This window comes from Magallana gigas, chromosome 9 (genome assembly GCF_963853765.1).
Source record: "Magallana gigas chromosome 9, xbMagGiga1.1, whole genome shotgun sequence".
Taxonomy (NCBI): Eukaryota; Metazoa; Mollusca; class Bivalvia; order Ostreida; family Ostreidae; genus Magallana; species Magallana gigas.
In genome coordinates this window covers 44,091,649-44,235,827 of record NC_088861.1, presented here as the reverse complement: position 1 = coordinate 44,235,827, position 144,179 = coordinate 44,091,649, and the positions used below count along the sequence as shown (strand labels likewise).

The 144,179-nt window shown below is 33.3% G+C and overlaps 7 protein-coding genes, 4 long non-coding RNA genes and 1 other non-coding gene across 23 annotated transcripts; 7 read left to right on the top strand and 5 right to left on the bottom strand.

Annotated features, from left to right (window-relative positions):
- Nucleotides 1–1,550: 1,550 nt before the first annotated feature.
- LOC136271490 (uncharacterized) lies at nucleotides 1,551–3,474 on the bottom strand. Its single transcript, XR_010709370.1, has 2 exons — nucleotides 2,945–3,474; nucleotides 1,551–1,848 (listed from the first exon to the last, which is right to left on the bottom strand). It is a non-coding gene; the product is annotated as an uncharacterized lncRNA (long non-coding RNA).
- Nucleotides 3,475–3,604: 130 nt separating this feature from the next.
- Nucleotides 3,605–8,584, bottom strand: LOC105329138 (uncharacterized). Its single transcript, XM_020067584.3, has 4 exons — nucleotides 8,432–8,584; nucleotides 7,874–8,320; nucleotides 6,262–6,708; nucleotides 3,605–4,426 (listed from the first exon to the last, which is right to left on the bottom strand). Exons 1-4 carry the CDS (start codon nucleotides 8,505–8,507, stop codon nucleotides 4,413–4,415), a joined length of 984 nt encoding a protein of 327 aa, XP_019923143.3. The 5' UTR covers nucleotides 8,508–8,584; the 3' UTR covers nucleotides 3,605–4,412.
- A 12,813-nt stretch (nucleotides 8,585–21,397) lies between these two features.
- Nucleotides 21,398–22,412, bottom strand: LOC136271415 (uncharacterized). Its single transcript, XR_010709323.1, has 2 exons — nucleotides 22,040–22,412; nucleotides 21,398–21,948 (listed from the first exon to the last, which is right to left on the bottom strand). It is a non-coding gene; the product is annotated as an uncharacterized lncRNA (long non-coding RNA).
- Nucleotides 22,413–26,352: 3,940 nt separating this feature from the next.
- LOC117690381 (uncharacterized) lies at nucleotides 26,353–26,959 on the top strand. Its single transcript, XR_004602474.2, has 3 exons — nucleotides 26,353–26,495; nucleotides 26,611–26,726; nucleotides 26,833–26,959. It is a non-coding gene; the product is annotated as an uncharacterized lncRNA (long non-coding RNA).
- Nucleotides 26,960–30,892: 3,933 nt separating this feature from the next.
- Nucleotides 30,893–56,412, top strand: LOC105329141 (rab-3A-interacting protein). 6 transcript variants are annotated; one of them, XM_066071420.1, is made up of 13 exons: nucleotides 30,893–31,024; nucleotides 33,099–33,858; nucleotides 35,437–35,490; nucleotides 42,802–42,988; nucleotides 45,620–45,715; nucleotides 46,725–46,802; nucleotides 47,382–47,627; nucleotides 48,931–48,951; nucleotides 50,299–50,427; nucleotides 50,608–50,687; nucleotides 51,249–51,348; nucleotides 52,039–52,105; nucleotides 52,769–56,412. In XM_066071420.1, exons 2-13 carry the CDS (start codon nucleotides 33,167–33,169, stop codon nucleotides 52,837–52,839), a joined length of 1,821 nt encoding a protein of 606 aa, XP_065927492.1. In that variant the 5' UTR covers nucleotides 30,893–31,024; nucleotides 33,099–33,166; the 3' UTR covers nucleotides 52,840–56,412. The 6 variants fall into 6 exon arrangements, with proteins under 6 accessions (XP_065927492.1, XP_065927491.1, XP_065927496.1 ...); XM_066071419.1 differs by having other exon boundaries at nucleotides 30,946–31,051; XM_066071422.1 differs by having other exon boundaries at nucleotides 30,987–31,005.
- Nucleotides 56,413–66,419: 10,007 nt separating this feature from the next.
- LOC136271918 (tripartite motif-containing protein 2-like) lies at nucleotides 66,420–67,367 on the top strand. Its single transcript, XM_066072507.1, has one exon. The coding sequence runs from the start codon at nucleotides 66,420–66,422 to the stop codon at nucleotides 67,365–67,367; it is 948 nt and encodes a 315-aa protein (XP_065928579.1).
- Nucleotides 67,368–68,639: 1,272 nt separating this feature from the next.
- Nucleotides 68,640–71,610, top strand: LOC136271414 (E3 ubiquitin-protein ligase TRIM71-like). Its single transcript, XM_066071418.1, has 2 exons — nucleotides 68,640–68,819; nucleotides 69,444–71,610. Exon 2 carries the CDS (start codon nucleotides 69,475–69,477, stop codon nucleotides 71,167–71,169), a length of 1,695 nt encoding a protein of 564 aa, XP_065927490.1. The 5' UTR covers nucleotides 68,640–68,819; nucleotides 69,444–69,474; the 3' UTR covers nucleotides 71,170–71,610.
- A 966-nt stretch (nucleotides 71,611–72,576) lies between these two features.
- LOC136271917 (uncharacterized) lies at nucleotides 72,577–74,350 on the top strand. Its single transcript, XM_066072506.1, has 2 exons — nucleotides 72,577–72,595; nucleotides 73,500–74,350. The coding sequence occupies exons 1-2, from the start codon at nucleotides 72,577–72,579 to the stop codon at nucleotides 74,348–74,350; spliced, it is 870 nt and encodes a 289-aa protein (XP_065928578.1).
- A 368-nt stretch (nucleotides 74,351–74,718) lies between these two features.
- On the top strand, nucleotides 74,719–85,227 carry LOC105329143 (L-sorbose 1-dehydrogenase). 2 transcript variants are annotated; one of them, XM_011430324.4, is made up of 13 exons: nucleotides 74,719–75,108; nucleotides 77,051–77,264; nucleotides 79,806–79,933; nucleotides 80,402–80,607; nucleotides 81,351–81,540; nucleotides 81,793–81,927; nucleotides 82,280–82,401; nucleotides 82,696–82,863; nucleotides 83,139–83,289; nucleotides 83,394–83,539; nucleotides 83,952–84,141; nucleotides 84,235–84,457; nucleotides 84,613–85,227. In XM_011430324.4, exons 2-13 carry the CDS (start codon nucleotides 77,161–77,163, stop codon nucleotides 84,773–84,775), a joined length of 1,926 nt encoding a protein of 641 aa, XP_011428626.3. In that variant the 5' UTR covers nucleotides 74,719–75,108; nucleotides 77,051–77,160; the 3' UTR covers nucleotides 84,776–85,227. The 2 variants fall into 2 exon arrangements, with proteins under 2 accessions (XP_011428626.3, XP_011428627.3); XM_011430325.4 differs by lacking the exon at nucleotides 77,051–77,264 and having other exon boundaries at nucleotides 74,720–75,108.
- A 1,816-nt stretch (nucleotides 85,228–87,043) lies between these two features.
- Nucleotides 87,044–127,300, top strand: LOC105329144 (golgin subfamily B member 1). 5 transcript variants are annotated; one of them, XM_034477379.2, is made up of 16 exons: nucleotides 87,044–87,125; nucleotides 88,887–88,952; nucleotides 89,113–89,250; nucleotides 89,564–89,662; nucleotides 90,063–90,338; nucleotides 90,788–90,946; nucleotides 91,466–92,572; nucleotides 98,329–100,053; nucleotides 113,045–117,904; nucleotides 118,969–124,503; nucleotides 124,931–125,077; nucleotides 125,220–125,383; nucleotides 125,603–125,756; nucleotides 125,961–126,018; nucleotides 126,211–126,265; nucleotides 126,553–127,300. In XM_034477379.2, the coding sequence occupies exons 3-16, from the start codon at nucleotides 89,134–89,136 to the stop codon at nucleotides 126,683–126,685; spliced, it is 14,589 nt and encodes a 4,862-aa protein (XP_034333270.2). In that variant the 5' UTR covers nucleotides 87,044–87,125; nucleotides 88,887–88,952; nucleotides 89,113–89,133; the 3' UTR covers nucleotides 126,686–127,300. The 5 variants fall into 5 exon arrangements, with proteins under 5 accessions (XP_034333270.2, XP_065927463.1, XP_065927461.1 ...); XM_066071391.1 differs by lacking the exon at nucleotides 113,045–117,904; XM_066071389.1 differs by lacking the exons at nucleotides 87,044–87,125; nucleotides 88,887–88,952; nucleotides 89,113–89,250; ... (3 more) ...; nucleotides 91,466–92,572; nucleotides 98,329–100,053 and adding an exon at nucleotides 100,064–108,582 and having other exon boundaries at nucleotides 126,574–127,300.
- Nucleotides 127,301–133,274: 5,974 nt separating this feature from the next.
- On the bottom strand, nucleotides 133,275–136,571 carry LOC117691015 (uncharacterized). 2 transcript variants are annotated; one of them, XR_010709321.1, is made up of 3 exons: nucleotides 136,414–136,571; nucleotides 135,399–135,499; nucleotides 133,275–134,434 (listed from the first exon to the last, which is right to left on the bottom strand). It is a non-coding gene; the product is annotated as an uncharacterized lncRNA (long non-coding RNA). The 2 variants fall into 2 exon arrangements; XR_010709320.1 differs by having other exon boundaries at nucleotides 135,399–136,571.
- Nucleotides 136,572–139,596: 3,025 nt separating this feature from the next.
- Nucleotides 139,597–139,669, bottom strand: Trnaf-gaa (transfer RNA phenylalanine (anticodon GAA)). The gene has a single exon. It is a non-coding gene; the product is annotated as a tRNA-Phe (tRNA).
- Nucleotides 139,670–144,179: the final 4,510 nt, after the last annotated feature.

The window sequence follows — 144,179 nt, the reverse complement described above, 5'->3', positions numbered from 1 at the left end:
TGATATTTATTAAGCACTGTAATCGTCTAGTGGTATAAAAGCAATATATAATCAATCTGCTATCAATCCAAAATCCATCTACCAATTATTAATCAAATCATAAGTATAAAAATCAGTAAAATAAAATAAGCAATTGTTAGAACATCCTTTCGGGTCACAGTTCGTAAGTGACTTATAACAAAGTCCATTGTTAAAGGTTAATTACAATTAAGAGTCTTGCATCCGTTGACCGCTTTCCAAAGTCCAATCATCATCGAGAGTTTTATTCTTCCTGGTCATTCCGCTAACACCACAAGTTCTAACTACGCAGTTGTCCCTCTCGGTGAATGACCTTTAACATTGTTCACTATACACTTATTTCGTATCGAGTGCACAACAAGCTAATGACTAATTAACGTAAAGCAGAATACAATCATAAAATTATATTTCATATATATACGGCTATCTGGTTACATACGTCCCCCTAACAAAAGAAATATTCCCGAGAGAGATTTCTTTCGCCAGGCGCCCGGTGTGAAAAATTATCCTTCAAACTCTTCTAGGTCAGATGAACTTCCTGGTGACACACCGGTCAGAACATCTTTGTTGAGAGGTTGAATGAAGTAACCAATTTCCTATACCTGCTTGAGACACAATAATAGTCTTTCAACAAATATGTATACTTCACTCATGACAATATATAATTGTTTAGCAATTCATGCAAAAGTCAGTAATAATCATATATACTTTTGACAACAATAGAAATTAATACAAAATAATCAAAATCAAATATAATCGCAATTAAATGCAATCAGAATTGTCCAATGTCCAAAGTTCCACACAGGTAACATATGTTCATTATAAAATGTTTCTTCAAGCATAAGCGCCGCTAGAATTATAATAAAATACATAAGCATATATAAAGGTTACACAGGCCAGCGTACATAAAAGTTACACTAAAGTTATTGATTTCACACAATTGCATCCATTTCGAATAATCGGAACAATAATCAAGAAAACGTTGTGTAATTCGGATTCGAAGAATTCCATTCGCAGTTCTCAGCTCATCACATTTTGATTTCAAATATAACATTTCATAATTACTTCAAAAACATTTTACATTTTTCACAAATTGAAACATTTTGAATACACAATTTTTATAAGCACACCAACGGCACTTCCTGCGCGGATGGCGAGTTTGCTCCTCGCGGAACATCGACTGCGTTCCTCTATTTCTTAGACATCAACGCCCTTTCTGCAAGGTATTCGCGTGCCAAGTCCGGGTCCGGTCCATAGCGTTCAGGCCTCGAATGATCGGAGTTCCTATTCTCTCCGGTCAACTGGTATGCTAATTCTTCAGTGATTGGTCCAATAGCGTGAGCGTCTGCAATTGATCGTCGTGGTTTTCCATAACGGCGAGGTTTCTTTGGGGTTGTAGTGTCCTTTACTATGGGGTTCATTTCAATAGTCTCTTGGGAATTTCGTTGATCAGGATTAACACCAGACAAAACATTTCTGCCAGAACTTTCCTCATCCCTGTCACCACGTGCACCCCTTTTTCGACCACCCGACCAGCAACCACGGCAAATATATCCTAACTTTTTGATAGTCTTACGTTTCATGATACAAAGTCCAACTACAATCATTATTGCCAAAATTAAAAACACATAAATCCAAAGACTTCACACCAAAGGTGATGATTCCATAGGTTGTAGTTCATTGTTTATTGGTAATTCCGCCATTAGTGTGTCCATAGGGAAAAACTTTAATATCCTTTAATTTATCGGGAATCTTAATGTGTCCCATCCCCGGAAATTTGATGTTAAGGTGATCCCAAAGTGTGTGTGTGTTTATGCCATCAATAAAATTCTGAAAGGAGTCAGACATATTAAATTGACTTTCGCGATTATAGTAAGGAGGAAGTAATAATGAACCATGAAAACCAGAACAACCTTGTCCAAACTCAAGATGTTTATCTTTACATTTATTATTTTACCAGTAATTTTAAATTTCTTACAACGACAAAGTTTTACGGTTTCTTTACATAATCGCGGGTTCCGATATTTCGAATATGTGTAATCTCCGTTACGTCTGCGGTATTTCATTATCAGCCAAAATGTCAAAGGGACCACACTACTGTACCTATTCAAAAGCGAGCAATACATACAAAGCAAGTTTACTCATTATTATTTATATTTACAACACATTATACAATTGCTTTAATCATGTCGGCAATTTTATCGGCAACAATAACAAGACAATTTTCTACATGATGTTGTTTGCTAACAGCTATATTCTTACGAGGTTTAGGGACTGGTTTACGCGGTTTGGGGATTTGTTTACGGGTGAAGCCTAGACCTACTTTAGAATTTATTTCACCAATTTCCATATCCTCGTCTAAGGGCATAGCTGGGGTATTCAAAGGTACCTCATAATTTTGATCATTATATTCACTTTGTTCTGACTCAGGGTTCTCATCCGATTCTGACTCAACAGTCTGTTCATGACCCTGTTTCCCAGACAATAAACCATATTTTTCAATTTCCTTTATCCACCGCTTGAATTTACTAGCATCTCCTTCAAAAGGAGTTATAACAAAAGATAGGGGCACTGAAAGAGCGGCCGTTAAAGCTTTAACTTGACCCATGAAAAAATCTTTATCATCATCCTGATTTGGGACTCGGTGTCGAGGTTCATTAGTTTCATACAACCTTGCATGATAATATGTGTCAGTTTGTTTTTCAAAAGTGTTTTGTTTTACCTGTTCTTGTTCTGCGAGTGTTTGACCTGTTTCATGCCCTTCCTTTTCTTTACTTTGACCCATCCCCGCAAATTGATTTTCCAATTGTTCCATTTGGTTTTTAAATTCTTTTCTATTATAACCATTTCCAGTTGCCATATAGGTTTCTGATCAGAGTTATTTACTTTGGAATAGTGAACCGAGATATTGAGGAAAAGTTCTTACCTTAACAGTTCAGTTTTTCAATAGCACTTCGTATTATCCTGATCACTGGCATCATAAAAGTCTATGTGATCCTTCTGTTGTTATTCTTTAGACTTTTGAAATCATAAGTCAGTTGGAGTTTTATGATATTTATTAAGCACTGTAATCGTCTAGTGGTATAAAAGCAATATATAATCAATCTGCTATCAATCCAAAATCCATCTACCAATTATTAATCAAATCATAAGTATAAAAATCAGTAAAATAAAATAAGCAATTGTTAGAACATCCTTTCGGGTCACAGTTCGTAAGTGACTTATAACGAAGTCCATTATTAAAGGTTAATTACAGTTAAGAGTCTTGCATCCGTTGACCGCTTTCCAAAGTCCAATCATCATCGAGAGTTTTATTCTTCCTGGTTATTCCGCTAACACCACGAGTTCTAACTACGCAGTTGTCCCTCTCGGTGAATGACCTTTAACATTGTTCACTATACACTTATTTCGTATCGAGTGCACAACAAGCTAATGCCTAATTAACGTAAAGCAGAATACAATCATGAAATTATATATATATATATATATATATATATATATATATATATATATATATATATATATATATATATATATATATATATATATATATATATATACGGCTATCTGGTTACGGGGGGGGGGGGGGGCTAAATGCAGTTGCTTTGTCTCTTATTACAGAAAATGTTCCTTCAAAATATCAATCCAACATCAAAAGATACGTAATTTATCTGTAGCGAGGAAATCCTCACAGTGTATAATGTATATAATTGCATCTGTCGAAGACATTAGGAACACATTGGCAAGGGTCAGAATGGATAATTGCAGGATATTACAAAATATTAACATATTTGATTAATTAAAGGAAGAAACGACGAACAGCGAACCATGTTTTGTTGTTTTTGTCCCATCGGCTGGTTTATCTATGTGGGGGTTTCTAGACAATGGATATCATTAGGATCGAAGAGTATTCAAAACAGACTATGTTTCGTTTTGTCAGTTTATTATAAAATAATAAATATATTTTCAAAACTTAATCTTCCAGAAAAAAACAAAACCTGTAGATATTCCTACTTTTACATCAGTCAGATTATAATTCAAAAGATGGTTAAGAAAGATGTTGGATTTCTCGGCGGTGGTGTTTTCTTTCTCGACAAGGCATGGTCCTTCTCCCCAGATTACATAAAGGGGCGATATTCGTTACAAATCAAAACTGCCCCATAAATTGTTGCATAGCTGTCCTTGTGTAATAAACCTTATGCGCGTCTGCGTATCATTCCATCCTCTTATGACAATTTAAATTGAATATTTATTCGTTGGGAAACTAAAAAATATATAATCTTCGCTTCATGCTTGTAACTGGAACGTGATGAAAGTTGAACTACTGGTTGAAATTCCATACTCGTCTTAGTACATGTATCCATATGTTGTGATTTAGAAATGCAAGCATTTCGCTAACAGTAGGTATCTACAAATGGCAAAAGTTCATATCATTCATACTCGGTTGAAATCCCTGTTGTATATTATTATTGTACAGAAAAAAGTGAAACCAAAACTGCTTTTTGAAATTTATAGCATGTGGCTAAAGTTAGTAAGATTTTACAAGGCTAAATTCTGCACATTGCCTTTATTAGTTTCATTAGTGTATCAATGCATACACATCTTGCAAAACAAAACAATTCCTATATTTTTAATAACTCTATTATTTCGTCAATTTGAATATATTTCTTTTTTAAATGACTGTCTTATATTTCTTCTCTGTAAGACATGTTAATTTATAAAAAAAAAAAAAAAAAAAAAAAAAAAAAAAGATACATAGGTTTGAAAATTTGAACAAAATAATGGGATTTTTTTTTTTTTATAACTAACATTTTTTGTTTAAGTTAAACGATTTAATGACACTAATGGACATGATTTATTATGTTATATGTTTTACTGTGCAACCGTTTGGGCGAACGCGGCATAAATTTGAATCAAATACACACAGGTACATATGTTATTTTTACCGATATGACAATAAATCTCTCGGTCCGGAAAACGTGAGGTTTTGAAAAAAAGTCCACAACACTTGGACATTATTTGCCCGCATAAAATGAAAAAGGAATTGCACGTTTAATTACATCTGTTTGTTTATTTTTCCAATTAAGAGACACAGGCGCCTCCTCCACAGATATCATCGCGACTTCTGGGATAATTCACCAAAAGGGCATCAAGGGGTCCTCTGACAGAGTACGTTTAATTTTTCTTCGGCTTCGGTGAAAATGCGCGAACCCATTGAATTAACGTCGTCAACGTGGTTTTCGAATGCGGCACTTTTTATGTTAAAATTGTTTACCAGTTCGTTCGAGGTTCATGTGCAAGGAATCAAATATTAAAATGTAAACCTCCAAAATTCAGAAACTATAAACGTAAACTTCTATATTTTTTCCGCCTTTTGCTATGCATTGCTGAGGATGTTTTATGGCACAATGTTCAATAATCGTAAATTTTATCAGAGTTTTTAAGTTCCATTCTGGCACTTTGACCATGTTGGCCGCAATAATTGGATAACAGCTAGTAAGACACGTGACAAACCTTTCTACATTTTCTGAAAATGATGCAAGGTTGGTGACATTAGGGCCCTCAACGGCATATTTTTATCATGCGTTAAAAAAGTGTTCAGCGATGCCAAGTTTAAACACAAAGGCATAAAAGACACCACTTAAAAGCTAAATCATCGGTTAAAAAATGTATACAATATAGAGTTTCACTGTTTTGTGGTGTTGTGTAAATTATACCACGGTTTGTGAATAACATACCTGGGTAAACTCACTTGACCTCGTCTTGTGATGTTATATCCAGGGTCGTGAATCAAAGTATGGTATTATTTACACAAGACCATAAAACAGTTCAAAATGTATGGTATATCTATTACTTAAATTGACCAAAACGGATATGTGCCTAACATGTCCATGTTTTCACTGTACTCTGATCGTCAGGTTTCTAGAGCGTAAATATTTATTAACGTTTTACGTGAGATTGTTTAGAAAGAAATTTATATTTTTACATCCAGTTCTTATTTACCTAAAATTTATATTTTTAACAAATATTGTCAATAATTTTTGTAACAGTGTACACGTGTCTGAGAGGTGATGACAAAAAAGTAGCATGTAGACACATAGTAATTTTTCGTATATGCATTGTTAGAATGCAAATCTAGTTCAAAACTAGGCTTTCCAAATTAAGCCCTTTGAGTGCAAAGTATAGGTTAACCATACAAAATTGAAGATATTCGTGATTTGTATACCTTCTGCAAATACGTACCTTCAATAATCCATCTTCCAGAAGACCCAAATCCAGTAGATATCCCTACGTTTACATCATCAAGATTATAATTCAAAGGAAGGCTGAGAAATATGTTGGATTTTCTGGCCGTGGTATTTCCTTTCCTTACAACGATTTTTCCGTTTCCCCAATATACAGTAAAAGAGCGGTATTCTTTACAATTTAAAACTGCTACTCGATTCGTTGCTAAGCAATTGCCTTGTGGAGTAAGCCGTATACAAGATCGTTTATTTCTACACCCACCTATGACGATTTCGATTGGTTGTTCTTTCATTTGCGATTTTAACGCTATATGGGCGTCGCTACATGCCTGCACCTGGAAACTGATAAAATTTGAACCACTGGTTGATATTCCATACTCGTCCAAGTATCTGTATCTATATTTTCTGGTCGTAGAAATACGTGTTGTACGCATGCAGTGGATATCTGCAAATAACAGTGATACATGTTCATTTATTTTCAAAGGGAAAAAGGAGTTAGAGATGTTTTATTTTCAAAACTTTTACCACGCTTTTGACAGCTTATTGACTCTTTTAAATATGGTGTAAGTGCTTATCTTTAAAATGTGTCCTTCTCTTGCTCAATTTACTATGAAAATAGGACAAAAAGAAAAATCTACTGCATTAAAACGTTTTGGTTTACTCTTGTAAATGGCCTTCTGTATAGTTATTACCATCAAATAAGTCTACAAAACGAATTTTTTTCTGCTGGTAAATGTAATTTCAATGTTAACTGGTCTGCCGGTCCTACATCAAAATTATAATACTGCTATACATCACAGATGGTTAATATATTCGTCAGATCTCGACAGAACGGAAATAGCCCAATGTCCAACTGTTTGTGTCAATTTTGCGTATTTATATAACGTCTGATTCATTTGATATGATCACTTAATTCTACTAACGGTCCTGTTCCGTATTATGCTGCAGGCTTTTAGCTCCCGGTCTGAAAAAATTCGGATGACAACCTGAGAGCTATAGATTCATGCGTGTTAAAAAGTTGCGATTTATGGCGCACAAAAGAATTGCGCTTGTATTTGACTGATTTATCTTATTTCAAAACACATCCTGTACAAATATTGCATTCTTAAGAAAATCCTCAGAAATTTTACTACAAATATCGTTACTTTACCTGTCTCTGATATTCTTTTAAACGCCATTACAAGCCTCGTAAATTGAAATGATGGAGTTTACTTACATGTAAAAATGGCGACTTTTGATCTGCACTTATTTTTCCCATACTTTAATTTCCGGGGTCTGTTAACGTGTGTTTGAAAAGGTTTGTAGCAAAAAGAGTGACGATATAAGTGGTAAATGGATTGTAAAATTGAATGGCTATAATTTTCTACACAGATCTGTGTGGAAATAAGGTTTATCAGTTTAAAACTAGTGCAACATTAGTCCGCCGTAATGTAGATCACAGGTCGTCCATCCGAATTGTTAAACACCTGGAACTACAGACTTGCAGCTACGTCGAACTTTGAGTTATCTAAAAACCATAAAACGTTCGTGTTGTTCAGTATTTCATTACTTATTTGCGCCGCTTAGGACTGAAGGGAATCGTAAATTGTATAAATTCTCCAAACACATACCTTCAATTATCCATCTTCCAGATGATCCAAAGCCAGTAGATATCCCTACGTTCACGTCATCAAGATTATAATTCAAAGGAAGGCTGAGAAATATGCTGGACTTCTCAGCCGTGGTATTTCCTTTCTCTACAAGGATTTGTCTGTCTCCCCAATACACAGTAAAAGAGCGGTATCCTTTACAATCCAAAACCGATCCTAGGTTTGTTACTAAGCAATTGCCTCTTGGAGTGAGCCGTATACAAGATCGTGTATTTCTCAATCCACCTAAAGCGATTTCGATTGGTTGTTCTTTCATATGTGATTTTAAGGCTATATGGACGTCGCTACATGCTTGTACCTGGAAAGTGATGAATGTTAAACCACTGGTTGAAATTCCATACTCGTTCAAGTACATGTATCCATAGTCCTTTGTCGTGAAAAAGCGTGGTGTACGCATGCAGTGGATATCTTCAAACAAAATGTTACATAGTCAGGAAAAAACGACTTATAGAGTTGCTATATTGCATTTAAAAATCTTAAAACAACAAATCAAAGTTATATTTGAAACTCAGTATTTACCTGATAGACCGAAAATTGATATTACAATATAAAGTTTGAATATCTTTTCCATTTTGGAATTAAGTTGAATTAACATGGTTTTATTTTCGTCTTTGACTTTATGATAGAAAATGGTTATACACTAATTATTATTCACCGTTTCCTGCCTCTCTGTCACGCATTCATCACACACACTAAACGGCAAAAACGGCAGAGGCAAGATCCGTTACCTGTCTATTTGTTTAAGTTTTGCATCACGAAATGTGCATTAATTTAAAAATTTAATTAAGAATTTAAAATACACATGCATGCACAGTATTGTTCCTTGTAAAAGTATTACTCAATTATAAAAAGTTGTTTTCCATTCCATATATTTTCTCCTTTTATACGAATTAAGTAACAAAAAAAAATAGATTCAACTGAAAGTTCTAAAATTTCTAGTGGACGGAAAACCAAGACTTATAAGATTCATTTGCAAGCGGATGGGCCTAATTTTAAATTTTCATGACAGCAGTGTCTGTTTGTTAAAAAACATGTCGACCAGACGCTTCAGAAAGGTAAATGTGATCTGTTGTTTGACATTTTGAAGCTATTCAGAAAGTTTCATATTATTCCTTAAACGCATAAAGACAAAAAATGTTGAAAGCTGAAGTGAAACAGACAGGCTGACAGACGGACAAAAAAACCGAAAGACGGGCAGACAGACGGACGCAGAAAAATCGTTAGGGATCAAAATATCATATCTACACTCGTGTACAATCGCACATGCGGGGGCCGTGACCTATATATCGCGGGTTCCATTTATTATCCATGCGTCTTGCAGCGAGGGCGACAAATGTTACATTTAAATGAAAATTGGTAAAGAAAAAAAAACGCTGCTTTGCAATACATTTGATAAAATTAAAAATGAGATACGGCCCCTTTCGCAACAGGATCTTTGCCACACCCCTTAGGAAATATGGTCAAACACATTTAGAAGGTTTTTTTTTAAATTATTCTCTTCAGAACACTGATTAAACCTTTATGAAGAAAGTTTTTGGTCAAAAGAAGTTGACTTTTTTTCCTAGGAATCACTTTTTTGTTTATTAAATACTATAAAATGTTTATAAAATACTAGGTACAACAAAAATAGTATGTGTCATACATATATATTGTCGAAGAGTTTTGGTATTTCAAAGTATATCTAATCCCCAATATTGCTATTGGTAGTTTGTAAGTAATCGTGTTATTCCGTACAATTCTTATGGATAATTAGATTTATTTTAATTTTATTTCAATAACACGCTGTAAGTCTTTGAATAATTACCGACCATTTTGTCCGCTTCAAATCACGGTCACGCATACACTTCTGGCGGTCCCCGCTTCTGCGATTGTGCACGTTGTTCCTGCAGTTTCCATAAATGAAATTATCTTTTTTTACAATCACATAAAATCTGAATCAATCATTACAAGATACTTTACATAAAGTAAAGGAATGCAACCAGCCTCGTGTACCCGGCCTTAAGCAAGACGTATTCACATCATCGTAACGTGCATCCCACATACTGGACCGTGCACTTATCTACCATTCGTAACGTGCACCTTCACACTAGTTTGTGCACGGACCTCCTACTGTAACGTGCATTTTTCACATTTGAGTGTGCACGAAGATACTCCGTACCATAACGTGCGTTCTACACAATTGATTGTGCACGGACATATTGCCATAACGTGCATCCCTCACTTTGGACTCTGCAGGAACATACCACTGTAGGGTGCAGATTCACACTTAAGTATGTGCACAGACAAATCACCATAACGTTCATCCGCACACTTGACTTTGCACATCGCATACCGTCGTAACATGTATTCCTAATATTAAAATATGCTCGTAAATACAATTGTAACGTGCACTCCTGTGTAATGAGCATTTTTCCAATAATTTTACGAAATTTTAAAGGAATTTGCCATCTTACGAAAAAAATGCATTCTACTGAAAAATTGTGAATATTATAAAACGTTATAGATATTTTTTTGAATTGATTTACAAAGCAATTGCAGCTGTTTTAAATATTTTTCAACTGTTTTTAAGTTCCTTTGATAGAGAAAAGCTATTCAAACTTACTGTTTCAGCTATTTAGGTTTGATAGCATCACTTATCAATTAGTACGATGCGTACTTTTAAAGAGAAATTCTTTTCTAGAATATGAATACTTGTGAATTTAAACTGCTTGGTGTTGTAAAGGATTGTTTTAATCAAAAATGTTCTGACTGACTCTGAATGACATAGAAGCCCTGCATGCATTGGAATAGTTCTTGGTGGGTTTTTATTTTCGGATAAGACATATTTTCAAAATTAAGGACAACTAAACTTGTCAATTATCTCAAGGGATCTCATTCGCCTTTCATAATTCTATATTAAAAGTTAATCACTACTTTACGACACGTGTTATAAGAACAGACACTAAAACCAATCAGATGTAGAATATGTAATAAGATATTGTAAATGTCAATATGTATGTAAAATAAAATCAAACGTCATCTACGCTCCAATTCTTTTTATATATTTGGAAGAACATAGTGCTTAAACATGCGTTCTGAAAACACAAGCACCATAGCCTACGTCAAAAGGTAATAAAAGGGCATTTTTGTCATTGAATATTCACATTCTACATAGTAACCAAACACAAAACAATAGATCCAATGAACAATAACTCAGATTCTTCTTTTTATTTCAATAATATACACTAAAAATCAATATACACAATAAAGATATATACTAGTTTTAATTTATTTTCTATCTTCGTATTTCAAACACACACATAGATGCTTAATTCTATTAATATCATACATGCTCATCTCACTACTTATCATACAATTTTGATTCCTCACTGAATACAAAAAAACCTTAATGAGGCATGAGATTGATTTCTCACATAATTAATCATTATTGACTTGTACAAAAATAATCTTCCTTTTGTGAAATTTTAACTTGTACATTATTTTCTAATTTCTATGTTCAACATACATAATGCAGTACCTTAAAAACGTAGAATATCATATATAACGTAATGACTTTTAATGCAAAATTATTAATAATTAAACATTATGTGTTTCTTTGTTATGATGTTCAATTTAAGATATTGTGAACAAAGAGCCAGATACGTATGAACTGTGGGATCTGAAATTGAATCGTACAGATGCTCGCTCAATATTCCTAATCTATGTTGCCTTTCCGGTTCCTGTTCAATGTATTTGTTGGTACATTCAGGTTGAGAACGTGCTGAAATCAAATATACCCAATACCAAAAAAGGTTTGAAATAACATATTAATTAAAAGTAATAATTTACTCTTCTATATAAAATAAAAACAAAAAGAACGTCGTTAAAAACAAAATCAAACCGAAACAAAAACACATTTTTCGTATTCACGACATATATCAATTCTAAAATAAATTTTATATCGTATAGATTTTTTATAACTAATTTTTATAGAATAAAAGCGAAGGGGAACAACTCTTCAAGAAAATGAAAAGGTCATTAATTAGGACACAGTCCACTCTTACATATTGATACTTAAATATGAAAATTAATTTCAAGTATACTGATTATTAATCCAATACATATCTGCTATGCATCCAGATTCATTGAATCTGGGGCTTTTATGGATCGGATAGTATACCTTAAGATTAAGTATTGCCAGTATGTGAATAAATTTATTACCCATCTTAGCTGTAGAAGATATGTATAATATTATACAAATAAAAGCCCTAAAAGTTTGAAGTGTATTATTTGATTACGAGCCTTCAGAGGAAAAAAAATGTTGATAATACCAAAATTTTGAAAGAAAACTTGCCAGAGGAGTCGAGATTTGTTCATTACGAGAGTCAATCCTACCTTCTCTATCTTTTTAGAGGTCCGTGTTGCTCTGCTTATAATTTGTATTTCGTTTTATGGGTTTTTGAGATGGTTGACAGTTTGTTATTGTCATTTTATAAAACAAATTGTATATCCGGGTTGGGTTTTTTTTCGCGTGTCACAACATTTGCAAAAATGGGAAAAATTTATAACATTTTTAATTTGCATTAGTCATTTTTGACGATTTAAAAAGTTTCTTATAGAAAATGATACAGAATATAATATTTGCATATCCAATTCATTGCGATTTAACAGAGATCGCGAAAGCGAAAACTAGATAATCGCGAAAATTACCGTATATACGGTAGAAAAATTTATGATAAAGTAAACAAACACTCTGAGAAAAACAAAGATGAAGTCAGTCCATTCAGTTATTTCCTCCGATTCAAAAATTGAATGCGTGAATTCTACGTTTCTCCTACAGAATTAGATGTTCTTCTTACTAATTTTATATTATAAAAGTGTTCAAAAAAGGGTGAGAGGTGTTTGAAACGGTATCATTTAGAAGTGTGATTTCCAGTATCGATGGAGCCCATCGAAGACACTGCTACGAAGCAAGCATCATGCAGTCACCTGATAATATATTCACAGCAACTAATCAAGCGCTGAAAGCCAAACAAAACGATCTTAAACAAAAGGAGAAGGGCAACAGGCCATAAAAAGCAAATCCATTTAGTTTTTTGAAGATGGGTGGATAAGGCGTGTAAAATGCCCATACGCGGTCGGACAGACTACTGAAAAATTAAAGTATCAATAAATCTGATGGTTTTTTTTAAAAAATCATTCAAAACAATATATATTTAACGAATCATTGATTTTTAACCTATAGGTATGTTCAATACTTGGAATATGTTGACTCAAACAGGCGTGTACGTATTAAAAACTGCAAATACTGTCATTTTTTAGAACTTCAAGGCATTTTCTTCTATAGAGTGGGTCTGTGCTCCATATTTTTCTCATAGTCTAATTAAGGTCTATTAGAAAACAAACCGATTTCAATCAACAAAAACGTGGAGAGGTGACCCACTATACATTAAGAATATCATTTTGTATCCCAACAAATGAACGTTTTGAAAAAATAATACAAGTCCGGTAGTTCGTGGCCAAAGTCAAACATTATATTTAAAAAGCCCACTTTGTTGTGTCTGAAATGGCTCAGTGGTTAGAGTACCTGACATAAGCTAACCTTATATATTTTAGGTTTTTATGTCACGGGTTCGATACCACTAAAATTTCCGACAATATTTTTTTTTCTTATTTTTTGTTAAATGTATTAAAAACTGACCATAGTTAGAAATTTTGCTTTTGCAAACTTGTATTATAATATATTTGAATAAATTTAACTAGGGAAAAATAAATTCAAAATTGTATTTCACATCTAAACCGAATGGGCATTTGCGCCATCTTATTCCCCCATATTCATTGTAGGCAAAACCGTATAGTATGGCTTCACAGTAGGTAAGATTTGCTTTTTTAACTTAGTAATGGTTTCCATGGCAATGGTTACCCTCAGCAACCAAATTTTAGGTTATTTTTGAGTTATAAACTTAAGGGTGTAGATGTAAAAAGTATAAAGAAATTCGGTGACTATATGTGTCCAGACCACTGGTTGAAATTCCATACTCGTCTACTATGTACATTTATTCACATCTTGTAGAAATACGTGTTGTACGCGTGCAGTGGATATATATGCAAATAACAGTGATACATGTTCATCTATTTTGAGAGAAAAGGACTTAAATTTGAGATGTTCCATTCCTTTCCAAACTTATACATAAAAACAAACAAAACACCTAATTAAAAAAAGCTTTACCTAATAGACACGCAATAGATATCACAAAATAAACTTTAAATGTCAATTTCATTTTGGCACTCAGTTGCATGACTAAACAGGGTTTTACTCTGATCATTGAATTAATAATAAATCGTGTTTATATACTTATCACTATTTCACTGTTTCCTTCCTCTCTGTCATGCATTCATCACAAAAACAAAACCGTAAAAAGACAACAGGGATAAGATCCGTTATCTGTCTATTTATTTAAATTTTGTATCACGAAATGTGAATTAATTTAGAGGTATATTTAATTAAGTAGTTATAAAACACATTCATGCACTATATTGTTCCTCGTAAACAGTATTACTTAGATTTTTTTTTTTTTAAAGTTGTTTTCCATTACATATATTATGCCCGGATTTAGTAACAAAAAAGTAGTTTGAAGTCAAAGTTCGTGAGGAATTAGACTTCATTTGTAACGTTCTGCGTGTATACTCTCTGTATCTCTAGGAGACGGAAAACCAAGACTTATAATGATTCCACTTGTAAGCTGATGGACCTGCATAAAATTTGCACTACATCAGCATCGCTTGCAGTCCTTGTAGTACCTCTTTATACCGATTTAAACAAATGATTTAAGACTGATTTGTAAAACGTCTGCTCTGAACCAGTGTCGTATACATGTATTAAGGGTCCGTCTCGTAAAATGGACCAAACGGACCTGTAATGTTATCAATTAAGGTCCACCTTTGCGCTAATAGGGCCCGGTGTGGTATAAATATGTGATAGTAATATGTATAATCAGGCACAAGTGATGTACATTTAGCTTGGTCAACATTAAATAATTTACAATTGCAGTTGTTTTTTTTCATTTAACTAAATTTAATGACTCAAGATTTCAGTGCAACCTTATGTAAATAGGCCGTGAAGCTCATTGATGATATTAGTTAAACAATGACTTGAACCAGTTGGTGTGATATATACACCACCCTGTTTTACGGGGGATTTTTTTGAAATGCAATACATGTGCTTGGTCTAATTCCTATAATTGAAAATTTTACGATGAAAATAAATGATACAAATATTGAAATAAATTACATATAACAACTATAAATACATTTATATAACAAGTGGTCTATGGTCTGAGTAACAACAGCCATTATACAATCAGTGTTTTGAAGTTATATACAAAATATATGGACAATGAAGTAAAATAGATCCTGTAATAAATAAAATTCATTTTTTTTCCGGACATTCTTGTGTTAAATATTAAGTGTTGTAACAGGATGATATCATAATAATTTTAAGCATCATGATATTTAATACTTACTGAATACTTGGCAAACTTAAATCTCGCTATATGAGGTTGCTTTTATTAAAAAAAAAACCTACTATTATTCAACACATTGGTCTGTGCATAGACATACCATCGTAACGTGCACCCTACACACTGGTCTATACATAGACATACCATCGTAACGTGTATCCTACACACTGGTCTGTACATAGACCTACCATCGTAACGTGCATCCTACACACTGGTCTGTACATAGACCTACCATCGTAAGGTGCATCCATTACACTGGTTTGTACATAGACCTACCATCGTAACGTGCATTCAACACACTGGTCTGTACATAGACAAATCACCGTTATGTGCATCCATCACACTGGTCTGAACATAGACATACCATCGTAACTTGCATCCTACACACTGGTCTGTACATAGACCTACCATCGTAAGGTGCATCCTACACACTGGTATGTACATAGACATACCACCGAAATGTGCATCCAACACACTGGTCTGTACATAGACCTACCATCGTAACGTGCATCCAACACACTTGTCTGTACATAGACATACCATCGTAACGTGCATCCTACACACTGGTCTGTACATAGACCTACCACCGTAACGTGCATCGATTACACTGGTTTGTACATAGACCTACCATCGTAACGTGCATTCAACACACTGGTCTGTACATAGACAAATCACCGGTATGTGCATCCATCACACTGGTCTGTACATAGACCTACCACCACAACGTGCATCCAATACACTGGTCTGAACATAGACATACCATTGTAACTTGCATCCTACACACTGGTCTGTACATAGACCTACCATCGTAAGGTGCATCCTACACACTGGTATGTACATAGACATACCACCGTAATGTGCATCCAACACACTGGTCTGTGCATAGACCTACCATCGTAACGTGCATTTAATACACTGGTCTGTACATAGACCTACCATCGTGCATCCTACACACTGGTCTGTACATAGACCTACCATCGTAACGTGCATCCAACACACTGGTCTGTACATAGACCTACCATCGTAACGTGCATCCAACACACTGGTCTGTACATAGACCTACCATCGTAATGTGCATCTAACACACTGGTCTGTACATAGACCTACCATCGTATCGTGCATTCAATACACTGGTCTGTACATAGACCTACCATCGTGCATCCAACACACTGGTCTGTACCTAGACTTACCATCGTAACGTGCATCCAACACACTGGTATGTACATAGACATACCATCGTAACTTGCATCCTACACACTGGTCTGTACATAGACCTACCATCGTAACGTGCATCCTACACACTGGTCTGTACATAGACAAATCACCGTTATGTGCATCCATCAGACTGGTCTGTACATAGACCTACCACCACAACGTGCATCCAACACACTGGTCTGAACATAGACATACCATCGTAACTTGCATCCTACACACTGGTCTGTACATAGACCTACCATCGTAATGTGCATCCTACACACTGGTATGTACATAGACATACCACCGTAATGTGCATCCTACACACTGGTATGTACATAGACATACCACCGTAATGTGCATCCAACACACTGGTCTGTGCATAGACCTACCATCGTAACGTGCATTTAATACACTGGTCTGTACATAGACCTACCATCGTGCATCCAACACACTGGTCTGTACATAGACCTACCATCGTAACGTGCATCCAACACACTGGTCTGTACATAGACCTACCATCGTAACGTGCATCCAACACACTGGTCTGTACATAGACCTACCATCGTAATGTGCATCCAACACACTGGTCTGTACATAGACCTACCATCGTATCGTGCATTCAATACACTGGTCTGTACATAGACCTACCATCGTGCATCCAACACACTGGTCTGTACAGAGACCTACCATCGTAACGTGCATCCAACACACTGGTATGTACATAGACATAAATCATACCTTTTTTGAATTAGTGAAATTTGACAATTTAATAAACTTTTACAAAAACAGATAAATGATACATCGTGTAAAACGTTAAGATGCATGTAGATGTACCAAGGTATTTTACAATATTCGCCCCGCTCGTAAGACAGTTGTTATCTTTGATTTGTCGCGGCCTCGACATTTGTAAAACTGATATCGCATTAATGATATTTTCTACCATTTATAACTAGGCGTGATCACGATTTTGGTCAACAATTATTTTTTCCGATTTTAATGTTAACAATGCTTCAGTAAGGCATTTTTAATAGGCAATCAAAAGTGAGTGTCGTTCGTTGAGTTATAAGCGAGTTACAGAGCTTACAATTCTTTGCTATGTAAACAAAGCTTTCGTTTACATTTTTAATGTTGAAGTAAAAATTCCAGTTTTAGACCTAAGATGACTGTCGTAACTGTTTATTTATGCTAAACATGAATGAGAAAATAGAGTAAGACAAATCAGCTTGCAATATTTTTTACTGGTATAATTGAACCTATGTAAAATTAGACTTGTAATTCCGCTCCTCTAAGATACGCTATATATAACGTAGAGGGGCGGAATTACAAGTCTGATTTTGATAAGATTGTGGTTTTTTTTGGTTGCATTTAAGAAAATGCAAACCATGTTGATTTCACAAGATTACTGAACTTTTGACTTCATGTACCTATCCACGCCGTTATAGGTTTTGTCTGTGGTAACACTGACTATACTGATCGATTTTGTAGTGTACTGTCCAATAAATTCCAATGACGTATTATTGGGGCGCAAATTGGTATTCATAAATCAATAAAAAGAAATGAAAATCTCAAAATGTTCCCCAGTTTAATCATACAATTTCTGAAAATTATATTAATAATTAGTAAGAAATCATCAATGAATATTTTGAGGTGATAATTTTGGTCGGGGCGTGATCAAATATATCATAGTCTTTTGGGGTTCAGTAGAATTGAAGTTGACCACGTCTCTGACCAAAATTATTACCTCAGAATGCTCAAAGAATAATGCTTTATTCCTGAAATGTTTCTGTGACATTTATATATCAATGTGTATCCAGACATAGCTTAACTCTCATCTGGAACACCACTATATTGTGACGAACTTCCCATCAAAATAAACAAAATAAAATCAAGTCTAATTTCATTTTTTTTCTTTCTCAAAGTTAATTGCTACCTAACAGCGAAGAGCAATGGGTTTAAGCGTTCACTACGAATCTGTAAGTCTGCTACGGCTTTTGTAATTTTTATATCTTTCAAAAAACTTTAGAGCATATTTTTTGTTAAATATTTTTTTTTTTTTTTTTTTTTTTTTTTTTTTTTTTTTTTTTTTGATGAAGTGTTTATTAGAAAGCCAACTGCTTCTACATACATCACGTACATACATCAGAAATTTTCAAGAACACAAAGTATGTTTAAGAAAGCAACGAAAACAATTACATCAATAATGCATATATATAATGAACATTTACTAAGAGAGAAAAAAAAATACATATTGAGCACCTTTTTTATTGAGAGAGAGAGAGAGAGAGAGAGAGAGAGAGCACTTAGAGTGAGTTAATCACAGGGGTCCAAATTTCCCAGTCTGTATTGAACTTATCCATTTCACTTCTTTCTTTTGCACAGAATTGGAATACTTTATATAACTGTTTTAAATCATTCATAAGGGCATTTACTGTTAATTGGTTTTTCTGGCATCTACTTCTGTATATGTATTTTTTTATCAATATGAGTACAATATTGAACGCTTTTGACTTCACATCATCTAAGACACCAAGAATAAAAGTTTTATTATCAAGGACTATTCTAATTCCTTTAGAGTTGCAAACTCTAACAAATTCTGCTAATAAATGTTGTACCCTTGGACATTCCCATAATAAGTGATATATTGTTTCCTCAGCATCTTCACAAAAGGTACATAGATTAGTATCCACTTTACCAATTTTATACATAAAACTGTTTGTAGTTAATATATAATGGTTTATTCTGTACTGCAACCATTGAAATTTAGAGTCTGAGGTAATAATAAAAGGTAAATGAAATATTGAAATCCATTGTTTTTCTGTAAAAACAAAATGTCTACTCCATTTTTCTTTTCCCACTGGTGTTACATTTGTCTGATTTAATATACCATACATTGGCTTTGAACCTTTTTTTGTTAATACAAAGGTTTTAATATTAAATGGTATAAAAGGTTTGAAAACTTCATTTCTAATGAAGTTGTATTTCCTTAGATCTGAAAGTACAGCTTGTCTTACTCCCATATATGTTAAATAATTCATTTGAATATTAAATTTTCTTTTCAACATTTCAAAATCTAAAAAGTTTTCATTTTCATCAAACAAGTCAATTACACATCTAACTCCTTTAGCATACCATGATTTATAAAAAAAAGACTGATTTCCTATCTTAAATTTATTATTGTTCCACAATGGCTGGCAACAATAATCCTGCCATGATTTTACATTTAAGTTATCTTGGATTTCTTTAAAAGCTATGGTAACTTCCTTCCAAAAATCATTTTTTAACGATTCTTGCATTTGCATAATATAATCTGAACCTGTATTTAATAGCTTTTCTAAATTAATAGAATTCTCCAGCAGTGTTTTCCATTTTGAATTATTATCCTTAATTAATCTCCTAATCCAAGTAGACTTTAATCCTTTAATATAGGAATTTATATCAACCATCCTTAACCCACCATGTTCATACTTCTGAGTACATACTTGTCTTTTAATTTTATCACATTTTGAATTCCAAATAAAATTGAATAGAATATTGTTTAATTCTTTTAATGTTTTACTCTGAGGGTTTGGTAAGGCTATAAATAAGTGGTTTAATTGTGAAATTAAAAGAGACTTAACCAGTGTTATCCTTCCAATTGGAGTCAAGTGTCGTTTGCTCCATTGTTCGATTACAGATTTTATCCTAACAAGTTTCTTGTCATAATTAAGTTTTACAATTTTATCTAAATCTACATCATAATATATGCCCAAAAGTTTGAATTGAGTTGTCCATTGAAAATTCATTTCTGAACAGATTTTTTCTTCCGAATATTTTTTACTTCCTATCCACACAATCTGAGTTTTTTCTTGGTTTATTTTAAGACCAGATAATTTATAATAGTCATCTATTTCTTTCATGGTTGCCCTTAATGATTTCTCAGTTCCATCAAGGATTATTGATGTATCATCTGCATATTGTGATATTAAATATTGGGTGTTATTAATTTTGATTCCTGTAATATCTTCATTATTTTTAATTTTAATTGACAATATTTCCGCACATAATAAAAAAATGTAAGGCGATATTGGATCACCTTGTCTGCAGCCTCGTCCAAGTTTAAAAAAGTTTGATAAAATGCCTGCCTGGGACACACAGGACATAACATTACATTGAAAAGTTTTAATCCAGTTACAGATAAATGGGCCAAAATTAAAATAATTGAGTGTATTTTGTATAAATTCCCAAGCAACAGAATCAAATGCTTTCTCAAAATCAATCATAACTAATACCCCTGGAATATAATTATTTTCTGTATAGTTCATCAGATCATAAATCAATCTAATATTTTCCCCTATATATCTTCCAGAGATGAAGCCAGTTTGGTCATTACTGATAATTTTATTTAGAACAGTTTTTATCCTGCTTTGTAGCAACCTCTAATGATACAACGTCCACTAATGATATAATGTTGCATTAGTGGTCAGGATGTTGACCACTAATGATATAATTTTATCATTAACGAACAACCTAACCGTCCGCTAATGATATAATTTTAGATTTATATCATTAGCGGTCAAAAACCGTAACCTCTAATGATATGGGAAAAAAATGAGAAATAAGGACTACATTGACCACTAATGATACACATTTGCACACATTTTTAATTGCATTAGTGGATGGATTTGCAACCTTTAATGATATAATATGATATAATTTAATATAAAATTATATATATATGTTTGATTTGATTTTCATACGATACTGCATAAGAATTGGTTAATTTTTTTATTTTTATTTTTTTTGGTGGGGGGGGGGGGGGGGGGGCGTTATTTAATCATATACATGTATTTTGTCCTTTATTGTAAAATACACCATTCTGACATTACCCTGATATTTTGCCTTTTTACTTGAACTGAAATAGTCGCATACAGACAAAATACATACCATTTATGACTTCGTCTGTTACTTGAAGATCCAAATGGATTATCATTAATCAAAAAGGAGTTGTGCTAAATATTTTTAGTTGAAGACAGTTTGAAGAAAAGCAATTTTACAATATTAAAACATTATTGATAAACTCTTAGCGGGATTTTATTAACATGAAAAAGGTCCAATTCATAAGACTTATTCTGCCTGGTGCAGGCAGATAGCTAACCTTGCACAAAGCAAACAAAAGTCACACGGGTTTCATATTTTATTTTGTGTGGAAACGTCGCCGTCATGAATAATATTGGTAAAAAACTACAACAAATAGAAATAACAAATTACTAAATAGGAAAATATAGAATTTAACTTTATACCTTTAACTGTAAATTACTTTAAAGACCATAATGGTGTGCCATACTTTTAAGAATGTTTTATCTGTAAAATAAATTTCCATCTGTAACTATACTTCAAAAATACAATTTAATACTAACAAATTTGAGCAATTACTTCAATAAAAAAGACTTACTTAGTGGTTCGAGGCACGCATCTAACAAGATTGAAGACGATTGACAAAGTGAGACCGGACTGGTCAGTAAGGCTGACAGGAAGTGAGTGATTGACCAGATATAGTTAACTTGTACCAAAAATGATTACCGGGTATATTAAACTCAAAGTGGTTAACTTGTAAAAAAAAATATTTCTGAAGAATTTTAAAATTAAACCATAGACAACACAAGACTATTTGCTATTATGGTCTGTAGCACAATTGAATCACTAATTTATTGTTAAGTTGAATATGTGGGTTTGTTAATTATACCTTAGAACAACAAAGAATATGAAATAATGTTGGTTAAATTAAAACTACTTCAACAATGGTGATTATGTCGGTGTAACAAAAAATGTTAACCCGGGTTGAAAATTGACCCGGGTTTGATAAAATTATATCATTAGTGGTCAACATTCTGTCCACTAATGCAACATTATATCGTTAGTGGACAGTGTATCAATATATATATAGTGCCTATTTGGGAAGGTAACAGTTGAAATTGACACCCCGAGAGAACCATTGTCAACCGACGCGAAGCGGAGGTTGACAATGGTTTTCGAGGGGTGTCAATTTCAACTGTTATCCTCCCAAATAGGCACTATTTATTTTATTATACTGAATGTCTTAATTTTAAAGAAATTTTTCTGCTTTTGTATAGAAATGACGTGAATTCTACGGCGAACTGTACGCGCATAATTTACGCGCATGTAACAATTCGTTGTGTTACCCGTTGCCAAGTGTGTTGCTAACGCTGAGGGTAATAGAACAAATTATCAACTGCGTCTAAACCAATCAGATTTCAGTATTTAACATGAAAGTATAATAAAAGAGGTTGATACATACCACGTTTTCAGTCAAATGAAACATTAAATGATTGAAGTCAGAAAAATCAACCTTTGAAATGTCAAATTACCCAAGACGGCAAATATAGCGGATAGTATGAAAGAGTTACAGTTTTGAAACCGAAACTTTGAAGTACACACATGTACAATTAAACTGTGAAGAGCAAGTTACACTTCTGTTCAAAGACAGTTCAAAACTCTGAAGTCGGAGTCAATTTTCAACAGGGTCAGTTTTCAACGTGTCGATGTCCTTAGAAGTTTGAAAAATATTTTTCAAGCTGTTGAAAACTGACCCCAGGTATAATTTCACGACTTTTGGTATCAATTTTTCAACGTTGAAAAATGATATCCGGGTCAAATTTCAACCCGGGTCAAGATTCCTCGTTAAGCCGGCGAATGCGTCATAAATGTCCAATACTCCCTAAACACACCCACGAAAAAGTTTCTGTGTAGTGTTTGTATCTGTATTGAACACAATATTTTTTTCTGTCAAATCAAGATAAGTAGCTTATTAATCATAATTTTGTTAATCTTGCAAGTTTAAGAAAAGTTATTGTAAAGTTGAATTAATTAAATAATTATGATCGCGACTTGTCTGATAAAAATATGAAAACTGCTCATTATTGTGCTGTCAATTAATTATCATGACTTCTCAAAATAAATTAAAGTTGAAGCGATTTACCGGAAATATAACATAAACGGCCGGTATTGGTTTGACAATCTTAGCAAACCACGGTCAACATGAACGATCATGGTGGAGAGAGATATATATATAAACGGACACCGGACCATGGCTTGAGACGATGTTGTTTGACATATACTCCTTTTAGCTCTATCTACACAGTTTAACAATAAGAGACAGAGTTCTTAGTCTTAATAACAAACTGTTGCTATCGGGAAAAAAACCCCAAACAAAAACAAACAAAAACAAAAATCCATATTGGCATGAATATCGAACAATATTAGGAATTAAAACATGGAGCTGAAATTTTTTATCAGATACAAAATAATTAGGTAGAGCAAGTTCCATTTCAGAGACAGTTCAAAAACCTGTAGTTGGTCAATTTTCAACGTGTGAGGTCATCAGAGATTAGAAAAAAAAACTTTTTTGAGCTGTTGAAAAATGACGTTTGGTCGCAGTTTTAACGTTAGAAAAGCCCCCGCCCCTCCCCCCCCCCCCCCCCCCCGCCCCCCAATATCCCAAATCAATAATCAATGTTGAAAAATGAAATCCGGGTATACATTTCACGACTTTTGGTCTCAGTTTTCAACGTTAAAAAAGCCCCCCACCCCCACCCCCACCCCGAATCAATAATCAATGTTGAAAAATGAAACGCGGGCCAATTTTTAACTTGGGCTAATATTCTTTGTTACAACGACATGATCCCTATTGTTTAAGTAGTTTTAATTCAACCAACTTTAATTGATATTCCTTGTTGTTCTTATCTATAATTAACAAACCAATATATATATATATATATATATATATATATATATATATATATATATATATCAATATATATATATATATATATATATATATATATATATATATATATATATATATATATATATATATATATATATATATATATAATCTTTTATGATGTTATATCATTAAAGGTTTCAAATCCATCCACTAATGCAATTGAAAATGTGTGCAAATGTATATCATTAGTGGTCAAGGTAGTACTTATTTCTCAGTTTTTTTCCATATCATTAGAGGTTACGGTTTTTGACCGCTAATGATACAAATCTGAAATTATATCATTAGCGGACGGTTAGGTTGTTCGTTAATGATAAAATTATATCATTAGTGGTCAACATCCTGACCACTAATGAAACATTATATCATTAGTGGATGTTGTATCATTAGAGGTTGCTACACTGCTTGCTATACAACCTGACCCAATTTTGTATATAACATTGAGCAATGAGATAGGTCTCCAGTTACCAAGGGAGAATTTACTCTTTCCCTCCTTGGGTATACAAGTTATAATTCCTTGTTTCTGAGTAGATGATAATTCTCCTACTTTATATCCATAATTTAAAGATCTAACAACAAAGGAGCCTAATTTATTCCAAAACATTTTTAAAAATTCAACTGTGAACCCATCACTGCCTGGACTTTTATTGTTTGACATACTATTTAAAACCGAAGAAGCTTCCTTATATGTTATATATCCTTCAATTGATTTTCTTTCATTGTCAGATAATTTAGGGACAGAATAATCTTTTAGAATGTCACTTAGTGAAATATCTGTACTTTCTGTTATCATCAAATTATTTGCATACAAGTTTTTATAAAAATTTTCCAGTTCTTTTAAAATCTCCTCTTGTTTAACTATTTCTATCTGTTCATTATTTTCTGTTAGTATTATCTTTGGAATAATTTTACTAGTATAGTGACGATTTTCTAAATTTAGAAAATAATTAGTTGGTTTTTCTCCCTCATTTATCCATTTAGAGCGTGAACGCACCAAACTACCCATGACCTTATAGTTTCTTATATTTTCTAATTCTTTTTTCTTTTCATTTATTTTATCTATATGTTTTTCATATTCCTTTTCCAATTCTAAAAGCTCTTCTAGTAACCCCTTTTCCTTTTCTGTCCTTTGCTTTTTTAAATAGCTTGCATATGAGATAGTTTTTGATCTAATTTCCATCAACAGTGTCTCCAAAAAAAGCTGGTCGTTAATTGTAAATTGGATTTCAGAATCTGGAATATCTAGAATAGACTCTTTTTTGTACACTGGAACTGCATATTGGATTTTAATTTGATTAATATGACAGTTAATACTTTGCACATACTCTAAATCTTTTAAAAGGGAGTTGTTAAATTTCCAAAGGCCACTACCATGTTTAAAATCATTAAACTTTAAAGAGATAAAAACAGGAGAATGATCTGATCTATAGCTTATCATGATATCACTATTTCTAACTTCTTTTATAAGTGAAGCTGAAATAAGAAAAAAGTCTAAACGTGCTTGTTTCAGAGGTGTAGGTTTTCTCCAAGTATACCTCTTGTCATATGGATGAAATTCTCTATATATATCTACTAAACTGTAAGACATCATATGCTCTAAGACCATTTCCCTCGCTTTCGGATTATTAACATGTAAGTAATTATAATAATCTTGACTTGTATCTAATACCATACATGCCAACCTTCCCGATCTAGTCGGGATTTTCCCGATTTGAAGCATCGATCCCGATTTCCCGATCGGGATTTGTAAATTGTACAGAAATCCCGATTTCGTAAATATTACGACAAGATATCCCGATTTCCGACATGAATTTTATATCTCGCGCGACTTCTGTTTGGCGAGCCAATCAGAAATCGGGATTTAGGGTTGCCATTATTGTTTACCTGTGGCACATGTCGTGATTTGGGATGTGTGAACATGTGTTGGGAAATTAATTGGAGTTAACTGAGAGCGTGTGTTGATAGTAATTAATCGGCATGTATTGTACACAGAGAGAACGACCTAGGCGATCGAAGTTAATTGTTTTATAGATAAAGAACGAATGAAGCAGCTGACCATGCTGACAGCACCGATCGCTTGTAAATCACTAAATGTTTCCGAGTGATGGTAAGTAAAAACATTTTCACTTTAAAGTTTACTATGATTAAAAATTCCTTTAAAATTTTTTAGTCTTTAAACTGTTTAAAGAATTAAATTAAGCTCAGCGTAACTATTTTTCTAGCGTTAACCATGGTGGCTACAGCGAATGGCATACATGTAAATGCATCCACGCTTCATGTCAATCAGAAGTCGGAATGCAAACGTTTTGCATTGGAAAAAATGTGGACCAAGATAAAGGTTAGTACAATAAATTGTTAAGTGTATTGTAAACCATTTGTATAATAACATTAACAGTATGACAAACACTGCATTTAATAATATATATGTATCATATTTTTTGTAGGCCATTGTCTTAAGAAAGAGAGCATATGTTTCCTGGCTGCAGATTCTTTTACCATGGACCTGAATTTTAAGCACGCTTGTTGAAAGTTTTACATTTGTTGTTAAAGAATAAACCTTTTTGTTTTATAGTTGTTAGCTTGTTTGGATATATGGAATAAATTCTTATAACAACAAAAAACACAAATTATATTTTTACGACTAAATGTCGCGAATTTGTAGACATGAAAAATGTCGTTCGCGAAAAATCCCCCATGAAGATTTTCAAAAGTTGGCATGTATGTAATACCAAATTAAAATCTCCAACAATAATCATCTCATCGTTTTGTAATTTGTTAACAATATTGCTCAAATTCTGGTAAAATTCTGGAGAATCCTCATTAGGTCCATACAAACATACTAAGCTTAACTTTCTATTCTCTATTGAGATACTAAGTGCCAATAAATTCCCTGTATTCTCTACTTTGACTTGCTCATGTATTTTGAAATCAAAATTGTTATTAAAGAGAATAGCAACTCCTCTCGATTTCGAAGAAAAGGAATTAAAACAAGCCTCATAACCCCATTCGTTTCTAATATCTTGTTCCATCTCCTCAGTAAAATGTGTGTCTACTAAACATAAGATATTACATTTTTGTTGTCTATAGAATTGAAAAATATCTTTTCTTTTCTTAGCATCATTTAATCCTTGACAATTAACCGAAATGATTTTAATTTCAGCCATTATTAATTACAGGTTTATTAGTATATTTCATTAAGATCTGTAAACACAGACTGGGCAAATATATATGCAAATTATCGGCTCGTAGATCTGCCTTTCCTAGGCGTATATTTTCCAGGATAAGTCTCATTTCAGTAACATGAAAAGAAAGAGAGGGAAAGAAAGAGAGGAAAGAGAAGAGTATGATTAGTTTCTGAGGATATGAGTGCATATTCTATATAGTATTTGGTATTTTTTAGCCGAAAAAGAAAAAACACGCCAAAATACCTCGACCATATCACTCAGCGACACTAAACCGGATAATTGTAACGAAAAGGAAAATACAGAATATTAGATTAACGATAGTAGACAGAATATTTCCGGCGTACTTAGGTAACACAAAAAGAGATATAAATAAATAATTAATATATTTTAAAAAATAAATAGGTAAATAGAATTGCTGAGATGTATGCGAATTACTTCAGAAAATGTTTTAATTCGAACTTTATAAAGAAAAAAAAAATAACACCGGGTAATTATACAAAGAGAAGGGAAATATAAAATGAAAGTTGACGACAATAGACAAAATATTTCCGGCGTACTAAAGGTAGCATAAAAAGATAAATAAAAAAGAAAATAAATTAATAAATAATACTAAGGTAGATGAAAAAAATAAATAATTATGAAAATAAATAAAAAAATAAAAAAATTAATTAATAAATATATAAATAAATAAATGAAAAAAGGAGTTTAAGGAAAACAATGAAAAAACTCTTAAATTTAACGATATTTACAAATTACATATATGTAATAGTTATTCCTTGTCATTGTATTGGTTGGGTTGTATTTTAACCATATGAAATAACAAGTTCACCCATCCAGAGTATTGGCTACCTCACACAGGTGTTCCTCCATGATTCGCCAGCGGTCCGGACCAAGGTGTCTGGGGCCACTCCAGCGCGTAATGACCACACCCACGTTGTTTATTTGATTTGTTTTCATGTATTGTAGAAGGCGTCGGCCGGCACCGTGCTCCCCGTCATCCCAGAAACTTTCATGAGTTTTCCCCGCAGAATCCACAAACCTATAGACCAGAATACGGTGATCCGCCGCCGCAGAATATGGATCAACACACACCTTTCTGTACAGGTCCTGGACCTCTTCCACCGAGCTAACTTTTACACCCGTTGCCAAAATTTCGGAACCCTTAAGTTTAGTAGGCTGCGTTGAATGTGTGGGTAGTTGTAGGGCATCAATCGCGTCTGGTGTTAGCTGCAAGGCATCCGCCGTCTCAATCTTTGGAACAGGATCTCGGTAATATTCCCCATTGGGTAGGATCAACCGCCCTCGTTCCACCTTTGACTTAATTTTTTGCTCCCGGAGAGAATCTGAGATGGCATATAACCTTTTGCGCTCTTCAAGCACTACAGGTGGGTCTTGGGATGTTATAAAGAATGGTAATTTAACCCTTTGTAGTTTCTTAGCTTTCTGTGCTTGCAGAATCTCGTCTTTCTTGCTTCTGTCTACCAATTTTGCGGTTATTGACACTGGTCTGGAGTTCATCATGCCCTTTACACTGTTCCTGTGAATACGAACAAACGAGACATGCACCCCTAAAACTTCATGAATTAACTGAGGAATGCTTTCTGATAAGTTCTCGCCGGGGGTGTAAGCAAAATTATGAATCAAAATGTTATCCCGCATTGAACGAGAACGTAAATCTGTTACTTCATGTTCGAGGTGGCCCATCTTTCGATCCATCTTGATAATCATCGCACGTAATAAATCGACTTCACCTCGAAGTTGCGCATTTTCAGAACGAATAGAGTGAATCTCATCGTAATTGCATTCCGATTGTTCGGACACATATTTCAGTGATTTGACTACCCCAGAATCCTCATCTTCGATTATAGATTTTATTTTGGTAACATCGTCAACCAAAGATTCATACCTAAAGAGTTTGTGCTTTAAATTGTTTATCGAAGTCTGTAACTCCTGAATACTTTTGTTTACATCTTTCTTTACCTGGCTCGATGAACTCAGTGAACACTGTTCGGATTTTTTAGTGACCCTTTGTTGTTGTTGGTTTGTTGACATTTTCACAAATAAACGTCTTTTCAATATTCAAAATTGTCAAAAACTTTATCCGAAGATGTTCATAACTTACGAATAGGAATTCTGTAAAATCCTTTTTTTGTTAAATATTATAATATTTGACAACTCTAAACCCTTCAAAGTAATTTGATTACCATTTAAAAAAAGGTACACATGTATTAATTATTCCATGCACCCATTGTTTATGTAAACATAATGATTCGTTGTGTATGTATATTTTAACTGTTTTCAGTACTTTGCACTTTTTCTTATTCATTTTTGCAATCAATATTGCTTTAATTGATGATCCTTGCAGAATATGAAGGTACGCGGGTTCTGTATTTTTTCTGCAATGTCTCTATATATACATGTAAATGTATATAGAGACATTGCAGAAAAAAAACACTATACGTGGGTTCTGTATTTTTGTCTGCAATGTCTCTATATACATTTACATGTATATAGAGACATTGCAGAAAAAATACATGTATATAGAGAAATTGCAGAAAAAATACAGAACCCGCGTTAAAGCAGCTTACGCCAATCATGGATATTCCGATTGTTACCTGTATATGTGCATCTTTCTTTTATTAACAAATAAATGAATTGGTCGTGAAAAGTAGGTAAAACGTTATTAAAAATTGTAGCTTATATGTCACTTTATAGACTTCGACAATGAAACTATACATTGTGTATGTACAAAATATTAATGCATAAAAAGCCATAATCTTAATAATTGAAAGAGCTGTAATATTTTACACCCCCCCCCCCCCCAAAAAAAACCCTAAAAATAAACATATAAATCAAACAGGGATGGGGCACCATTGCGCAGACGCTATGACATGATAAAATTTCTGAATTTATTGGGTGGATGTAAATACAAAATTAATTTACTTGTGGTAAATTATTTGGGTTTCAATCCAATCCACCCAGTTAATTCAAATTTACATGAGAGCTATGTACATGTATATTATCCGACTTGGTATAATGCCTGATATCGAGGTATTAGGGTTATTTTGGCGGGCTTTTATTAGACCCAAGTCTTTTGTATAAATATTTTATTTTCAAAGCAACACCAATGCATTGCCTGTTCACAATTTAGAGTTATCTTTCTTAGCACATTTTTAGTCGGGATCGACAATCTAGCATTGCGTTCAGTTTACACTGTAGGTAGAGTTAGTATCAGAAGTGTAGTTCTTGCTCTATATTATAAAGAAACTTCGTATCAATTCCCCCAAAAGTAATATACAAATTTAAATTTGGTGTTTTTAAAAAAGATTTAGTGAAAAACAAATGAAATTAAAACCATGGATTAAAGCAATGTAGATATTCTTTTAAATCGAACGCGACTCTCGAAAAAAAAGCTTGGGAGATTATAAAAATGTTCGTCCCTATAAAGAGGGTTTGTATTTGCTGATACTGTTACATTGTAAGTTTTTAGCCACATATAAAATGTATTGCAGTGAGCGTTCGTCAGAACACTTGCTCACACTGAGTTATAGGTATCCCGGTGTCGTTTAAAACTTGCATTATATTATGACGTTTGAGGGACAAACTCTCTTTAGTCTTGTGAAATGTTAAAAGCGTTCGTATAATTCTTTTATTCCGTTGCCATACTTGCTTTAAAGAAAAGTGTTTAGGTGTTGAAGTTGTTGGAAATGCAACATTAAATGAACCCTGCACGTGATTGTAGATACTGAGATAGTGTATCAGTGTATTTTTAAGACAAAGGGTTAATTTCTAGTTCTTCCATATGTACTGACGTGCGAGCAGTTCTTCTTGCCGAGTACCATTTCTCGCCAGTGCATTGTTATGTCATTTTTCCTATAAAATTTTATATGTTTGATAAATTGACGTAACAATGCACTAGTGTGAAATGGAACTTCATCGTCTTGCAGGTGAGAACTGCATGGTCGCACACTAGATAGAATGTTCTATCGTTACAATGACAGATGTCCTACGGACTCGGTTTAACGATAGAATTCGTCCCATATAGTCGCTTCGTAGCAAATAAAAAAATTATATCGCGCTGTATCTTGCCTAAATTTCATATGACTGGTCTCAAATACCTACAATGTTGTTCTTTTATAACCCCATATTACCACATTAACTGTTTTTGCTACGAATTAAATCTCTGCCACTTTTAACATCACGTTTGAAAATTCACTGTTTATGGTCGCCATGTTTACGATAAAATCTGAGACATTCCGAGTGCCATTTCTGACAAAATTGCAGGCAAATTCAAATGCGTATTTTAACAAAATGCCTTGGTAGGACTCAGTAAATGGATATTTCGTAGACTAAACTACATATGCATGTTCAAAAAGGTTTGTAATGTATAAAAATGTGTTTTACCTCTGCAGATTATTTTAAACAGACTTAAAATTGATGCGAAGCTGATCCGTTTCGCGGCTGCTACATTGCAAGTAAATGGGACGAATTCTTACTGTGACCTGAGCGTAGCCTGGTCACAGTAAGATTATTGTTTTTAGGCGCACACCAGTATAGGTTGCTTTGAAGTTTAGTAGACCCTCTTATTCAATTCTCCGTCTTAACTTAGGTATATTAAATCTGAGTCAATTATAATTCTTTTCCTCTCATCTGACTTAATGCTCATGAATATTTTACCTCTACTAATATGGAAATATTTCAATATTAAGAGAGCTGAGAGAGCATAGTATTTGCCTCTACAAAACATTCTAAAGTATCTCCTATTTTATATAGTTTCTGTCACGTTTATATGATTTATTTTTAATGAAAAAGACACATACCTATCAAAGAATTGCAATTGAGATCAATGAAAGATAGGACAAAATTCTTAGATTCCTCACTGGCGCATCATCTTTGTTTTACCCAAAATATTCAGAGGAATAAAAACAGATTTCTTACAAAGATATATGCAATAGGAAAATCTGACATCTTTATTCCTAACTCTGTGGAAGTCACTTAGAATTATATTACATTGCATATTTTTTCAATGATTAAATTCACTATGTGATCACCTATGTACTTTGCTGTCTGTTGCAATGCAGTATTTCTGTAGAAGTTTTATTACCGGTACTTATTGCACATGTTGACTGTAAGTATTTAAACCTGACAATCTAGAAGGGGCATTTCAAAAGGGAAATTTTTGGACATTTTCAAACCATTTAGCACTTAAATCCTGAAAAAAAAGTAATTTTTTTACTGCTGGATTATATATACTTTATTTAATAACTTAGATTGCTACCTTTTGTAATTTATTTGACATCCACATACAAATCACCTTTTTTATCATTATCTGGCAATCGGATGAAATTGGAGAGATGTGCATTGTAAGCTTGTAGGAGAAATTCAGTTTGATGTTATCCTTGTGACCAAAATATAAGTACATCTCTCTATTTGATATCATATTAAAAAAAACAATGGAGCTAACAATGTTCACAATCTTTGTGAATATACTGTGATAAAACTACATGTACTTAAACATTTTTCAGATTGGGTGCAGTAAGAACACTACTTCACAGAAATGAGCAGTTCTTTGTTATTCTGAATTCAACATACCATGGCTGGCCATTTTCCCTCTGGAGCCTCGGACAAATCGGCATTACTGCATGACCAGAATATGAACAATAATTCCCCTTCAAAGCAGATTCCCTCCCCTGGAGGGAAGGAGCCGCCGGTCTTTATTCTCTCTTCTCCTCAGGCCATCCCTTCTCCAATATCTGGATCACCTGTTTTAAAACACAACCCGATCACCCCACCTCTCTTACAGAAAATACAATCAACCTCACCCCAGAAATCACCCAGCATCCCTCACAAAAACTTTATACCTCCGGGGCAGGGCCAGTCTTGTGTTCCTTTGACAGCCCCTGTGAATGCAGACAGTAAACTAGTGGCCCCAATATCAAATGGGGGTCAGAAAACCAGTTCAAAACCACTGGAGAATGTCCAGCGCCAACCAGCAGTGATCCAAACAAACCCCAAAACAGAGAAACCGAAAAGTTTGGATTTGAGAACTCAGGATGACAATTACAATCAGGATAGTTCAGGAAATATGGCTTTACAGCAGCTGAAGGGTGCAGCATTGCCCACAGAGATGCAGCAGAAGAGTGCAGCATTGCCCACAGAGATGCAGCAGAAGAGTGCAGCATTGCCCACAGAGATGCAGCATAAGAATGTAGCATTGCCCACAGAGAGAAATGGAGGAAGTGTAGTGAAAGAAGAAGGATCAGACTCAACCAGTGACTCTGAACGGTAAGAATTTACCCACAATCCTAAGTGAGAATCAACCCACAATCCTCAGTAGAAATATTCCCATAATGCTCAGATAGAAACCTTAAATCCTAATTTTTGGGGTTAATTTATTTTTTATGTTCGTTAGTTATATATACCGTAGAACCATTTTAACAAGAGCTTGGACTTTGGGTAGATGGTGACAAACAGCAATGTGAGGTAGGCTGGTCTATTTCTGGTCGCTCATCCAAGGCTCTTTGTAATCAACAAGACTTGTCTGGCTTTTGAGCTAAGACCACGGAATATGTGTATATCTCACTTGAAACCAACATCACTTTTAACTTGTTTTGATGCAAGAAATAGATAGTAACGTCTTACTGAAAGTCCAAGCCCTTATTAAAATGGTTCTATTTATCCCTGTGACACTGTTTGATCTCGTAGAATTCAGCTGTCTGTTTTGCGATGTATAAGTTATACCAGTCATAGGTGTTTTCTTCTGACAATAAAACTTTATTTGATTCATTAATTTCAGTAAATATCAAAATAAATTTACTTAAACCCATGTTTCCTCTGAACCTAAATATATGATATGCTAGATAAATATCATGAACCATATTCAGGACACTGATACTATTAATGAATGTATTTGTTGAATTATTGTATCATTGGAAAACGTTGGGCATGTTCAAATCAATTTTTTTTTTAATCAACAAACAACTTTCGATCAAGCTTGTCAGGGAAAATAATTATGTGTTTAAAGTTTGAGGGGGAAATTTTGCTTTTGTTCATGTTCCGTGTTTACACTGTGTTTATATGGGGGTTTATTTCACCTCATTGTTATCACAATTATAGATAAGAGGCTAGTATATATATATACTATTTTGATAAAACCCAGGCATTTTACTTCTGAATCATTAGTTATTAATTTATATGAGAGGTTATTTTAGCATAACTCAAACTGCTTTTTGTGAACCCAGCAAATTAGCTTATCAAACTGAATCAATTTGATGTTCTTAGTAGCTATAACTTAAACAGCAGTCAGGGAGCTATGATCAGGGTAAAGGATACTAATAAAACTTGCATGAACTAAAAGGTGTGCAGAAATATCTGTATAGATTAGATGTGTAATGTAGTGCATTTGTTCCCCTATAGATGCAGCACCCACAATTTAAAGAATAAAGTCAATGATAATTCATTATTTTCTAGAAATTTTGAAATTTTAAGACATTGACAATAAAGATTTTTTTTTTATATTGAATAAAAATCATTCCTCTGAGGTACAGAACATGGAAACAATGGGGAAATCCTGTACAAAAAATTATAGTAAGCTCACAAAGCAGCATTTGCAGTAAAAAATAAGACTTAATAAACATGATTTAGTTTTAAATTTTGGATACTCAAATGCATTTCATTTTCCCACCAAACAAAAGTTTCCATGTTAACTTTTCTGTAGACACTAGGCAGATAAATGTTGTTAAGTCATACAACCCCATCAACTTTGCCATCATTTAGGGGATGCTAAGTCGGTTGAAGCATGATGAAGGTGGTTATTAACATGATACATGTAGCATGCATGAATCTGTGATTGTTTTGTTGTAGCCGCCCAGATCTCTCCAAGTATAGAATCAGGAGGGGTCTAACGTTTTGTACCGAGTAAGTTCAGTGTCAAAAGGAACTGGGGCATACATGTTCTATGTACACAATTGTCAAGAATATCTGATGCAGTCATTTAGTGGGACATTAAGATCTTGACTTTGATTCCCTCCAGTGAGGAGGGTGTAATTTGATGCACTCAGACTTTTATTGATACACTCATACATGTAAGTGCTGCATTGGTTTTTCAATTCACATTGACTATGTTGAAGGAAAATATGAAGAGCAGTTGCCGTTGGAATTAATTCAAATATTATAATGAAGGTAAAGTGGTTCAGAATTCGAAGGAAAAATTGATATAGGAGCAGTTGCAATTTTATTGTTCCATATTGCATTAACTTTATTTAATGCATGGATATTGAGTACCCAACATATATATTGTTATACTGTTCTATGTCAACTTGTGTACATAAGACAACATGTGATCCCCTTAGTTCTGAAAAATACAGTTGAACCTGTCTGAATTAAGAACTGTGCATTTTAAAATCCATGATTTTCAATAGATAGTAAACTCCTCAATGACATGAACTCTTCATTTTATTTTGAGCTCCTATACACAGGGGCTCTGAGCAGGAATTTGTAACTGATGAAATGTTTCCTGTGTAATAGTGAAATAATGACCCAGGGTTTTGGTTTTGTGCATTGTTCCCCACAGACAGGTTCTACTGTTAGTGGTTGGCGTGTACTGTCACTGCAATGGTGTCTATATAAACATCTGTAGCTTGATTCAGCTTCACTCACTCTTTGTTATTTTGAACATTGTTTCTCACCTCTGCTATGTAGTGTTCTTTAAAATGTTTATTATATTAAAGTACTACTGTACCATTTAATGTACCATTAAGTGCATTATTATTATCTCTTAGCACAATTGGCAACAATCTTATGAAAATGCCAATTTCTACAGTAGCTCAATGTGCAGAGGGATCTGATAACGACCTATTGAGGGTCATGTTCCCGTGGTCACTTTCAGAATGAACTTGTTATGTGCATGAAAAATAGATTTATCAAACAATCACCTGATTGTTACGAAGATGGTAGTATTGACAGTTTGTTTAATGGTAATGATAATGATGTCACAGTATCACTTACAGAAAAGTGTAATTTGCAATCTGATTGGTTAAATCAAAGTTCAATTTGAGGTCACAGAATATGACCCTTGATTATTTAGGTCATTGTCAGATCTCTCTGCACTTTGTTTTATCGTAGAGATCCGTATTTTGATGAGATTGTCTCTGGCATCCAAATAATTGCATCACCTATTAGCACACAAGTGGCAAATCATTGTATTGTACATATATATCAGCACCAATGGCAAACTTTTATAAGTTGTGTACCATCTTTGAGCACTATTGGTTAACCATTAATTGTATCATCAGAATTAACAGCTTACTTCAGCATTATCTGTCTAAGACATCAATGACAAAGCTGTATAAATTATGTATAAACTATGTAACAACTAAGTCATCTATCAGAATTAATGTGTTATATACCAGATTTACCACAGTCAGTCTGTGTAAGGCTAGCAGGGGTAACCCGCTATATTGTAACTGATTCCAGGGTGGCTCTTGTGACAGTTTATCTCACATTGAGTTAGGTTAACTGCTTTGAACTAGTGACTATAAAAGAAAACATGAAGTACCCATGATTGTAAATATCTAATGTTAAATCGTGCTTTTTTAAATTTTCTTGATTATGTGACATTCTAAAAACATGTCGGTTGCCCCAGCTTATTCCTGCAAAAGTTATTGCTTTGAATTCTATTAATTTAAAATCTCATTAAAAATATTTTACATGCATGATTAAGATCACCAAAGATTTGAGATAAGTGACATAATATTGATACACAAATATGTATATAATCATGTTATTGTATTACATTTACATATAGCAAATTTAAACCTGCTTTTAACCTAACTTCACTGAAATTCAATGTAGAATAATTTTCACTCCCGTTCATTTGTCATTAAGTGCTCTGTGCAATAGCCTGTACCGGCACCAGGTAAAAATGTCTAAGCAATGTTTAAGTGAATGAGAGTTATCAAAATTATGAATACAGATTTATGACATAAACTCTACTGATATGGTTCACTAATTTAACTGTTTTATAATTCCAAAGTTTCCCTCATTTTTCAGAAATAAGCATGTTTTTTTTGTTCGACCATTTTGTGTCTACAGGTAAAAGGCATATATAACAATATTCAGTGTTGAGATTTAATAGCCTGAATGTGTACAGTAATTATCTCTTTTCAAATTGAAAGTTGCTCCTAGGAGCTTTTAACAGGACACATAAGTAAGTGCAGTTATACGTAGAGGGCACAATTTAATGGAAGACCGAATATTAGGTAGACGTGATGTAATTTCTTTTACTAAGAAGTGTGGAAAATCAGACAAATTCTGAAAGGAGATTTTAATATTAAGCTCTGTGTGGTATTGAAAGGTGTTTGATATCATTGCATAAAAACTGAATTGAAACATACTTTTAAACAAAGAAAACCACACCTTTCTCTCTCTCTCTCTCTCTCTCTCTCTCTCTCTCTCTCTCTCTCTCTCTGTTATACTTTTATCTGTTTTTCATAGTTTCATTTTATCATTGTCTTTTGAAAATTACTGTAAGGACAATTATGCAAATAATTGGGAAATACATTATTTTACTGTGCTGTAGGATTTTTTTAGGGTTTTTTTTTGTGGTGGGACAATACTTTTTTAATATGTATACATGTATGGAAAAAAGGACTCTTTATGGATCAAATGGGGAGGGGCCATTCCTAAATGTAGGATAAACACTTACAGTCCTTGTACGGCAAGACTTCATAGTGGACCGGTCTTGTTATAAAGGTCACAATGAAATGTTCCAAGGACCCCCACTTTCTAGCCATTATCTGCCATTAGAGTTGTTGTACAGAGCCCTGTCGCTGGTACTATAAACACTGATTGTCCCTGTCCATGGCACTGACAGCCTTGTTTTTTACAGGTAAACAATACACCTGTGGGTGCTATTTATAGTAACGGGCGAGGTGTAATAAGTGTATTGGAAGAGACCTCGGGGGGATGTCACATTCAATCAATATATGTAACGGGGAATGTGTTTTTGTTGTTGTTTTGTCATAAGGCTGATCAACAGAGAGAGAGTACTATGTAGTCTGTTGATCGATGTCCGCATGGTGAACGCCGGTATTGTGTGACGGCAGCATAATGCTAACGATGGTCTATGTCATGTGAGTTTTTATGTCTTGTTCATTTATCTTTATTATTAATTCATTCATCAAAATTTCCTATAAAATGGAATTTAATGATTAATATGATTAATTTGTTGCATTAAATATTTAAACTAATATTATTGACAGAGTAGGATAAATGTAATAACATTGACTTTTGGATAAAAAAAAAAATAATGATTCATATGTTTTAAACTATGAGTTGATGAATGACCACATTTCAAACATTATATCATTTATTATTTCTTTTTTCACATCTTATTGCATATAAATACAGTAACTGTATTTGCATTGATTTAACATTTTAATTAATATCTTCTAGCCTTTTATTAAAAAATAATAAACTCTATAAATTGAAAGAGCTACTAAAAAGTTTGAAAAAGAAATACATACCAATACATTTTGAAAAGTGTAGTTTTTTATATAAATTGTAAATTCCTGTGCAAATTCGAGAAGTTTTGTTAGCATCATTGAGGGTAGTGTTCTTATGGTGCGACTGACAGATTTTAGCAATCAATGAATTGCATTCAGATCTTGACATATGTATATTTTATTTACCTTTTTGTGCACATGAATGAAATCATTTTAGTAGTCATTATAAATGAAAGCAGATTGATCTATAAATTGTAAGCTTTAACAAGGAAATTTTTCCGTGCAGTATATTTACACAGGTCTGTTATAATTCTCTCCACTTAATACATATAATTGTCAGTGGCCATACATGGGGATTTTTAAGACTTATAGTGTTACATAGTGACTGATTGACCTATAGCCAAGTTAAGGCGTCACAAACTCACAATCCAGGAAGTCCATTACATATACAAACATACATCTGTACTTAAGACCATGTAATGCAATATCTATCATCATTCATCGTGGTACATTTGTATTCACGTAGGAATTAATTTTACAGTGTGTCCTACATAACTTGATACTTATGCAGGAAGATTCGGTGTGGATATTTCAGTAGTCAGAGTATTTTAGGAAGTTCAATTTCTATGCTTGATTGTGATTTTGTGTCTTAGAAGCAATGTTGTTTTGTGAGTTTTAATTTTACTGTGAGAAAAGAGAAACAAGTTAGTGTGGTCACAATGGCTAGCATGAAGCAACAGTTTGATAAGTTCATTGGTGGACAGTTGCACTCATCAACCAATGGGAATCATCCATTTAAAGATATCTTTGACTACGGCCTCAGGTGAGTTTAACACTGACTGGTATTTATAATGGAGATCTCTACATGTCCATTTGGAATTAAGTTTCGCTTCGAATGTTATGTGAAATTCCTGAATGAAACATACTTATATGTCCTGGTTGAGTGTGTATAGTGTACATTGATAAATGCACAATTTAATTTTACAATTATATACATGTACTGCAGTTTGATTTATGAAGATCTATGAAACTGCAATGAAAGAAACCTTACTTTGAATGATGTTACATTAACATGATCAATATATTATCCTTTTTCTTTCTTTTTTTCAAAAAATTCAATGTTTGCTAATCAACGATCAGCATCAACCTTAATATTTCAAATATTATAAAGTAGGTCAATCGTTGGTCATTGATATAACCTACAGATGCCACCTTCATAAACACCCTTACTCAATTAACTACCCCCCCCCCCTTCCCTTTGCCTCCTCTAGCTAGCACACATTACATTACACCACATACACATGACTACTTCTGAATTCTCCAACACTTCTTTGTAGGCAAAGTGTGCAGTATTACATTTTCCACAGTTAATAAAACATGAGACTTGAATTTCACTATATAAGATATATAAACATATGTAATCCTGTATAGATTATAAGCCCATTAAAACTAGCACTCAGTCACTGAAGAGTTAATTCAGTAACTCGGGGAGGAACAAACTGTAAGTGGCTACTTGAAGAGCAGCTACAAGTAGCTGTTAGAGATGAAAGAGACATACTCAATGAGGCAATAAAGGGGAAGTTTATGTACAGTGATAAGGGTACACAGACAATTAGAGAGTTAGGGGTCAGGCACGAAAGTTTTGGGGTCAGTATTGGAGAGGGGTGGGCCTTAATGATATGGATATATCTACATGTACAAATGTAACTGTTGGATTCAGATGTTCAAGTTGTTTCAAGCTGGCTAACTGTTTACATCACCATAGTTTTTCACATCTTTGACTATAACTATATGATAAGTGGTGAGTCAAGTTTGAATGTTTGTTCAGATGTTGAAGTTTCATGGACCAACTCACTTTACAATAGAATATTATTAACTGGACCTAATTGACAATAGTAAATTCAGTTCGGATGTTTTAACTATTTCATGAATCCAGTTAAGATGTTTTACTAATATATGGGTCAATTTGAATTTGCTGACTGTTCAAAAATCCAGTTTGGATATTTCTTTCTCATCGTGGGATCCAGTTATTATTATTTGTTGGATGCAGTTTGGATGTTCTACATTATTGTGGAATCCAGTTTTCATTTGTATTTTTTTTGGTGATCTAGTTTGGATTACTTTACTTATTGTTGGATTCAGTTTAGATATCCTTACTAATCATTGGATCCTGTTTGTTTGTTTCAAATCATTGTTGGATCGAGTATCCTAGCATTTTGTTGGATTCAGTTTGGATAACCATTCCTTACTTACTGGATTCAGTTTGGATAACCATTCCTTACATTTTGGATTCAGTTTGGGTAATCATTCCTTACTTATTGTTAGATTCAGTTTGGATAATCATTCCTTACTAACCGGGGGTATTGGTGGATTCAGTTTGAATGTCCCCATTTATTGTTGGATTCAGTTTGGACTTTCTAAATGTTGGATGGTTGAAGGAACAATTTACTTTCTGTTGGCAACCATTTTTAAGATGGCTTATATCCACTGCACCATTAATTCTATAATTCACAATTAAAATTTGTGTTCTTCTACTGGACTGAGATATTATATTGTGTTGATATGTGTACTATGAAGTGCAGGGTTTCATACAGTTAAGTTCACATGATCAAGGTAGATGATTTTGCTTAAATGTAAGTTGCTAAGGAATAAAACTTAGGGACTGCAAAAATTTGATAACCTAATTATAGCATAACTGACAGTGTTTCTTTGTATGTGCAGTTTGTGACGAAGAATCATTGAGATCACCTTTAACCTTTGACATTTTAATGTATATCAACTTTCACTTTCATGATTTAATTACCAGTTAGCTTGCCTATTGATGTACATGCCACCATTAATATAATTAATTTGGGTGTGGATCAGAGCAAGCATGGAGATTCATCTTAGCAATCATTTATTTTATGAAGCATTGCTCATAATGCATTTGCAAGGAAAAAATGTGGGGGTTTTTTCTGTACAGTTGCATTAATATTTCAAGCAGTCAAAATTTTAAATGATTTAAAGTTAAGTAGTATAATGTTTGCCAGAAATTTATCCTTATTGTTATCATTTATTTTGGGGTGTAACAAATTTCCTTATGTGAATCATAAGGAGGCATTCCAAACATATGGACCATAACATGAGACTAGGTAGCATTCTCATAATATAATCCTCGTTGGTCAAATTTGTGTTCATGTGCCCACATATTTTCAAAGTTATTTTCCAATTTAACGTTTTAACAATGTTTTTTCTTTTAATATTAGATAAAGATATTGCCATCGGTTATGTTCCATTTCCTTGAATTAATAAACGTATTTAACTGAACTTTTCCATAGCATTGCTAGTAGCTATTTTACATCTTATAGATAGCAACAAGGAAAATATAAACTTGTCTGAAGTTTAATGGTCATGATAAATAATTGCTTGTATCTCATTTCTGATAAAACTTATTGCAAGTATAAAGCCTTTCTTCCTGCTTTTTTCTTAATGGGCGTATATTCCCACACTCACTTACTCTATGTTTAAAGTATATAATCATGTGAAAAAACTTACAATTTGAATTACTGTTTGATAGCAATGAAATGGAGTGTGCTTTAATTGCATTGATGTTTAATTATGATTGTGTTGCATGAATTTTTACTCTTTACCTGAGCCTTTCATACCCCAAAATTAAACACAAACCAAGTACGGTATTGTAATTGTTTTATAAGTTGAATATTTAACACTTTTACCCACATTTCAGCCCAGAGGAGGGAGATAATGACACAGGGCCCGTGGAGTTGAGGCACCACAGGCGTGGTGAGTTGCGGCATGCCATGTCCGAGGTTCTGCCCAACGAGGTGCGCCTCCGCAAACGTAGCCAGACCATGGCCAACGTGAAGGAGCACGCCTATGGCAGGCTACAGGAAGAGCTCTCTAAGGCCCAGGAGGTAAAAAAGGACTTATATGTGGTGATGTTTACAATATTTTGATACATGATAGAAAGCGTCTCTTAGTATGGTTTCAAATTGCAGAGGTATATTAAAATTAGGAGAATTTTGTTTATAGTAGTGTATGATAGGCGGTATAAGTCTACTGTATGATTTACAGGTGAAAATTAACAGTGTTTGTGATTAAAGTTACAATTCTTGTTGTTGTAAAAGGTTTCAGAATTTATTGTGCCATGATATACATGTATACACACATCAACATGAACAGAATACCTTGACATACTTAACCCACTGGTAGTATGCTTACCTTAGATGTAAGTGGTATATGGAGCAGTAAACAGTATTTAACTTGCAAAGTCATGATTACTGCTTTGACTTATCTTGGGTTAATACACTCCATATAGATGATCTAGTAGTCAGTACTGGCCTGTACCATACATCAACAGTCTCATAGTTGTAAATAAAGCAAGCACTGAATATAGATGTTATAACACTCTGATTAGAATTTTCAGGCAGACAATGAAATTTATAGCCAGGTTGCCCCCATAAAAAGGTTATAACGACAGATAAGAATATTTAGGTAGATAATATATTTAGCTAGTTTATATTACCCCCTTTAAAAAAGATGTATATTACATTAATTTTTATGAAGTAATTTATTAGTGATTTTTGGATAATATCTTGATTAACTGTCCATGATGTTCAATGATAATTCTACTTACTTGGTTGTTATTGTGTTATCTTTCAAAACAAGATTTACCAGTATATCAATTTCAGTAGTTCATTATTTCGAAGATTGCTTTCAGCATTTTTATGTACATTAAATTGTACCCCAGAAGATACCTAATAAGTATAATTATCTATTTTAATTCAAGGAAGCATTATCATGATTCTCTCTGTTTATTTGCAATTCCTTTGTCAGACCAATGCAATATGAGACCCAAAAGATCTAACAAAGCTCAAAACACTGAATTATCATGGCCCGTTTTACATCTCGATTTAGTTCAGCCAGAGCAATAGCTGGCATTATCATTGAGTTTATCTGTGGTAGTACAATTAACTGTATGACACCAGATAATGTGGCAATGCTAGAATACTTATAGCTGCAGTCATCATGTGTACTTAGCCCCACTAATTGTCCAGATCCGGTGAGGAAATCACTATTTCCTCTGCGGACAAAGTCAATTGTCATACTGTTTTCGGTTTGAGCACATAGTAGTTTTTTTTCTATAGTTCAATGGCTGCTGATACAGATTGTCTAAGGAACAACTTGTAGCTGAATCAGATATTTTTATTTGGATGATAAGAAAGACTGCATGCATGACCACACAAACACATCTTTAATAATTATAGATACATGTATAAATATGGGTGTAAATGTAGCATATTTAATTGTGTTATGTGTGGGTTACATGTTTATATATAGATAAGCAATCCAGAAATATAGGCCCTTTTAAGGAAGTGCATGTATATTGCTCATTACCTATTTACCAGTCAGACATTAAATTAGGTTATTTTGAAAATTCTTATTAATTTATTTTTTTACTTTGAATTAATGTTTTTTTTTTCTTCAAAGTTGAACATGTTGAATTACCAGCTTCATATGGCATTAAATATAAGGATTATTTTAAAACTTTACAAATCATCCATTTACCTTCAAAGTTTGTTGAAATTTTGAGTTAATTTATTGTGGCGCTTTTAAATAACCCCCCAAAATGTGTCACTGTGTTAAACATTTCCTTATGTAACATGGTATCATTAAGTTAGTTACTTCCTCACAATTGCATTACTGCAGAATATGCAGATTTTTCATTTTATTTGTTTTACCACATTTATTTCCAAATTCTGATTGAGCACAATTTCATAGTGTATAAGAAAGGAATTCTTTGTATTTCCTGGTACATTTTTTTCCCACTTGACTGTGGATTTTATTTTTAGATTAAGTACATGTATGTAATTTAGAAGTTGTAAGTTATTTGTACAATAATTACGAACTTCAAGATAGTGTTTTATAAAATATGTTGTCTATAACAGTTATAACATATATACATAACAAAGATGTTTAAGGTACAAAAACTTATTGATTAAGAACTCTCAATAACAGAAATTATTGACCTAATCAGTGAATGTATCAATGAATAATCAATATATGAGCTGATAAATAGATAAATAAATAATATATTATATTAATTATTGACAGATATATTAATAGATAAATTAGTTAAAACTTAATAACTTATTGTAAAAAATCATTAAAAAAAGATAAATCAATATCATTCCAATTTCATTTCTTGTTGTCAAAGTTTATTTCTTGGCCAAGTATGCTCAATAATTAAGTGTGTTTACTTTGACTTAATTTTAATTATTTACAATCTTGATTTCTTTGTTAAAAAAATTATGACAGCAGCAAATTTTGTATATGTATAAAGTGTTGCATCTTATACGGATAAGCCTATGATAAAAGTGTAAGACCAGGGTTTGAAGTTCATTTGAAAAGTTCAAACTTTTTTCTATATTTTTCTTAGCATGAGCCCCACAATAATTTTTCTAATTTAAAAGTACTAATTAAAATAACTAAAGCATACAAGTGTATCCTGTCTATCCCTCTACTATGACAATATTATTTTGTAGGAGCTGAAGTTGAAGGATGAGGAATGTGAAAAACTACTGAAGGTCAGGGACCAAATGTGTGAGGAGTTAGAGGAACTCACAGCCAGCCTGTTTGAGGTAAGGGCAATATAGTTATTTGTGTAAGGTAATTACTAACATGACTAAAGGCAATATAAGTCTATTTGAGGTAAGGGCACTATCAGGGTGTTTGAAGTAAGGGCAATGCTACTCTGTTTGAGACAGGACAATATTTGTCTGAGTTAAGGGCAGTCTTTGTCTATAAAAGATAAGGTCAGTATTTTGTCTTTTTAAAATAATGGAAATGATTTGTAAAGGGGCATTATTTGTTTGAGGGAAGGGCAATATTAGTCTGTTAGAGGGAAGGACAATTATTGTATTTATTTGTAAGGAGCAGTATTAATTTGTTTGATATAAGGGCAATATTTGTCTGTTTGAGGTACATGTACATGTAGGGCAGTATTTGTCTGTTTGAGGTAAGGGCAGTATTAGTTTATTTGAAGGGAAGTATTTGTCTGTTTGAGGTAAGGGCAATATTAGTTTATTTGAAGGGCAGTATTTGTCTGTTTGAGGTAAGGGCAGTATTAGTTTATTTGAAGGGAAGTATTTGTCTGTTTGAGGTAAGGGCAATATTAGTTTATTTGAAGGGAAGTATTTGTCTGTTTGAGGTAAGGGCAAATAGTTGTCAGTTTGACATAAGGGCAGTAGTTGTCTGTTTTAGGTAGGGCAGTATTTGTATATGTGAAAAAGGTTATTATTGTATTTGTCTGTTTGAGGTATGTAAGTATTGGTCAGATGTGTTAGAAGAATTTGTCTGTTTGAGGCAAAGCAATATTGTTGAATCTTTACAAGGGTATTATTTATAAAATGTTGAAAGGGGCAATATCTTCTAATTTCGATACATAATACAATGTATATAAACAAAACAAGACATGGTATATGTTGCTCTTTGCCACCAGCGTGACTTAATTGTTACATAACATTGTAACACATTGCGTAAGATTAAAATTCCTATAAGAGGTTTTTTTGTCTGTTTAATTGAGTCTTACATGTATAAACATTTGTGTTATGTATGATATTTGTCTCACATTATATAGTATTTTTACAGGAAGCAAATAACATGGTACAGGATGCCAATATTAAAAGAATGCACTCCGAGAAACGGCTGATTGAAGCTCAGCAACAGGTAGGTGGGGTAACAAAAAAGTGTATCGTGGAAAATCAAAGGTGTATCTCTGAATATCGAAAGGTGTATCGTGGAAAATCAAAGGTGTGTCACGGAATATCAAAGGTGTATATCACTGAATATTAGAACACTGAAAAAGCATCATATCTAATTATATGTCATTGAAAAAGAAATATTTCTTCCATGCATATTAATGAGATTCTACCATTCAGTTACCCCCAATCAGAAATGTCCATGTTTCTTATATGATATTTTTTAATACATTTAATATGTGTATAAGAATAATCTAATGTAGTAGTATACAGTTGTTGACTGGGGTCGAGGGCAACAGTTTGCGAGCCGGTCCGACAGATCAACTGTTGCCCGAGACGCAGTCAACAACTGTTTTGTTATACCCCTTCTAATCAATAACACGTTTTCGCGGAATGTGACATCACCGGTCAACAGTCTTTTTTAACAGTCGATTTTAAAGTTCCAATCTAACAGTTCCAGTCCAACAGTCAAAATGCTAGACTTTTTTTCGTATACAGTTATATAGTAACTGTTTTACAGGGGTATAACAATATGATGTATTGACAGATTGAGGTCCTCCAGGCTGAGGTTGTGGCCCTGAAGCAGCTGGTGCTGACCTCCACCCCCTCCTCCCCCAACAAACACCTCCACCCTCAGATCGCTGCCACCATGTCCACAGAGAAAGAGAAGCCCAAGTCCAGCAAGCCGTTCTGGAAGACCCACCGGCGCTCCACCAGTCACCACGAGTTCACCAAGGAGGCGCGACAGGAAGTGGAGGCTCAGCAAGAAGCCAAGGCCGATCGGTGCAAAGAGGTCAGGGTCAAATGTTTTATTCAATCTAGAGATGTGTTCAATGGCAACTTGTCGGGTCTTTTCTGCAGAGCAAATGTATAATTATGTTAGAATTTTATACAAAATTGAGTCACTTCCCATTATAATAAGTATCGACTAGACAGCCTTGTATGTCTTTTCTGTGGTATATTCTAGCGTATGTCATTGACTTTGATGAAATCTGACTCGCATCTCAACAGATCATAAAATTTGTTTTATAAAAGTGTGGGTTTGGGGGTTGGGTTATCATGGATGCCTTTGTAATACATTCGAGTTTAATTTTTCTGAGCTCTGCCGGAAAGGCCTGAGAATTTGCGATTGGAATTGTATTTTTTGCTATATTTATATTAATGGTCTCAATATTAAAAGGAGAAAAGGTACAGCTGGTTTTTCAAAGCTCTAGCAATGAACAAACTGTAAACAATGAGAGAACAAAGTTGTATCTGTTTTCTTTAATTACGCCTAACAAAAAAATAGGTTTGTTTCCGCTTTCCCGACCGACCCTAACTTAAACCCGCCGACCCAAAAATTGATTTCGAGTTTTTTCGTAAATTTCCGTTTTTATCTGTTTTTTGTTAAAATTTCGTTTTTATCCAATTTAAAAATTTATTGTGTCCTCTAAATTTTAGTTGTAAAAACGCTTATAGAACTTATTTAGATGTCATCAGTGTTGTGTAGATGTTTGTTATTTACAAATGGCAGCACATGTCGTGCCAGTTGAGCTCGAGAAATGTTCCCACCAGCTGGGGAAAAAGTTCATCAGATCGTTTAAACAATGACAACAAATACTTGGGTTTTTTTTATCTTACCCAGTTTAATAGATAAATGGTTTAATATATGCTCAATTGAACAGATGGAGAGGGAAATAAAAAAAAAGTCGACCTGCCGACCCTAATATTTTTCAGCCTGAAAGCGGAAACAAACCTATTTTTTTGTTAGGCCTTAGTGCAACACATAATATAAACATAAACTATGAATCATGCATTTGGTATGATAATGATGCCAGCTCCTCTGCAATCTTTTTATAGTACTTTATTCTTAGAAATGGTTTTTATTTTGGTAAATTTGAAGTGATTTCAGTATTTTTATTTTGGATTCCATTCAACAACAGTGAGAAAAATGTGATATTAATTAATTACAAATTTTAAATAAGAAGAAAAAGACAACATGGACAATTCATGAGTCTTTAACATTCATCAGGCAGAGAGATAAAAGATGCAGTGTGCTTGTATTATGGAATAGTCTTAGGAAAGATTTTTTATGACTTTTCACATGATTTTCTCAGCTGGAAGATTTCGATAATTGGGTAACTATTCATTGTAGTCAGCTATTTTATTGTGTATGCAATTTTCTGAAATCAATTATATATCATTTTCTATATCATAATCAAATACACATATGGTTGCCCTTCTTTTCTTTTATTAATGTTGCTTAAAAAGTTCATTAAAAGTAAAATTGTTATAATTTAATTTTAAATTGTTGTAATGTACAATCAGAGTCTAATTAAAAGTAAACCTTTGGCACCAACTTTTGCATGACATTTGTACTCTTTTTACCCTGATTCTAGTGCAATTTCTTTACAATTTAACTTCTTTAAAATTTCTGGACTATAAATGAAATGACAGAAATGTCATATTGTTTGCCAGCTATGTTGAATTTAAGATTAGTTCTGATGTAAAATCATGTTAACACTTGGCATATATGGAATGGTCAACAACTTACAAGATATGGTTGCTTTAGCTATCACTAATGCAGGGCAGTAAATGGTAAAAACATTGGGGCCAATAAATGGAACTAATATGCATGATATGATTTTTCCTCTCTCTCAAAATATAAAAATCAATTTCAGTATTAAAAGATGTTTTTGATTACCAATAGAGATTAATGTCTGTACAGATCTAAAGTAAATAAAGGCAAAGCCAATTTTTGTGTGTTAGATGTGTGTACTGGTAGCTCACAAAAATGTCATAATAATGAGAGAAAAAACTTGCAATGTAATTATGACATTGATTTAAATTATAAAATGAAGCTTTAGTGAGACATTTTGGATCTCGAGGGAAATAATTGAATTTGACTGAGCATTTCATTGAATGTAGACTTGTTATTGTATTGAGGTCTTTATTCAAATGTAATTTCCCAGCTGATATGAAAAAAAAATAATTAATTATCAGTTAGGAAAATTGACATGACAGTATTATTATTGCTACAATGATACACATTTTTTGGTGTCTGCAAAATATTTCTTCATTTTATGCACTTGGAGCAATGTCAAACTATTCAGGGAAATTGTCTTACAATGCAAGAACTAAATAAATGCACCATTTTTTTTATCAGTATAAGGACATTTTCTTTTAATAGAACAAGTGTAAGTAAGTACATGTAATTATAAAGAGGAAAAGTTTTCTTTTAACTATTCAACAAATAAATGAGAGTTACATTATAGGATGACTGCATAGGGTATATATTAGAGAGTTTACAAACCAGTGTAACAATCATTGTACATGTATTTTTCTATAAATAGGAATAGGCTATTGGGGATAGAAGCATCTGTTTTTAACATAGAAAGACATTTGGTATTCTTTATATGCATAAAGAAGTGTTAACGATTTACAAAAAACTATGAATCGTTCTGACATAAGTGTGATGTTGACAGATTGACAGTACAATATACGAGGAGTTTGTGGAGTGGAGAAGGACTCCCAGCCTAGAGTTATCAACAGCCTTCCTGAACCGCATGTATGTAGAAGACATTGGTCCCTGTCTCAACTTCTCCAATGTCGCAGTAAGTACAATTGCATTTACCGGGTATCCATTGCAACCTCCCCTATTTTGCTGTTTTGTCTAAAATTAAAGCATCATGATTGTAAGTTAATAATGATCATATGCCTTAATTCTAACTCTTTGTGATTGTTACAAACATAGCCATTGTTTTCCTTGTTTGACCTTGACCTTTTGTTTACAGTTGGCTGAGAAGGTTAAGAGTTGTGTAGCCAGTAACAGCCTGACCATTGAGCCTATCCCCGGGGACAGCTCATACCCCAGGTACGCTCACACTACCCAACTGTTTATAGGTGGTGTTTAATTCAAAGTTATAGAAGCTAAAGGTTTTCCTCTCTGATTAAAGTTGTTAACTTGTTTTTAAGATGCCGGTAATCTTAGGTTTACTTAATATATTGTCTCAAATACCAGATCAAGTACCATTGATCAATTCTTGGATATCTTTAAATTTGTGAAGAAATGGAACGTGTTATGTCTGTCAAATTTTATTTGTTAAAATCATATTGCCTGGCCTGATATCAGTAACCAACTATTGTTAACTCAATTTTCGAATAGATGAAAAAAAAAGAAAACAAGACTGCATAATTATATAGATGAATAGATATACTACATTGTATATATAAATGTACGGTATTAACTGAATGATGTAGTGAGCTACCTTTAGGGGTTATTCCGAAGTGGACCTGTGAATTCTTTAAGAATCGGTTTGCATCTACATCATAGAGGAAATGTATGATCTTGCCAGTAAGTTTTGATGGCAGTAAGATTATGATCTAGGCTTACCGACAATGCAATATAATTTGATCACTTTTATATATTTTTTAGGAGATGTCGTCTGACAGAAAACAACAAATTGTGTAACTACAAAATTAAGCTGGGAGAAAACTCAGATTGGTATTCTATATCTCAGCTCTGTAGGAATAGGGTAAGTCATGAGATAATTGATATTCCCTATCTGATCTCAATATACACTGTAAATAGGGTAAGTCATGAGTTAATTGATATTCTATATCTCAGCTTTGTATTAATATGGTAAGTCGTGAGATTGGTATTCTATATCTCAACCCTGTAGGAATAGAATAAGTCATGAGATAATTGATATTCCCTATTTGAGCTCAATATAAATAGGGTAAGTCATGAGATAATTGATATTCTACATCTCAGCTTTGTAGGAATATGATAAGTCATGAGATTGGTATTCTATATCTCAGCTCTGTAGGAATAGGGTAAGTCATGAAATCATTGATATTCCCTATCTGAGCTCAATATAAATAGGGGAAGTCATGAGATAATTGATATTCTATATCTTAGCTCTGTAGGAATAGGGTAATTCATGAGATAATTGATATCTCATGCTCTGTAGGAATAGGGTAAGTCATGAGATGATTGATATTCTATATCTCAGCTCTGCAGGAATAGGGTAAGCCTTTAGATAATCGATCATATTGAAGGGATAAAGTACTTAAAATCTACTGCTTTGCTTAACAATTGATAAAGAAACAGTTTGCTTAATATATCCATTTTTGATGAATTTTGAACCCTTAGGATACAAAGATAGATTTTTTGATAACGATTTGGAATGTTTTTACATTGATTTAATATTTGACTCTTTCAGATTGCTGCTGTTTGTGATTTTTATACTTATATACGGTATATATATCAAGGATTGGTCAAAAGTGAAGGTAATTTAGATTACTTATAACTTATTAGCATCCATTTATACTTATATACGGTATATTTACCAAGGATTGGTCAAAAGTGAAGGTAATTTAGATTACTTATAACTTATTAACATCCATTTATACTTATATACGGTATATTTACCAAGGATTGGTCAAAAGTGAAGGTAATTTAGATTACTTATAACTTATTAACATCCATTTATACTTATATACGGTATATTTACCAAGGATTGGTCAAAAGTGAAGGTAATTTAGATTTTTTATAACTTATTAGCATCCATATATTAGCAAAGTTTTTAAGTTTTCCAAACTTTGCTTATATTTCAGATGACATATATCTATATCAAAGGCTCAGTAAATTATGACTTGCATTTAAGTAATCATGTCATGATACCTAGTTTAATTCAACTTCTAAAAGTTAAGCTTTTGATTTGTTTTTGTATTTAATCTTGATTCCACTTCAAAACTATTTAAAGCAAACAATGAAACACCATGTAAAGTTTTGTGTGTAGGATAAATGTAAAGTTATTACGATCATGATGTTTAGAATTTACAGACTCTCTAATTGATTAATATTTTTACCAATTTATTTAATCTGCACATAGTCTTATACATGAAGACAGTTATTTTATGTTGATTCTTTTTTATTATTTCTTTTTCCAGACAAAGAGGCATTCTATGAAATTGTGAGATTAAGGAAGAAGATGGCCTTATCAAGACTTGGGTACTCATAAACTGACTGGTTCTCTGTGAACTAAACTGGTTCCTAAATAGTGAGGGCAGTATCATTGTGTTAAATGACCTATACGAACGTGTTAGTGACTTCACCCTTGCCATTTTGTTCTTTCTTTCCTAAATGGAAACAGTTTCAAGTGTTAGTGCCATTGTGTCCTGTTTAACAGGGGATAATACTCTCAGTTCATTTGATATAGAGATGGACCATGCTCTCTTAATTGCATGGAATATAACAGTTACTGAGACCAGGCTGTGAAGGACGCTCCTTTTTTGCTGCATTCATTGGGTTCTTGGTTTGAAACATGAAGTCGATGGAACAGACACCTTTCAGCTTTAATAGGACTCTGCACAAATAATTTTGAGAAACTGTCAGACTATTTTGTGATTTTATTTTATGACCAGAATCTTTTGAACTATCAATACAATACTGTCATTCAGCAAGAAAAAAAACTTCGAATACAATATGCAATTTTTATATTATTTTTTTTTTTGCAGTTGTTGATAGATAACCAGATTATTAGACCACCTTTATAATGTTGTTTGTTTTAACTTTGTTTAGTGGGGAAGATATTGGAGGTGGTGTTTTTGTTCAAAATTACATAAATCCTTTTATTTAAAACCATATGCATTTATTAGACAAGAAATCTCTAAACAGATGAAATTGAACAGTATAGATAAGATGAGACTCTGTAAGTTAATCATTGTGTCAGATACTTATAAGTAAGTTTTGAGCAGGATAGAGTAAACAAAACATTTTTCTAAAGGGCGGCTTAAACCTCACAAATTAATGTGTTTTGAATTTTAATTTTGTAATTTTGTTAGAAAGATGGACTCTGTAGGGATGAAGGAGATTAGGGAAATTTTTTTATTGTTTTTTTTTCCTCTTGTTATTGAAATTAACAACATGTGCCAAACAATAAATAACTGTTACATGTAACGTATAGTAAGTATATGCACATTTTCTGATTATCTGTACATATACAAGCTACCATTTATAATTGTGGGTATTTTATATTGTACATTGTTCATATTACTGTTCAGAATTTAAACACTTGTATGTATATTGCATAAAAATGTACTTTATGGAGATATGATTATTCTAATAGAGATTTTAAAGGGTGGAAAACTGCAGATTTTATTTTAATTTTCTTTCCCCTGTAATATTTTTGGTGGGATTTTTTTTCTGTGCAATATGTGATGCTTATGTGGAGAGGAAACTGAACAAAGAAATATATGTGGTTCATGTGTGTTGATTAGATTTAGAAATTAACCAAAGAACCTCAAACAAGAGACTTGCAACTTTTTGTAATCGGATAAATGCATGTATCATTTTCCCTTATAAGCAAGTTTGGCGTTTGCACAGCAAATTATGCATTTCAATAAGCTTTTCTGAAGTAATTACAAAAGCAAATGTTCAAAAGAGAATGGAAAAAGATGTGACAAAATTTTATACACAATTTTTTTATATCAATTAAAGCTTGTGTCACAGTGTATAATTTAAAATTTTTGATTTATTTTTAATTTTTGTCTATCAAAAATAATTTTTTTTTCTAATTTTTAGCTAGTTGTACTTAAAACTTTAATTTAGAAAGTTAAGCACTTAAGGAAGTTATTAGAGCAAAGTGCAATAAAATTTCATGTGTTTTTTTTTATTTTTGAAAAATTGGTGTAGTCAACTGAGTGCAAGTGTAGTTTGGTCTGAGATCTAAGAGCTCAATTTTAGAAATAAAGAAATCAGATAATTGAAAGAGCAACAAATAGTATGGTGGAAAAAGTTTTTTTTTTATTTGGTAATAACCATGCATCTCCTGTTTGTGATGGTGAATGTGGTATACTTTTGAATAGTGTATATTTTGAGATTTACTATAATTATAAATAGTTGTTTGGTAATATACTAGTAAGTATTTCACTGAGAGATTCTTCACAGACTGGGATTATGTTTGGGTAAAAGGCTGTCTCTGCAAATGCAGCCATGTATAAATACTTTAGTTAAACTACTTATCATTTGCAGGAAATGTTTTTCATATATGATTCAGTGACTAAGGCCAATCAGTGACATTTTTACTTACATGTGTAAATAAGGTGAATACGTTTGAAGCTCTTGGGTGTTATTAGCCAATATTTGGATTAAGGAACTAGCAGATTTAAAATTTCACCAAGATTCAAAGGTATTCTTTCAAATCACTGAGTATACTTGTACAACATACAATCAAACTTAAAAGTTTGCATATACTATAATACTGCTTGGGGAAGTCGAATCTATCAGAATTCAAATTGTTGTACCTTTAGAAGAGCATTTAACTAGTAAAAGATATATTTTTTCATATGACAAATATAATATTCACAGGAACACATTGATGATTTTAAGATAGATTTATGGATAACTGTTTTTCTTGCTTATAGGAATTTTAACTGTAGTTTTGATTTTAGATTAATTTGTATGTTCAGTCTTGTTTTGAGCAATTTGATTTTTTCAGGCACCTGTCTATGTTTGATATGTATACATGTCATTTATAGTTTGTTATTTTTGGCATCGCTCTGCCCGCCGGTTGTGACTTTGTTAACTTGGTCCACAGCTTTACACTACAAACAAATTCCATTATACATACCCACACAGAAATAGCAAAATAAAAATCTTGAATTTGTGAGAGAAGTTAAAAATTATTGAGGTTTATATTAAACCACCGATGTGAGACTTAGATTTATAGTTTATTTCTTTTTTCTATTCCAACTGATGATTGAATTTGTGTGTAGAGATTTTTAAAAAAGAGTTTTTGCACCCTAAACTTATGTTTGAATATTGAAAATTTTGGAGATTGTTATTAATTTCAGTTTGAAAATACAAATTTGTTATTAATTATATGGCACCATCAGTATTGAACATTGTTATTGTCGTTTAGATTTTTACTAAAGTGTATTTTTAAATTTTATGTATATCATTGGTGGAAACAATTGCTATAAGCACAGACACTTGTGTATCAGCTGACACCATATTGTTGTTTGTTGTTTGTTGAAAACGTATGAACAACAGAAACTAGTTCCTCAATGTTTCACAAAGTATTCTCGTAAATTTTATCGAGAAACAAACATGATCATATTATATATTATTGCAATGATGGATTTTTTTGGGACCAACCAATGCTGATTGTTTTAAATCCTTCTTATTGTAAATTGTTAGAGACGAATATATCGAGACATTTATTACCATTTCATTCAATACTGTAATTAGTGGTAACTTTATCACGAACGGTGCTCTGCTACGAAAACGGTTGGTCCCAAATGCAATGTTAAGTTAACTGGTATTAGATGTATTCTGTAAAAAGACGTATATTTGGGTTAAAGAATAGTGTATTTTTGCAGACAGCTCCTTTTGTAACTGTATACATTATACGCGAGTGTCTTTGATCTGTCTGTTAACTGCATGTTTTTTCTTGAACATGTGAACCTGTGGGCATTTCTATCACAATTCAATGGTTAGTTATTATGTGCAGTTTTATAGAATTTTGTTATTTTCATCAGGAGGAACAAAAATAATATATTTTAATTCAATTAAAGTTTGTTTATGAACGAACTATACTGTCTTTCTTTTACATGTTCAAGTTGACCTGGTTCCTTAGGAACATATAAAGCCACCTTATATCGCCCGTCCTTGTGCCTCGTTTTGAAAACTTCTATTTTCATGTTTCTGATCTTCAGCAAGATTATTAAAATCTTTAAAGTCGGAAAATTATTTGTTTAATGTTGTAGAATTTTTTGTTTTAAGTGTAAGAAAATGTGTCCTAATTTAGTAACGTTTCTTTCAATAATAACATGGGCCGAGGCTTGATTGTTATTCACATTTCATAAGCTATATAAATCCAACAATGACTCAATGTAAGGGTTGATACACAGCTTGCGCGCCGAGGCAACCATGTAACAACCATTTTGTCGCATGGTCTTTGTTTCTTGGATATGAATATTAAACATATCAGTCTTTATTGATAGGTACTGTTATTTAATAAACAGTAACACTGATGTATCCACCCTGGTCAAAATTTTTAAAAGTAGTAGTCAAATGGCAGGGCAAAGTCTCGTTTCATAGACATTTCAAAAAGTAGTATGGCATACTCTTAGCGAATTCAATATGACATATAATGGCTTAACGTTTAATAGTAGCAATCATATAACATCCGGAATGAATAAATCGAATTCAAGTATCTGATATTGTATGTGATTTAAAACTATATCAAATGTATTAAAATAAACAAAATTGTTACAACGATGTTAATTGACAAGCATATTCATCGGCAAAACCCGTGTGTAGGAATTTTTAAAAAAATGCATGACTCTTTGACAAAAGAAAGCCAAAGCCTTTTCACTGGGAATGTTCACTCTAAAACTATACCACTCACAAAAGTGATAATTAACTTTGCTGCAATGGTAAATTGTTGCAAAATAATAAAGTTGATTAAAGCAACGAATGTCGTGCAGTTTCATACATAGTCATCATGGTGAATACGTAGACAACGTCATTTTATTGCAAACGTCAATACATGGAACGCAAACATAGAGGTATCTTCCAAATTTTCGGGAGTGACTTTACCTTTTTCAAACGAGCATCTGACTTTTGTTTGAAGAACCTGATTCCCTGGGTTATATCATTTTTTATGGCAACCTTAATCAACACCATGCAGAGTGAAAAAATAGAAATCGGACAATTACGTACTAGTATTGCCCTAAATGTTAATTTTTGCATGGAAACATTGCCGTCGTTGTCTCCTTCCGAAAGAAGTGGAGCTCTAGGGATGCTTCAAGCAGATTCTGCAAGATATGACGTAGTTAGAACGTTAGAGGTAGCCCATAACGCAGTGTCAAAGTTAATGGCAGATGCAGGATGACCATATCTGACAGCGACAGTCCTAGATCATGACGTCTAAAGACAACAACTCTGCGAACAGACAGATTCATGCTTAAACCTAGTGTATGAACACGGATATCATCAGCCACGAATCTCAGACTTAACTAAGAATGCTACTGGAGTATGCGTCCCAAAATCACTACAGAACCGTTTGTACGCCGGAATGGCCGATGTAAAAAAAAATTTTAAAAACCGGCAAATTCATCTCATCTGAACCATACTGAGCGTCTCTGGAATAAAATACAAGGCAGGCATATGGAACGTATCCCCCGAACAACATCAGACAGCATACTGAGCATAGTGACCGACTGCACCTAAAATGGAATAGGATTCCCTAGTGAAAATCTCAGTTTCAACGATATGTAAAGTCGGGGAAACAGACTAACAGTATATATATAGCAGTGAAAAAACCCATCAGAAATCTAGTAAATACTGATGAAGATTTTAACGAGTAAAACTATAAACATTGTGAGAAATAAAAAGAAGACTGGATACACTCGGAAGGGTTGGGGTGGTACTGTATGCCGGTTTTGTTTCGATTGCCATGTGTATAATTATGTAAAACTTCCCGTCATTAAGAGTTTGAATGACAAGGTAACTGAGACAGTGCTTGTGCAAGAGCAGCTACATGTAGCTAGTATATCCAAAACTTTTCATTATTAAGCAGACGATCTAGTGAGTACAACTTATTTTTACCTGTTTTGTTTAATAATTTATGTCTTGTCTATTAACAACCCTTTTAATACTTATTTTATATCTCATGACGTATGTTTTTGAAATTCCTGTTTTTATCTTTACTGTGATAGAAAATAGATTTTTCCAACATTCAATCAATCAATTTTTATCTCACTAAATTAAAAGACATCAAACGATTTTTAATTTTATCAAAAACTGCATATAATAAGTAATTAATGTTTATTTTGGTATAAAAAAAATACACAACCTTTTGCGATTGCCATGCGATTTGGTGCCGAGCAAATAGAGGGACCAATCGAATTGCCAGGTAACAGTTCAACAACATACTTAGTTCGTGTTTCACACGTACGAGAAATGAAACTCTTTGTACATGTATACCGGTATGTTGGTAAACGTTTCCGAGTACAGTGAGATTTGGTGCCGAGAGAGGTGAGGGACCAAATCGAATGATGAGGGGAGAGTTCAGCAATATATATATATATATATATATACGGAACCAAAGTTCAACGCGTTCATCCAATTTATAATGCATTTATTATATGAAACAAACACCTTGGTTTGTCTTGCCGTCGGGGTAGCTGATTTCTATCCAAATAATTGATATATATAACAGTTCTGTATGAAAATATATTATAGTTTCGAAGCCCGTTAATGTCGAGATTAGTATTGTCTGATATTTTGTTCACACAGGAAGTGTTTGAGACATGTATCGTACTTAAAACACTGCCATAGAATTTCATTGTTGGTTTACCTTGAGTCCGATTTTGAAGGATATCAGTACTGTAACTATTGGTAACGGTCTGATATAAAGAAGCTCATTAATATCGGACTGTCACAGGTAAAAGTTTTGACTGCTGGAACAAAGGCATTACATCACACAAGTGGTTTAACTCTCATGATTAAATGAACAATGTTACAGTAGTGATCTTGAATGCTGATTGCCACGAGACCTGGGCCTTTGCAGGATAGCATCAGATCATATGAACATTTCCCCCCCCCCCCCCCCCCCCCCCCAAGCTTTCAGTTTGTTGTTGATAGTCGATGGAAACGACGCCACACTAATAACATTGAAAACTCCTTGTACGGATTGCGAAATATTAAAAACAATATAAAGGACAAATCGAAGAGTAGATTTAGAATGAGTACAACCTGTCGTGAGGATAATTCAGACAAAGATTCATTCCAACGGATCTGGGTTTTTTTTCTCAATGGATATTTATGTATTTAATCAAAGACTAATGTCAATTGCACAAAAGTTGCCATTGATAAGAAGCACGTGCTGAAAAACGCAAAACATCTTGTTTGAAGTTTCGTCACGGGTAATTGTTCTTAATTAGTATTGATTTATTTTATCAGTGTTATATTGTTTTGAAGACATACCGATTACGAACTTTTGAAAACTTCATATCATTTTATTTTTTTATTTACGATTTTCAAGTTAATCTATTTACCAGGGTGAATACTTAAATGATTTGTTCAATTTATTTTAGTACATATTCTAGGAGGGGGGATTGAAGTTACAGACCTTGTGCCCAATCCCAATTGTATTTGTACACTAAAATATGTTCAAATCCAATCAAAACATGTTCCACCCGCGAAAATAAACTTTGTGATTCTATCTGTATTTCTACAATTCTTTAGTGTTAGTTGTCATGAAGTAAGCCTCTAAATAAGAGACTATATTCACTGTGTAATAAAAGATTCATCGTTGACGAGTTTCATCATATTTTAGAATATTCTGTTTTAAAAGAAATTATAAAAAAAATATCTTAACATGAAGTCTTGCAAAAGACCAAATGTTTTAAAGATCTCTGATCTTCTGTCAAATCATGATTTTCTGAGAAATTTATGTGCATTTATTTCAAATATTTTAGGGCTTCCTTTCCCTACGACTGGCACCATTAAGGATCTACGTACAGGGCTGGCTATTACAATATTCAATCACATGTAATACAAAATTGGACATCAATTTTCGATAGGTGTAAGAAAAGAAAATGCTATTATTCTTGATACCTTTCGTATATCAAGCAAAAGGGGGATGGTATCTTTAATTAGGGGCCAATAAACTCGTAAACTCAATTACAAATAATATTTGTAAAAAAATCAAAATTTTGTAAAACATTATAGAAGCAAAGTTGTTGTTTGTAGCAATATCTGTTGTGATCATTGTAAGACCCATTTATTACGTAAGTAGGGATTTTTATAAGGGCCAATGTCTTCAAACTAAGACACAATATATCTAGAGTAGGAGAATATTTTGTTGAGCATACTACAAGATAAAATGTCTGTAATGATAATTCCACTATTCGAAACACTAATGTCTATTTCAAAAAGGAATCTACAGGACTGGCCCCTAAATTATTCAATCACATGTATCTAAAAAATGAGCAACAATTTTAGATAGGTATATAAACAAATATTTTTTTTAGTTTTTTAAGAACCTTACGTTTGGTATCAAGAAAAAGGGGCTTGTCCTATCAATTAGGGGCCAAGACACTCGTTAACTCAATTACAAATTACTTAAAAACAATAAATATTTTGTAATGCATTATAGAATCAAATGTGTTGATCGTAACTATAATTATGTGTTTAAAAAAAAATCATAGCCATTTATAACGTTATTCAGGATACTAATCGGTTTCACTACCCATAACACCAATATCTTTCCCCGTTAAGGATCAACGGGGTCGGCCTCTAAAATGTTCAATCTCTTGTGTTTGATTTTCAAAATAAAACTACAATTTCAGATAGCTGTAAGGACCAAAATGTCAGTATTTTTAAGATCTTTCGTATAATTTTTCAGAAAAAGGGGCTAGCCTTTTTATTTAGGGGTTAAGAGACTCGTAAAGTCTATAAGTAAGTGAATAATGTATTATAGTGACATGTGTATATAGCATGATTACAAAATTCATTTTACAAATATAACACAATACACCCGGCCCAACGGACCTATAAGTCACTTTCAAACTGTTACAATGTGAATAAATTTTACATGTTTTGGGAGCAAGATGGCTTTGTCAATTGTTTCTGTCTTAAATTGTATAATTCATTAATAAAATAAGCGATTTGGCGGGGGTAGTTACATATTAGGTCAACGAAAAGAGTACTGTCATTTGTATTATTTTGACTTGCAGTTAAATCATATCCAATTTTATAAAATAATTGACTTCTCTGGTTATTATCTATAATATATTACTTTAAAACGATCAATTTCTGTAATGTATTAAAGAAGCAAAGTTGTTGATCGTAGCAATAACTATCTTAAAACCCATCACCACGTCCATTTTTAAGTTATAAGGTATCTTTAGGGGACAAAAATCTCCAATATTGCCTTTTGTTAAAAATTAAAAAAAAACACTATGTTGAGCATCGTAATATATGATGGTGCTATATTTCATCAGAAAATGCGGGGTCGGGGGTTCTTATCGAGTTTTTATCGATATTTAGCATCTTCTCGTTTCAAAAACTCGGACGGAAAGAATACCTACTCGTAACTCGTAGCGATATTGTGTTTATTTTCGTTGCTGTCTGTTCCCCTTAGTTGTCTCCTGATATTATATAAATAGTGCCTGTTTGGGAGGGTAACAGTTGAAATTGATACCCCGAGAAAACCATTGTCAACCGACGCGAAGCGGAGGTTGACAATGGTTTTCGAGGGGTGTCAATTTCAACTGTTTTTTCTCCCAAACAGGCACTATTTATTTTGTTATACTGAATGTCTAAATTTTTAAGAAAATTTTACTGCTTTTATATAGGAACAACGTGAATTCTACAGCGAACCGTACGCGCATAATTTTCGCGCATGTAACATTTTTTAATGTTACCCGTTGCTAAGTGCGTTGCTAACGCTGAGGGTAATAGAAAATATTATTAACTGCGTCTTAACCAATCAGATTTCAGTATTTAACATGAAAGTATAACAAGATTCTTTGTACCACAGTGTTACATGTATATAAATACAAATGTATGAGACTGACTTTTTCGGGCACGATTTTACATACGTGTATATGTATATGTGGTTCTGTGACTGTATGTTTATATGTACGGTAGGTATAGTGATTTGTATATTTGTTCTGTTCTACGTCCATTTTTATCTTTTTTCTGAATGACTGTGTTTGTATACCTCTGACGATTTGTATTTCTGTGTATTCTATATACAAGTTCATCTTGTATCAAAATATCTGGTTTGAGTGTATAAATTGAACTTATTTATAAACATCATAATTTGTCTTAGTAAACATTCAAAAGCATGGATTATTTGATCTGCCTTTGAGGTAAATATCAATGTATATATGTGTTATGGATTGTGTAATTGACATTTTTAGAAATCATTCTAAATTGAAAGAGCGTGACCACCGAGCCGTGAAGCTTGTACTTAGCGCGTACCATGTCATTTGGCATCGGTAACAATTCCCCGATGATTGAGGTGTGAAACATGCTCTAAAATACAGAGGAAACGTGCACAGACCATATTAATTGAAAAAATGTCTACAAAGAAAGCATCAACAACAAACATCATTTCCCACATATATTGATTTTGTTATACTTTCATGTTAAAAACTGAAATCTGATTGGTTAAGACGCAGTTCATAATCCGTTCTATTACCCTCAGCGTTAGCAACGCACTTAGCAACGGGTAACATTACAAATTGTTACATGCGCGAAAATTATGCGCGTACGGTTCGCTGTAAAATTCACGTTATTCCTATATAAAAGCAGTAAAATTTTCATAAACATTAAGACATTCAGTATAACAAAATAAATAGTGCCTGTTTGGGAGGATACCCCGAGAAAACCATTGTCAACCGACGCGAAGCGGAGGTTGACAATGGTTTTCTCGGGGTGTCAATTTCAACTGTTACCCTCCCAAACAGGCACTTTTTATATAATATCACACGGGCGGGATTATTGATGCGAATATGTGTTAATATTAGAAATTAATGTATCCCGATATTCAAATAAATTGATAGCTCTCTAAAGAATGACATGCAATACCTTGTATACTGCATATTTTAAAGACTTAAGTGCAATATATGACATACTGAGGTACACATGCACTACTTTAAGAACGTTTTTAAATATTTAAATAGAATGGCTGAATTATCCATGACAAATAGCGACGATTTAGGTCATTCACATTTGACTTGAAACACTATGCCGGATAATTATGCCAGTGCCAAGGTGGCATTTTTGCACCCGCTTAAGAGTCAGTTTCGGAAAAATCAATGTACACCAATGCCATATGATAGGCCATTGTCTTGAGAGTATATATCCACTTTATTTTAGTGTGTTTCACCTGACAGGTGAGATATTTACCTTTAAAAATTAATATCCCATCGGAAATGATAATTCCCTTAGGAGAATTGATTCTCCTACAGGAAATATTGACAGTCCTGTAGGATTTTTTAAAGTCCTATAGGAATTATATTTTTAATAAAAGAATGGTATTTCCTGTAGGAATTTGATTCAGACATGTCGTTTTCATATAGGTTATTAAGTTTTCCTATCGGATTTTATCAAATCCTATCGGAATTGAAATTCCTATAGGAAGTTCTTGTATTCCGATAGGAAATTTCAAATTACCTATAGGAATGTTGTTTTTCCTATAAGAAAAATTATTTTGCTATAGGAATTTATTTTTGAAAGGTAAATATCTCACCTGACAGGTGAGATACAATGATAACAAAGGTGTTTGTTAACTCTTTTAGCAATGGTCTATCATATGGCATATTTGAATTTTCCGATATAAGCAGCTAAAGCAAATGCAAATATTCCACCTTAGCACTGGCATCATTATCCGGCACAGTGTTTTGAACAAATTTAATTTGACCAAACTGTTCCTCAAGTATTGCACTTGTAAATCATCACAAGAATAAGATAAAGCCGTTTAACATGTGATTGAACAGTAAAACAGGTCGCCAATTTGAATGCATTAGTTCATATAATTGTGACATCATTGACAAAAGGCACATTGAGATTGACATGTTAATGACTGAATAATCTTTCAACGCTAGTTAGATATATAGTGGAAAGAAAACAAGGAAGTTTCAGTCATGTGAGGAGTTGACAACTTCTGATTTCAGAGGCGTGTAGTTTGTGAACCTATCTCGTATATTTTCATCCACGACTTATTGGAATGTGATCCATCAGCTCTACCCTGCTGATAACACCGAAATCTACGCTATCGCGCAGTATTTAATTTGTCTACACAACTTGATGTGTTACAGTGCCAACTTTATCCAAAAATGTGCATTCAGGTTTAATAATTTCTACATCATCAATACAAATTCAACATCACTACAAGTCTGCTCTTATCACAAAAACTGTTAAATTTTGCTTTATTTAATCGGACGGTAAATTTAATGATACTCTGTTATACAATAGCAAGATTATGTTTGTCAATTGAATTTCTCACCTTTTTCACAAGCTAGACCCCCATGAGCTTGTATAAACACTTTGACTTCCCAAATCACTTTCAAATTTTACAGAGCTTTTTACTTTTTAAAACACGTGTCTGGAAATAAATTGATAAACAACATAACGTTAATAGGAACATAAGGTTCCTCGACACACCAAAATTTTATTTTATGGATCGATAGAGAATCTTTTTTGAAACATGATTCCACAAAACAGAGATCAATATCGGCTTTCAGTTATTTTATACGATTTTTTTTGTATTTTTTCAGAGAAATAGGAAAAACTGTTTTGCAGACAAACAGAATATATTAGAGCTTAAAACTTGCTGTCAATGAATGTGTAATATAATTATAAATAACATCATGCCCAAGATCGTTTGGTCAAGTGTTTAATTTTTTAATTAAAAAAATATTTCTGAAAATCAAAATTTTAATTATTTAATGTCTTTTTAATCTATGGATAAAATTTTAAAAGTAACATATAGTCACATAAACTGTTTACTAAACAATGATATTTTACAAAGAAATTGAAATGAAAATGCAAAATTTTGGAAAAATTGCTATTTATCAAATTTGAACCGATCCCGATTGAAAAAAAACTGATCCCGATAAGAATTATTTTAAAATTGAAATTTTACAAATAAACTGCAGTTTTTTCTAAGTAATTGATATAAATTATAAAGTTAGTAAATGACGAAACCATTTTACAGCTAAACAACCTGAAATTTTTGCAAAATTCTGATTCATTCTAACGTTATGTGATTTCGTTCGGGATCAGTTTAATTACAATCGGGATCGGTTCGATTTTAAAATTTTCCATTTTTTCTTTAATTTCACTATTTGGTTTCAATTTCTTGTTGAAATATGATTGTACAGCAATTGTTAAATGCGAGTAACAGTTTATCTGCAGTTTTTATCCATAGATTTAAAAAATATCTACAATCCTTTTTTTTTCATTTTCATAAATATTTTTTTTACAAAAATATTTCAAAGTTTATCTGGCCGTTTTTGATATGTATTTTTAGATAATTGTATTGTGCATTAATTGATAACATATTTTTAGCTCTAATATATCTTGTTCGCAGCTAAAACAATGTTTCCGGTTTATATAAAAAAATACAAAAAAATTCATATAAAATAATCAGAGGCCGATATAGATGTCATTTTTGTATAATCATTTCTCAAAAATGATTCTTCATCGATCCATCAAATAATGCATTGGTGTGTCGAGCCACCTTAACACAATATAAGTAGCTGGATTTGAATGGCTATTATCATACATGTAGTTTTTTTTTATATTTCTTACTAAAAACCATAAAACAGGGTTCTTTGTTTTAAATACATGTGAATTTTATAGGACAACTCTAATTTGTTACTATTTAGTATGAAAGGCAAAGAAAAAGCATAGAAAGCATCCGGATAATTGAGGAGGCTCCGCTGTAGTTTAATTTTTTTTAGTTAATTTTCATAGACTAAACAGAATCTTAAACGCGTTTTACATAATTCACTTACTGACAAATCTATGTTACTTTGTTTTAGGAATCATTCAACGTACGATCCTATCAGTAAAATGGATTCAAAGTTTGCACAACAGGATATTGTTCCTTGTGAAAAACCTTATCCGATAGAAGTCAACCTGTCTTCAGATGATGACAAAAAAGCTTCTGAGAAAGAGACGATTCCAATGAAATCACTCCTTGAGGAACCATTAACTAAAGCCACCATTTGCACGGACTATGTAGGACATCTGAACGGTTTGCGAAGTGTAGCTTGTCTCAATGATGACAAAATCTGGTCGAGTGGGATGAATAACATCATAAGCCTTTACAATTTTCAGGGAGACCTGCTCATTTCAGTTAGAACTAAGTCGGGAAGTAGGCCAACAGATATAGCAGTTACAAACACCGGGGATCTAGTCTACACTGATGAGGACGACAAAACTATAAACATTGTGAGAAATAAAAAGATGGAAGTTTTGATTAAATTTCATGACTGGAGACCTCTCAATGTGTGCAGTACCCCTTTCGGAAATCTTCTAGTCTTAATGGGGAGTGATGATTATGAACAAACAAAGGTAGTGCGTTATTCTGGTTCCACTGAAAAGCAGTGCATTCAAAATGACGAAAATGGAAAAGCCTTCTTCTCGCCTGATGACAGTAAATATTTAGCTGTAAACAGAAACCAAGATATTTGTGTAGCAGATTACAGAGCTAAGAGAGTAGTGGTGATCAGCGAGGCAGGAAAACTCCGATTTACGTACACTGGTAGTACTCCTACAATAGAGTCGTTTGATCCAGTAGGCATCACTACAGACAGCCTGTGTCGTATACTGATAGCAGATGGACACTGTCACTACATCCACATCATTGATCAAGAGGGACAGTTCCTCCGTTATATTGACAATCTCAACTTACGTGGACCGTGGGGTTTATGCATTGATACAAATGACAACCTCTTCGTTGCAGAGTGCGACTCAGGAAAAATAGAGAAAATCCAATATTGTGTGACAACAGTTTGAAAGAAGAAAAAAGAGAGAAAATTTAATACTATAAGGCATTAATGTAAATATATTTTACAAAAATCAATAACATGATTATTTATATGATAATATACCGTAAAATATGATATACTTTAGAGCAATCAAATTCAAAGATCCAAAGATTTATCAAAAACTGCATATAATATGTAATTTGTGTTTATTTTGTTAAAAAAAAATTTCCCGAGTACCATGCGATTTGGTGCCGAGCAAATAGAGGAACCAATCGATTAAGTAACAGTTAAACAACTTACTTACTATGTGTTTCACACGAGAAAGTGTGTGTGTGTACTTTTGTGACTGTTTTTAATACATGACTGCATGTAAATGTATATCTATGTTTATACATGACTATGTATGTGTGTATATATATATATATATATATATATATATATATATATATATATATATATATATATATATATATATATATATATATATATACTTCTGGACTGTTAATTTATAAATGGCTGTTTAAAAATGACCGTATGTACATGTATATCTATGTTTATACATGACTGTATGTACATGTATATCTATGTTTATACATGACTGTATGTACGTTTATATCTATGTACTGCTGTGACTGTATGTTTATATGTATGGCGATTTGTATACGTTAGTCAGTATATTTGTTCTGTTATATGTCTATTTTTACTATCTGTTTTCGGTATGACTAATAGTATGTTGGAACACCTCTGTATTTCTGTGTATAATGTATATATGTTTCTCTTCTACCCAAATATTTGGTCTGAATGTATAAACTAAACTTGTTTATACCATCTTAATTGAACATTTATCTTAGTAAAGATTCAAACGCTTGGGTTACTTGGACTGCCTTTGAAGTAAATGCCAATGTTTTTATGTGTTTATTTCATTTGGATTCTTAGAGACAGTTTATGTGTTGCAATAGCATGGCCGCTGAACCGTGAAGCTTGGATTTTTTGCGTACCATGTCATTACAATCTTCCCTTTTTAAGTGTGAATTATGTACTTAAACACATAGGAAACATGCATAGACTATGTGAAATAAGGTTTTCTGACCATCGTTCTGAGAGTCATTTTCATCATAAAAATGTTATTTGTCCTTTAAACTTTACAAACTACTTTAATGAAGCTTTTAAAAAAGAGCTTCTAGTTAAATAACATTTTACTTGAACAAATCCAAATTGTTCAAAGTACACCACAACTATATTGCGCTTGTAAATCATCACAAGATAAGATAAAGGCGTTTCACATGTGATTTAACGGTAAAATGGGTCGCCAATTTGAATGCATGGAAGTTCATGAATATAACTGTGACATCATTGACAAAAGGCACATTGAGATAGACATTTAAATGACTGAAGAATCGTTCAACGTCATTTGGATATATACTAGAGATAAACAAGGAAGTTTTAATCCTATGTGAGATTGCCAATTGAGAGTTCAAAGGTATGTACTTTGTAAAAATATCTCGTACATTTTCTCTCAAGACATACTTTTCAAACTTGATTGCGATTAATACAGCTCTACCCTTAAAACTCTGAAATCTACTGGTACGCTAACGCGTAGAATTCAATTAGTCTGCACAACTTGATTATTGTGTTATAGGATCGATCTTAGCCAAAATACGGATTCAAATTCAATCATTTCTACATTATCAATACCAATTCTACATTGTTACATATAGAGGGGCTTAAGATATCCGGACGCTTCTATTTACTGACATTTTTTGTAGAACAGATTTCTTACACGCCATTTTGTCTCATGTATGCAGAATTTCGCGTTGCGGATCCAGACTGTTTTACCACAAAACACAAACTATAAATTTGCTTCATTTAATAGGACGGATAATATGATATGATAGTCCGTTTAAAACAATAGAAATATTAAGTTTGTCCATTAAGCTTCACTCTTCACGCCTCACCTATCCAGACGATTGGACAATTGGGAACGAAAGCGTCCGGATAATTAAGGCTTCACTGCATTTCAATTTTAGAGTTAATTGTCTAAGAGTTGGCAGAAAGTTTAAAGTGTTTACATACTTCACGTACTGACACTGTTTCTTTGTTTTAGGAATCTTTCCACATACGGAACTATCAGTGCAATGGATTCAGAGTTTGCACAACAGGATATTGTTCGCTGTGATTTGTGTGACACACCTGTACCCGACCTTCACTGCGATTTATGTGAGATAAACCTCTGTCAATCGTGTGTCGAAGAACATTTACTTGATAAGTCCAAAAGACATCAGGTGGTGTCGTTTAAACAGCGGAGATCCACCTTTAAACGCCAAATTTGTCAAAGACATTCAACACAAGGGTCAAATTGGTACTGTGAACTCTGTGACCGTTTGCTTTGTGAAGAATGTATTTCTTCTGAAGAGCATCAAGGGCACACTTTTATAACAAGCCAGGAGAATTTCGAAAGAAAATATAACCAAATAAAAAACGATCTTCAAGAATTGGAACAGTCAATTTATCCTAGCTACCAAGAGATTGCAGCACATGTTACAAAACAAAAAGCAAATCTTCCTTATACTTCACAAAAAATGATAAATGATATTGGAAAACAAGGGGATGACTGGCACAATGTTATAAACCAACTGACGGAGAAACTGAAATCCGATGTTCATGAATTGAAGACAAATTTTAGTACTGCTTTGAATAATCACGAAGAATTTATCACTAAGAAGATGCACGAAATTGAACAATTGATTTTGCATCTTAAGAATATACTGGATGTTGATGATATAGATCCAGTGTCTGCATACAAATCAAAAAACGAAACAGTTAGAAGATTGCCTAAAATTGTCAAAATTCCCTTCCAAAGTTTCACAGCCTTGGAGATCAACAAAGATCAGATAAATCAACAATTTGGATTTCTTTCAGAAAAACCATATCCGATTGAAGTGAACCTTTCTTTACCTGATGACTTACAAGCCTTCGAGAAAGAAACGATTCCAATGAAATCACTCCTTGAGGAACCATTAACTAAAGCCACCATTTGCACGGACTATGTAGGACATCTGAACGGTTTGCGAAGTGTAGTTTGTCTCAATGATGACAAAATCTGGTCCAGTGGGGTGAATAACATCATAAGCCTTTACAATCTTCAGGGAGACCTCCTCACGTCAGTAAGAACTAAGTCGGGGAAAAGGCCAACTGGTATAGCGGTTACAAACACCGGGGATCTAGTCTATACTGATGAAGACGACAAAACTATAAATATTGTGAGAAATAAAAAGATAGAAGTTTTGATTAAATTTCATGACTGGAGACCTCTCAATGTGTGCAGTACCCCTTTCGGAAATCTTCTAGTCTTAATGGGGAGTGATGATTATGAACAAACAAAGGTAGTGCGTTATTCTGGTTCCACTGAAAAGCAGTGCATTCAAAATGACGAAAATGGAAAAGCCTTCTTCTCGCCTGATGACAGTAAATATTTAGCTGTAAACAGAAACCAAGATATTTGTGTAGCAGATTACAGAGCTAAGAGAGTAGTGGTGATCAGCGAGGCAGGAAAACTCCGATTTACGTACACTGGTAGTACTCCTAATGCAATAGAGTCGTTTGATCCAGTAGGCATCACTACAGACAGCCTGTGTCGTATACTGATAGCAGATGGACACTGTCACTACATCCACATCATTGATCAAGAGGGACAGTTCCTCCGTTATATTGACAATCTCAACTTACGTGGACCGTGGGGTTTATGCATTGATACAAATGACAACCTCTTCGTTGCAGAGTGTGACTTAGGAAAAATAGAGAAAATCCAATATTGTGTGACAACAGATTAAATGAAAAAAAGAGAAATTTTAATATTATAAGGCTATAATTTGAATGTATTTTGCAGAAATCAATAACATGAGTATTTGATATAATTATATACTGTAAAATGTAATATGAGTTGGCACAATCAATTTTAAATTTAAAGATTTAAGCAAGCTTGTGTATATGAAATATATACAATGTATGTGCCATGTCTTGTATTTTTAATCTTTATGCATTTTATATTACCAAATATAATATCTGCTGACTATTATCCTGAACACTGAAAACGTGTATATTCTGTGACTAGAACACAATTTATATTATATTTTATATAACTATGAAAGTGTATATACCATTACTTCAATATCAAGCAATCACTATATTGCTAAACATTGTACTGCACAAGTCTGGAAGCTAATGATTTCTTTTGGATACGGTGTAATAGAATAAATGCATTTTTTATTTTATTTGGTTATGTGCTTACCATCTAATAAAGTTAAAGTTCTATGAGTATAATAGAAGATAAATCTATCATTGTCAGAGAGCTATACCTTGTTGACTAAAGAAAGGTTTAAATACTCGTGTGAACAATAACATTTTTGCATCATCAAAAGATGTTTGTTAAGCTTACACCAATAAAAAAATGTATGCAGAATAATACCTTTTGATACGCCTTGGTAAACTCCAGTCAAGGGGACAAAGAGAAATATCAATGACAATTTCAGACACAAAGATTTACATCAAAGAGCGGACCCATTAGAAACTGCAAATGTTTTGAAAACAAATATTCTAGGGTATTAAAAAAAATCTCTAGATTTTTTAGTTATAAGTAGTATTCTCTTACGTAATAGGTGATATTTTAGCAATGATTTGGTTTTACGTGAGGATTTTGTTTTAAAAAAGTGAAGATTTTTGGATGTACAATAACTCTCATTAAAATGGAAATGTCAAGAAACTAAGATATTTTAGAAGAAATGAAATATAGTACAGTGAACAATGCAATGCAAATGAACGTAATTTGTTAGTTGACGATGATTCATTTTTTAAATTTTATCAAAAAGGGTCCGGCAATTGATAATAAACATGTAGTACGCAAAAAATAAAAATAAAATGAGTTTTTCAAAAGAAAAATACTAACCCTATATATCTAAGATTCTTCTAAATTATCTATTCAAAACCCATTTCCAAAAGAAGATTTCTGAAGTGTGATTTTACAACGTACTATCAGCATATGGTTTTGAAATAGAGGAAAACACTTCAAAAAACGACGTGAAACGTTTTGTCGTCATCCATATCTATCCAGTCATGATTTGGATGAAAATATTTGGTCGGCAACCTAATGAAATGTTTGCTTGAAGAATTGAAATATTCGGAAAAATGTTGACTAAAGTCAGCATGACAAGAATATAGATAACCTGGGGGTTATTTTCAGAATGTGCAAATTTAAAGCGGGTAAGCAAGTCAAATTAACTAATTAACGGAGTTTTGTAAATACTTTGTTCCCAGATAAACGCTGAGACATTAATTTTACAAACTATTTTGTTTATAAACGCTCTTCTAATTTACCTTTAAGCGAAGGTACCGAATCAGTAACCGTGCTTAAAGGACACGGCTGGCAACGTAACCAGTATAGAATATCGCTATTAACATGCAAACATTTAAATGCTTCTGCAAAATGTTTTCGAATACGCCAATTGGAAGTTTTGACAATAATGGCATGGCTCAATTTACTGACTGAAAACAGGAAAGTTGCTGAGCATGCATTTACTAGATCTTTGTCCCCTTTGAGATGCAGACTTGAGGGTGTCAGATATCCACGTTATTAAACCAGAGTAAATATTCTGTTCAGCTTAGGGTCCTTATTCTACAGGTAAATTCAACTACGTCTCTTTATATTTTTTGCCACCATTGCATCTGTCTGACTTGTATAAAACACTGTCTTGTCTATCCAACACCATATCTCGTCAGACTTGTCTATTCACCACCATATCGTCCGACTTGTATATTCATCACAATATCTAGTCAGACTTGTCTATTTACCACCATATCTCGTCAGACTTGTCTATTCACCACCATATCGTCCGACTTGCATATTCATCACAATATCTAGTCAGACTTGTCTATTTACCACCATATCTCGTCCGACTTGCATATTCATCACCATAGCTCGTCAGACTTGTCTATTCACCACCAATACATCTCGTCAGACTCGTCTTTTTTTAACTACATCTCGTCAAATTTGTCTATCCACCACTACATCTGTTCGACTTGTATATTCACCACTACATCTCGTCAAAATTGACTACCCACCACTACATCTTATTAGAATTGACTATCAACCACTACATCTTATCAGAATTCACTATCCACCACTACATCTCGTCAGAACTTACTATCCACCACTACATCTTATCAGAATTGAATATCCACCACTACATCTCGTCAGAACTTGCTATCCACCACTACATCTCGTCAGAATTGACTATCCACCATTACATCTTATCAGAATTTACTATCCACTACTACATCTCGTCAGAACTTACTATCCACCACTACATCTCGTCAGAATTGACTGTCCACCACTTCATCTCATCAGAATTGACTACCCACCACTACATCTTATCAGAATTGACTATCCACCACTACATCTTGTCAGAACTTACTATCCACCGCTACATCTCGTCAGAATTTACTGTCCACCACTACATTTCGTCAGAATTTACTGTCCACCACTACATCTCGTCAGAATTGACTGTCCACCACTACATCTCGCCAGAATTTACTGTCCACCGCTACATCTCGTCAGAATTTACTGTCAACCACTACATCTCGTCAGAATTTACTGTCCACCACTACATCTCATCAGAATTGACTATCCACCACTACATCTTGTCAGAATGTACTGTCCACCACTACATCTCATCAGAATTGACTATCCACCACTACATCTCGTCAGAATTGACTATCCACCACTACATCTCGTCAGAATTGACTACCCCCCACTACATCTTGTCGGAATTGACTATCCACCACTTCATCTTATCAGAATTTACTATCCATCACTACATCTCGCCAGAATTGACTACCCACCACTACATCTCGTCGGAATTGACTATCCACCACTTCATCTTATCAGAATTTACTATCCACCACTACATCTCGCCAGAATTATCCTTAAACACTACATTTCGTCAAGCGTCTATCTAAAACTACATCTCCTGTTTTTCTAATGTTTCCGTGTTTATTAATCTCGTATTTTTCATAGAAAAATTAAGATGTGGTGTGAGAGGAGTGACATTTCTTTTCTTGTATAGATCATTCAAGAGTTGTCTATCCTTGTATACAAGTCTAAAGGAAATTGATATCTATCAGTGTTTATTAATAAAAAAAAAAATGATCGTATCGTATAAAGTCTTCTGTAGTTTTTTACTTGGTGCTGGAAAATTGTATTTGAGGTTTTGTTTAAGTTCGTGTATATCTAAAGACTTACAAGTATTTAACTTGATTTATGCAGCGCGTATTGAAACTGTTTCTTCTATTTGTATCCAAGAATACTGTGAATACATTTCAGTGTTTGTATACTTTGTAACATACGCTTACAGCTGTCTATGCTATATGATGGGTGAAGTTTAAGGCAGATCATCACAGAACACATCCATAGGAGCTGCCAGGAGTCAATGCAGGAAACATTACCTGTAAATGCAGTTATTGATGACCAGGCGCGCGTGAGTGGGTTTCCTACCTGGTGTTTGATTAGATTTCCTGGGAGAGCTTCATAGATTACCACCACCCCCTAAACATTAGGCTGTCTTTGAGCGATAACAGCCTGTGGGTGAGCCAGGGGTCAGATCCTCCTCTCATTGCTGACCAACACGTTCTACGATATGTAGGATTATTTTTTCGTAAAAATGAAAGTATGTGAAATGTGATTACATTTCATTGGAAATGAAAACTGGAGAAGTGGGGTGAGTTTAATTTGAGTTGCACTGTATTAATGATATTTGTTTGCATTTATATATTATGATTTTAAAATTAATTGTGGAATTTTCCCGTTTTTTAAGAGATTTCCTTTTCAGTCGGAATATTTTAATACACATACATGTTATCAGAATAAATTGATTTTACATACAGTATAACTGATAGATTAAAAAAATATATATGTTATGTTTACACTTACTTCTTAGATTAATTCTTACTTAAATAATTTTATTGAGTATATTTAGAAAATAGTTAACATATCGGTCTTTGATCACAGCACAAGCATTTGTATGCGATTGTGGCAACAACTGAAATGACAAAACCATTATTGTGAAGACTCTTTAAATCTTAATTAAGATGAGGAAAAAAGATTCAGAGAAGCAGAAAAAAGGAAAGTGAAATGTAAACAAAACCATCCGGCTGATTGCCAAGCGCTTGTTGAATACAGGTTTCCTAATCTCTTTTTACAATGAGAGAAAAAAGGAACGCGTAAGATGTTTCAAATTTTCCACAAGTAATTAAAAGAAATAAAGATTAGATTGTATGTACGTTAGCAATGAGAACTCAGCATGGTTTACTTCGATGTATATGATGACGCACGAAGCTTAGATCCCAAACGATAAAGCATCCCTCTACACGGGAATCGGAATATTATTCATCAACTCTAGGAGCTTGTTTCACGAAGGCTATTTGCGGCAACGAAAATTGTTAACATACTTTTGTTGTTGACGAGGCGATAGTGTTGATAGCCAGAGATGTACCTTAGGTGAACATTTACACCCCCCCCCCCGCGATCTTCTGTTCATGAAGTAAATGTATCCCCCACCTCTAAGTAAGAGTTGTAATAATAGTATACAGGTATGCCATTCTTACACAGCTGTTGATACAGTTACAAATACTAACGTCATGTGACGGAGTGGCGTCGAAAGCAAATTGAAAGTGGGGGGGGGGGGGGGTAGACTATCGAAAACTTTGAAAATTGACAAGTAAAAAAAAGTTATGTCTTACTTTGCAAAAAAAAAAAATGTGAGGGGCTGTATATGAGCCCTCCCCCCCTCCCGTTCCGATGCCTATGTGCCGTTTTTGGCGAATGAAAATATTCGTAACACTGGCAGATTCACATCTCCGACATGTTCTTAACTGTCCACACATGTATTTTGCGATAATAATTAAAACTTATTAAAGTTATGGTTTTTATGTCTTTAGATTTATGTAATTAGTGAGCTAAGTTTTGTTGAATATATTAGTATCTCTGTCAGTTGTTTATCGCACGGTATCTGACCCTTTCTGTATACAGACTCAGAAAGCCACTCAGTTTCAAAATGTGGATTTTACTTCCTTAAAAAAGTAATGTTTCAATTTTTTTTAAAATTTATTTGGATGAGGTATATGCCTAATAATCTGCTTTATTTGTGAAACAAATTATTATAAGTATTCAAAATCATACACTTTCCAGTTTTCCACAATCTGTTTACGCTTGCAATTTCTTATGCAAACGATGTAAACTGAAAAAAAATTCAACTTCTATTTAGAAGCATCGTACGTTCTTAATCATAGTTTTGTGAATATTATTCATTTTTGGGAGACGCTTACAGCCAGAAAAAAGTAAACCGTGAAACTTCTGTTCAACTTGTTTGTTTATCAGTTATAATTAAACCTTTACATATACATGTATCGACGTAAATTTGGATTGACATCCACCACTCCCAACCACCTATGTGATGAGTCTATCTCCTTTGAAGTAATCTCAAGGACAGACTGTTAATGTGCATATCTACATTGTTTGTTGTTGTGATGTTACATGATTGTGTTGGCGGAATGCAGCCCCATAAACATTGTACTTTTAGATGTTATACATAATATTAAAAAATCTGGTTTCATGATTCCATGCAAAGTATCTATTTTTTTCGTTAATTTCTTTTGTGATAGGTATGACTTTTCTGTGAAAAATGCATGACGGTTTTTAACTGTTCATGGGGGTATAAACTTTCGGCTTCACTGACCCCCCAGTCCCTGGTTTCGCTGACCCCCGTTTTGCGATGAGTGACCGCTCGTACGTACTTATCATAGAGTGGGACGACACAAGCTGGCGATGGCGAGTGCACGAGAGGAGACACATGGGGATCAGACGGCTTTTCACCCGGTATAGTGGTTTAATTTACCCCCTCCCACCCCACTACCGCGTGCAACTTTACACCGATCAATTGTCCACCTTTGGTCACGTCCATCCAAGTGTGTCGAGTACTTTTGGGATGCATTATATGCACATTATATGCACCAATAACAAGCGTCTGTTACTCACTCAATATTGGTAGAAAAAAGAGCCCTTTTTTCTTTTTCTTTTTCCTCCTGATGCACTTATTTTTCTGAAGGCGATCGAGTGTCTCCTCTCCGACTCCGTACACCAAGTCTCTCTCTCTCTCTCTCTCTCTCTCTCTCTCTCTCTCTCTCTCTCTCTCTCTCTCTCTCTCTCTCTGAGATCAAATAATCGTTTATAACACACTCTGTTGAGCGATGCTTGTTGGTTTGTGTTATAGACATATTCACCACCCGCTGAGAGCCTTTTATCGTTATATAACCCTCTTCCCGATGCTAGTATTTCCAGCTCTGCTTATGATATTTTTGTTTATGATATCTTTAACTTCTGTAAACGTAGCAGGTAATTGTTTGATCAAACCCCTGCCTATCTGCTCACCAGAAGCCTTTGTTGTAGCTAACTACTATAAGATTGATAATATCTTCACAGCGTTTTTTCCAATTAGTCTATAAAACCCAATGAAACACTTCGGGATGTTATTCGTATAGTGCACATACATTTTCCTATTATTTATTTAAAATAACATGAAAATGAAAAGAAAAAAATCCACCCATAACCCCCTCCCAAAACCAAAGAAAACAAGATAATGTTAGATTATCTATTTCATTTCTTTAATATTTAATCATGATTTTTATCTATCTATCTATCTATCTATCTATCTATCTATCTATCTATCTATCTATCTATCTATCTATCTATCTATCTATCTATCTATCTATCTATCTATCTATCTATCTATCTATCTATCTATCATTTCTATAATCGTCTTCTGTCCATTGAATACTTTCAACAGCTTATTTTAGAAACCGTTCGCTATATACATTTATATCGAAATCTGCATCTAGTATAGATCATTAGATAAGCCTCCGCCTTTTGCTGTTTGATTTACAAGAATAGTGTTTAGCAGCGCGGGGTTACGACTTACACATCCTTTTTCCCGCCACGCCAATATTACGCCCATGTAGCGTAACGGCGCTAACGAGAAAGGCACGTGCATGCACGTGCAGGAGTATATCTGACCGTCGAGCATGATTAGATACAAATGATTAAAAGTCAATGCTTTGTAAGAAGGGTGTGTAATGATTAGATTAAATTCCTATCTATTTTTAACGTAGTGCTTCAAAATGTTTTGTCAGTAATTGAGGTAATAAAACTGAGTTGTTCTCAGATATCAAACGCAGATATACAACGTTTAAGATTCAAATCTCTGGCAACGTTATGATTAATGTATAGCGGTATCAGGTATCAATTCTGCGTTGTCAGCAAAAATTGGTTGATGCTTTCTATGAAAGTAAAAATGAATTATATATAAATGAATATTAAAAATATCAAGCACTTTATGAAGATGTTGAGATAAATAACACACGTCATCATTAAATTAAACCATTGACGTATGTTTTTTATGTTATAGTTTTATCAAACGTTAGATGAAGAAGTCAGACTTTGGATAGATTTATGTACGTTATATGCTATACTTGTTCGTTTTGTGCATTGAAGGTAAACAGACTCACATCTTTCTAAAAACATCATCATATCACAGTATCATCAGTGATGTTAAAAACTCCATCATTTATTTGTAAATGCGACTACCATGAATCAAAGTACTGACAGTACACACTGGATTAAACCCAAGTTGTAGAAATTATCATTAAAAACTGCCCTACTAAGGTTTTGCAATTTCCGGACGTCAAACTACTGAACTACTAGGGTTTCGAATGACACTGATCACATAATTGTGTATATACATGTACATGGAGATTGGGCGTTGTTGAATTATACGCAATAGATTTAATAATGGCATTGCATGAATTGTATAAAGTGTATATTTGTACACTTTTGAATCAGCAATCAAAAAGGAACTTAAAATTATTCCGATAAATAATTCAAGCAAACTGTATGACATATTGGGATTCAATACTATAATGTATAGAAATTCAACACGTCCTAACCATTATACTTATTTATTAAATACAATTTTTATATATTGATTAATGATAAATTCAATAATTTATTACAAGAAAGATGAATATATAAACAATAAAAAACCATCTTTGAGGATCCATGCGGACTATGAAGGTAGTGATCATAAACTTTCTATTGTCCGAATTGTTAGTAAATTAATATGTATTTTACTGAACCGAAGAACATTTTATTTGTTGGCGAGCTTCGCCTCGTGTAATAGCTGCTGTCTTGAGGGACAATAAACTTGCTATCGTCCTCATAGCCAGTAAATAGGTATATAATATATGTATTACAGCCGCTCTCTTGTTTGGTAGCTTGGTCTGGGACTAATTTTTGTTGTAATCACGTCTATGAATGTCAACATGCAAATACCGGTATATGTATATATGTGTGTATTAATTCCAGACGCTCCCTTGTTTGGTGGTTAGGCCTGGGACTATTTTCTGCACTGCTCACTTTTCTATACATCAACGGCTCCAAGTCCCTGGCGGCACTACCCGACAAAATCAACACCACCTATGATTTCGTTATAGGTAAGGTCATGTTACTACGGTACTGGAGCCTGTCGCATACATGGCAATGGGTTTGTGTGAAGAACATCTACGTTAGCACCTTGGTTTGTAATAAATAACGATTAATTTTAAGTAAAATTAATGAACTATATATAGTAGTCTATTGAAAATACAATGTGTTTTACGATATAAAACCGTAAATTCTGCATACAGGATAAAATCCTACTAACTGTTATCATCTATAGTGACAAAATCATTTGGACCAAAGATTAGATTAATAATTTTGCAAAGGTAAAGGATAAAATTTTAAAATCTGATGGCATGCAACTCATTTAAAATTGAATTTTGTGACGTACTATCATAAAAAGTAGAACTCGCTGACCGTAAAAGATAACCATTTTTCTGAAAATTCCTGGTAGCCTTAACAAAATGATCAGTGTTAACTGTTCATTCTCAAATCATGTGCAACTAGGGGTGTGTCTCTTTCAGTTGGGGGCGGTACATCGGGCTCGGTATTGGCCAATCGTCTGTCTGAGTCCCCGGATGTGACCGTCCTACTACTGGAGGCGGGAGGTCTGGACTCTGATCCAGATATCCAGATCCCGCTCCTATCCTCACTGGAACGGAAGTTGGAACATACGTGGAAATTTACGACGACCCCGCAGGAGCACGCCTTTAAATCTTTGGATGGAAAGGTTTCTAAATGAATATTCGATTAGTGATTCATTCACATAAATACTAAACTCTGTCACCCAATCAAAATACTTTGATCTAATTTATAGGTAATTAAGAAAAAAAAATCAAATTTGTTTAAATTTGCTATAGGAAACGTTTTGGAAGCACTGAATAATGTTAATTGAACCGATCACACGCGTATGCGAATCAAAAGCCTTATTAAGGTCATGCGACACGTTCCTCGAGCATTTTTTTTGTATCTCCTCGTAATGAAGAGTTCCAATAAAATTATTGTTTTTGTATTATTTTTTTTAAATGATTAGAATTTACTAGTCTATGGATGTATGACTAGATGGCCGAGTGGTTAGAGCCGTGGCCGCTCACTGTCAGGAGCGTAGGTTATAGAAGTTGTGAGTTCAACGCCCGGCCGCTGTGCTGTATATTTTTTTGTTTTTATATCTATTCAGCAATTCAAGTGTATTTTCAAGAAGAATATATAGGAGATTGCAAAGTCTAGTATTTTGCAGAAATGCCTGGTAAGGTATCCTAATTTTTTGCAAGTAAGCTTGTCAAAGTAGTAGTAAACCATTAACAAATTCCTGGAAAAAGTTATCTAAAATTGAGGAACGTGTCGTCTGACCTTAAACTTAAGAATTTCACAAATGTATTCTGACAATCAAATTGCGTAAATTCCTGTTTTTAACACATAATTTTACATTACTGTAAGTGATCATTTACAATTTCTGTTTCCCTGTTTTGAAAGAGGGGTCGCTTGAACACGGGGCGAGTGTTGGGTGGGCGGAGTACCGTCAGCAGTATGGTGTACCTCCGCGGGAGCAGCAAGAACTACAACCTGTGGGAGAGGCTGGGTGCCGCAGGGTGGGGATTCAGGGACGTCGTCCCGTACTTCCACAAACTAGAAAACTTTCGAATAGAAGAATTCCAAACTTCAGGTAAGTTGCAATGCCTAATTTTTTTTTTATCTTTACTTAGTGAAGCAATTATTATGCCGGTCCCCAGGATCTATTTTTTTTTAAATAAATGAATAAGTCTTATTAGGAATGATTGACACAACTACTTTACGTTAATTTTTAACTGTTTTCTGGTTCTATCGGTCTGATGTCTAGTGTATACACGTCTAGTTGGACAAGAATGAAATATCTCAGAGAATCAATATTTTATAATTTTGTGTCTTCATTGACCAGCATATCATTCCACAAAAGGCCCTGTAATGGTCAGCGACGGATCTCAGACACACCCTCTACTTCACGACATCTACCAGAAAGCCTCAGCGACCCTGGGGCTGAAGTCCACTGACTGTAACGGCAAAGACTACGTAGGCAAGTGATGACGTAGTTCGTCTAGATTTGTCGTATACTAGTATTTAGAAAAAATAACCTTGTAAAATTATACAGGGATCATATAAATCATATAAAATGTGAAATTATTGTACATTTGGCTTTATACATTACGAAGCCATGAAGTTGTCGATTATTGTTGTGCAACCCTTTTATACAGCATTTTTGTTTAAATGTTGTTCCTTAATCACTGCCTATTGAGTCTCCAAAGATTTTAAAAATACCACTATTACAGAACTATTGCTGTCAAATCGCTCTTCAAATTGGTTTTAAAAGAAAAATTGTTATAGGTAACCTTACACATTTGAATTATCTAGTATCTCTTTTTCTTCAGGTTTCTGCTCTAACCCTATAATGTCTGATCGATCACGGAGGGTTAGCACCTCCAGTGCGTACCTACTTCCGGTTCTGGACCGGAAAAACCTGCACATCGCCCCCTACAGTCATGTTACAAAAGTGTGTATCGTTCACCGGTTTAAAAATCTACATAGAATGAAAATTTCTTTCTTTTCATTTACACTGCCTTTTAGAAATCTTTTACAAGATTGATTTATACTCTATATTTTTAAGGTACCGGTAAATAAACCTGATGACTTATATAACTTATTTATAATCTTCGCTTGCGTAGAAAAATATATTTTTTTAATTTCTTATAACGTTCTTTTTATTAGATTTTGATTTCTAGAGGCAATTTAGCGTGCTTGTTTTAAAAGTTTTACTTTATTTCTTATATGACGTTCCCTATTTTAGGTGTTGATTTCTAGCGGTAAGGCCGTGGGGGTGGAGTATCTCCAGAATGGACGGCGGGAGGTGGTGGGGGCCAGTAAGGAGGTCATTCTGTCAGCGGGGCCCATCCACTCCCCCCACATACTGATGCTGTCAGGGGTGGGGCCCAGGAACCACCTACAGGATCACAAGGTGGACACACTCTGTAAAATATGCTGTGTTATGACGATGAATAAAAGCATTTGTTTTTTGTTCTAGATTGAAAAAATACAATTTGAAATACCCTTGCAATTGCCATTAATTATGGACATTTATTTTAACGTTTATTAGATTTTTAACAAGTGCATTCAAATAGTGGCAATTGAATCTGCAAAATAATGTGATTTGTTAAATGTTCATTCATCCTTTGATTATCATATTCTAAACTTCTAAATTTGTTTTTCCTGGTTTTCATATTATTCACACAGATTCAGGTACATGCTGATCTCCCAGTTGGCAGCTTCATCCAAGATCACATGATATTACCAATAAGAGGCTCCATCAACGAGACTCTGACCTTGACCTACCCAAGGTCAACCAGCGTCCTGGCTAAACTTAGATACAACTTATTGGGGGGAGGTAAGATTTATTTTTAAAGAAGTCATCATACTAATGTTAAGAGATGCAATATCTGAAAATACGCAACTACTCAATTTGAAATAATGCTTTATTTAACTAAATAGGTCCTTTATCATCCAATGGAGCCATCGTAGGCCATTCATTGGTTGAAACAAAACAGAACAAAAGCAGTGAAGCAGACACGATGATTAGTTTCCTAGCAACTATACCGGAACTCTGGTCAGCAATGGATTATGGGTATGACGGAAATGTAGGTATAAACTAGTTATCAATATATATATTGAGATATTTCAATTTTTTTGGGCAATTACATATATATGAATACCTATGCTCAAACTATCATCATTTATTAGAAACAGAAACAATTGAAGATTCTATCTTTAAAACGCACCTGTATTTGCTATTTGTAAATTGAAAGGACATGGTTAGTAAAAAGGCCGCGTGGAATCAAGGGTAAAGGTTACTTTTGTTAAGGATTATATTTTTCTAATTATTTGGTAACTTTACTTAATTAAAGTGATTTCTTAAATTTCCGCTGGAGGCGAGTTCTTTTAATCCCCTCAATCCCATAAAGCAAGTCAACGTCAAAATAAGAATAATAGAAAACACTTAATTATTAAAAAATCTTGTCCACACGGTGACTACTGTTTGATGTATTTAAGACTAAAAAAGAGCTACTTCCTGTCAGAAACGGGAGACCAAACTCCACTGAGGGAGTTACCTTCCTTGTTCAGCCCCTGAACATCAAGAGTAGCGGAACTTTGCGAATACGCAGCACCAATCCTTTCGATCCCCCGGATGTAGATCCGAGGTACCTCGAACACGCCGATGACGTCACAAATGTAATTCAAGGTATTTAGCGTTATTTAATAATTTCGTAGAATTTTGCTTTTGGTTGAATTACATGACTGTATATTAACAAATATTTTATTGTTTTTCCTGCAGGTGTAAAATATTACTTTAAACTAATGAAGACTAGAGCATTTGCTCGCGTCCAAGCGAGACCACCATTCTTACCTTTTAGCAAGTGTTCGAATCACAAACTGAATTCGGACAGTTATCTAGAGTGCTTGGTGCGCCATCTAGCTGTGCCGGGAAGTAATCTGATTGGCGGGTGTAAGATGGGATCAATGAAAGACAATTCAAGTGTGGTGGATCTCAAACTTCGGTAACCATGTGTTCATGAACAAAATGACACTAAACATGCGTCAGTTATATCGTTCGTCTCTCTCTCCTTCTCCTTCTCTCTCTCTCTCATTTATTTTATTTTATAGTTGTATGTAATAAGCTTGCATTAATGCATCCATTTCTATCCAATTTCAGTGTGAAGGGTGTGGAGAGACTTAGAGTGGTCGACTCCTCGGTGATGCCCACATTAGTCTCACCCGACCTTATAGCGCCATCTATAATGTTGGCGGAAAAAGCAGCAGACATTATCAAAAGTGGTCAAGTATCCAAGAAGAAAATTACAAAGAAACCTAGATAGCAACGATTACATATAGGATCTTCAATTAACATACAATTGTGTTCTTTAAATTATAAAAACTAATTCCGAAATGCATGCATGTATTATTTTTTTCCACGTACATGTAGGTGTAATGCTTTTTGAACAGCGCAAAGAGGGGGCATTTTATCAACCTTATATCCTTAATGTATATGTCATTTCAAGATACTTGACAAAGATATTTCGATACTTTTTTGTTAAAATTAGATATTAAAACGATTCATCGCTGTTTCCTAGATTTGTCGATTGATCTATAGTGGGTTTTTTTGTACTAAAAGATTTACAATAATATTATGTATACTTGAGTGTTGAATATTTTATATATGGCTTACACACATATATATAATCATACCATGGTGTTTGCAGAAGCTAGGATACATTGTGTAAATCTATTATAATTTATCATATGTTTAATAAATATTATATTGATGGTGTTCATCGCTTTAGATTTTTTTTCATATTCATGGTCGGGAGTGGGGGGTGGGGTTCTTATTCTGCACACTGGGATATGGCGATGTGGATCCCCGAACTATATAGGTGGGCCAGGATTTTTAGTTAAGTCTAGTTGGTGGTTGCGCCTTGAGCAGATAATTAGTGGTCATATGAGACATGCTGAGGAATAGAAAATACCATATCCTACACAGAATGTATATAGTGCTTTCTTTGGTAATTAATATTTATATGCGGGATATGAAGATAGCGACATGCATGCGAAGATAATAATTATATATGTATAACCCGCGTTATGAAGAATTGTTTTCTGCAATGATCACTATCTTTTTAACCCGAATGAATCATCAAAGAAAGCATTATATCGCCTATATTAACGTCTTTCTTTAAACAGGTTTATGAATAGTAAGTCAAATTAACTAAATTATTGTTAATGTACATCAGTATGTATGTTAAAAGAAAGTTCTTGCATTCCGTGATTTTTCATAGGTTGCTGAAGGTTTCGGCCGATCGATAAACTGGTTAGAACTTGATCCTGTAGATTTCAGTCCTGTCAGTTTCTATAGAGCTGGGAATAACAATCAATTTCCGTAAGAAATAGAGGGAAGCATGCTTAGTGGGTGTAAATATAATTAAACAGGTACATACAATTCTATAATAATCATTCATTTGATGATTTGTTTGATGTTCAAAATGGTTTAGGAGGGACAATCTTTTCGAGTTGAAAATAATTAATCGAGTTGTATCAAATTATTATATAATTAATCACTAGAATCAGGAGTCGGAACAGTGAACACCAACGGAAAATCTTGTATCTTTCAGACAAGCGGAAAATCAACCTTGCCGAGACAGCTCGTACACGTATAATGCTACGATTGTAAAGTCTGAAAATTTCACTTGAAAAGGCATCAAAGATAAATTTTTGATTAAACAAACATCGATCTTTGGGGCGCCGTGTACACCCTCTCTACTTTTGTTTCAATCTGAGATTATATACACGCGTACACGCTAACAATCCTCCAAGCAGGGACGTATAACTTAGCTATACGTCCCTGCTCCAAGAGAGATAACTTAATTTAAATGACATGAATTAATTGCTGATTTTCTCTCGCAAATTGTCAAGATATATGATAAAAAAACATGAAATATTTGGCAGGTCTTGGTCCCGATGAATTATATTTGCCCTCCTTGACATGCTTAAATGTCGAACTTTTATTACATGTATTAGAAAAATACTATAAACCTCATGAAGGTATACCTTTGTACATGTACATGTGTAGTACTTTTCGGCATTTCAACAGAAAATGCTTTTTAGAGATACACTGCATGTCCGTAATTTGTGGGGTGAAAGGTAGACCTACCCCCTCCTAATGCAAATTTTTACCCCCGAAATGTAAATTAAAGTCCCCCAAACACTTTCATGGTCGCACGGTCTGGTTTTAGAACACTGAGGCAAGTAGCATCGTTTTTAAAAGGGGGGGGGGGTCATCCAAATTTCTTTTACAAGCAACCACAACAATGCATAATCATGAAAATCCTAATCCGTTGAGGGGGGGGGGGGGGGGGGGCGCAAATTTCTTTCAATTCAAATCTTTACAGTGAGTGTATAGGGAGGGGGTGGGGGGGGGGCTCCATGTTCATATACTTTTCTTATATGTAAATTTAAAAAAAATGTAAGAAAAAAAAATGGTAGAGGCCAGCTCCTCCTCATGCCTACCGCCCCCAATATTAGTTAAAGTTCGGTTGGTGAAAAGGGGTTCAGATGGGTACGAATTATGATCGGGATCGAAAGTCACGTGATCAACAGATAAATTCCAAGATGGACGACTTTGTTGACGTACACGAGAACACCACACAGATTTGACGAGGAGAGCACGAATAAGTAAGTTTGTGAAACAATAAAATGCAGAACGGGAATCGACAGGGAATTTGGTTTTTTACAGACTGCATTTTTGTAAGCCTAGAACAAGTGCGTGCATTTATCGCACGAACACCTGTGTTGCACACACACACTGACGACACGTCACCTGAACTTGACGAAAACACAAACACGTGAACACTTTTTAATGTAGTCAGTTAAATAATTGCAGTTAGCAGCTACGATTCAAAACTAGAAAGGGGACATGAGAAACACCAGGATTGATGGTTTTGCAATTTCATGTAATTATTTATAATGGTAATATGAACCTTTTTCCTGGTTCTAGGAGGTCCGGTATGTTACATTCACTCAATTTTGCTAAAAGTAAAAGCTTGAACTACTTATTTACCTTCCTTGAGTAGCTTTATGTAGCTACGTTAACACAGAATCACATATTTTGATTTAAAACAAACCCAAGATCACAATTATGTAAAAACCAATATTCGTTCAAAGTAGAAAAAAAAAACAACCCATGTAAAGAGCATAAAAACACCAACACATAAATAATAGTGATTAATATATTTTACATCGTGACTGTTTTGAGTGCAAAGACAATGAAAAAAATCACATTTTCACTATCAATTTGCAACAGTTGGATTAACCTATCTATGTAATCTAGCTTGGAAAATTCCGTCGTCAAAGTATCAAGTATCCAAACATGTTGAAATTAAGTACTAAATAAATTTGACCATTTGCAGAAGAATAACATATTTTAGTAATCTATAACATGTTTAAACAAGTGTATTTAAGTTTGCATATTGCTAATTTTTACAACATCAAACAAAAACAATTATCACCAAATGTGCAGTTAGTATGAGATTCATAATTCAACATTGCTGCAGGTGTTGTCAATGCAGGTGAAGTGTAATTTCTTTTGTTTTGCTGTATATACATGTTATCTATAGGGAGAGCTTTGCTGTTCTCATGGACCCTCCACAACACTAAAACTAGAAAGGTGGTAGGGTCGCAAGATAAACACCATTATATATATAAAAAAAGTATTTGATGCTTATAGTTGGAGTAATTTCCATTTCAGTTTTTTTGTTATTTGCCAACAACCTGGAAAATAAGATACTTCCTAGTAATAATAATAATAGTATTGATTTTCACATTCTCACTCTTTTATTCCAAGCAACAAGTTCGGACGAGTGCAATGTTTCTGACCTGTATGTCATCAGTTCTGTTTTGAATCCACTGCACCAAATTTAGTGAAAAACTTTGTAGATATTTAGGACACAGTATCACAGGGAAATTCTGTTTTCATTATTTTTCTGGAAATTTTAGCCATAGATTGAGTATAGTAATGAACAGTTTTTTCAGTGCAACTCGTAAAACACTGCAAAGATTATTGATCATTTTCTAAATAAAAAGTGTACATTTACCAGGGAGATCATATAGATTGAAGACCTATCTGTTAAGTCATGGATTGTTTGATTTCTACTTCCATAGAGGTGATAGAGGAGTTGTCATATTGCTGTAATTTCTCCTTTTAAGATTTGAATGTTTTAAACTTAACTATGATTTTATTAAAGATGAGTCAATATACATGTATACACATGTATGGAATACGTTAACAACTAGATGAGCGATTCATGACCAGGATTAGCCCCTGGTCTGATTGACAGTTTTGTTGTTGTTGATTAAACCAGTTTGCATGGCTAGTTGTCTTTCATACATGTAATATCAGTACATTATGTACATTATTGATACATTTTTGAATTACAGAATGATGAATGAAAATGATCTGAAAAGACTGTAAACCTTGAACACATATCCTGAGATTGCTGCCAGGTTTGAAAATATTACAATTCTTAAGCTTATAGAAATTAATTGGTTTATAATCATAAGTGTTGAACTGTATTCTTTATTGGAATAATTTCTGTCTGATTTGAACAAAAGAAAAAAATATTCTCATTGTTAACGATGTGTATATAATTGTGTTTGTCTGTAGCCAAAGGGCAAGAAAGACAAGATGGCTGACAGCGACCTTGCCATGCAATGTGAGGCTCAGGGGAGGATGATAGAACAGCTGAAGAGCATGATACGGGAGAGGGAGGAATCTATAAAAGCCAAAGATAAGGAGTTACAGGTAAACACATTACAGTATGGTTTGAAATAAGACATCTACTGTCACTTTGTAAAGTGAATTCATAATGCAGGGTAAAAAAATAGAAATCTAAAAGTTCGATGATATGATACATCATTATCCTCACAAATGCAATGCATAACAGCATTTACATTATTCCTTTGTGATAAAAAATATAGAATTATTTGATTGAAAATTTGTACATCTGTATAAATATGAAATACGTTACAAAATTTTATTAATAGTTTTTTCCTCTTTTATTGCCTGCTTCTAGGATTGAAAGATCTGAATTGACTAGTGCTATTAATTTTTACAGGAAACAAACGCAAAAATATCCAAAATGAAACTGCAGGCAAAAGCTAAAGTAGCAAAGGAGGCAAAATCTGCTGCCAAGAAAACAGAAGATGTCCCAAAAGTAAGTGTAATAATCGTGATTTCTCTTTTCTTTACATCATATAAGAATAGATGATGTAATGCATTAGTATCGTGTTATAGTATTTTGCAAGTGACATATTTTCTCTATCATGTGACAGTTTTCATCATTAAAGCAATGAAAAATTAATTATATAGCTCTCAGCCCTACCACCATTTCATTTAACAATGTTAAAACACTCTCTTTTTTTGCATAACAAATAACTTTATCATGATTCAGAGTTGTAAGTCATTGGAATAAAACAAAAAACTGCTGTATTTTAGGTTTCACAATATTAAAAGAAATAACCCTACATGACACTTTCTCATCTATTATCACCATTAATTAGTCATATTTATTTTTTGTTTATCTTTTGATCTTATGACCTGTTGTCTATGTTTAGGAATCAGATGGTGCTGCGGGAGATGATGACACACAGACAGACAAAGCGGGGAAGGCAAAGCTGATCATGCTGAAGAGGAAGCTGGAGGAAAAAGACCGGATCATTGCGGACAAGGAGGAGCAGCTTGCCACCAAAAACGCTCTCATTGAGGCCAAGGTCAAGGTCATATCTGAGCAGGAAGAGGCTGTCAAGACTCTGTCGTCGCAGCTGGAGGGAAACGCCAATCTGATTGCACAGCTTCAGACGGAACAGAAAACGGAGAGCTCCACTCCAGAGGTTAGTGGCTTACCTTGTATTTCATGATATTTTTCCTGGAAATCTTTTTTCGCTTTTTTTTATTACTTCAATATCTGATTCATAAAAGAAAAAAAAAACCATGCAGAAATTATATGCATCAAAAATCTTTTTAAATTGCAACAAATGAATTAAAAACTTTACACATTTGCTTTATTTTCACAAAATTGGAACACGCTTAAAACCCACGGACATCCCACATCTTTTACTGTACTATGCATTGTCTGTTAAAAATAAACTGTGTAATATTAATGCAATCATGTACTATTTTGAGTACACATGCCATAGAGCATGGCTATTTTGGTAATAGATAAACTTCTCTGTTATCAATTTTGAATTGCCTGAAGATATTACTGTGGCTATTACTATTGACAAGGTGTGGTGTTACTAATTCAGCAGAATATTTATACGGTTAATTGTTGTTGATACAGAGTGGAGTCCAGGAGATGTATGCCCAGATAGTGTACAAAGACAATAAGATCATGGAGCTCAACAATAAGATTCTGGATCACGAAAAGAGAATGATGGATCTCCAGGAATTTATCTCGGAGAAAAACGAGGTCATCAAGGGACGAGACAAGGTGTTTGAGGTAAGCAACACTGGAATCTGGCTTAATAATATTTTTTATGATATTTTGACCTGTGCACAGTTTAGGAAGTTTTGCATTTTAATGACTTTTCCAAAAAATGTGAATAGCATTTACATTTAAATCTTTTCAATATCTACACCCGTTACCCCCTTAAAAAAAAAAACAACAAAAGAGGGAAAAAAAAATTATAAGCATGAAGCATGCACATATCAAAACAAACTAAAAACACAAATTCTTATTAAATAAGGTGTCAGATATGATACATGTACCTCAGACTTTAAGGTCATTTTGATTCCAGAGTCATCAGAAAAATTTGTAGATCTACAATTGAAAACTCTTCCTGACAGTGATGGTTAAAGATTTTGAAAATAATCTTAAACTCATTGTACACTTATATTGATTATTTTGATGATTGTTATTTTAACAAAAGCAAAATTGAAATGCATGTCTTTATTGTATGGAAAACAATTATTAATTTGCTATTATTATATGATATTTGATATTGATTTCTTCATACAGATTTTACAGACAACCATCAGAGAAAAAGACCAGAATATCCAAGGTCAGGCCATGTTGATATCCAAGCTCTCGGCTAAAGTAGAAAACTATGAGGAGGAGATAGCTGAAATGAAGGAACAAGTCGAGAAGGCCAATCACGCATTGAAACTGGAAAGTGAAAAATTCGACATGAAACTTAGAGAAACTCAAAAATACTTTGAAGAATCTCTTCAAGAAAGTCAGGGTCTAGTGGCAAGTCTTCGCGAAAATGTGAAAGTGAAAGACGATGAATTGTTGATGAGAGAAAACGACCTGCGAGAACTGATATCAAGGCATGAAAAGGACATTCAGAGGATAATGGCCAAGGGGGAAGTGGATCTACAAGACCATGTGTTAAAAATGTTAGAACAGAAACTGAAAGACACAAATGAAGTTTTGGAAGGAAAAATCAAAGTCATTGAAGTACTTCAAAAGGAAGTGACTGCTAAGGACAGGGAGATTGAGGAAGGTTTACACGTGCAGAAAAACTTCAAGGAAAAACTTCAAACCACCTCAGAACAGTTAATGTTGATGCAGGCTAATATTGTAGACATGGAAATTCAGTGGAAGGATGAAAAAAAGAAACTAGATGCCAAAATTCGAGATCTCATCGAAAAGCAGGAATTGGAGAGAACCGAAAAAGAGCTGACAGTGCAGACCATGCAAGGCCAGTTGTATCAGTATCAAACAGCCTACACCCAGGCGGTGACCCAGTACAACAGCCTGCAGGAGCGCTTCCATCACAGCACACGCCCCGGGGGAGCCGTTCCTGCTGCTCAGGTACAACCGGTGGAGGGGACCAAACTCCAGGCTCCCGAGCAGATGGACGCTACAGCTCAAGTGATGGCTGATCTTAAAGGAAAACTGCTAGAAAAAGAGAAGATCATTAAAGAATTGGAACATTTTAAGAGTGATTTTGAGGCAGCTCATGTTCAATTGGAAGATCTACAAAAGAAGATGGACTCAAAGGTTGAAGAGTTGAAGAAAAACCTAAAAGCTGCTGAGGACACTAGTGCCAAAAGCCTAAAACAAAAAGCCCAGTTAACTGCAAAGATCAAGACTCTGGAGAAGGAAAATGGAGAACTTAAGGTGAGAATAAGTGAGGATTAGATGTATTTATGAATAGCTGCACTGCGTAAGTCTGATTTTGAATCCAAAGAGTTATACAATGGGATGTTACATACACTGTAGCTTGTAATCAACTAAAGATTACTTGGTTTCATTAATATTCCTTTGGCATCAGTTTTTCATGAATTTTGTAATTAGTAAGAAAAAAGACAAAAATTTAACTGGTAAATTGGATATCCAGAATTTTATGTATCCACGAAACTGCTAATTTCCAAAATACAAGAAAATTATAGCACTCAAATATTTAAGAAATCAAGTTTAGACACAATTACCTAATATGGAGAAGATGACCTTGATTGTCTTTGAGGTCTCAAAGTCAAAGGTTCAAGGTCAAACTACTTAGGTCAGATATCAACCATTTAAATACTGCAGAGCCCCTTCTTTGTCAGACTTTAAGATGATACAACATCCAATCTTCAACTATGTGAGAGATAATACTCTAATTATATGAAAATCAGTCTGTATTTAGAACCCGTATTGAACACATAGAAAGCTATTTTCTGGTCAATATCTTGAGAACCATTTAACTTTGCAGACATCAGAAGTAGTACACTTCTACAACTTATGGAAAAGACTTCATATTTTAGGTCATCTGTCAAAAGCCAATGATCAAAATTCTTTAAACATAGAATAATTTTATGTATACAGATAACTTTGGTCCCTTTGTCTGCCCTTATTGCCTTCATTGAGAATGAGTGAATTTGAAACAGGACGAATGGAATGCTTGACATTACTTTTATTAAATCACAACTTTGGAAGGGCAAATTTAAGTTGATGTGAAATCTTTTACAACTGTAAAATTGACATAGGGTGAAACAGCCATTTATCTCATATGTGTGGTGTATATTACCTGTGTGATAAACCTTTGCTTTATCAAATGGGTGATGCTTTATCAAATACTTCTGGTCCGAACTACTTTTTACACAGCCCCTTGCTTCAACGCTTCAGTGGCTTATTTTCGAAGACCCCTTTTACTTTCAACATAACTATATCTACTACAAAAAATTGATATAAATTGATTTTGTCAATGATTTAAATTACAAATATGAAGGAAAACACACAACTGCGTAGCATAGGCGTCGGAACCGTGGGCTGGGGGGGGAGGGGGGGGAGGGGTTGCTTAGCCACCGGCCCTCCCCCCACTTTTTTGCAAAGTTATACATAACCATAACCAAAGACTTCTTTTCTTGTTTGTCAAAATTTTTTATAAGTTTAGCCCCCTTCCAACTTTCAATTTGCTTTGTGTAGTTTAGAAAACTGCAAATCACGTTAACTATCAAGTTCATTCTGACGACACAATGAAACAGAACGCTCTGCTTGTGTTTAGGCCAAATACAAGAACTTACCGAAATAATGTTTCTTAAGACTTTTATTCCATCACCAGTAAGCACCCTTATTCACTGTTTTCAATTTTGAATCATTAGGCTAGTGTTTGTTTTATAAAACATCAACAACTGTTCGAGCATTCGCAACTTTGTGTATGTCAACAAACTTGATTATTCAAGTCTTCTGATCAGTATTTACATTTAATCAAGTGAGTAAGCTCTAAGAAAAATTATTTAGAGCTAAAAAGAGTATTTCAAGGTTTATTTCAGTGAAACTTCACATTAAAGCAGTTAGATTTATCTCAGAAATGACGTACTAAATTGTATTGCGCAAGGTCACAATAACCGCGTAACACAATGTTGCATCATCGTTTTTAATCTTCGAAAAAAATCAATTTGGGTCATATAAGAGACTGTCTCAAAAGCTTCTTAATATAAATCAAATTGTATGAGATAAATAGAACATCTATAATTGTGTGATTTTATATTTGCCTTTTCCAACTCGCTGAAATGGTTTTATTCGCTCGGCAAGCCTCGCGAATATACACCATTTCAACTTGTTGGATAAAGCAATTATAAAATCACACAATATAGATATCCTTTATTTATTTTGAGTACTCTTGTCTCTCCTCAAAAGACATAAACTCTTTTACACTTTGTACAACCATATATACACTAGTCTGCAAAACTTTTATTATACCCCCGCAAACAAAGTTTAGGGGGGTATATTGGTTTCACCCTGTCCGTCTGTCCGTCCGTCCGTCTGTCCGTCCGTCTGTCCGTCTGTCTGTAGACGCAACTTTGTCCCCCCTATAGAATTTTTTATTACTGCATGGCACAGTTTGAAAATTTGTACATATGTTGAACACTATCTGAAGATGTGCACCTGCAATTTTTTTTAAGATCAGACAAGATTTAATGATTTTATGACAGTTTTCATTTTCCTTATTCTGTATATTGTACACTAATGTGGTGTTTAGGGGAAATTGATAATCTGTAAAATGGGTGATGGTTTTGGGGCTATTTTAAAACTGTTTCATGTAAACCAAAAGTTCTATCATTATAAGGAAATAAATAATATCATTATTCATAAAGAAGTTAAACTATTTTTAGAGGTTGTTTAAATTTATTTGTCAAGTAAATTGATGAAGTGACCCTATTGGGCATTAATTTAAATGAAATTCAAAATTACTGATATGATTGTAGTGTTTTGGCAATTTTAAAATTGTTTGAAATATTAAATTTTCTTTTTTACATACTAGACTTTGACCCGTGCGTGCACGGGTTGACATTGCGTATCGTACATTTACGAAATAGGTACATCGACACACCTAATTATTGACATTTACATAACAAAGCTATATATAAGCCTACAATAATGCTATTAATTTCAATACACTTTCCTAAGTTGAATACTCTAACTGTGTCTCGGGAAAGGCCCTCACCACAGTTATAATGCCTCCCTTATACCCGTAATGAAGCAGAAAATTGCAGAATCGCTCCGGAACGAATTTGGAGACAGTTAATGAAGTTGCCTTGAAAATGACAGTCAAATTCATAACAACAAACCTTTCTGAGACTGCAAATACCTTTCAACTAAAAATTTTAATCCATAGAATGGAAGAATTCAACACCTTTTCACTAACGTACACGTATTTTCTTTGTAAAACTGGGTCCATATGACATTATTCATTTTTACGATAAAACATATTCTATCTTAACTCTCCTAACAAATGTAAGGTAACTTTTTTGCATGTAATCAAATATTTTTTGTCATCACGAAGACAAAAGTAAGTACTTAGTTGAAATGTATATTTGTTATTTTATACTTTCTCTCGTAAGAAATCATTTATATATATGAACAGAATGTATAACAAAAGTCCAATAAAAATTTACCAATATTTGTATTATCATTTCTGAGTTTATTCATACAGATGTGATATTGTGGAAACATAAACTAAAGATCCCGTTAGTGTGAATGTATTGCGCAAGCGCAAGATTGTAAAATCCAAAAAATCCAGGTGATTTCCGGGATTTTTTGAGGAATTTTCGTTGATTGTTAATTAGCGAAGCTTAACTGAGACAAAATAAAAACAAATTGGTAATCTTCAAGTACCAATGATCTTTAAAATATATAAAACAAAAGACAGTATTATTCCGATTTCTCGGTATTAAAGACCAAAAATTCGAGTCTATTATTTTAATATAGTAGTATAGATTTTTACATAGTATGGTAATTATGGTAATGTTTTGGGAGTTTATTAAATTTAACAAGCTCATCAAAGAAAATCATAGTCCTATGGGATCAATTTTCTGATATGGAGTTCCATTGTGCCATAGGAGAAAGTGAGGAAAATTTGAAACAACTAATTGCATCTGTCAAGACTCTTATTAGAAAGATATTGAAAGTTTTATCAACAGAAGAGCATTGCTTGGCCACCGGTATTTCCATTTACTGCAAAGGGAGGGGTTATTGTCATTTTGCTCGTTTTTCTTTAAATCAATTAAATTAAAAAATATATATCATCAAATACATACATTTGTAAATGTATTACTGTTGTAGATATGTATGTACAGTGAAATTCTGACAATTTTGATTTTAATTTTTCTTTAACTAATTTTTTTTTTTTACAATTCTAGAATTTTTTTTTTTTGTATGTGTTCCAAACCTTTATTATTCAATTCAATAATTTGTCCCATTTGAAATTAGCCTTGCGGGGGTATTAGTCCCATTAGGACAGTTCTAGTTTTGAATACTCTAATCTCTGCTCACAAGACAAACTCATACACTTTGTACACTTGTAGTACCTTGTAAGGAGAACAGGATCTCTATTGATTACAAAGTTAAAGATCAAGGGTCAAATTACTTTGAACATAGAGGGATATTGGTACTCTAAAGGAAAAGAGGACCCTTATTGATATTGAGGTCATTAGGTCAAAAGTCTTGAGTTAAACTGATGTGGATAGTCCGATAAGATGATTGTCTGATTAATAACTTGAGTAGTGTCAAATCTGTAGCTCTGGAGGAAAAAATGGGGTTGACATATTGTAGAGTTTCAGTGCCATGCTCACATATGGAAGTGCAATTGTTGACTGTGACTGATTAACCCAATTTCCACCATGTTCTGTGGCAACATACAATACCATTACATTCTTCAAAATTTCTTGTTAAGGTGCCTCACTACACCATGAAATAGTTTCTCAAATCAGCAGAAAATTACTTGATTATGACAGAAAGCATGATGGATAAAAAGTATATATGTCAAATAGGCGAAAAAATGTACAATTTTAGATAAAAAATGATGTTTTCAAAAATTTCATTCAGTAAACATAAACAAAAGACCCAGGTGGATTCGAACTCATGACCTGCGGTTCACGAGTCTGATACTTTAACCACTGAGCTATGACAATATACATCTGAATCGATTGATACAAACAGTTTAACAAAACATTTAAATTGCCATCTTTTGACGTAGTGTCTCAAAAAGTATAAGTCTCGGTGTAGTGAAGTACCTTAAATGAAAACACATTGGTGTTTAGAAATATGACAGTAAAGGCATAGTTGATGTACATATTAAAAACGTTAAAGCAGATATGAATTCATAAATACGCATTATTTTCCTTTTATCTCTGACTACAGCCATATTAGTTGTCGATATCTATTGTTCTGCTCATCGCTAAACACCCTCTATGTAAAGCTGATAGAACTAATCATGCATTACCGCATTCAAGTATTTCATTCACTCGAACACGTTACTTTGGATGAAAAGAATTGTAGAAATGCATTTTGAACAAAAATAATATGACAACGTCTGCACTGGCAAGGATATCCAAAAATCCTTGATTATTGTAGACCATTTTACTCAGTGTGTTAGAAAATTGCGCATGCACAAACCACACAAAGTGGTCAATAATCGCATGGATTTTAGAAACGGACCATTTTTATAGAAACCAATGGAAGCGATCATACTTTGTTAGTTACTTGGATTTATCAGTTATGTACTGTGTTGGATGCAGTACCGCCAGGGTTTTCAAAAAGCTATCTATATGCATGGCACACGTTTTTAATGTGCATGTGAAGTAAGGCAGCACTATCTGTGCAAAATAATACGGATACATTGAAAATCCTTTCAAAGAATAAATATATTTTGTGTTTTATTGATTGTAGTTTCGTTAATTTTTTTTATTACAAACGTTTTACTACATGTACAATATGTATGAATTCCTGAATAAGGATTACCCATTAAAGTTATGATCATTGGTTACCCATGAACAATGACTATTCCACAATAGCCTTTGCTGCTCTCTTATTTTCTTAGTATGAAGATCATGAAAACTACTGTTTCGTTTTGGTATTTATATTGAAGTTGCCTTGTCTTTTTTTTTTTACAGGTCTCTCTCTCTACAGCGGAGAATAAACACAGAGAGGACATTGCATCACTACAAGAACAGCAAACCAAAGCAGAGGAACTCCTCCAGAAATCGTCAAATGACTCAGGCTCACTGGAAAAAGAGGTATCCACACTGACTGCTGACAACAGCAAACTTCAGGAGCTCAATAAAAATCAAGAGAAAGAAATAGAAGAACTAAAAGTAACTCTTCAAAGCAAAGAAGAGAGTTTGCTGTCCATGTCGTCTGATCTTGAAGGTAAAGTAAAGGAAATTCAAACTCTTCAACAGATGTTACATCAACATGAAACTGAAATGACTGAGTTAAAACAGTTAAAACAAGAAAGTGACTCAGAAGTCAACAACTTAAAATCTCAATTAGAAGATTTAGATAATCAATTAAGGAGTTTGAATTCAAACTCTGATGTAAAAGACACTGAATTAGACAGCTTGAGGAAAAAGTGCAGAGACAAAGAGAAGACAATAAATGATCTCAAACTCAGTGTGCAAGATAAGGAAACAGATACTAGTAAATTACAAGAAAGTGAAAGTGCTCTTAAAACCGAATTGTGTTCATTACAAACTGAAAATAAAGAAAAGGAATCTATCATTCAATCATTAAATGTTCAGATTGAGGAATTAAAACATTCACTATCGGCCAAGGATTCAGAGTTAGTAGACATTCATTCAACGTTTTCGGAATCACATTCCAAGTTAATAAGTATTACCTCTGATAAGGAAAGTCTTTCAAATGAACTGCAACAAACTAACGAGAAGTTGGATGGTGTCTCCAACCAGTTGAAAGAACTTCAAGAAGAGAAAGATTGTATATTAAAGGAGCTGGAAGAAAAGAAGGAAAACATCAAAGAGTTATCCAAAAAAGTAGATGTCCTAAATGAAAATCTTTCAGACAAAAACAATGAGCTTGAAAGAAAGGACTCAGAATTGAACCATATTAAATCAGACTTGAATGAAGTGAAAACATCTCTCTCTGAATTATCTAGTCAGAAAAGTGCAGTTGATAGACAGTTGGAGGAGTTACAAACAGTGTGTAAAGAGAAAGATGAACAGATTCAGAATCTGTCTTCTAGTTCAGAGGATAGTGTAAAATCTTTGCAAGAACTTGTAGCTGAAAAAGACTCAAAAATTCAGAGTTTGTTGGATACTGTCAGTGAATGTGAAGTAAAGTTAAAAGAAATGGAGAATGGTGTAAGAATTTCAAAAGCTGAAAGTGATGAAAAAGTACAAAAGTCAGAACAGGAATTAAATGAAGTTCGTGAAAGACTTGAAAGAAAATTATCAGAGTTAGAAGAGACAGTTCTGGTTAAGGATGATGAAATAAAAAGTGTGACAAATAAATTAACAGAGGCAGATTCTGGGCATAGCTCAAAGGTTGAATCTCTTCAAAGTGAAATTAAAACTCTGCTCGACAATCGATCTGCTTTGTCCAAAGAACTAGCTGCGAAGAAGGAAAGTTTCAAAAAGATGGAAGAGCAAATAGTGAGCCTTCAAAATAGTCTTGAAAAAAAAGAGGAGACTCTTCAGGAAATGTTATCTGTAAACCAAACTCTGAAGGATGAGAACCAGAAGCAAGCAGAATTTCTGCAGCAAAAGACACAGGACCTAGAAGTGGTACACCAGGAAAGGACAGAACTTACAGAGTCACTTGGAAAATTAACCAGGGAGATGGAAGAAAAATCCACGGAAAATAGCATGCTGACAGAAAAGGTTAGTAATTTAAAACATATATGCAATGAACATCAGAGTACTATAGAGGCACTTAACCATTCTGTTGCAGATTTGCATAAACGCATGGATTTGCTCTTGCAATCTAAAGACTCTGAAATATCTGCTTTAAACGAGCATGCCAAATCTATGTCTACTGAATGCCAAAATCATAAATCCCAGTGCGAATCTCTCCAATCCCAAATAGAGCATGCTAATAGTTGCATGAAGGAGTTGCATGATAAATATGAAAGATCCTCAGACTTCCTGAAAGTTTTGGAAGAAAAGAACCATAGATATGAAGAGGAGTTGCTAAAAAAAGAAGAGGAAAATCAGTTAAACCAGTTACGTATTAATGAGCTGGAAAGGAGTCTCCAATCTAGTGAGATAATAGTATCAGAACATGTAAGTGAACTTGAAGAGTTAACATCAAAAGTTTCAGCAACTTCCCGAAATTTGACAGAATTTAGGTGTGAAAACAAGTCTTTAAAGCTCAAAATAGACTCAAACCTTGAAATGTTATCTGGTCTCCAGAATATGATAGAAGAAAAAGATAGAACAATATCAACTTTAGATACAGATTTAAAGAAGAATGAAGAAAAGATGTTCACTCTAAGCAATGATTTAGAAGAAAAAGTGAAATGGATTGATAATCTTGATGCTGAAAAAAGTGCTACTAGAACTGAAAATGAGGAGTTATTGAAAATAATTGACATGAAACAATCTGATATAGAAAATAAGACTGCCCTGTTAATGGCATTTGAAAGAGACAATAATGAAAGAATGGAAGAAATCAACAAACTAAATGAACAAGTAAACATTGGAGAAAAGCAATTGCTAGATATCAAGAAAAAGCTGGAAGATAAATGTAAAGAACTTGAAGAAAAAGACATGTCATTGGAGGAAAAAAGTGCTATTTTTGAAGAGCAAGCTATCAAAGTAAGTGACCTAACAAATCAACAGAATGATTTGGAAGTTCAGTTGAATTCTGCTAAAGAGAAATTAGAAGAACTTGAAAACTTAAACTTAGATTTAAGAAAGAAAAAAGATGAAAATGCAGTGGAAAGCGAGCATTGTATTAATGAACTTAAAAGGGAAATTGACGAGAAACAGGCATGCGTGGAATCAATTACTAAGATAAACACAGAGATATGTGATGAACTAGAGCTATTGAAGGAGGAGAACAAGAATGATGCTTCAAGAATAGAAAAGTTGAAAAGTGACCTTCAAACACAGATAGAAAAGGGAACATTGCTTGAAGAGGCCAATGTCCAGATTAAATGCGAGGTCAAAAGACTAGAAGAGGAAAATAATAATCATATTGAAAGTGCAGAAAGCCTCAAGGTTTCTTCTGAACAAATTCAATTGGAGAATAATTTATTAAAAGAGAGCATTGAGGACAAAGAGAAAGAAATAATTGACCTTAAAGTTAATGTTGAACAGCTTGCAACTGAAGTCAATGCAACAAAAGAGTTCAGTGCTAAGAAAGATACTGAAATAAAAAAATTAAATGCAATCATTTGCGAAGAGAAATCACAAATTTTGAAAGAAAGAGAGAAGTTGGAAATTCTAGAAAAAACAGAAGCTGTGGCAATAGATGACCTAACGAAGACTGTAAGTAATTTGAACCAATCGTTGTCTGACGCTGAGTTAGCTTTGGCAGCAGCAAACAAAGAGATTGAAGATGTCAAACGTACTTACGGGGCAAATGTTCAGCACCTGGAGAGTAAATGCAATGAGCAAGAAAGTATGTTACAAAAGTCTCATGGCAGGTTGCAGGAATTGGAGACCTCGGTAATCCATTTCAACGATAATCTAAAAGATAGGAATGAGGAAATTGAGGCATTGAAAGAAACCACAAAATGTCTTGAAGAAAAACGTAATATTGGACTTCAAGAAATTCGGGACTTGCGAGGAGAACTGGCAAACTTAACAGAAGAAATGTCATCAAAACAGAAAGAACTAGCTTTAATCACTGAAAATATGGAAACAATAAAACAAGACAGTGCCACAAAAATGGTAAATTTGCATGATGATCTTGCTAAAACAAAAGAAGAGGTTCACACAGAAAAGGAAAAATGTAGAATTATCACAAATACTCTTGAAGAAAAGGAAAATATTTTTCAGAAGACCACACAGGAAAATGAAACGAAAATGGAAAAAGTGTATGATGAGCTTAAAGAAAAAGAAACGAGGATATCAAATTTAAACGAAACCTTAAATGCAAAGGAGGAATGTTTAAGAAAACTCGAGGAATCACGCTCTATAAAAGACATTCAAATTGATAGAATGAAATCTGAAATTACTGATTTGCAGAACAATGCAACAAAGTCTCTTAACACAATTGAAGATTTGAAAACTGAAATAGACCAGTTGATGCAAAGAATATGTGAAGCTGAAAAAGATAAAGAAAAAATTCAAAAGTTGTGTGAAAACAGCCAAGCAGAAATCCAGGGTCTTGAAAAAACGGTAAAGGAAAATGATGTCACCAATTCCTCATTGCAAGAAGTACTACAGCAAACAGAGAAAACCTTGGAATGTAAAGCCAAAGAGGTTATAGAAATGAGGAAGGAGACATGTAAACTAAATGTAGAAATAGAAAAGTTACAATCATATTCCCAGTCATTATGCACACAGTTGAGTGAAAAAGAACAGAATGTTACTTCATTGGAATCTAAATTAAAAAATACGTTGAATGATTTAGAAGCTTTGAAGATAGATAAATCATCTGCAGAAGAAGAGAATTTTTCAAAAATTCAAGATTTAAAGACTAAAAATATGAAGACAGAACAGCTTCTTTTACACAGAGAGGCAGAATGGCAAAGTCTAAAGGAGGATGTGAATACGCTTATGTTAGATAGAGATTGTCTAGTCAAATGGATACAGTCTGATGATGAGACTACATTAGAGGAATCCGCTGTCTCTGAAGAAATGACTCACGTTTTTAAACATGTTAATATGTTGAAGTTGACAGGGAAAGTGGCAAACGATGAATCTATTAAAATGAAAATCCAGATTGATTTACTGAAGCAAGAACTAGAAAATGTAGAACAGAATCTTGAATCAGTCAAATCTAGTCATTCTCATACTTCTTTAGAGCTTGTAAAAGAAAGGAAAGAAGTTTCAAAAATTCATAATGATCTCAAAGATGTGTTTAATGCAAAAGACGAACTTCTTAAGCAACTTGATCAAAGGCTACATGAGAACGAAGAGAAAGACATTGAAGTAAAGTCTTTGAAGTGCGTAATTGATCAGCTGAAACTAGAGAGCACAAATGAGCTAACCGTTCTACAACAGAGTCATGATGAACTAGTGCAAAAAACAAAAGACACGCTGCAAGAAATGTACAAAGAAAAGGATAAGCTGATACAGGAGCTCAAGGCATTAAATGAGAAAAATCAGCTTTCTTGCAAGAAGTTAGAAGCAGCTGAGAAACAAATGGAGACTTTGCATACTGAAAACGTAGAAGTGAGTTCTAAATTAGCACAGCTTAAAGATGAGAACGAGAGCTTTGTAACCAAAAGTGATGCTCTTCAAGAAACATTAAAAATACTTTCGGAAGAGAAGTCAAGCTACCAAAATGATATAAGAGAAAAATTAGATTCAATAAAACAGCTTAAAGACGAACTAGAATCAATATATAACTTGGTAGAGGAGTCAGAAAACAAATTGCAAAATGCACTTACAATGCAAAGTCTTAAGCAAGAAGAATTTTGTCAGGAAAAAGAAGATTTATTGCAAAAAGTCGACAATTTGACCAACCAGATTGCAAAGATGCAGGAATCATTGACAGTTCTGGAAAATGAGAAGTCTGCTTTTCAAGAAGATTTAAAGACGAAAAAACAACAGTTGGAGACCAACGATAATGTAATTGAGTCGCTTAATCAAGAAAACCACACATTGAGGCAAAATGTAGAATGTTTCAAACAAGAAATAGCAGAGTTTCATACAACTTCAGAAAAATTCGAGAAGGCAAATACAGAGAAATTAAATAATTTATCAGTAATGACAGAAAAATTAAAGGATTTAGAAAGGGAATTGAATAAAGAAAGAGACAACAAGAGTAATCTCCAGGATGAACTTGTTCAGGTCAAGAAGCAGATTAAAGATATCGAAAATGCACTGGAATTAAGTATAGAAGAGATCAATGATAAGGAGCAGAGGATTCAGAAATTGCAAGAAGAAAATGCCAAATTAACTGAAATAGAGTCGAACCTTAAGGAAAAGGTTGAGGAGCTTTCTGATTCATACGCAGTAGAAATAAAACAGAACGAAGGTTATGAAGAAAGTATTAAAAGCAAGACTAAGACAGTAAAAGAATCGTTAGCGGAAATAAAGAATCTTCAAGAATTGAACTCAAAGCTCAACTCTACCTTGGAAGAGAAAGAGACAGTTATTGTGCACCAAAAAGAAAAACAATTGGAACTAGTAGAAACCTTGGAGAGGACACAGCAGGAAGTATGTGCTCTTAATGAGACTGTTGCGAGGTTAGAAAACCAAATAATTTTGGAATGTAAAAAAGGTACTGAAATTTCACAGGAAAATGATGATCTGATAAAGTTTAATTGTAAAATACAAGAGGATCTCGAAATTTTGCGCACAACTGTCGACGAACTAAACGAGAAGAATCAAAGCGCTCAAGAATACATAATGGAAATTAAAGACTCTTTAGATTTGAGAACAAATGAATTATCTTGCCTATGCAAAGAAAAAGAAAAGATGACGATAAAGGTGGAGTCATTGCAGAGTGACTATGAAACATGTTTAAGCGAGAAGCACAATTTCGAAGAAGTCGTGAAAGAACTCAAAGACAGTTTGAATGACAAACTTTTGTCACTTAGCATTAAAGACAAGGAAAACAACGAGCTTAATTCTAGGGTGGTAGCAATGGAGTATGAAATTATACAGTTTAGAGAAAAGATATGCAAACTTGAAGAAGAAAAACAAATCTTTGAAAACAAAATTGCAGAACTTGATGATTGTTGTAAATCTGTCATGCGTGATAAAACAGCACTTGAAATAAAAGTAAAAAAAGCAGAAGATGAAAAAGAAGATCTCGTTTCTAAATATTCCGCAGTAAAAACGGAATTTGAAAATTTAAATGAATATTGTCAAGACCTTGACTGCCAGTTTAAGAATTTATCAAAAGAAACAGAGGATGTGAAAATTGAAAATGACTTGCTAAGCAAATCTGGTATAGACAAAGATCAGGAACTGAAAAATCTGTTGTCAGAGATAGACGAGTTGAAGTCGGTAAACCAAAGTCTTGGTATGTCACTTAGTGAATCAGAGGCAGAACTTGAGAGACTAAAGCTTGACTTACAGAAGAGTTTTGGTATGAATCAAGAAAAAGAAAGTTTACTTCATCAAAGCATGATGGAATCACAACATCAATCTGAAGAAAAGAAGAAACTCGTTGAGTCCGTTTTCAGTGTGAAAAGTCAACTCGATGCGGTTGACCTTGAAAAAAATGAGCTTGAAAAAAGTTTGGCCAAAGCAGATGAGAGCATTTTAGCATTAAAAAATAAACTACATGATTTAGAACTTTCAAAAACAAAACTTGAGGAAATGTTGCAAAATAATAAAACTCATAACGAAGACCATATGAGAACCTTAGAGAGCCTAGTTGAATCACTCAGAACTGAAAGCAAGAAGAAAGAAGATATACAGAGCAGTGTCAATGAAACGCTGTTAGAGGAAAAAGAGAAGCTATCAAGATCGCTTCAAGACTTTGAAGAAAAACTGCTCAATACAGAGACAAAGCTTCACAAAATACAAGAAGAGCAACATCAATTGCAAAATAGCAATGATTCTCTTTTGGAAGAAAACGAAACACTTTCTGAAAAAATGTTCACGATTGAGAATGAAATGTGTGTTTTACAAAGTGAAATTGAAGAAATGCAAAGCAAGATCTTATCGGAGAAAGAAATGAGTGCAAAACAATTTAAAGAAAAACAGTGTGTCAGAGCAGAGCTACTACAGAAGGAAAATATGTTATCTTCTCTTCAGCATGAATTCAATGTTCATCATGATTTACTACAACAAAAAGAAGACAACATTAACATGTTGCAACATCAAAAGTCAATAGAGATAGAATCTTTGAATGAAGAGATTTATAATTTGAAAGATCAGATCCAAATTCTTCAAGGCAATGTGTTGAAGGAAATTAAAGAGAAAACAAGTTTCTCAGACAGACTCTGTAGATTTGAATCAGAATGTTCAGTTATAAAAGAATATACTGAGGATTTGGAAAGCCGCCAAATTGAACTTACAGAAGTAATTCAAAAATTAAGGAAAGACGCAACTGTTCGAGAGAAGACGCTTTATTCTGAAATTAACTCAAAAATCAACACAATTGATAGCTTAAACAAACAAATAACAGAATTACAGATATCTATTGAAAGTAAAGATGAAATACTGAAACAGGTTAGCTGTGAACTCACATTAACGAAAGAATTACATTCAACATCTGAAAACAAATGCAAACAAATTAATTGTAGATCATTGGAACTTGCGTCTGATTTGGAAAGGGAAATTCAGTTAAAAAGCAAATTATTCTTAGATAATGAGCAGTTATGCAATTTGCAGAGCAGACTAGAGAAGAAGATAGTTGATTTAGAGAAGAGGATTCATGAAGATGGTGATGCGAAGAGTAAGTTAGAAAATACACTGAAGAAACAGTTAAATGAATGCCAGGCACTAGAAAAGAAATTAGAGCAGTACAGTTCAGGCTGGTCGGAGGAAACATCTACAAAAGACCTGGAAATTCAAGAACTTAAAACAAAAATTGATGTATTGCAAGACGAATATGAATTGGTGAATACAGACAACCATGGAAAGACATGTTTGCTTCGAAAAATGAACGATGATTTGAGGTTTAAGACAAATAGAATTTGCGAAATGCAGTCGAAATTGGATGAATTTGATGAGAAAAATGAGTTCCTTCAATCTACTTTAAACAGTGAAATAAAAACTAGGAAACAAATTTTGATTGAACACGAAGAATTGGGTTGTAAAGTTAAAGCACTTGAAGACGAGGTAGTACGTTACACAGAGAATCTGTGTGCACTTGAAGCAGAAAAACAAAAGTTAGAATGCGAACTCAGTAATCATAATGAAAGCAGAGAAAATATCCTGTTAAAGAACAACGAGCTTATAGAAGAATGTTCCTCCTTGAAACACCACATTGAAGAAGCAGAAAACCGTATTCAAAACTCTTTTGAAAAATTGAATAAGGGTGAAGAAGTTATCGGTCAGTTAAAGGCACAAAACGCAGCAATGGAAAGCCGCATCCAAGAATTGCAAAAAGAAGCACAATATCTTGATGACTGCTTGAAAGACAAAGGTGCAGCAGTTTTAACGCTTACACACCAAGTTGATTCTTTAACTGAGATAAAGACAAAGTTAGAAACTAACATTAAGGATTTGCAAAATGTTTGTAATGAGCTGAAAAATAAAAACGATCAGATCATTAACATGATGAAAGAGATAGAAGAATTAAAATTTAGAGAGAATGAACAAAGTCATGCTAAAGCGATGCTGGTCTTTCAGTGCGAACATTTTGCAGAGAAACTAGAGGATACCACAGCTCTACTCAAAAATGAAATACAAAAGAATAATAATTTAAGGCAAAAGCTCAGTGACAGAGAAGCAACGTTTGATTTTGCTGTAAATGAAAAGTCTCATTTGAGCGAAGAATGTGAACAACTTAAGTTCTGTCTTACAGAGAAAGTTGACCAATGTGAACGGTATTGCAAAGAGATAGATACTCTAAATGAAAACATAAAGGGAAAGGAAGAGAGCTTGAACAGCTTGAAAGAAGACTTACTGAAAAAAGAAACTGAATTTAAGAACCTTCAAAAGGATTATGCCACAGTCTGTGAACAAATGGATGCAACGGCTAAAGAATTAAAGGATACTCGAGAAAATTTAAGCACACAATTGCAGTGCGTTGAATCATTACAGAGAAAGAACGACTTGATTTTATCGGAAAATGAAGACCTGCAAAGTGCAAAACACAGTGTAGATGTGAATAATAAGGTAACTTTAACAGAAATAAAAAAAATGAAAGAAAAAATGAACGATAAAGAACAAGAAATAGCTCAAGTTAAAAAATCCCTTAAACTCATAGAAACGCTGAAATTGGAAAGTGAACTCAAGTTGAAAAATGTGATTATGGCCTTAAAAACTGAAGCATGTCCAGAAGCAGACGTTGATGGAGATGAAAACGAGTTTTCTTTTAATCAACTTGAAAAGGAACTCCAGAAATTGAGAGAAGCAACAGTGAAGGCAAGTGAAGAAAACTCAAAGCTAAAAGTAGAAAGTGAAAATAGAGAATTGCTTTTGAAGAGAGCATCTCAATCACAGGAAGAACTGGCCAAGAAATGCAATGACACAGAAAATCGTATAGGGCAGATAATTCAAGAGAAAGATTTATTTGAGTCTGAAATATTACAAACCAAGAGTGAGTATGCTACATTGCAAGAGCAGATCCATGTTTTAACGGAAAACAACAGCATTATGGCAAAGCAGGTAAACCATTCTTTTGAACTCAAATTAAGGTTGATTTATATAAAATGTTTGTTTTTTTAAGTCATAAAGTCTTGGTTTGAATTGAAATATTACTTTGCTTTAACCTGAAGAAAACGTGACACTTTGAGTATCAAATCGTACATCTTAAAATTATCAATTATACTCATAAGAGGCTGGATGGTCGACAAATGAGAAACACCTTAAAAAATATAGATGAAACAGTGAAACTAAACTTTTTACTAAATAACATGAAATTCGAAATGTATAAGCCTTTGAATTTTTTTCTACATTTTTATACTACTGTGGAATCATTAGATTTTGTGGTGGCTCAATTTTCGTGGAATTCATGGGTACCCCTTATCCACGAATTAACATCATCCACGAATTAATAAAATAAAGGAATAAGGCATGTTTCTTTTTGTGATATAAGAGAATACACGAAATTACGTGCCCACGAACCTGTAAAATTTAAGCAATCCACGAAAATTGGCCCCCACGAAATGTAAGGATCCACAGTAAGCTCTTTTTGCTTCGGCATAATATTTAAGTCTTAAAACTATCACGGTCATCTAGCTCTCTGAAAATGAAAATTCAAAATCTTATAAAAAGTTCTTAAATGTCATTGTTAAGTCAGACAGAATAATTGCTTGGACATATAGTGTAACTTTATTCCTTTACTTGTTTCCCTTCAATCGCCTGTTTCATTTATCGTTGAGCTTAGTTTTTAGTTTATGGTATTTTTATAAATCGGAATACCAAAAAGTGGTGTGTGAAAAGTTGTCTAGTATCTTGATTTTTTCATGAATTGACTTCCTTTGTATCATTTGCTATTAGCTCTGTCAAAGAAATTTGTATGGTGTTTTACCAAATTACACAGTAAAATTCACAAAAAGGGTTTTAAAAAAAGTTTTGAAATGTAAAAAGAAATGTAAACATTTTAGTATTTTTCTGCCATTATTTAAAACCCTCATTATGAGCTGAATTTTGATATGTTAAGTTTTATATTCAGGTAAAGCTACATGTATATATATATGTCGCATTAAACGTTACTTTTTGTGATGTTGGAAAATAATCTTTGTTGCAAGGAAGCTGTGTTATTGCAAAACATTGTGACAAATGTTGCATATTAAATTCATTGGAAATAATAAAGTTTTTCAATATTTATTAATGGGTTTCAGTTAAAGGGAATGGTTACGATTTATTTTCCAGATTTTAATGTTTACAATGCTCAAGTAAGGCATTTTTGATAGGCAACCAAATTTTGAGTGTCATTCGTTGATTTATAAGCAAGGTACAGAGCTTACAATTCTTTGCTATGTAAACAAAACCTTTGTTTGCATTTTGAATGTTGAAGTTTAAATACCAATTTTAGACCGAAAATTAATGTGTTTAAGGTCAGGAACGTTTTGTTTTTGCTTTAAATGAATAAGAAGATAAACAAATCAGCTTGAACATTTTTCATTACAATACTAGATGATATCCCGCGCAATCGCGGATATTATTGTAACTTTATACATCAATATAAGACAATGCTTCATGTGTAAAATATTTTTTTGTTGCAGCTGACTGGAAAATGTTACCAAATTTTTTTTATTTCATTTCAAATTTTGTAGTGAGTGTATAGTGTGTCGTATCTCTATTTTAAATTTTGTTTTATAGGTCAAATCTCAATATAGCTTATAACTGTTTCAAATAAGAACTTCAGATAAAATACTGTCACACTAACCCGAAAGACAATTCCTCCACTTTTTGCATAGATCATTTATTCACACAGACGTAGAGTTGTTAAAAGAATCTGTTCATGGTTCACACATTAATGCATAAGCTCTCCTATAAATCTCTAGTGGCATAAAAATATTTTTTAATCGATGAAATATATTATTTTGGCATATCTTAATTAAACCAAAGTTGTCAGAACCAATGTGATTAACTCGCCCTACACTTTCCGCCATGGCGTTGATTAGTCAACCCGCGTTTTTGAAATATTTCGAATACCGATTTTGATGAAATCAATTCTATTTTTAAATATTACACAACATGATTCACAAGAGGTTTTCTAGAAATTTTCGTTGGAAACGTCCGAGAATCCATATTTTAAAAATGTACGTAATTCAAATAGAGATTATAAACTACTTGCCAAGCAAAATAACATATCGTTGTTTTTAAGATAAATAATAATCGATAAAGTCAACTCCCGTCAGTACTTCAGTACTTTGATTAAAATTATTTTTCAATAATTACTTATCAGATGAAATTCAATTATAGCTTACGGACATCAACTTACACGTGATGAAATACTAAATGTGTAAGCAGTTACTCTGATGCAGGCATTTACGTAGTTTATTGGCAAAAAGTCATAATTTATAAGTATAGATATTTAACCTATGTAAAGAAACACAAGTCACGAGCCTTGTTTGCAAGACAAATAATTGTGAGCCCTGTTTTACGACCGACTCTCAAATTTCATTCTCAAATCGTGCCTATGCCTATAACATTTATCGTTTCCTGAAAGTTTATGGCTTATATGACATTAAAAACATACAAATTTAATATTAATTATTTAATGCATAATTATTAAGTTCCAAAACTTTCATTGAATACGGCATATACAGCCTTCAATTGATAATGAAATAAAAATCAAATTTTAGAGATGAAACATGATAAATTTACAACAAAAATATACACAGATATTAATTATAGTTATCTTTGTCAATTTGATGTGAAGATATAGAATTGCTTTTATTTGAATGATATTAAACATATTTGACATTCTAATATACATTTAGATGTTCATTGATGCCATCAAATTTGATATCAGAAAAAAGGTTTTGATTCAGTGTTCCCTATTGTTGAAAATAATATAAGATTTTTAAACCATTTTGATTGCTATATTTCGTATTGTTGTAAAAAGGATGAGGATATTAAACGAGTATTTTTATTTTGTAAGGTGTAAAGCACTCCTTGACAATCTTCTAGCGATCGTTCAGATTTTTCTTTTGCACAGCCTTCTTAATACACGAAAAAATATGTTCCATTTTAAGCGGTAAAAGTATCAAAAGCTTTTGATTTTTCCAACTGAACGAAAAAAGAAAACAACTAACCATTCTCTCCTGGTTATTTACTTACAATTCATCACTAAAAGCATAATCTAGCCTAAACAGTAAATGCTGAATCGAGAATAAATGGCAAATGAATATGAGACGTTTTCCCAAATATCAAAATATTGTAAACCAACTATTATTTGCAATGACATTTTTCACGATTTACCTGAGGTGAGCTGTTTGCGGCGACTTATTTTTGCAACCAAGCCTTATCCACACCTATTTTCTTATTACAACTACAGACCCTGAAACGTATTACTAAACCTAAAGAGCGTGCAACTTTGATGCAAGAAGCGTTTCGTATAAACAGTTTAATGTTTTGGACAAAGTGTAAAGGATGTTAATCGTTTCGAGCAAAGCGTGCGAGAATCGTGTGAAAATGTTCCTTAAATTTCATTCGGAACTCTCTGACAATTTCATTGTTTCAAAATGGAGTATGTGGTGTAGTAGTACGTTTCAGGGTCTGTATATGGCAAAAAAAGGACACTGGGGCTCTTGCGAATCTCCCGAAAATTTCTCACTCGCAAATAAAAGTTTGGTTACAGTTATATTATAAGCTTATAGCTAACAATTTGGAGTCCATGCCCGATAAAAATCAATTTTGCAATTCGAACTTTTGGCTTTGAAACAATAAAGAAACCGGCACCACCACCAAAAAGAAGGTTTATATATATTAAAAAGTTAGATATGTACAGTACATTGTATTATTTCTGCAAAATTACTTTTATATCACGCGACTGGCATATTAAGTGCATCTAGAGCCGATAATCTAGATAAGATATTGCAGCTGATTCTGGTTTAGCACTAGCCTTACATATAGACATACTGAAATCTCAGATTTCCCTGGTGCGGGTTTGTAAACAACAACACTATAATCTTTATTGAAAATGGGAAGTGAGAAATTCAAATTCTGCGATTTAAAAGATTTTAATTAAGGCATTATTTTAACGTAATCAATAGCTATACGCATATAAAATAGCTAAAACTTATGACTGTATTACAAACGCATCATTGCCTTATATTTTGATTATAAAAGATTTTTTTATAGATCAAATATTTTATAATTGTATTTAATTATACAACCCATATAAAATGACTTTCTTAAGGGTTTTTTTTCATTAAAAAAAAGCTTACAGAGTTAAACGCACAAACAACACAAAACAAATACATTTACTTTTTCATATTCTGAAATTATTTATATGATATATGGCATTTCGTGCAGAAGAATTGTCAGCTTGCCGCCTTTATGGCCCTTCAGGTCTTTGGTTCTAGTGATATTTCATTTAAATTTCTTTTTGCTTGTGTGTTTTGTTGAAGCTTGGAATTTTTTTACTGACCCTTATGAATTCCTTTCTATTTAGCTTCATGAGAAAGAGCAATTGTTATATGACCTCAAAAAAGAATTGGAAAAGAAACAGAAAGAGAATGAGGACTTATTAAATGATCAGGAAAGTTCAGATCTGTTAGCATCAAAGAGGAAATCTACAATAGAAGATCTTGCTGAACGGGTGTCACAGTTGGAATTGTCCCTTGAAAAGGAATATTCCGAAAACTCGGAGCTAAAAGTGTCTGTCGAGGAAAAAGAAATGTGCTTACAGCAGCAAAATGCAACATTGTCTGACTATAAGACCAAACTTGATAACATTCAACAAAATTCAGAAATGATGCAAAGTGCTGCTAAGGAAAATCAGAATGAAGAATCAGAATCAATTAAACAAGAGATGAAAGAAAAAGAGGAAAAACTGATAAAACTTCAGACTGAAGTGAAAAAATTAGAGAAACTTTGTCGAGCAAAAGATGCAAAGTTAGCTAAACAAACAGAGGAAAGCAAAAGTCAGTGTGATAGTCTGTTAGAGGAAAAAACTCTTACTCTCGAAAAGACTTTAAATGCTCTACAGTTAGAAAGAGATGGTCTCGTTTCAGAAATGCAGAAAATACAGAAAATGTATAAAGGTAGAGAAATAAAGATTAAAAAATTAGAGGAGTTGATTTCGGAACAAGAGAGACATTTGAGTGAGTATGAAGCAGAGAGTATCATTCTTAAAGAAAGCGTAAACGAACTCAATGAAAAAGTGGAAGATGCTAGATATGAAGAACAATGCGCACAAAAAGATTTACAGAGGATGATGATTGAGCAAGAAAATACAATGGAAAGTGTTGAACAGTTACAACAATCCATTGAAAACACAAACAAAGAAAATACTGCACTTAAGCAACAAATTCAGGAATTGAAAGAAGGTTATCAAATTTCGATTGAATCAGTAAGAATACTGGAAAATAAAAATACAGATTTAGATCTTATTACGGAGAAGAAAGATGAAGAAATTCACAGATTAACAGCCCAATTATTAGGTGTTGAAGAAGACCAACAAAAAACAGTGTCTGAATCCAAAAAACTGTCATTGGTCACGAAAGGAAAGGATGCTAAAGTCAAGAAATTAGAGGAAATGTTAAAACGGAAAGATGAAGAATTGGAAGTGCTCAATATTCAGCTCAGAGAGGCATCGCGTTTGTATGAAAGTGAAATAAAAAAAGAAGAATCAAAAAGTCAAGAAATACTTCGATTACAAAAGCTAGGAAAAGGAAAAGAAGCAAAAGCAAAAAAGTTCGAAGATGTGGTATCTTTGCAAGAAAAGCTTTTAGCTGAGAAAGAAACTGACTCAGTTATTCTTCAAGGTAAAATTTCGGAGATGAGTATAAAGATAAATGCACTTGAGTCTGAAGAAGTGCATTTAAGAAAAGAATTGGAGGATAGTTTTAAAGAAATTGAAGAATTAAAACACACTTGCAAAGATTTTGAAAAACGAGAACTTGACCTCAATCAAAATATACAAAAGAAAAACGAAGAAATTGAAAAATTAAATGCCGACTTTAAAACTAGTAAAGAAAATTTCAATTCATTGCTGTTAGAGAAAAGAGACTTAGAAAAACAAATTGTTGACGTGCAAAATATCATGTCACAAACAGAACGAAAATTGTGTACAGTAGAACAAGAAGTAGTGCGATTAAATGAAGAATTAGAAAAAGTGAAAAAGGATAAGGATGCCATTTCTTTTGAAAGAGAAAAAATGAAAATGATAGAAAAAGGCAAAAAGTCCAAACTGAACAAATTTCAAGAAGTTGTTGAAAAGCAGGAGAACATATTAACTGAAAAAGAAACTGATTTACTAATGATGAAGGAACGAATTAATGACTTATCTGAAAGACTTAGTCAAAAAGAAGAGGAAATCGAGATTCAAAAAAGTGATTTAGATAGATCTTGTCAGTTCGAGGAGTTATGTAAACAACATGAGCTTACAATTTCTGATATACAACAGGACTTTGAAGAAAAGAGCAAAGACTATTTGGAAGACTGCATGAATAACGAAAGAAAAATTTCAAGTTTAGAAGAAAAATGCGCGGCTTTAGAAAATACTGTGGAATTTCTACAACGCCAAGAGAAAGATATGGAATTAGACATTCAATCCCTTTCTGCATCTGCATCGGAAACTGATTACTGGAGAAACAGATGTCAGAAATTGGAAGAGAACAACGCTGGTATTAGTGTTATGCCAGTAGTTAGTGATATCATAGAACCGCAGGATAATTCAATATCATTTAGCACCAACCAAAATGGAGAGTCCAGTAAATCAGAGCTAATAAAACCATGTTCAGAGTCTAATTTGTCAGCATTATTAGAAGAAAAACAAGCTTTAATTCTTTCAATGCAAGATAATCACCAAAAAGAACTTTCAGCTTTAAACGCAAAGCTATCAAAAATGAAAACACTTTGCAAAGCCAAAGATGCAAAATTAGCCAAACTTCAGAACTCTTCCAAAGAAGAGGAAAACAAGATTGAAGAAAGTGGAAGCAGCGCAACCATGGGGAGTGTAGACAACTTGTCATTCAATTCCAGTGGAATTGATAGTGAGTGGAAGGAAAGGATTGTGCATTCGGAGGTTGTTATGCAACTTGAAAGAGAAATAGAAGATCTTAAAGATGTCATTCAGTCTCGTGATGAAGAAATTGTGGACGGAAGAAATTTTGCCGTCAATCAGCAAGAAGAACTGCAAACTTTAAGAGATTATTTGCATTCAAAAGAAGCAGGAATATTTGATTTGAAAGAGAGGATTTATGGATGGGAAGATTGGTATGAGAAAGAGTTCCGGAATATCGAGGCTTCAATACAAACATTGGAAGACACTGTAGCAGAAAAGGATAATGTAATCGCTGATTTAAAAGAGGAACTTGAATCCATAAAAGAAACGTCGTTACATGATAATGCTTTTGGATTACAAGCAAATGAAAATGGTACACATAAATCTTTGGAACAAGAGCTGTCTAAAGTGAAAAGATTATGCAAAGGCAAAGAAGCCAAAATAAAACAGCTAGAACAAACTAAAAAGGACCTGGAAGAAAAATTAAAAACAATTGAAGAGGAATCAAATCGTCAAATAGAATGGCGTCAACTCGTAGACGATAACCAAACTGAAAATCAAAATTTGCGCCAACGTATTGAGACTTCGAATACTGAACACCTGCAGAGGATTAAGGATTTTGAGTCAATGTTAACCAAACAAACCAATCAAATTCTTGCTCTGAAGCAAAACTACATTGACTTGGAAAACAAATGCAGAAAATTAGAGGAAGGGTCTGAACTTGTGGCAATTGAACTTAGCATGTTTAAGAAAGAAGTGTTTGAAGTGATAAAAGAAGAACAAGAATTTGTTTATCATGAAGCCCTGGAGTCTGCTAGTAGTCCTGTAGCAGTTTTGTCAATGATCCGGAAAGAATTTTCTCATCTCCGCCAATCATTTGATGAAAATTTTGGAAAACTAAAAGAGAAAGATTTGTGTATTGCGTCATTACAAGAAACTAATGAGTCAACGATGAAAAAGATGGCTTCCTTGGAAGATATGGTTTACTCTTTTGAGAAGATGAGGGAATCTCATGTACATAGTCTTGAAGAAAAAGAAACCACTATCAAAAGTCTCAATACTCAACTGACAGCCCTTCAAAGTGATGAAGATGTCAAGAAAACAATATGCAGTTTAGAGGGTCAGATTGCACGCTTAAAGGATAATATATCCCGTCAAGGAAACGAAATGCAAAATATTCAAATGCTATATAATAGCCAAGGGGAGGAGTTAGAAGGTACATTAAAAGCACTTGATGAAGCAAGGAATGTGCGCAGTTCAAAGATGGAGGAACAAGACTTGGCTATTACTCATTTGCGTAAGCGACTGCACGAGGAAGAAGAGAAGTGTAGACAACTGTCAGCATCACTGGAAGATAACCAGCAAAGCATAGCAGAGTTGCAACAAACAGTGCAAAGTCTAACCGAAGCTAATCAGGCATGGCAATATTATTACCAAGAAAAAGAAATTGAAGTTCATTTAGTGAATCAGAGATGCTCAGATTTACAAACATATTGCACTCAAAAAGATGATATAATAACTGCTTTAGAAGAGAAATCAAAAACTATTTTGTCACAGAAAAATAATGATGAGACTGCATTAAAGGAATTTAATGATTCATTGCTTGGGGAGATCGAACAACTTAAACAAGTTATCGAATCTTCTAAAGGAGAACGGAAAGAAAGCTTAAGTCGAGTGCAGTCTTTAGAGAACGAAAACTCTCGATTGAATGAAGAGATAGTTAGAAAAAAGGAAGAACTATTACAGGAAAGGACTGCCAAGACCGAATTAGAAAACACAATAGTTATGCTGAATAGCAAATTCGAAGAACAAAATCAACATGTAATAGCGCTTGAGAAGGCTTCTGTTAATATCTCAGCTTCTCTTCAAGAGAAAAATTGCCAAATAGAAACCCTAACAAGCAATTATATCCAGTCTCAGGATTTGATTAAACAACATCAACAAAAGGCAGTTGAATATGAACAGCTCTTATCAAAGTCGGAAACAAAGGAAATGGAAAAGGAAACAACTAGTTTGAAAAAAAGTCTACGTCAAGGTCACGAAGAATTATCGAGAATGAAAGAGGATTTTGAGAAGGAAAAGCGTCAGTTACTTGCTCATTTGGATGAAAAAGAAAACCAGTTAATACATTTGCAAAAATCCAATGATTTCATGGAAAGGGAAATGCAAGAATTAAAGAAGGAATCTCACAATATAACAAATGTTGTTAATGAACCTATTATTCAAAAACATCAAGAAAGACTTTTAGGGGCTGCACCATCTACATCGGTAATGGAAATGGAAACCACCGAGTCTAAGAATGATGTAAGAACTTGTAGTGGAACTGCACGTCTTATAACACTGTCTTCGCCTGCTCTTTGTTGGTGTATTTAGTTGCTTTGTTTTTCAAATCTTTTAGTATTTCTATCGTGTAGAGGACGTCTTGATTTCATTGCTAACTGCATATGCTACCACTTTCTGTACCTGGTGCATGTCTAACTGTCAGTACTATGCTGCATGTTTACTTACTCTTGTACTAACCATAACCATAACTAGCATGACTTTCATTTTATCTACAGAACTATATACAATGTACTAAATGGTTATCTGTCTCATGTTTGTGTGTGGGTTTTTTTTAAACAACTATGAAACTTGAAATATAAATTTTCTGAAAGACAAGCTAGTTTACTAATTCGTTTTAAACGTATAACGAATTATAGTTACAGCATATATTTTTTTTTCATCATTTGTCCACTTTAAATCATATAAAACAAGTTAATCGTGCACAAATGGTAAATTTTCTTTTACCTCAATATCCGTATTTGTCGTATTTTATTGCCCTATCCTAGACCTAAATCTGTAATTGAAGAATGTAACATAGAGAAGACGATAGGAAACAGACGTTAGCGTTCCATCAGGTTAATGGTCCTATCGATACTAAAGCATGGTGACCTTGTCATTGCAATGATTTATGCAAAGTGTTACTTGCATTTTTAAATTAATTTGACTTAGAAAAAAATACGCTTTTTCTCAGATTAAAGAAGTGCAATGCTTAGTATTGACAAATTAAAAGTTTGAGTTAGTTGATGTTCAGCTAGTGTTGTGAATATATCTTCTATTTTAAAATATTTATGACTTATATGCCGGACGATTATTATTTATTACATTTAGATAGCTTATATAAAGTTATAGATACTGATTTATTATACCTATATATATATATATTTATAATAGAAAAATAGATATAGATATATTAATTTATATATACCATATACTTTTCACATAAGTAATTCATTTTCACTTTAAAAAGATCAACAATTTTTTTTAAAGAAAAATTAGAAAAATTATTTTAAAAATTAACTAAATGTGATGTTTACTTTATATTGCAGGCTGAAGGCACGATTCAGAAACTTGAAGAGGAAATAGCGCAGCTGGAACTTTCCAAAAGAGAGCTTACCAGTCAGGTTCAACAATTAACGCAGGACCTGTATCAAACACACCAAAACCAGAACAGCGACTCAAACAAAGCTGAGATGCTTGTCAGTAAACTGAGGGGGACCGAAGAACGTCTGGAAGAAATGAAATCCCAAAACATTCAGCTTCAGAAGTCAGTTTCGGAGATGAATGAAAGCATCAGTCTTGCCAACTCAAAAGTAAGAGAGTATGAAGAATTGGTAAAGAAAAATGGTAACATTATTGAAGAATTGACGTTACAAAAGGACAGTTTAATTAAGTCTTATGAAGAAGAGAAAGAAATTAGTAAAAATGCCATAGCAGATTATAAGAATCAGATACATCATTTAAAGCAATCGGAGGAAGAATTGAAAGCTAATTCAGAACAAAGTCGTTTGCGAATTGTTGAGTTGGAAAGTAACTGTTGTGAAGTAAATGCAGCATTTGAGAATTTAAAACTCCAATCTAATGAAAGTGCAAGCAGCCTGTCATCACAAATAGAAAAACTTATGAAGGATTTAGATAATCTACAACAGGTTGTACGTTCTCTTGAAAGTGAAAACAATTCTCTGGCAAGCGAGTTAAAACATACAAAGGAGAAAGTGAATATTCTTGAACATGACTATGTAGAATTGAATAATTCAAAATCCGAAGCAGAAGAACTTTCACGAACTATGGAAGAAAAAGAAAACATTTTATCCAGTTTAATTGAAAGCAAAGAGCATGAAGAAGGTTTGATGATAAAGAAAATGATCGAAAAAGATGAAAAAATATCGTCACTGTTGGAAAAATCACAAGAAATGGAAGAACGTTTCAATCGATTCATTCAAAACAACAATACTCTGGCAAACGAGTTGAAAGATGAGAAAGAGAAAGTTAAAGTACTTGAACTTGAATGCATAGAATTGAGAAAATCTAAAACAGAAGCAGACGAACTTGTAAGATCAATGGAAGAAAAAGAAAATATATTATCTAGCTTGGTTGGGAGCAAAGAAAATGAAGAAGAAATAATGTTAAAGAAAATAAAACAGAAAGACGAAAAAATATCATCGCTGCTAGAAAACTTGCAAGAAATGGAAGAACGTCTGAACCAACTTGTTCAGAACGAAGAAATTTTAGAAAACTTAAAAGAAACTTGTTTAAAACATGAACAGGAAATTGATTTGCTAAAAAAGCAACAAGAAGAAAAAGACTTAAATTTTCGTAAAGCTATAGCGACTGCTAAAAAGCTTAAATTTCAACTTCAGCAAGCAGCAAAATCAAAAGAAGACCTAGTGAGTGAAATATCAACGCTAAAAAGTGAAGTGGAGAAAAAAGATGCAAATGGTGTCAAGGATAATGATAATATTGTTGAAACAAGTGTCAAGGAACAGGTCCCCCTGGGATCTGAAGAGCTTCGTCTTAAAATCGAATCATATGAACAGCAAATCCAGGTTTTAGAAGAAAAATGTCGGAGCATGCAAGATTTTAAGCAAGAAATCGCAGAATATAAAACATTGTTGTCGTCAAGAGAGGAAGAAATTGCTATAATGAGAGAAGACTTGAAATTGAAAGAAAATATTGCAAGTTCAATACAAGCACAGCTGTGGGAAAAAGAAAAATGTCTAAATGATTTAGAAGCAGAAATAGAAATCTTGCGTACTCAGTATACGACAGAAAAAGACCGCTTGACAGAAAACATATTAAGAATAGAAACTCAGAAATCAGAAATGCAGTCAGAGATTGTAACACTGGAAGAACAAAAGCTGTCATTGCACAATGAACTTGCCCATAAATCCGAGGAGCTAGACACATTCATGGTAAATGCCAAACAGAACAGTCAAGCGAAAGAAAAAATAATTAACAATATGAAAGTTCAGCTTGAGATTTTGATGAATAAATCACAAGAAGAGAGTTCAATGGAGGAAGTGACACAGAAGCAGAAGGAAGTTGAGACCCAACTTGCTGAAAAGGAAGTGTCATTAAAAGAGAGTGAGGAACGAAACATCGAATTAAGCAATCTGTTACAGTCTTTACAACAAGAAGTAAGAAACAAAAGTGAACTGGCAAACACACTGCAGGAAACGTTGAAAGCAACAGAAATTGAAAAAGGCCAGTTGGATGAATTAAACCAGACAATCCATAAAGAAATTGATGTGCTCAATGAAAAAGTCTCCTCCATGTCAAATTCACTGGAACAAAAAGAGGATTTACTCTCCAGAGTGACAAACTTTGCAAAACAACATTATCAACGGATAATGCGCAGTGAATGTGTAACGGAAGACATTGAAGAAATATTTTTAGAATTACATAAATATACCGACCAAGAGTCAACTTCAAATAATCAAGCACAAGATATGGAAGAACTTGAAAAATCCCTTGCTTCGCTAGAAAAACAAAACAAAGAGGAAAAAGAAAAAGTGCAAAACTTGGAACAAAGCTATAATGCATTACTTGAGGAAAATTCTACGCTTACGGAACAACTATCAGCTATTAAAAATGACATTCAACAAGGTGCTGTACACAAAGAATCTTGGGATGACCTTGTCGGGCAATTAACTATTGCAAACGATGAGAGAAATGATTTGACGATGCAAATTCAGAATTTAACGACAGAACAAAATAAAGTTGTTGAAGAAAACAATTCCCTCAGAGACATCAATCATAAGCTATCAACTGAGAACAGAACACAATTGGAACAATTAAAGGACTTAACAAGCAAAAATATTGAATTAGAAAGTAAGCTGTCTGAAGCGAATAGATATCTTCAGGAAATGTCTGAGAAAGTAAATTTAAACGAGTCTTCTATGGCAAATATGACTTTGTCAATTGCAAGTCTTTCAGCTGAAAATGATAAACTGAAGGAGGAAAATACAAGGTTGAACTCATTAAGCAACGAATTTGAAAAGGATAAGGAAGAATATGAGAAGAAACACAACGCTATTGTTAGTGAAAATCAATTCCTTTTGTCAAAGATTAGCAATTTTACAGCGGATAGTGACAACATGGCAAAGCAAGAAATATTTAAAGCCACTGCAACACCTAAATTAACTACTAATTTCACGGACACAGAGGTTCTTAAAGAAAGCGAACATCTGAGAAAAAGTGGATTAGATAATATTAACACACAGGAAGAACTTGAAACTGCTAAAGAAAGATTGAAAATAATGGAAGAAGCACAAGAAAAAACAAATGAAAAATTAAAACTTTCTGAGACAAAGTGTGAGAAAATGCTCGTTAAATTGAAAGCATTTAAAACAAAGTGCGACAAGCTCCAAGAAGAGGTTAACAGTTTGAAAAAGGTAACTGAAGAAACTGGAAACTCACAAAAGACTCATGCAGAAGATTATTTATCCCGAGTTCAAGAATTAGAAGTAATGTGCTCAGAGAAAGATGAAAGCAACAATGTTCTTTCTTGTGAAATAAAAGAAATGAAAACGAAACTATCGGAATTGGAATCAGCAAAAGAAGTTCAACATAGTATAGAGGAGGAGTTGAAAGGCAAATTAAAAGCCTTGCAAGACGAACTGAATAAATCTTTTCAGGAGTTACAAGAAAGAGTTTTGAAACTTTCCTCAACCCAAGAAGATATCACGCATTTTAAGAATGAAATATCATCATTAGAAAACTTTGCAGAGAATCACAAGCAAAAAGAAATGGAACTTTTGGACAGAGTTTCTGAACTTCAAAGCAAATTAAATGATACTGAAGAATTGAAACCTCTGTTGGAAACCACAGAACGAAAACACGAGGAATCAGAAAGAAAACTGGAAGATAGTTTAATGCTTTGTGATTCTCTAGAAGTTGAAAATAAGAGTTATAAGGATATCATAGCGAAACTTAAAGAAAGCATCTCTAAGCTTGAACAGGAAAGAAGAAATGCTGAAGAAAAGCAATTGGAAAGAAAAACTCTTTTAGAAAAAATCGAAATGCTCGAAAGTGAACGGGATCAAATGCAAGATGAAATAGATGGTTATAGAGAGGACTTTAATGTATTAAAGGCCGAAAAGAACGAATTGAAAAACAAGTGTGAATCCATTCAGTCAAAACTAGATGATAGTTCAGATGAAAATAATAAGTTAAAAGAAAAAATTGGAGCCCTGGAGTGGAAAGTCGAGGAAATCGAATCTCTGGAAGAGGAACTTGAAGAAGTGAGGTCAGATCTTGATAAAAAGAAGCTAGAAATTAATCATATTATAAGAGAAAGAGACAATTTCCAGTCTGAGTTAGAGCAGATTTTGAACACTGGTAATAAAGGAGAGGACATCGAATCCATAAAACTTGAGCTTGAAAAGGTTTCGGAAAGAAATGAAAAATTAGGAGAAGAGTTAGAATCTTCTACAAAACAGAAAATCGCTATTACGAATGAAGTAGACCATCTTAAAGAGGAACTAAAAGTAGCAGCGGAAAAGGTTTCAATGTTTGAGGTTTTGCAACAAGAAAACGTAAAATTGAAAGCTGAGTTTGATAGAGAGACAAATAACGGTTTCAAAGAAACAAAAACTGTCTCTAATGAAAGTGCGGCAGAAAAAATAAAAGAGCTAGAAGAAGAGCTTGAGTTGATAAGAGAAGAGTTAAATGAAACTGTGTCTGAAAATGAAACTCTCAGAAGTAAGACGCAGGTGTCGGAATACAAAGCTCTTCTTTTTGACAAACTTCAGAGCGATTATGAAGCTTTGAAATCGGAAATGGAATCGTTAAAAGGAAATGTGGCACGAGAGACAAATGCTGAGTCTTTTGATACCCTGAAAGAAAAGTTGAATGAAAGGGAAAGTGAAGTCCAGCAGTTGAAATCGAAAATGTCCACGATGAATATTGAATCTTCTGTAAAAAAAGAAGATGTTATGCATGTTAGGTCAACACCGAGTGATCTTGAAAAAGAATTAAATGATAAACAAGATCAAATTGATTCTATATTAGAGGAACTCAGTGAGCTAACAACAGAGAATGACGTTTTAAATGGAGAAATAGCACATTTGAAGATTCAGAACAAAATGTATGATGAAGTTAAAAAAGAGTTCGGGTCTTTAAATGATCAAAATCATAAATTGCTGACCGAAAACAGTAAAATGGTTAAAACTATTGAGGAGCTTCACCAGAAAATGCTGAATGTAGGCAATCACGACGAGTCGTTTTTAAACGAAGAAAGAGAACACGTTGCACGAGAGAAAGACACTTTATTACAGAACATAAAACAACTAGAGAAAAATTGCGAAGAACTTGGCCAGAAAAATTCGAACTTAAGTCTGGAGCTTCTCGCTAACGAAGGTTTAATACAACAGCTAAGGTTTGATAATGAGACAATGAGAGCCCAGCTAGGCATTGATCAGAGTGGGCAAATTCAAATGGAAAATTTCCATGATGACTATCAACGTCTTCAAGGACAGTTTTCAACAGCAATGGATCAGAAAAACAAGGCACAATCTGAACTTAACCAGATGGCTCATAGACTACAACAGAGAGATGCAAGATGTCAGCAGCTGGCAATGCAGGTAAGAAGGAACCAAAGCAACATTTTATTGTTGACTTTGTTTTAAGAGGGCTCGCTGTCGTGGCCAATTTTAGACTGTTTATATCTCATATGAAATATATAGAAATATGCCCAATTTCAAAAAGTAAAATTTTTGGATTTTTTCTTGACTACTTAATAATTTATAGCCCAACCAAATCATATCCAAAAATTATATATAAATCTGATGGTTAATTTGTTGAACATTGAGCCTCCTTTAGAGTATATTTTTTAAATTTTTACTGTCGGAGTTTTATCGTTAGAAATAATGTGTTAAAGATAATTGATAACTACGCAGTGTGTAACTATTTAAGGTGAATTTTATTAGTTAAAGTGCAGTGGATGTTAGAATAAATACATTGCTGGTTATAAGATAGATATTTTGTTGAGTGTATTAATTGGAATTACAGGTAAGTCAATTGGCCGAAGACAGAAGCTATCTCAACATTCAGTTAGGAAACCTGTCAAAGTCTTTGAGGGAAAAAGAAACTGAGCTGGCAACACTGCAGCAACAGTATAGGATACTTTACCAAACACACCTGTCATTGCAAACTAAGGTAACGTTGTGCTTGTTATACATTTTTTTCTACTTTTGCTAAGTGTTTAATAGAATTTGTGCTTTTGCAATTTTGAAAAATTTATCAATTTGTGATTTGGCAATTTAGAATAGTTTATCAAGCATTTTTTACAAACTTTTAGCTGCTTGAGTCAGAGACAAAAACCATTAACATCGCCATGCAGAGAGCATCGTCCGTGGAAATAGCAGAGGCTTCTGAGAAGCCGATAATTCCCGAGAAAACACGGGTAACAATGACATCTGCCGAGACATCAGAAGCAGATGAAATAAAACTTCTACGTTCCAAGTAAAATGCTTTGTTTGATATATTGAGCCAATACTATAATCTAATACACTGAATTTATTTAAACATTTTATTTCTACTGCCATATTATGATATAAATTTAGATTAATAATGTGTTATTTTGTTGATAGATTATCATTTAAACAATCATTTTATTAATGTTTTAATTGTAATTAATGGTGAAAATATGTTATTAAAAGATGGCTTTTTATCAATCGCTAGGCTGCAAGAGACAGAACTGGTGCGAGAGCGACTAAATGATCAACATTTGGCACTTGAGAAATCCCTTAGAATGGAACAGGAACAACGCCAACAGCTGGAGGAAACCCTCAACACAATGCAGGAGCAGGCCAGGCTGACTGCAGAAAATAGAGAGGTAAGTAGACACGTTCAACGTTGTGGGCTGTGTGCTGTGCAAGTGTTAATGAATTTTTATTCTTAATAAAATTTGCTTGTTTGAATATGTTTGCACTGTTTCAATATCTGTCAATTTTAAAAAGCAATAAAGTTAGTTTGCAAATGTTTAAAGTACAACGTAGAGGAATGAAATGATGAATCACTCGACTTTTTTCCATATTAGTTCCAAATTCAAATGGAGGAAGAAGACGACAGGATCCTGGAGAGCAGTCCCATGCTAAGTAAGCTGATTTTCTCTTACTTTCTCAATATATGAAATTTTAACATAGAGAAAGAATCACTCGTTCGCTAGAAGTATATAAAATACATTTTATGCACATTATTGCAGAAAGGTTTATGGAGAAAAAAAGAAGTCTGAAGTAAAAGTCTTTTTTGAAAGGAAACATTTTGTCAAATAATGATCTTTTTTGTAGTGAGAAGCGAGGCGGGTTATACACAGAGAGTATGCAACTGGTTAAGGGTTCGTCGGTAAGTTTGATTAAATTGTTTTTGCCAATATAAATTAAAGACATGCTAGTAATAACGTGCCTGAAATCTGTGCTGATTTGTTTTTAAAAATGATTCTAATTTCCAGGAACTTAAATTAATATTATTCAAAATATCTCACCCATACTCGTATATGTTATTCTATTGAATAGTTAAATTTGCAATCAAGGTCCTGTTGTAAAGGCACACTTTCTGTTAAAGTGTTTTCCCGTAGTTTGTTCAGCATGTTGGTGAAAGTTTGACAATCTGTTGTAACATATGTACTTCAGGGAATACCTCTGCTTTTCCAGCCGAAATCTAAATCGCGTGATGCGCATGCGCCCTGGAATCCGGAAGATAATTTGGGGATACTTCATTCTTCTTCACATCCTGGTCTTTGGTTGTATGTTTGGATTATTATGATGGACCATCCGATTGAAGAGACAATTTAAATCATACAATTAGTTTTTCGTTAACATCTTTGATTTGTATATATGTGTATAAGGTTTGTCAAGAAATTATTTATCAGTATAATTTGCCTTAGTGTAGGCAAATTGTGCATTGCATGTTATAAATATGTCGTATTTCTCTTGCTCTGAGGCATTGACAATCTTGTAAAATATGAATATTTTACAATCCTTTATTACTTATGTCAATGCATTGCCCAAATTTTGTTTTATAATTGTCATTCCAAACTAGCATCTAAACATATCGTGTGTAAAAACATATTTTGTAGATATAATTGTACACTGTGTTCCGGCATTCCATTATCATTCTTTTGTTTATTCTTGTTCATATTAGATGTGTTTTAATGTAAATTATGATTCGAGTTAAAGTGTAAATATGTAAATTACCTTTGTTTTCTTATCCTGGAATTCAGATTGTTAATGTCTTATTGCATTTGTTTCTTAGGATTTTCTATATATTTAGTGGGGAGATTCGAGTCTCACTGCTAAGCATTGCATATCATAAGAACGATGCCATTATGTGATATAAATTATTTTTGCATGAATAAATTGGTTAGTTGTTTTTTTTTAATTTTGATATGATAACGTTTATAAATTTGTTAAAATTAGGAGCAGATATTTGACCATACCAAATGCAGTCCTTTAATTGGACAACAGGTATGATGATAACCAGTTGCAGCATTTTGGATATCCCCTTTCTATTTTAGCCAATTTTAAGTCAAAAGCAATTGTTATATTTAACTTTTAGGTCACATGCAGGTGATTATAACTTTTTTTGGTTTAGAGTATTCGATATCAGCCAATCAGAGAGCAATGAATGTTTAAATTATATGATAGACTTGTATATCACATACAATGCAAGTACAAATTAAATTCATTCCGAAGGACCCCAAAACAACACTTTCTTGGTATGTTTACATTGCCTTTCATAATGCAAATTAATGGATACCACATCCACTCGGTGTTGATTTGTTTTTGCAATTAATAGTAACATCTGCAAATATGTTCCCTTAAATGAACCTATAGAAGAGCGCAAACGTTAATTCTGTAAATTTTTCATGACGTCACAATAATTACCGCCCGGGCTTATCGCTAAATGGTTGCATTATTTTAAACATTAAAACACAATTATTTTAATTATTCTTTTTCAAACATAAATATAAAGAAAACAGCAATATTGAAAATCTCACGGGGATATGAATTTGGTAGTAACGTGGTCAAATCCTCTGAAAAGTCCTTCGGGCTTCACAGGATTTGATCATCCGACCGGACAAGTTTGTATCCTGGTGAACCTTTTGATGTATATATCTTAAATGAATTATTTTTTCAGTTTTCGTAACATTGATAAAATGTCCATGGGTACTTTTTTCACTGCAATAAGATATCCTTATATAAAACTACAAAAACGTTCATTTCTGTTTGAAAAATTCAGAAGGAGGTCATTTTTCTACGTCACAATGATCAACACACAAGTTCATCATTTAATTGTTGCATTGTTTCAGACATAAAAGCACAGTTTTGTTATTAAATTATAGCGATTAAACTTTCTCAAACGTTACTATAAGTAATACAGAACTTAAAATGCTTAAAGGTTTACCGGGATATGAATTTGTTGGTACGTGATCGAATCTTATGAGAAGCATATTGAGTTGTAACGGATTTGGCAACGTGACAAAAAAGTTTATAGGTAAGGAATGAGAAATAATTCTCTGAATATTATGATGTGATAATTTCGGTTGGAACGTGATCAAATCCAATAAAGCCCGAAGGTCTTTATGATAGATTTGATCCCGCCCGGACCGAAATTATCACCTCATTATATTCAAAGAATGATTCCTTATTACTTATATTTATATAATTTTATGCCACTGTACGATTATATAGTTTAACTAGAGACGAGCTCGTTGCAAGCAACGATTAGGTTTTCTGTCGTAGCTGCGTCATACTTGTGACGTATTACAAAAAATTGATAGCTGACCATAGTACAATATTAGATGTGTAAACACTGCTAAACAAAATATTATATTTCTGTGACCGCATAGATTTTACGGTGATAGAGAATTCGTCTGGATCTGCATCGGTCGTGTGCAGTACGAACCGGGTGTGGGAATGTTGGCGTAAAGTGTATAAGGTAAAAGGTTGGGGCGCGCTGTGGGCCGTGAGCTAAAACGAAGGGTAGGTTTGCCGTATTCCCGAAGGTCCACCAGTATACAGTTCCAGAGAAATAAACAGGCAATTGGTGCAGGATTCCACATTATTGGACGAGACTCAACGATGGCAACATTATAACAATTTAACAGACAGACATGTTACAAACAAGTCGGATATGGTCAGAAGTGGCCTCCGGACTCAAGACTCTGGGAGAGTCGGACGTGACCGAGGCTGGCCGCCGTATTCCAGACTGCGCATTGAAAATTGTACATAACTATTTATAAGAATTTTAACAATGAGTATAAATTGACAGGTAATGATATATTAAGTAAGCTGAGTGAAAAGTTCACAGATATAAAATAATTAAATAAACTCAATGAGTCTTTGATGTCCAAGGAATGAAAATCTGATAATTGCACAATGTTGTTTTAAGAGATTAACAGTCCTTGAGACATGAAACTATGTCTCTTTGAAATCACATATAAGGTCTGAAAAGTGTCATTCACTAAATAAAAAAGTAACTATGTAAGAAATAAACTGTGAGAAAAAATTACGAAACAGATGTTGAATTTTACAAGTAAAGTAAAAAAAAATATATAATTGAACAGTGCATTTTGCACGATGATACTACATGTTTATAAGCAAATACAGAACTTAACACGTTGTCTCTAGTTTGATTCGCCGCATTTTATTCACAGAGTGGGACTGTGGTTATGCCCGGTACGAAGGTAAAAAGACCATTGGCAAACGTTTTACACGCATTTTTATCGAACGCAAGCGCCAATGAATCTCTTAGTATATATGCGGAGATCCTGGAAATTTTACAAGGGGTTTTGAAGAATAATTTTGTATTTCGAGGAGGGGAAACATGCGCGGATCAGAAAATGTTTCCGGGGTGGGGGTTGAAAAGTCAGACGGTTATTTGATTTTGCCAAGGGATGTCCGAGGCATATTTGGTAAGTTTATAATGTACACGTAATTGAAAGAAATTTCGCTGGGGGGGGGGGGGGGGGGTCTGGAACCCTTCCCCTTCTAGATCCGCGCACGGAGAAGACCGATGCCGGTAATTTTACTGTAATTTTAACCGTTTTTATTTAATTATTCATGTTCATTACTATCAGAAAACCAATATTACCTTTGAAAGAAGTTAAAACTTAAGATACGAACCATTTAGTCTCGGTGAGTATTGCGTCCGCGTACGAACATAATGGCAATTTTCAAGAAATTCGGATGGACGATCTGTGCCCTAAGTCGTCCATCCGATTCTTGTTCTGACTAAAAGCTACAGACCTGCAGTTAGAGATTGTCAAACTCTTATTGATAATGTCAATTTGTTTGTCTCAAAGAATCATTTTTTAAATCAATAAAGTTTTACCTTAAAAAAAAAGAAATCGGGCACAGTTTTCAATGTTAGCATTTTACAATTTTATGGTCTAATAAAATTTCAAGAAACAACTCTTCATTGCTTTATCCGAAATACTGCATGAAAAATTTTTACATCGCATTTTTTAAAATTACAAAATGATATTCAAAATGAACTTGGCTTAACCGCTAACAAACAGGCATAAAGAGAGACTGAGAACCAATTTCTTCTCTCTTTTTTTACATCAAAAGAAATTCAAAAATAAATCAAAATATATTCTACAAAAAATGAACCGAACTGACAACAATTGTTTCTGCAAATACTGACTATAAATGACGAAAACATTAAATTGAATACTATAGAAGGATTCAAAATTAATTTCTTTACAACTTTGCTTCAATAATGCATTAGAAATGTTTATTCCTTTTTAAGTTATTGACAAGAAACTTTGGACGCCTCTAACTCCCTAATTATAAGGGCCAGCCCCTTTTTCGGTATACCGAATGAAAGGTCTGGGTAAGACCTAGAACTTTTAAAATACATGTTATAACAAATTTTTATCAGGTAGAAAACTAACACGGAAAATACGCGATTTTTTTAAATTTTTTTTCTTACCTTTGTTTCAACATCTATACCACCCCTTTTATTTGCATTTAAATAATAAATAAAATATATCTCGCACAAATTCAATGTATTAGCTTCCAAACCAGCCCATCTTTGAGACTCTGCCAGTCATCGTTAAAGCTAAACCCCCTGGACAAAAGAAGTCGTTAAATTTTACTTAAAGGGTAATAACTCAAAACCGGATAGGGATTTTCCTCAACTAAAATATGCAACGACAACATCACGCGGCATGTTATCAGTCCTGAAAATTTCAAAACAATCGGTGAACATACGAGCGAGATATTAAGGATCAAATTTGGCGTCTAGAAGGAAAAAAATAAGAAATTTGAATTTTTTTCGGAATAATAGCAAGGTTTTCCGCTCTGAGCGGAAAACCTTAAAAATATAAATAAACAACCCCCGCTGGCGCCTGAATTATACGTCATTTATCATGGGTTTTATAGTACTAGATCGATACCTGGTGTTATCACATGCAAAGACGCTGGAAAATGGGAATATTGCAGTTTACTTGTAAACATTGCCATGTATTAAAAAAAACTCGCACATATTTAGGGTTATGCATTACTGGAAACAAAATAAAAAGACAAAGTAAACGCAATATAATTTTCAGGTTGGCTTATTTTCATAATTTCCATCACAGAAACTCCTCCCCTATCTATCCAAAATAACTACAACACAAAGAATGAAAACAAAAACAAAACATACATATAAAATGATAATTATAAAAGTTAGATTCATTTGGACAAGCAAATCTGTGTTCAGAAACCTCTGTTTAGAAAACTGTGACAGTCTTATTCAAAACAACATTGAACTATACTTACTGATACGCTACATGTATCAAACTAAAAAAGGAAATTCGAACTATAATATTTTCCTGTTTTCGTATTTGTGTGTCTGGCTGTCCAACATGGAGTCCGAGACTGATTTGGTTGTATGCTGCACAATTTGTTTATTGTTGGCATCCATTGTTCTGCAAAAATGTGGGTTTTTCACCATACTGGATAAAGCACAATGCAACTTCACCATGTTTTAGAGGAGTTGTTTACAACTCGGATTGCCCATATAGTGTTGAAGGTAGAAATATACTGTAAATTCCTAAGTAAACGCGAGGAATTAACTACCGCGTAAAATCGCGAGAAGCATCCTTCGCAGATTTTAAAATCTCGCCTTTATTTTCTAAGAGTTGAAAACTATAATAAATAAGGAGAAAGGTTCAACGTTCGCGATTTTATATTCTCGCAATTTGATACAAACCAGCGGGATCGCGGAATTAAGTACTCGCGTTATATAAGGAATCTACAGTACTCAAAATATTCAAAATATCTGCTCATTGTAAGATTTTGTTAAAGAACAAGTGCACTGAAGCTATAGAGAATGGGCCCTTTTTCAGTGCCGTTTATATGTAGAAAATATCATCAAATTGCTTTTTTCTCATAATAGTTAAGCACTCATGGATACTTCTGATTTATATGCACGCTTAAATTTACCAAAATTAGAATACAATTTAAAAAATTGAGGATTTTTAAATGCCTATAAATAATCCAAATCCGGAAAAATCGAACCGAACCTACTTGAATTGTGTCTATTTAAATCAGAGGGAGGAGACATTTAAATCAACATTGCTCTGTTGGTGGATCGATTGGCGCGTTTGCTGAATTATACTTTATGTATTATTTTACGTCTGGAAAAAAATCGAATGAAGCTTTGAAGTTGCATATTACCATAGTGACAAACAAATATTCCTGACCATACAAAGATGAAGGAAAGCGATCTCACACCTCACAGCCTACTCAATATTCAGGGTCATGAACCCTGGGGAGCATTCATTATTGTCCCCAAGAGAGACAACTCTTGAAAACATGCATTAACTATAGTCCGTTTCTTAAAGGGGCATGGTCACGATTTTGGTCAAAAATTATTTTTTCGATTTTAATGTTTACAATGCTTCAGTAAGGCATTTTAATAGGCAACCAAAATGTGAGTGTCATTTGATGAGTTATAAGCGAGTTACAAAGCTTACAATTCTTCGCTATGTAAACAAAGCGTTTTTTTACATTTTGAATGTTGAAGTAAAAATTCCAGTTTTAGACCCAAAATAAAGGTATTAATCGTTAGGAACTATTTATTTATGCTTTAAATGAATAATAAGATAGACAAACCAGCTTTAAAAAGATTTTTTACTGGTATATTGAACCTAGGTAAACAAAAACAGGGCACGATCCTTGTTTACATGGCGAAGAATTGTGAGTTCTGTATCTTGCTTAAAACTCAATGACTGGCACCCAAATTTTATTTGGTAATTAGAAATGCATTCCTAAAGCATTGCAAATAATAAAAACAGAAAAATAAAATTTGACCAAAATCGTGACCATGCCCATTTAATCTTATTAAAATAAATAAATTGATAAAAGTTTTCAAAGTATTTTAATTATAAATAAATTAATACATATTACAATGAGTAAAAGGCATGAAAAAGGCATGAAAGAAGTACATTTATTCATCAAATATAGTAGGCGGTACATGTACCTGGTGAATATTAAATGTATATTGCTTGTAGGTACATGTACATAAATCTACACAACTACATTCAATTAATACACTGTGTTATGTAAACTGAAAAAAAATACACAGGTTGTAAGTCTAGAGATCTTTTTTAAAATGAATTTTCTTAAAATGAAAAATAAATTAATGAAATTGCATATATCATTCTAAAAAAATCATTATACTAATAGACACGAAGTTCAACATAAATAAAGTGATACATTAGATGAATAGGATATAATGTACAGCAATTTAAGATTTAGATGTCATTTTTCATATGAAAGGTAATTAAAACTCCATACCATTTAAACAATGAAAAGAATGTGTTTTATTGGTGTAAGTTTCATTCAAATGTTGCTTTTTTTTTTTTATTAATAATATCATTTATGATCACATCGAATCAGTTTACCTTCTTTTCTATGAATCATTTTCTCAAAGAAGTGTTATTTTCATACTTTATATTATTTTTAAACAAACATAAGACTCGAGCTTTGTTTACATAACAATAAATTCTTACCCCTGTATCTCTTTTATAACTTGACTTCTAACATTCAAATTATGGTCAATTATTCAAAATGCGCAAGTATATCATTTTATGCATAAAGAAATTGAAATCAAAATTTTGATCTAAAATCGTGTCCAAGTCCCTATAAAAAAAACTTGTATAGAATAGTAAGGCTAAATTCCAATTAAAAAAAAATAGCTGTTTCCAAAAATGTTACATGTATATGAATATGTTATATAAAAACATATGTTAGATGGATGGGTAGGAAAAATACAAATTAAGTGCACTCCATAAAAAGTTTGCTGGTATTCATTATGTGAACACAATTCATCCAGTAACATGTAAAGTTATGCAACATAAATAAGAATGTTATGAATGATGTGTATAGAACAAATTCTTCTGTGGTTGGCTCCATAAATCTTGAAAAGATGGTGTGAGTTGGTAAAAAGGCAGAATAAGGTTCCATTCTAATCCTCATGCATTCCATTCAAGAAATATTCATTAATGTCATGGTCTGGAAACTAAAATAGAATAAACATAAAGTGTTAAGAGAATTACATGTAATTTTGCAAACATTGTGCATGCACTCATCAAATACTTACATGTATATATTCAATGACGTTATTTATGGAATGTGCAATTACTAACAATGTAATCTTTTCTAATATTGTACATACATGTATTACATCATTTTGCCACTAATTTTAAACCCAGCTGACAGTTTCTTTTTGTTATATATAGAGCGTCAAAAGATAGTTGCATCATGTGCATGTACTTTCAGTAATTTTAAAAGCCGTAAAAACATTTCAGTACTACAAAACACTTTAAATTTGTCAAATGATTTTACAAATGTAATATGTACTAATACACCAGTAAGTCATAAGTGATATATACTTTTTAAAGCAGTACAATGTATCACTTATAAGACAACATCAGGAAACCTGGCTCAATCAATTCTGCACACACATGATAAATGGAATGAATGTGTAACTTCAATGGTGTAACTTCAAAGATATTTAGATATCCAGTGGACAGAAAGATATTAAATATATTAAACAAAGATCTAAGTCACAAACACTTATGTAACACTTATGTAACATATGATTGTCTGTATGAGTTTCAACTATCAACATTCTATGTACACCAAAATATGATTGCGTCAATAACAAAAACTAATCTGAAAAACATATTTCCAGCATAAGAAATTCATGGGATTTCTGCAAATCCCATTTTCTCAGAGAGTGTAAAACACATCTCTTAAAGTTTATAATATTTTCAAACTCCTGATATTCCTTTCAGAGGTTCCCACCCCTTAAAATACAGATAATCAAGCATATTTGCAACAAGATGCCCATATAAACCTTTCCCTTTTACACAAGACATTGTAGCTATTTAGATGACCTTGCTTAGCTTTCAATCATCTTAAACCAAATATATCTACATATGGAAGACAAGTTGTAAGTTTATTACATGACAAAGAAGTACCTTCTGGGCTTCAGCAGACATGACTGGGTCATTAGCAATATCAAATTGACAATATTTTCTATATTCCCGATCTTCAGATCATCTGGAAGCCGCAGGTAAATCTGTAGATTAGAAGAAAAAAGATACACTAGCTATCATTACAAAACTAAATGCTGTCATTATCAAAACAAAAGGGTGTGTCCTAGATTACACTTTTTATGGGCACATGCAGTATCTGAGACATGGTCAAAACATTACCATGATAACAGCTATAACAACTCATTAAGTGGGAAATGACATATAACTATAAAATTTGTTATGGCTTTTCATACTCTCTCTCTCTCTCTCTCTCTCTCTCTTTCTCTCTCTCTCTCTCTCTCTCTCTCTCTCTCTCTCTCTCTCTCTCTCTCTCTCCATGATCTCTCTCAACATCTTTGTCAGCAATATTTCTAGTGCAATGTGGCATTATTGAAATATATATATGGTTCAATCATGGAAGCAAGACAATCAATAACAATTACATGTACATGTACACTGTAAATACTTTCTCTCTCTCTCTCTCTCTCTCTCTCTCTCTGAGTCTATCTCTCTCTCATACTCTCAATCGTATAATGTTATATTTACATAACAAATGCAGACCCTTGATTCATAAACACTCTCATCGTTAATAGATAAATAAGACATAAAGTTAACAGTTTGAATGAGATACAGATATCAAAACCACATGTACAGTGTATACATTGTACGTGTCGAGGAAATTCTGTATGGAAATGACTGAAAGCATGATTGATACAAACTCAATATTCTAGGAAAAACATACAATATTTTTTAACGTATGCTACATAACAATATGTGTAAAAACTGACTATAATACACCTGCATTTACATTTCATACTAAAACATGTCTTTCAAGTCACATTTCATCAACGACCATTAATTATCGACATTTTTGTAACATGTGTACTAGACTTAATGCATTGTAGGCTTTTAAAAGAGTTTTTGAGTAGTTTAACAATGTAAGTAAGTATGTTCTTACCGACGAATGACTACTCCTTAGCACGTTTTAGATTGTTGACAAAATCGAGGATTGCTGTTCAGACTGTTTCATGCTGAACAAAATTTAACGAGATAAGGCTAATCACCCCAAACTTCGACTTCACATTAATAAACAATTCTTCTGCAACTTTAAATAATTTAAAACTTGCCAATATAAGAAACAAAAACTTTTACTTTCTTTTTCCATTTATACTCCTCTCTCGATTTTCACGAGTATGAGACTGGTCTCGTTAAAATCCCGAAATCTACGAAGTTTTGACTTTCTCGGGTTTTTTCATTCTTTCGTGAATATAAAAACCAGAAAGGTCCCGATTATGCTAATAAGGCTGTGAGGTGTGCTTACAGCCATGTCTACCATATTTCTTCTGCTGTAGCAGAAATGATGACGATGTAAACGAAGAGACAAGTTGCTGCAAAACACTTGGCGGGTGAATTGTTTTTGTTTAACTACTTGCAGGTTTAAAGTTTTTTTAAAAAAAATTTATAACATTAATCATTTTTGCCAATGATTAAAAAAATGATTAATGATTGAGTTTGCAATTATATACCAAAACAAAATGCTAAATGCGTGCAACGTTTGTATAACCTAAATGACTTGAAAAAATAAGAGCGCCGTGTTTGTTTAGTATGTTGCACATGCATTTAAAAATGAATAAACTAGTTTTTAGTTTAAGAAACAATAGAAACATGAAAATAGAAGCATGATTGTTGTTACTAACTTTGGCCACCACGATAAAGGATGGGCATTTTATCTTTGTTTGGCGGCCTCCTGTTATATTAAACTTCAGGTACTCTTATCTTAAGCCACACCACGCTTGTGACCCCGTAACACTTCCTTTTAGATAAATTGTTTCATATTAACTCTACCTACTTAGTTATTTCATTTTATTATTCTAATAGATTGCAATTATGCAAATATGCCAGAACAAGCTTAGATATATAACATTTTTGTTTTTTACTTATATAGATGATCGTTTGTTACTGCGTAATAAGATGTAATGACGGAGACAGTAGAAAAGAAGTGACACAATATGGAATCTATAATCAATCACTGAATATAGATACGGATTACCACCATCATGACGACTGTCACTGTTGAAGACGTATTTTAATATTCTAATGTCTAAAGATACTATATAAATGTATATACATGCATTGACATCATTTGTATTATCAACTTTGAAACTGTAATAAAATTAAATCCCTTTTCTATAAAAAATAAACGAACAATATAAGCTGATGACATAAAAAGTCATTTAAAAATGTTTATACATTTATATTGTTTAAAAAATTGCGCTTATAAAAAATTGGAAAAGATATATCTGAACATATATATGTATCACGGCATCGAAAATATTCATGTTATACGCGAGTAACAGAGATTGTCTCGAACATTTACATTTTTGCCTTTGAGCCATCCTTAAAGTTCCTAAAAATATTTTTTTAAAAAAGACTAGACTTTGACCCGTGCGTGCACGGGTTGACATTGCATATCGGACATTTACGAAATAGGTACATCGACACACTGTATTATTGACATTTACATAACAAAGCTATAAGCCTACAATAATGCTATTAATTTCACTACACTTTCCTAAGTTTGAATAATCTGTGTCTCAGAAAAGGCCCTCACCACAGTTGGAATGCCTCCCATATACCCGCAATGTAGCAGAAAATTGCAGAATCGCCCGGAAACGATGTTGGAGAAAGTTAATGAAGTTGCCTTGAAAATAATAGTCAAATTCATCACAACAAACCTTTTTCAGACTGCAAATACCTTTCAACTAAAAATTTTAATCCATAGAATGGAAGAATTCAACACCTTTTCAACAACGTACTCGTATTTTCTTTGTAAACCTGGGTCCGTTGGACATTATTTATTTCTACTATAAAACACGTCCTATCTTCACTCTCCTAACAAATATAATGCAACTTTTTTGCATGTAATCAAATATGTTTTGTCATCCCGAGGACACACATTTTTTAAAGGAATTTTCGTTGATTATTAATTAACGAAGCTTAACTGAAAAAAATGCTAATCTTCAAGTACCAATGATGTTTCAAAGACAGTATTCTTCCGATTTCTCGGTATCAAAGACAACAAATTCGAGTCTGTTATTTTGATATAGAAGTATAAATACAGTGTAAATGTATTGCTAGCCTCTTACGTATACCCTTTTATTCACCGTTTTATTTTCTTGTTACAATGACTTATAGTTATACATGATTAATATGTAAACTTACAATACCTCAATCTTAAACACCTTGATATGATAATAGTAGCATACATATGTGTATGGGGGTTTTGATGAGTTATTTATCGGTATGTTTTGCCATGGCTCAGGCAAAACGTGCATAGCATGTTGTCGTAATTGTCGTATTTGTTTAGTTCTAAGCATTGATAAATATTTTACGATGCTTCGCAACTAGATATTTTAAATGTAGCGTCCATAGTTTGTTTTTATAAAACACTGTGTTCCTACTTTCGAATTGTGTTTATTCTTGCAGATATGTGTGTTTTATGAAAACATGATTCATGCTTTAATAATATAAATATGTACATATCTTTATTTCCTTTTTATGCAATTCTGATTGTTGATGTCTCATTGCATTTGTTTCTTAGGAATTTCTGTGTTAAGTAGGGAAATCGAGTTAAGCAATGTAAATCATAAAAACAATGAAATAGTGATATATAAATTATTTTTTAACTCTGTTTTTCCTATTTTTACAGTATCTTCTTTACTATTACAATGTTATTTGTTTCCACTTCTACTTAACGGAACACAATTCAGACAAGACAAATAAGCAAAGAAAGCTTACTGCTAAACAGTCTATTTCAATTCCTGGAGGACAAGAACGGGTATAAAACACCCCTGGAATGCCATCACGAACTATGACTAGTAAGGAAGGACCAACGTTAGTATTTTTCTTTTTACAATGACAGCTATTTCCGAATAACTCATTCAGGAACAGTGTTGATTTCTTCAAGTCGATGATATGTGATCACCATTTGAAGCAACTAAATCTGATCCCATGGGTGTTAATTATCCTTCAGATTCTCAACAACAATTCACAGCCCCCATATCAATCTTCTGTACTGAATTAAAGTTTATGACCATAATCCATCAAAACGATAAAAATGTATCAGCCGCCGGAGTGTCCGTGCCGGAACCCGGGATTGAACCGGGGGCCTTTAGATCTTCAGTCTAACGCTCTCCCAACTGAGCTATTCCGGCTGATATCTAATTAAAAACAGAAGCAAAACGGATAAAAAAGATAATTCAATTGATTAAGATGTGTATTTGATAACAATACATTTTTATAAATATCTGGATGGATACTGGACTGTACGAGAAAAACATTCAAACACTCCCAACATTTTGTGATTTTATGAAATAGTTTCCTTCAGGGTTGCAGTGACCATTGCTAACATTAAACAGTATATCGAAAAGCAATGATGAGAAATAAAGTGAAACGTTCGTCTTGATCAAGAAAACGGAACAGAGTTGAGGTACAACAAATCAACAAGCTAAGAAATCAAACTGCTAATCAGTGTATTTCGATACCTAGAGAACAAGAACAGGCCTAGGCACACAATACTCCATGAATGTTCTATCACTTTATGACTATATTGTATAACTCTCCACAATCTTCTGTTTTTGTTAACTACTTTGGGTAAAAAAAAATATAATATGCCATTGAAAAAAATTCTTGCATCAATTTCACTTGCACTTCCTTTAGAGGTATATCTGGATTTGGTTAAAATTTATCAAAGAGAAGGAAAGTGTAACTTGGGATAGACTATAATCAAGATTTATCACTTAAATTCATCTTTAAAATCAGGTTTTCTTTAATTCAAAGTATAAAAGTGGTCTTTTATGGAAAGGATTCTTTATTACATCAATTGGAAAATTGCCAATTGATGAAGGTAGTAAACAGATGAAACACAAATAATTAACAGATAATTGAACAACTTAAATGAACAACAAATGAAAATATTTTAAAACATACAATATGAAAGGTGAGGAGGCGTGTCAACAATTTCTGCTACAAAATTACGAAACCAAAACTTAACAATTAACACAGTTGGTAATACGGATGATAAACGAAACAATACTAGGTACAGACTTGCTCTAGATGGTACTTTCCTTATGCCGCACATAGATATTTCTAGCTGATTACTTTTGACATGGCCAATCAAAATGAGACTTTTCAGTAAAACTTGACAATTTAGGTCGTATGCGTCATGAATCATAATTTGGGGATACTTCATTCTTCTTCACATCCTGGTCTTTGGTTGTATGTTTGGACTATTCTGATGGACCATCCAATTGAAGAGACAATTTAAATCATACAATTGGTTTGTCGTCAACAAATATTATTCGTATATAATAGCATATATATGTGTATGAGGTTTTTCACGAAATAATTTATCAGTATGCTTTGCCAAAGTATAGGCAAATTGTGCATAGCATTTCATAAATATTGTCGTATTTATTTCGCATGTTCATAGGCATTGACAATCTTGTAAAATATTATGAATATTATACAATTCTCCATTACTCTTGTCAATGGAGTGACCATTTTTTGTTTTTATAATTGCCATTCCAAACTTCCTCTTGATCATTTCGTGCGTAAAACCAAATTGTAGATATTATTGAACACTGTGTTAATACATTCCATTTTTATTCTTGTGTTAATATATGTAAATAAGCCGTGTTTTATGAAAATCATGATTCATTTTAATGAGGTTTATATGTAAATAATCTTGTTGATCTATCATGAAATTCTGATTGTTGATGTCTTATTGCATTTGTTTCTGAGGATTTTCTATATACTGAGTGGGGAAATTCGAGTCTCACTTCTCAGCATTGCATATCATAAGACCGATGCCATAATGTGATATAAATTATTTTTGCAAGAATAAAATTGCTTTGGTTCTTTAAGCTCACCTGGGCTGAAAGCTCGATTGAGCTATTCTGATCACATTTTGACTGTCGTCCGTCTCTCTGTCTCTCCCTCTGTAAACTTTTCACATTCTCAACATCTTCTCAAGAACTACTGGACGAAACTTGACACAAAGCATCCCTAGGTTAAGAAGATTTAAAGTTATGAAAATTCAAAATCGCGCCATTTTACAAGGGGGATAATAAGGAATTATTGAAAATTTTCGAGAAATTTCAAAAATCATCTTCTCAAGAACCATAAGACCAGGAAAGCTGAATCCGGTGTAATAGCATTCTCAGGTAGTGTTAATTCAAAAATGTGAAAATCATGACCCACAGGTGTAAGGTGGGGCCACAATGGGGGTCGAATGGGGGTCGTTGAAGCATCGTCAAGGAGTGAAAATTCAAGTTTATTCAAATCATGGCCAGGGTTATAACGGGGGGGGGGGGGCAACATTTTTCATAGGTGTATATATAAATATCTGTATATCTTTTCTAATAAAAAATTTGCCTAGAAAAGCTGTAACTTTAGTAAAAGCAACTTCAGATAGTGTAGATTCAAATTTGTTCAATTTAAACCTTAGGAGTAGGGTGGGCCACATTGGGGATCTAGTTGTGTAGTTTCGTAATGACTTTAAAATGAATATTTTTTTCTCTTACAGTAATAATGTAATAATCGTTGCAAAGAGCAATATTTCGATCAAAGCAATCAAGAAACAAATTGACACAAGCTAAAAAAAAAACCTCAATCTTTTCAGGCGCGTTTTTTTTTTGTAAATTTAATAACAAATCTGTATCGGATTCGCGACTATTGCGATAAAAAGAAATGCCTAAAATTTCACTCTTATCGTTTAATTACTGAGACAATTGTTTACATAATCATGTACAAAGTTGCGTGAGTTTAAAGCATCAAATTCGTGTTTCCTCAATATCAAAATGTTTAAAATATATAGGGTGATGAGTTTTGAATGCGCATCATACAAGTAAAATCTTAACAAAAAGCTTGCTTGGTTAAATAGAATTATTCAAGAAAAGTGTGCATGTATCAGCTAGGCTACCCATTAGAAATGAATTTTAATTTTCGTTGCTGATCAGAAATTCATAAACAGAACGTGCAGATTTCAAAAGAAAGAAGACGGGGGAATAAGATGGTGCCCATTCGGTTTAGACGTGAAATACAATTTTGAATTTATTTTTTCCCAATTAAATCTATTCAAATATATTATAATACGGGTTTTCCAAAGCGCAATTTCTAACTATATTCAGTTTTTAAAATATTTAACAAAAAATAAGAAGAAAAAATATTGCCTGAAATCCTGGCAGTATCGAACCAATACCATAAAAACCCTAGATATACTAGTATAAAGTTACGTGTAGCTTATGTCAGGAACTCTAACCACTGAGCTATATCAGACACAACAAAGTAGGCTCTTTAAATATTATGTGTCACTTTGGCTACGAATTTACAGGCTTGTATTATTCTTTCAAAACGTTCAATTGTTGGGACAGAAAATGATATTTTAAATGTATAGTGGGCCATCTCTCCACGTTTTTGTTGATTGAAATCGGTTTGTTTTTCATTATTAGATCTTGATTAGACTATGAGAAAAATATAGAGCCCAGACCCACTCTATAAAAAATAAATAAATTAAAGTTCTAAAAAATTACACTATTTGCAGGTGTTGATACGTGTACGCCTGCTTGAGTCAACATATTTCAAGCATTGAACATATTTATAGGTTTAAAATCAATGATATGTTAAACATGATTTAAAAATAAAAAATAGGATTTATTGATATTTTAATATTTCAGTAGCTTGTCCGACCATGTATGGGCATTTTACTCGCCTTATCCACCATCTTCTTTCTATCTTCTCTTTGATCTAGTGCATGTACATGTATATCACTTGAATTTAAATTATCTTATAAATTCAAATTATTTGAGGACGCAAATAATTGCATGTAAGCTTGAAAGCGGAAAATAAAACATCAAATTTTAAAATGTATTTGTTATGATAAGATGCAAATCAACTGAAAGACATTTTTAAAAATTTCCAACCATTGGAAATCAGGCACATAGCATAGTATTTGAAAGTGTTTGTCCATTTAGAATTTGTTTAGTCAGTTTTATTTATGGCATGCATCGATAAAAATGGAGGGGGCAAATCCATAATATCTCAATTTTTTTAAATGTAAAATTAAAAAATGGTCTGCTGCAAAAAAGAGTGGGAATGAGGCAGCCCCCCCCCCCGATGTTCCCCCCTCCCGACTCCCCCCCCCCCCCCGATGCTACGTGCCTGTGATGTTTGCACACGGTGTACTCTGGAGTATTTTCATGATCCCAAATTAGACTCGGCCACTATTCAGCGCGCAAAAACTAAGAATCACCTATAATTGTTTACGGATTTTTCCGTTTTTTCGATCACGAAAAAGAGAACACGACAGGTGTGACCGGTCAGCAGAGAATGCTCACACATTCATGGCACCCGATCATTTATCTAATTTTTGATAAAATCCGTGTTTGCTCTGCTCCTGTTTTCTTTCTTTTCTTTTGAATTTGGATTTTGAACACTGTTTGTTGCCACCAACAAATTATTTTTTCTTAGATGTTTTTGATCAGCAACGACGCATCAATTACGAAGTTGCGTTATCACGTGATTACTATGAATTAAATACCCTTTTCACTGTTACAGTAATAATCTGTGTATGGTTGTAACTCATCTTTAAAACAATTTCTTCTGCAATGTATATCATAGCTTCTCCACAACACTCAAAGACGTGCGTGAAAAACATTAATCAAC

Excerpts from the sequence above, each read along its gene's own strand:
- LOC105329138 (XM_020067584.3), bottom strand. The coding sequence starts at position 8,507 with ATGTTAATTCAACTTAATTCCAAAATGGAAAAGATATTCAAACTTTAT. Across the intron at positions 8,321-8,431 it reads ATCAATTTTCGGTCTATCAG|ATATCCACTGCATGCGTACA; the intron begins GTAAATACTGAG and ends TTTTGTTTGAAG. Across the intron at positions 6,709-7,873 it reads TGGAAGATGGATAATTGAAG|ATATCCACTGCATGCGTACA; the intron begins GTATGTGTTTGG and ends TGTTATTTGCAG.
- LOC105329141 (XM_066071420.1), top strand. The coding sequence starts at position 33,167 with ATGGCTGGCCATTTTCCCTCTGGAGCCTCGGACAAATCGGCATTACTG. Across the intron at positions 46,803-47,381 it reads TGATTGAAGCTCAGCAACAG|ATTGAGGTCCTCCAGGCTGA; the intron begins GTAGGTGGGGTA and ends ATGTATTGACAG. Across the intron at positions 48,952-50,298 it reads TGGAAGATTTCGATAATTGG|ATTGACAGTACAATATACGA; the intron begins GTAACTATTCAT and ends TGATGTTGACAG.
- LOC136271918 (XM_066072507.1), top strand. The coding sequence starts at position 66,420 with ATGGATTCAAAGTTTGCACAACAGGATATTGTTCCTTGTGAAAAACCT.
- LOC136271414 (XM_066071418.1), top strand. The coding sequence starts at position 69,475 with ATGGATTCAGAGTTTGCACAACAGGATATTGTTCGCTGTGATTTGTGT.
- LOC105329143 (XM_011430324.4), top strand. The coding sequence starts at position 77,161 with ATGAGTGACCGCTCGTACGTACTTATCATAGAGTGGGACGACACAAGC. Across the intron at positions 79,934-80,401 it reads CACCTATGATTTCGTTATAG|TTGGGGGCGGTACATCGGGC; the intron begins GTAAGGTCATGT and ends TGTCTCTTTCAG. Across the intron at positions 84,142-84,234 it reads CGTCACAAATGTAATTCAAG|GTGTAAAATATTACTTTAAA; the intron begins GTATTTAGCGTT and ends TTTTTCCTGCAG.
- LOC105329144 (XM_066071388.1), top strand. The coding sequence starts at position 100,138 with ATGGATTTGCTCTTGCAATCTAAAGACTCTGAAATATCTGCTTTAAAC. Across the intron at positions 117,905-118,968 it reads CCACCGAGTCTAAGAATGAT|GCTGAAGGCACGATTCAGAA; the intron begins GTAAGAACTTGT and ends TTTATATTGCAG. Across the intron at positions 124,504-124,930 it reads GTCAGCAGCTGGCAATGCAG|GTAAGTCAATTGGCCGAAGA; the intron begins GTAAGAAGGAAC and ends TTGGAATTACAG.